We start from the raw sequence: 121,896 nt of genomic DNA, 5'->3' as shown, positions 1-121,896 counted from the left end.
ATCAGCCTTTTTCAAAAACAACAGAAAAAAAAGGAAATAAAAGCTTGCCGAGACAAATACAGCTGTGGAGTGCAGAGTTCAAGGTCGCTGAACTCCAGACCAGTGTCCCAGCATCCCGTGGCAGCCACTCTGCCACCTTCACCCCAGGCAGGTGACACTTTGGAGCTCAGCCTGGCTGCCCCGTGCCTCAGTTTCCCCAGGTGGCACAGCAGGGATCGTCACCCGTGCTGGCACATGGTGGCATTCAGCTGTCTCCTGGACTTTGAGCAGGGATGATGCCAGGGCTGGGCTGCCCTTCCCAGTGCCCTTCCCTGCCTGGCTTTGCTGTGGGGCAGGACGCCAGAGCCCACGGGCGGAGGTGGGAGCCTGGACAGGCGCCGTGGGGGCAGCGACTGTTCCGCCTCCCCGGCCACTCTCGGCTGGGAATTGCCTCCTTGGAGAAATATTCCCTTTTCAAACAGCAGACCCTGCTGAGGATTATCCAGAGGGGGTGGCTGGGGCAGCAGTCACGCTGTCTCGAAGGCACTGTGTTGTTTGAAATGCTCTTTAAGGCACTTGATGACTCACAGCAACAGCTGGAAGGAATAAGCAGTTGGTAATTTCCATATTAACCTCCCGGTCCCAGGGATGTGGGATCTGCAGCACGTGCCTGCTCCTGGGGGTGCCAGGGAATGGGTGCTGCTGGGGCCTGTCCTGCTGGGCAAGAGGGCAAAAGGGACTGGGATAGGGATAGGAATAGGGACAGAGATGGGGACTGGAATGGGAATGGGAATGGGGATGGAGATAGGAATAGAAAAGGGGATGAGGATGCAGATGAGGATGGGGATGAGGGTGAGATGGGACAGAAGTGGAAAAAGAAAGGGGTATAAGGATAAGGATGGCAATAGGGACAGGCACAGGAGTGGAAACAGGAATGGGGATGGCGATGAGAATAAAGATAAGGTTGGGGCTGGCAGTGGGGATGGATGGAGGAATTGAGGTAGGAATGGGGATGGAAATGAGGATGGGGACAGGAATGGGAATGGGGTCAAGGATGGGGACAGGGATGGACCCAGCACGCTGTGGGCTGCTCATGCCTCCATCCTGAATCCCTGCCCCAAACAAGACAGAGGAGCCCCCCCTGCCCCACGGGGCCAATCACAGCTGTTTGCACAGCACCTCGCACAACTGGTGCTGAGTCCTGACACAAGACAGGGCCTGTCCCCTACCCTGAAGGGACATCTGTCCCCGGGGCTTGTCTTTGAGCGAGAGGCCACCTCTGCACCGCATCCAGCAAGGCACAGTGTGACATCGGCCATCCCGAGCGAGCCAGGAGCCACCCTGCCCTGCCTCCCAGTGCGCTCACAGCGCAGGGCTGGGGGAGCAGACCTGGCTGTCACCACCCCAGCGCAGGGGTGTCTGTGCAGGGCCAGCTCTGGCAGGAGGGCTGCGCGCCGGCCGGCGGGAGCCGTGCTGGAAAATCCTGCGCTAGGCTCGCCTTGATCCCCGCGCGCCCCGGGGGACGCGTTTGCCGCCAGGGCATATGTTTTCAGTTCTTGCCGAGGCCGACTTGAGAAATTTTCTCTCCCTCCCAGCTTCTCTGTTGCAAACAGCAACCGCAGGGCCGGGGCGGCACAGGATGATAAATGAGCTGCTCTGTCCGGGCGCAGCCGAGGCCCGGGAAGCTGCTCCGAGGCCGAGTCCCAGTGGGGCGTGGGGGGAACGGGGGAGCCAGGGGCTCGTGGTGCCTTGGAGAGGGGCACGGAGGGTTGGTGTTTCAGGGCAGGGTGCGGAGGGGGGTTTGGCCCTGCTGAGCTCTGGACTTTGAATACGGAGTGTTGTTTTGTGGCCCATCTGCGGAGCAGGCGGGAGAGCATCTGTCGGCTGTGCTCGAAGGGTGGGCTGAGCTGGTGGCCGCAGCTCCCGGGGGAGCTCCAGCTGGGCAGCTGGGGTGAGGCATTCCCAGATCCGCTGCTGCTGCCTGGGGTCAGGGATCCCATCCGGCCCAGTGGCCCCTTTCCATCCGGGAAAAGGGGTGGGTGACACCGAGAGACCGCGTGCGTCTTTAAAGAGCATCTGAGTCATGCCCACCCCGACGCGCGGCGTTCCCGCTGCCCTCGGTGCATAGAGCAGCCACCACATCAGCCCTATAAATAAATAAAATATAACGAGGCCCTGCTGTCTTCTGGAAACCCCTGAAAAAGCCCCGTGGAGCCAGTTCTCCCAAGGTATCGTGTTCCCGCTTTGTGTGTTGCCTCCCACCCCCTGCTTCTTTACTACCGGAGCCATCTGCGTGGAAACTGGATCCGGGTCCCTGAAGAGCCCTCCTGCCCCTGCCCGCGCTCCAGCTGATGTCACACAATCTGTTTGATCTCAGGGCCAGTTGCCGGGGAGCACCGGACGCTGTCACCCGCGGTCCGGGTGGGAGGTGACACCGAGGGTTGGTCAGCCCCAGGGGGACCCGGTCGGGGTGGCCCGAGGAGTGATGAGGAACAAGGGGCAGCGTGGCTTCTGTGCATCACCTGGGTGTGCTGGCACGTGGCTCAGGCGTTCATCCTGCTGTCCCTCTGTCCCTGTGTCCTATCCAACCACTGACCTTGCCTCCTTGGGTTTCATCCTGCACCCTCCCAGCTCAGGCAGATTTGCAAGGACAGCACCTGGGATATTGCAGTGACTTGCCGTGAACTCAAACTCCGCAGCGCTGCCGGGAGCAGGCTTCCTCCTAAAACGACTGTTTGAAAAAAAAAAAAAAATCCCCCTTCCAGCTCCTAATATATTTATTTAATCGGGAGAGCCGTGCCGAGCCGGTGGGCACCCTGACGAGCCGCTGGGGTGGTTAATCAGTCAGGTTTAATTGAGGCTGGCCCTGGGCACAGTTTGCGCTTCCGCGGTGCCTATTGTCCAAGGACAGCAAAGTGCTTTCCAAGCATTAAATCTTATCGCGGGCTGCGAGGCAGGTAAGGATATACCGGGATTATTGCATGCGCCGCTGAAACGCCGCCAGCTCCGGCTGGGAACGCATCAGCTATTTACCAGTGAGTGGCAAAGCGACGCAGCATTTTAGGACCGAGCGGGAAATAGAATCTGGTATTGAACTGGAACAGCGGCAGCAGTTTAAAAGTGGGAAATAAATTACCGGGGGTGGTCGGGACACCGAGTTAATGGCTGGAAAGGGCAGGAAAGGGCCGCTGCTTTCGGTGGGATCCGTCCTGCCGGCGTGAAGCGGGAACGTGGTGCCTTTGGGGGAGTGCGAGCCGCACAAAGCGCCCTGGTGCGGTTTGGGGGTGGCGGGTGGGACACGGGTGACGGGCGCGGAGGGGACAGCGCGTTCGGGCCGCCCCGCGTGGGGCCGGTCACAACCCCCCTCGGGGGGCGGCTGTGGAAATCCTCAGGTCCCTCCGCGGTGGGGTCCCTCGGCTGCGCTCCGCGCCGGGCTGGCTCCGGCCGGGCGGGCGGGCGGGCGGGGGGTGGCAGCGGCTCGTTCCTCCCTCCGGGCCCCCCCGGGCGGGCAGGTCGCGGCGGGGGGGCCGGGGAGGAGCCGGGCCGGGGGCGCCGGGGCCGGGAGGCGGCCGGCAGCCGCCCTTCCTCCGCGCCGCCAGCGGGACCCAAACTTTCGCACCGAACTTTTATCCCGGGTTTATTTTTGTTGCTGTTCGTGGATATTTCGTTGCCGCGGGGAGCTTCTTTTTTTGTTGTTGTTGCCGTTGTTTTATCATAATTTTTATTTTTTTTTTTCCTTTCCTTTCTCGCTGCCTTCCCCCCGGCGGGAGGAGGCGGGCGGAGGGGTGGGGGGGGAGCGCTCCGCAAACCCGCCCCCCGAGCCTGCGTGTCCGGCGGAGCCGCGGGATGAGCCGGGGGCGGCGATGAGCGCGGCGGGGCCGGGGGCGGCGGCGGGGCCGGGGGCAGCGGCGGCGCCGCTCTCCCGCAAGCAGCGGCTGATGGCCGCGCTGGCGGCCGGCGAGGCGGCGGCGGCGGCGGCGGCGGCGGCGGGGGGGGGCGGCCCCGGGGCCGCGCAACCTTCGGCGCCCCCGCTCTGCTGCTTCATCTGCGGCGGCGGCATCAGCCGCGGCAAAGAGCTCAAGCTTCAAGTGCGACCCCCCCGCGACCACCGGCCCTTCTTCCCCTTCCTGCAGCACCAGGAGCCGGCGCCCGGAGCCCGCGCCGTCTCGGCGGAGGGCTGCGCCCTGGTCTGCGCTGTCTGCCGCTGCTTCCTGGGAGAGCAGTGGGACTCCTTCGAGCGCAGCCGCACGCCGGTGGAGAAGCGCATGTACTGGCTCAAGCGGCCCCATCAGTGCGAGGCGGCGGCGGCGGCGGCGGCGGCGGGGGGAGCCGGGCTGCGGCGGGGGGCCACGGGCTGGGACCCCGCCGCGCCGCCGCGCCGCGCCGCCGGCCACCCGGAGGAGGAGGAGGAGGAAGAGGAGGAGGAGGAGGAAGGGCCGGCAGCCGGCTCCGAGCTCTCCGAGCTCTCCGACGCCGAGCCCCTGTCGGAGCCCGAGGGGGCGGGCGGCGCTGCGCGGGCCCCCCCGGCGGCGGGCAGCGAGCGGGGCCCCCCCTGCTGCTCCTCGGACAGCGAGATCAACATCACCAGCGAGGAGGAGGAGGAGGAGGAAGGCAGCGAGCGGCCCGCTTGGGCACCGGGCACCGCCTGCTACATCTGCGGCAGCGCCCTGGCACCGGGCGCCCAGCACCGGGTCCACGTGCAGAAGCAGGAGAAGAGCTCGCCGGGGCCTTTCTTCCCGTTCCTGTGGCTGCACAGCCCCCCGCCGGGCGCCCAGCCGCTGTCCCCCACCGGCAGCACCCTGGTGTGCCCCTGCTGCTTCGCCTCGCTCATGCAGCAGTGGCAGAGCTTCGAGCTGGCCAACGTGCCCGTGCTGCAGCGGCTCTACGTGGTGCCCCTGGGCGCCGGGGCCATGCCCGCCAAGGGCCGCCGCGGGATGAAGGAGGACGGCACGGGCATCCCGCCGGTGCCCGAGGCTTGCTACCTGTGCGGGGAGGAGTGCGGCAAGGAGGCGAGGCCGGTGGCGGCCAAAATCACCAACGGCAACGCCAAGAGCACGATGCATTTCCCCTTCCTCAGCCTCCTGCCCTGCCCGCCCGGCGCCAAGGGCCTGAACAAGCACTGGGAGGTCAGCAGCTGCCGCAAGTGCTTCGGGGTGCTGCAGGACCTGTGGGCCATGTACAGGGCCTGTCACAACGAGGAGCTCATCTCCTCCGTGCAGAGTTTCCTGGGGAGGTACCACCAGGTCTTCTCGGCCGGTGACCTCGCCGGCCACCCCGCTGTCATCAAGCCCGGTCCCACCTCTGTCTGCTACATCTGCGGGGCCGAGTTGGGAGCTGGCAAAGAGTTCCAGCTCAACGTCAACCCTCCGGGGCGGTTTGGGGAGAAGGAGCCCTTTTTCCCCTTCTTGACCGTCTACCCGCCCGCCCCTCGGGCCAGGCCGGCCGACTCCACCGGGCTGGTGGCCACCTGCATCCTGTGCTACCACGACCTGCTGGGACAGTGGCTGCAGCACGAGGGCAGGAACTCCCACCACCCCAGCAGCGCCTGGTCCCGGCAGTACAAGGTGGAGACCTTCGTCTGCTTCTTCTGCCGGCAGGAGAAGAAGCGATGCCTTGGATTAAAAGCGGTTCAGGTGGCCAGGCTTCCCGTCTTCCTCTACACGCTGCGCGTGGCCAACAGCCTGCTGGTGGACGATGGCAAGCAGCTGACCATCGGCGCCTGTGCCGAGTGCGGGGCCGTGGTGCTGGCTGGCAAGAGCATGACCCCGCCAGAGCTGCTGGCAGTGGCGCCCCCGACTCTCCTCCCCAAGGTAAGGCAGCTGGCCCGGACCCCATCCCTCCTTTCCCGGCGCTTCCCGCCTCTGGAATCCAGGAGGAGTTGGAGCGGTGACATAGATGGATGCTCTTCTTTTGGGTCTGGGTGCTGGGGGTGGTTGCTAATGGATGGGGCGCCTTTAGCAGTGAACTTTTGGAGCTGTCAAGCTGCGAAGGAACAGATAAAAACCCTTCCAGGAGGAGGGAAGAGCCAAGACCTGTCCTGTTCCAGAAGTGTCTGTGTTGTTGGCAGCTTCGCATGAGGGAGGTGGGAGCCAGGACAGAGGAAATCCCAATCCTGTCCTGCTTGCCATCAAGGGTGCTCAGAGGTGCCAGGGAGGGCTGCCTGGCCTGCCCTCCATGGGAGCATCCTTGGGAAGCTGGAAGGAGCTCATGGGCTCTGTAGGAAACTTCCCAACTTATCCCCAGTTTTACAAGGTGCCTTAATGAAGGGATTTCCCTTGGAGAAGCCCCAGTTCTTCTCACAGCTGCTGGGTGAGCACAGGGCTGGGTTCCCCCCACCCGTGCTGCTCTGCTTCTCCTGCAGTGAGGGCTCCCCAAAAGCCCTGCAACCCTGACGGGTGTCACACGGGTGCCATTGCCCAGGTGCTGCCAGATTCCCCAGTTGCTCCTTTCCGTGGCTCCCCCTGGGGTTACACAGGTTGCTTTGAGGGCATCACCTCAAAAGCACATGGCAGAGCAAAAGTTTATTCCCCCCAAGCTTGTCTTTCTCGTGGGATGGGAAAATAACAGCTTTTACTCCCAAATTTCCAGCTTGTGGGAGCTCTCCAGAGCCGCTGCTCTGTGTCACCAAACCAGGCCCCAGGCTGGGCTCTGTCAAATGCCAACATCCCAAATCCCCGAGGTCATTTTCAAAGCCTTTCAGCTCCATCCCTAGCCAGAACCCTGCAGCTCTCTGAGGCGCTGGCATTTTCTTTAGAAATGTAAACCAGTCCTTCCAAGACAGCGCTCCTTTTCTCTCCCATCACTCTCCCTTGGCTGCTTACAAATGTAATTTCCCTTTCAGCTGTGCTGGCTCCTGACCTGGGGGGGACACTTGGAGTGGCACCAGGCAGGAGCTGCATTCACCTGGAGGGTGCCAGGATGGCACAGGAGGTTGGGTTGGCACGGTGCTGGGAATCCTCTGGAAGTTGTTCCTTTTGGGGGGTTCCCCCTGGGTCTGTCAGCCTGAGCTGGTTGGTCCTGCCATCGTTTTGGGTCGTTTGTGGATGCATTTTCATGGTTGCTGGGTGGGTTGTGATGCCCACGTGGTCACAGGTCTGGTGGCATTTCCAAGGTGCTGGAGGCCATGGAGGACTCAGGAGTCAGGTGAGCAGCCCGTGGTGCTGGAGTGCCCAGGTGGGCGCAGCTGATGAGAGGGGCATCACCTGCATGTCCCCAGCTGGTTCTTCAGGCCTCTGCCCCCTTGGTGTCCCCAGGCCACCCCGTGGGGACATCATCAGCAGCAATTCTGTTCCAGCATGGCTGGGTGCTCTGGGTGCTTCCCGTGGGGTTCCTCAGTGACCCCCCCAGGTCCCAGCATTTTTCAGGCAGGCCAGTCCTGGTCCCCACTGGCCCCAATCCCAAACTCCCAGGAGGACACAGAGTGTGTCCCAGGGAAGGGACACTATTGAGTTCCTCCTCTTGTTCCCGGGTTTGCTAATGAGCAAATTAAGGGGCTGCTGCAAGGGGCTGGTGGCAGGAGGCACAGCAGAGCTGCCTGGGGACATCGTGGCCTGGTGGGGACTCTGGCTGGCCACAAGGTCCTGGCACTTTTTCCCTCCCTGTCTGCACATGCTTTCCAGCAGGCTGAGACCTCACAGATGTCAAGGTTATTTAAAACACGGCTTAATGCTCGGGTAGGGCACTTGGTTAATTTAGCTGTACCCTTGTTCAGCCGTTCTTGCTGCTCAAAGTCACCCCAGATGAGCCTTTCACTCTTGTGTGACACCCAGGCCCCCGTTCTGGTGGGACCAAGCTGGAGGGAATGAGCATGAGCAATTAAAATCATCTCCCCAGTTCTCCTTTCAGCTCTGCAACTTCATTTTTGGACTGCACTTGCCTTTTTTGCACCCCCTGCACGCAGCTGTGGTGTGCTGCTGTCTCGCCTGTGTACGGTTGACACAAATGGCTCAAAGCTTGAGGTCAAATACCCCAAAAGCCACCAGACACCCCCACATGTCCCTGTTTTAGCAGGGCAGCAAGAGCAGGGTGGGGCTGAGGTCCTCTCTGTGACAGTGTGGAGGTGCTGGTGAGGGACCCCCACGTCTGGGGCTTGCCACGAGGGAGGAGCCGCTGATATTTTGGGTGGGTGGTGCCTCTGCAGCTGGTTTGGTGGCGGGGAGCAGTGGAACAGGCGGTGCCCTGTGGTGGTGTGGGGTGCCTGAAGCTCTCCCTGCTGCAGGAGGCTCTCCTGGAGGTGAGCTCTGCAGAACCCTGCTGTGGTTGGCACTTGTGGGGCGGGTTTGGGTTGTCCCTTCCAAGAAAAAAAAAAAAATGCAGTGCTGGGTGTAGAAAGGGGATCTGGCTTGGGCATCCTTTGGTTTGTCACCCTTGGTCCCCAGGTGTGCGCTGTGAAAATGGATTTTCTGCCCAGCTGTGCCCCTTACAAGGGGGAGCTGTGTAGATCAATGCACTTATTGGTGTGGGGCTGTGATTTTGGGGTATCCAGGTGGGATATCTCCTTCTGATCTGGATGAAGTGCCTGTGCATCCCACTGGGATGTGCATGGGCTGGCTCCTCCAGCAGCTGCTGCTGGGAGCCCTGGCTTTGAATAAACCACAAAATGCCCAGATTTGGTTGCTTCCCAGAGGTGACAGGGACCTGTTCCTGGCTGGCTGTGCCTTCTCAAGTCACCCCCAGGCTCTCCAGCCCTCTCTCCACAGGGCTGAAGTGATGCACTCTCAGCTGCTTGTCCTCAGCCTGCCTGGCATTCTCAGAGACCTGTGCTCACCAGGAAAAGCTTCCCCTGTCCTCCACCTCTTCCCATCCTCACCTTCCACTGCTCTCTCTGCACTTATGTACCTGTAAAAGTGACTCCTCTTGAGGTTTTCTGGTTTTTTTTTTCCTCTTAAATGCAACTTTTTTGGGAATACTTCCAGGTGTTTGGAAAGCTCTCAAATCCTACCATAACTCGAACACAGCTGTTCAGGACAACCAAGTGATCAGGCCCAGCCCACTTGAGTTGACAACCAGCAGGAATTGTCACCTGATGTCCTGTGACAAGGTGACCCACTCAGTGGCTCAGGGGACGCTCTGAATCTTGTCTCTGTGGGCTTTGGTAAAGGCGTTGGCAGCATTTCCCTGGAGAAATTGCTGCTCATGGCTTGGATGGGTTGCTGTTCCTTGGGTGAAAAACTCTCTGGGTGCTGAGCCTGGAGGGTGGCAGGGAATGGGGACATGTCCAGGTGGTGGCCGGTCACCAGGGGTGTCCCCAGGGCTCAGCGTTGGGGCAGCAGAGCTGGGAAGGGGCTGGAGCCCCAAGAGAGGCTGAGTGAGCTGGGCAGGGGCTCAGCCTGGAGCCAAGGAGGCTCAGGGGGCACCTTGTGGCTCTGCACAGCTCCTGCCAGGAGGGGACAGGCTCTGCTCCCAGGGAGCAGGGACAGGAGGAGAGGGAACGACCTCAGGCTGGGCCAGGGCAGGCTCAGCTTGGCTATTAAGGAAAATTTCTCCACTGAAAGGGTCATTCAAACTCTGGCACAGCTGCCCAGGGCAGTCGTGGAGTCACCATTCCTTGAGGGATTTAAAAAATGTGGCCCTTGGGGACATGGTCGCTGGTGGCCTTGGCAGTGCTGGGGGAACGGCAGAATGATGATCTTGGAGGGCTTTTCCATTTTCCAGCCCAAACAAAGCTGTGGTTCTGTGCTCAGTGTCCTCTGCTGCTGTGGAGGCGTTGGCATGGAGCTCACTGCTGCTCCCAGCCTGGTTCTGGGAATCAGGGGGTGTTTTCCATGCCCCATTCCCACTGTTCAGAGCCCACCTGGGGCTGGTGGTGTGGGGCTGTGCCTGGCAGGGCACAGTCAGGCCCCAGGGGCTGAGTTCACTGTATTTACTAATTGCCAGCAGTGCTGTTGGCTCAGCTGGGGATTTGGCCCCTGCTGCAGGTTCCCAGCTCCAAAGGTCGTGGCTGCATTTCCAAATCACTGCGTGGAGCTGACAGCTGTTGGTGGGCACTTTCCTTTTGGCTTTCGAACAGGGTTTTGGGCAAAAATCAAAGAGTTCTTGTGTTCTCCACTAAACCTTGTCCCACTGATGCTGAGCAGCAGCCAAAGCTCCTGGATGCCAGAAAAACAAACCCAGAAGGCGGGGAGTGATGCCTGAGCCCTCCTCCTGCATTGCACCAGGCCAGATTATGGGATATTTGGGTGCACTGCAGCATGAGAATTGAGAGACCTGTGCAGGAAGAGCCCCAGGCACCTCTGCCTTCTTTGCATCTTTTATGGGTTTTGAAGGAAATCAAAATCCTTCTGGCCACTGGCAGTGTTTTGGGTGGTGGTGCTTTTTGGCCAAGCTGGTGGCACCTCTGTGTCCCTGCCCAGGCATCATGTGTGGGCTCCAGGGGGGTGGCACAGCCTGACTTTGGCTTCTCCTCATCCCTTAAATAAGGAGCAGAGCTGGTCTTAGTCACCTCAACCTCTTGGCTTCCAGCTTGGCTTGGTTTTTTTTGGTGGTTTTACCTGTGCTTTGTGTGGCAATTTTTGCCATCAGGAATTGCAGCAGATTCAGAGCAGCATTTTAGCCAGCTTCACTGGGATAAACCTGTTCAGTTTCCAGATTCAGAGCAGCATTTTAGCCAGCTTCACTGGGATAAACCTGTTCAGTTTGCAGCGTGTGAAGCTGTTTTTAGTGAAGCCTTTCAGCAAAGCAGCTGCTCAGCCAGCACCGACCCGGGCTGGCATTTTCAGATGAGATCTCAATCCCAGCATGGAGGTGGCAATATAATCATGAGATGACTTCATGTCTCGGGGCACGGCCTCCCTTGGGATCGTGTTCCCACATGGCAAACAAAGAAACAACACGGGGAAAATGCGCCCTGGGCTTTCTCCTGCCACTGAGGTCAGGGCTGCTCTGCTGTGTGGGAACAGCACCTGGCTGTCCCTCCTCATCCTCACCTGACACTTTGCCTGTGTCAGTCACCCCCTGCCCTGGGGTGCTGGCTTGTCCCCGTGGGGTTTCCAATGGGGGTGTTTGTCCTTCATTCCCGCTGTGGGGAGCAGCACAGGGGTCTTTGCTCTGGCCAGGCTGACCTTGCTGGACCAGCTGTCCGAAATTCCAGGGCTGTGCTGCCAGCGCCGTGTCCTGCAGACCTCGTGCTGACTCCACAGCTCACCAGCTGGCTGCTATATATTTATTTTTCACCCTGCCCTCCCTGCTCTTTGCTTTCTCCCCGCCTTTCCCAAAAGCAGCAGCGCTGCAGGGCTGGCAGCTCGAGCAGGCACCTGCCAGAAACGCTGGTCTGGCAGTGTGCTGCACCCCCTGGAACACCACCCTGGGGAGAGGCACCGGCTCCACTCTCACCCCATGCAGGGAAAATGCTTTTGCAACCTCTGGAGCATCCCCCGGAGTCGCAGCCAAGTCGGGAGATGGAGTAAAGGGCCGGCTCTGGCTGCTGCAGACAGACAGATGTTTTGTCCAGACACTTGGCCTTTCCCAGCCGTCCGGGAAGCTCGGTCACAGGGGGCAGCCTGGGATGCTCCTTGGCTGCTTCCCAGCGAGGAGGGACTTCCCTGCACAGCAGTGTGGGTGCCTGGCTTTCCAAGTACATCAGGAATGGCAGGAGTTGGCTTTTCACCCCTCAAGAGACCAGCTGGGTCCTGTCCTGACACCCCTGCCACTGTCCTTGAGTGGCAAGGAGCTGTCTCCATCTCCTGAGCAGGTTTTGGGGCACTGGGTGCAGCTGGTTTGCCAGGAGCTCATTTACACCTCTCTGGCTGCAGGAGGATACGTTCCCATGCTGGTTTTTGGGGTGAGGAGAGCTCTGTTTGCTCCCTGATGGCACCTTTGGCTCCTGTCTTAGAGACAGTCCTGTGCTGCTGGGACAGCATCTGCCCAGATGTTCCTCCCTGCAGCAAAAGGCCTGTGCCACATGATGCCATCCTGGCCTGGAAAGGACGGTGTGGAAATGTCCCTCAGGGGACACTGCCCTCCTTGGGGAGTACCAGGGTGGGGACTTGGGTACAAATCCAGGGAGGTGGTGAGGCAGGGGCATCCCTGGGAGCAGGGGCAGGACCCGGCAGGCGGTGGCAGCCTCCCAGCCGTGCCGGGCTCTCTTCCTCCGGGAGCAGCTGGCAGTGGGAGCCTTTCCAGCAGCTCGGTTCCCCCGGGCCCCGTCCCAGGGCAGTGACAGCCCCGGGTCCCCACAGCCAAGGCGGGTGGCAGCGGTGCCCCGGGCGTGCCTTGGCTCCTGGCGGGGCTGCTCCCGTGCCAAAGGCATCGCTCCCAGCCTGGGTGCCCTCCCTGGGCCTTGTGGAGGGTGCCAGAGCCCCGGTGCCAGCCCAGGCTGCTGCGGGCAGGTCATGGCTGCTCCCGGTGCCTCTCCGCGGCACACGCGGCCGAGCCGTGCCCTGGCTGGATGAGCAGCCTTGTGCAGCTGCTCTGGCTGCTGTGTGACTCCTTTTCCCTGCTGGATCTTCGGTAGCAGGGCAGGGATGGAGGGGATGGCTCCAGGGTGGATTTTTGGCTGGGCTGGGCTGGGAGAAGGGTGACGTTACCTGGGTGCGCTTCTCAGCCTGCCAGGGGTATGAGGCTGCTTCTCCCTTTGGTCTCCTTCTTTTCCTCCCCCCTTCCACGTTAGCACAAGTGCTGCTGGGCTTTAGTAGCTCTCAGGAGACTGAAGTCATCTGTTTACCCACGGAGCTGGCGTGCTTGGAGCAGCAGCTGCCCCGGCTTTCCCTCTCCAACCTGCAGGAGAGGAGCCTGTGCCGAGCGCGCCGCGACCTGCGCTGGGGCAGAGCAAACCTGAGGCTGCTCTGGGCTGCCTCACATCCCACCCCATGGCACCCCATGGCACCCCATGGCACCCCATCCCATCCCACCCCATGCCACCCCATGCCATCCCATCCCATGCCATCCCATGCCATCCCATGCCATGCCATGCCATGCCATGCCATCCCATCCCATCCCATCCCATCCCATCCCATCCCATCCCATCCCATCCCATCCCATCCCATCCCATCCCAGCATGGGGCTGGGGTGTCCAGGCTGTGCTGGTGCAGGTGTAGGAGCTCCCTCCATCCACAGAGCTCCCAAAGTTCTGTGTTTTGGTGGCTGTATCCAGGCACCAGTGCTGGATGGGCCATTCCTGATGGCACAAGGACCTGCTGCAGGATTTACCAGGGGTTATTCCATTCCAGCATTGCCTGCCCTGGTGTCCTGGCAGAGCCAGGTCTTGGCAGGGCTGAGCTGCTGGGTTTTGGGGCTGCTTTTGACCAGGAATGCTTGGGGAGGGTCCTGGCACCCCCATGAGGGATGTGAAGAGGGCAGGAGGGCTTGCAGGGACTGCTTTGCAGTGAATTTTGCAGGGACTGGTTTGCTCTGTCCCAGTGAATTTTTGTCTTCCACTTTAGAGCTGAAACAAGGCTGAGGCCCAGCTGGGATGGGAGGGAAGGTCCTGATGGGAGGGGGGTGGTGGCCACTCCCCAGCCAGGGGCATCCCCCCTTGGTTTGGGATGGACAGCTGCCTTCCCTGGCCAAAGGGCAGGAGCTGGACTGCTCCCAGGCTTCCAGCCCCTCTGTGAGCCCCCTGAGGCTGTGTCCTGGCGTGCTGTCACCCAGTGTGTCCCCAGCACCTCCTGCTTTGGGGCTGGGGGTCCCTGTTGTGGGTGCCCATCCCCGCAGGATGTGCATCCCATGGCCACAGCTGCCACAACCCTGTGCAGGTGGAGTTTTCCCAGCTGACCCTCCAAAATGGTTTTAATTGTCCTCCCCAGCTTCGCCCCTCCTTGGAAATGGGGACTGTGTCATCTGATGGGTCTGAGGGGCCACCAGCAGCCACCTCTGTGCCTGGGGACACCAGGGAGGGACCTTGGAGCCCGGAACATTTTGCTGACAGCCGGGATGCTGGGCTCTCACTCAGTGTTTGGCAGCCATGGTGGGACAGACAGACCCAAGGGGGGAGGGACACACAGACAGCTGAGGGTGTGGGGCAGGCAGCACATTGCCACCATCATCTTCCAGCTGCTTCCAGCATGTTTCTGCAAAGGGGCCATGAGGCTTTACATCCAGTGATGATCAAGGGCTGATGATTCCAGTTATTATCCTGGCCAGGAATAAGTATATATGTATATGTATAGATTTAGATTTAGATTTGTTTATATATTTATATATATAGAAGGATGGATGGATGGATGGATGGATGGATGGATGGATGGATGGATGGATGGATGGATGGATGGATGGATGGATGGATGTCTCCTGCCCCTCTCCTTGTCCTCACTGCCAAACCAGCCATTTTCCTCTCCCCATCTCTCCCCCTGGCTGTGGGAGCAGGCAGCAGGAGTTACCCTGGAGTGCAAACACTGCAAGGATGAAGCCTTTCAGTTCTCCCTGGAGGCAGCACTGCCAAGGTCAACCTGCTGTGGGGACAGGCCTGGGTTGTCCCTGCTGGCCCTGCTCTTGGTGCTGGTGGCACCCTGGGGGTGTCCTGGCTGTTCTCAATGGGGCTCTGGGTGTATCCTGTCTGTTCCTGGTGTGGGGTTCTGGGGTGTCCCAGCTGTTCCCAGTGTGGAGCTCCCAGGGGTGTCCTGGCTTTTCCCAGTGGGGCTCTGGGGGTGTCCTGGCTGTTCCCAGTGTGGCACCCTGGGGGTGTCCAGGCTGTGCCTGGTGTGGGGCTCTGGGGCTGTCCTGGTTGTTCCCAGCATGGCACCCCAGGGCTGTCCTGGTTGTTCCCAATGGGGGCTCTGGGGCTGTCCTGGTTGTTCCCAGCATGGCACCCCAGGGCTGTCCTGGTTGTTCCCAATGGGGGCTCTGGGGGTGTCCCGGCCATTCTGGGTGTGACATCCCAGGGGTGTCCCAGTTGTTCCTAGTGGGGCTCTGGGGGTGTCCCGGCCGTTCCCAATGGGGGCTCTGGGGGTGTCCCGGCCGTTCCCAGTGTGGCACCCTGGAGGTGTCCAGGCAGTTTCCAGTGTGGCACCCCGGGGCTGTCCCTGCTGTTCCTGGTGTGGGGCTCCCAGGGACGGGGGCAGCCGGCTCTGCTGCCTGCAGACACAGTCCAGATGCTCCGGCTGCGGCGTCTCTGGAGGGGGAGATGAATTCGCTCCTGCCGTCTTCTGTTTTCAGTCCAGAACATCTGCACAGTAACTGGGAAATCTGGGCTTTCTCCTGCTTCTCAGCCAGGTCCTGTCAGCCCTTTCCTCTTCCAAAAAGGGGTTTGGTGGTTGGTTTTTTTTTTTTTCCCCTCCCCTTCCCGCTATTGCTTGTGCTGTGTAACCTGCTCCCTGCTGTGCATCCTGTCAGGGCTCTGCTTGGATTTTACTCCAGAAGGAGCATTTGGAGGGACCTCCCCATCTCAGCCACCGCCTGAGCTCAGGGATGTGGATCCCCAGGAGCAGATTTTCCTGTGGGGCTGTTCCCCTGTGGCACTGGGATCACCCAAGCTGCTGTATCACCCATTCCCATTCTCATGCTGATCCTGGAGCCTGGGTGCTGCATGCTGAGTGCTTGGGGCTGGACAGCCCCTCCCAAAAGCTGGCACTGGGAAGCATTTGAGGCTGCAGGGTGGCCCCCACCCTGCTCCCTGTTCTTTCCAGCACTGAGTGGCTTGGCCAGGCTGGCCCTGGGCTGGCCAGGACAGCTCTAGGCTTGGCAATATCCCACAGGGGTGAGGTTTGTTCCGCAGCTGCTGGCTCGGGCTCCTGGCACGGCTCTGGTGGGTGCTGGGCACCTCCTTTTCCTTGCTGCTGCTTCCACCATGCCATGGGGACCCTCAGGAAGCATCACCCCAATAACTGAACCCCTGGATGAGGCATAAATCCTGCTGTCGTGTCCTTCCTCCCTTCCCATGCATGGACAGTCTGTGCTCTCACCCTGACCTTCCCCACCAGAGCTGCTGGGGTGCAGTGAGCCCAAATCAGGCTCCATCCTTTATCCACCCTGCTCCTTCTCCTTCATTCACACCGATTTCCTGCCTCTTTGCTCATCTTTTGGTCCTTTTGCTGTGTTTTGCCCCACCCCTCGCTGCCCTGGTTGTGGCTGTGCTGGCGCTGTGCCCGGTGCCCTCTGCTCCGAGCGGAAGGAAGGGCTCCGGGGAGGGATGGCAACGTCGGGGTGATGCCAGAGGGGTTTGTCCTTGGCTGGGACAGGGGACTGACCCCGCAGAGGGGCTTTGGGGCCATGGATATCGTGGGTGCTGCTCCCCCAGGCGAGCAGGGGGCTTGCAGGACACAGAGAGACCGGAGGAGGGAGATGCCACCTCTCTCTTTGGGGACCTTGGGACAAAACGCAAGCGCTGCTCCCCTTTGGGCTCCCTGCCAGCAGAGCAGGGGGGAAACCCTCAGGATGAGGTGATTTTGGGTGGCCTTGAGGGCCAGCAGGCTGCTTGGGAGGCTGGCTGGCTGCGAGCATGGCACCCCCAGGCACCTGGAGGTGACGTGTGCCCCGTGTCCCTGTCCCATGGGGACAGCCACACAGCTCTGGCCTCACAGCTGCTATTTCTGTCCAGCCACCACCACCAGGGCCAGCAGCTGCTGCCCTTTCCCTCCCCATCCCCTCAGAGCCGTGGGATGGATGGAGACAGGATGAGGAATCCCCCCAGCACGGGCAGCAGCTCAATCCCCCTCGGGATCTTCCCTCCAGCCCCGTTTTCCTCCCGTTTAAACCCGGGATGTGCCTGTGTTTGGCTGTAAAAATAGCGCTGGGTTTGAGTCAGGAGGGTGGCAGGGCCGGGAGGGGGCCGGGGTGCAGGGGGAGGTCCGGTTTCTCCCTTTCCTGGAGGAATTAGGGAGGCCACATGCTGCCAGGAGTGTTTGGCTGGTAGAGGCAAGCGGAGGCTCCGAGGAGGCGAGCAGGCGTCCGCACAGATGGAAATTTGATCACCCACGGCTCAACAGATTGTTTGATTTATTTTAAAATCAAGCAGATGGCTGCAACAGGAGTTTGTTTAAGTTCAGCTCCGAGCTGGGCCAACGGCCAGGATACTCGGGGGTAGGCGTGCCAAAAAATGTTCAATGACTTTGGTCATCACCCACCTCTCCTCCTCCTCCTCCTCCTCCTCCTCCTCCTCCTCCTCCTCCTCCCTTGCCTCGCTCCAGCACACACACCCCGCTTGCTCCCCCTCTTATCGCATCCTCTCCTTCATCTCTTGGCTCCTGCAGCTCGCTTTGTCTCTCCCTGCGGGCTGCAGCCTTGCCCTCCACTTTTCCTCCCCTTCCACGAGCTCCAGAGGGTTTAACTCTTCCCCAGCCATCCTCTCACCCTGCTTCCCTTCTGCTGGAGGGGGTTGTCCCCAGGGGAGAGAGGGAGAACCCCCATCTCTGTCTCCTCTGGGACCAGACTGGGGGCAATGGAGAGCTTTGAGAGCTGGCTGGATGCCTAAAGGGAAACCCTGCCCCATACCCTGACCCCATACCCTGCCCCCATACCCTGCCCCATACCCTGCCCCATATCCTGACCCATACCCTGACCCATACCCTGCCCCATACCCTGCCCCATACCCTGCCCCATACCCTGCCCCATACCCTGATCCATACCCTGCCCCATACCCTGACCCCATGGCTGTCCCCTCTGTGGTGGGGAGGGGGTGGATGCATCCTGGTGTCCCCCTGCCCTGCCCCACACTGGTGGCAGCCTGGGTGAGTTGGGGTCCCAGCAGTGTGGGGTCCCCATGGTGGGGTGTGAGGGGTGAGCTGGGCACGGAGCAGAGCCCCTGCTGCAGCCTGTGGTGGCTCTGGATGTGTTCCTGGCCTCTCTGCCAAATGGCCAGCAGGGAAGGGGCTGGAGGAGCCAATGGGAACATCCTGGGATGTGCTAAACTGCTGTAAATGGGATGGGGCCTGCTGTGCTCAGGGCTTTAAATCACCCAGTGCCACCAGGCTGGCACTGCCCGGGGTGGCACAGGGTCCCCAGCACGTGTGGCCATGTCCCCTCAGGCTGCCAAGGCCCATCTGGGATGCTCTCTGTGGCAGGGACACGAGCTCTCTGCACCTCCTGGGCTGAGTGGGTGGGATGCTCCAGGCCCACCGGGCATCCTTGGTGGCCTTGGGATATCCCTGTGCCTCAGAGCAGCTCCCAGCAGCACAGCAGGCTCAGTGCACCCTCTCCCTGCAGGGCCCTCCTGCCAGAGAAGCGCCCATTCTCCCGTTGTTGGGAGCAGGGCTGTGTGATGGGACCTCTCCCCAGCTCCCCCGTCCCCTCCAGGCGGGGCTGGGGGCCTGTGGCTCCTGCTGGGAGCAGCGTGTGGGGCTGGAAGGGGTTAAGGCAGGCAAAGGAAAACAAGAGCTGCAGGGCCTGGGTGGCTGACAAGCCAAACAACTGTTTTTGACTCACTGTTGCTGCCTTGCCAAGTGCAATTGCTTCCACATTCCCATCCCCTGGCTGGAGGGGCGCAGGGAGATGTTGGCTTTTTGTGGTCAGCAGGGGAAGGGGGATGCCGGGGGAAGGGCTGGCTCTGCACTGCTTTTTCTCAGCTCTTCCCTCTTCAGTTCCCCTCCCTGGCCAGGGCCAGGAAGGGGCAGGGGGTGATGGTGCCAGGGGGGTGATGGTGCCAGGGTCACTCGCCCCAGCTTCTGGTGGAGCACCCCCTCTGCCAGAGTTAAAGGTGGGAGAGGGAACGGGGGGGTAAAATGCACCCCCAGGGTGTCTGTCCTGCCTTTTCCTGCTGTTTGTCTGCAGGGAGGAAGCTGAAAAGTGGCTCCTTCCCTGTCAGGGGGTGCTGGTGGGTGTTGGGGGCCAGGAGCACCCATTTCCCCCCTCTCCATCCCTTCAAGCCCCACATCCTCAGTGTCCTGTTCTGACCCTCCACGGGGGTGGGGAGTGATCCCATTGCTCTGGGATCTGAGTTCTCATGTGGGGCTGGGCCCCCCACCTTGCCTGGGTGGGGGTAAATCTGTCTGCAGGGTTTGGGGGACACACACAACCCCAATAAAATCCCCAGGCCTCAGGTTCTGGTGCTGTTGTGTTGGAGACAGGAAGAAATAATTCCTTGGAGAAGAGGCTGGGGAGTTACAGCGAAGATTTGAGCTACTCAGGGTCGCTGCTTTGTGGAGTTAATTATCTTCTGAGTCTGGGTTTTTTGGGTGTTTTTTGAGTTGGTGGTTTTTGGTTGGTTTTTGTGTTTTTTTTTTCTCCTTGGGATTATTTCTTGGCAAATGAGGCGTCGTTCTGAAGCACTGAGCTCTGCTCCCTGGGAGCTCCTGGCTGCTAAGTGCTGTGGAGGAGATCCTGGTCTTAAAAAAAAAAAAAAAACAATGCACCAAAAAAAAAAAAACCACCCTCAAAAAAAGCCCTGCTGCCTTTGCAGTGTGAATATGGGGTCTGGGATAGCTCAGGAGGATTCTGTGTTCCTGGAGGTGTTTCTTTAGGGAAGCTGGAGCAGGAGCCTCCTGTGGGCGCAGGCAGCACTGGGATGGGCAGGGGAGGATGTGGAGATCCTTGCCCTGGTCCCTGCAGGGCTGTGAGCTGTTTGGGCTCCCCCACAAAGTCCAGCCTGGACTGGGGGTCTGGAAGGAACCCCCAGCATTTGGGAAGCTGTGGGGGTGTGCTGTGAGCTGACCCTTGGGTGAGGGGGGGGGGTTTATGGGGCACCTTGTGTGGCAGCTGTTTCCCCATTTGGGGTGTTGTGGGGTTGGGGTATTCCTGCAGCACCACATTCCCATCACCCTCCGGCTCCTGGGGCTCTGCTGCTGCCTCTCCCCACTTTGGGGAGGCCACTTCCCCCTCCTGACTGTGGGGAGGGTCTGGCAGTGCTGGGACAGCGGGGCTGTGGTGCAGAGCATGGGCTGGATGCTGTGGGACAAATGGGATGCACACCTGGAGCTGCTCCTGCAGGATCTGAGCTGCTCCTGCAGGATCTGAGCTGCTCCTGCAGGATCTGACTCCTCTGGCTCCTGCTGCTGTCCCTGGTTAATCTCAGCCTCGTTTGCTGAGTCCCAGGGGAGGGAGGCAGCAGCAGAGCAGGAGCTGGCGGTGCTGGAGGTCAGGATGGAAATCCCTTCCCCTGTTCATGCTGCAGGAAGGACCCCCAGAGCTTTCCCCAGAACATCCCAGTGTCCCTGAGGGATGGGAGAGCTGACACTGGGCTGGCAGCTGAGACTGCGCCACTGGGACGGACACACCATCCATCACCCCAGGGCTGCAGCCAACCTCTGCCCCTGTCCTGGGCACCCTGCAGGACCCATCCACACCATCCATCACCCCAGGGCTGCACTCAACCTCTGCCCCTCTCCTGGGCACCCAGCACCCTGCAGGACCCATCCACACCATCCATCACCCCAGGGCTGCAGCCAACCTCTGCCCCTCTCCTGGGCACCCAGCAGGACCCATCCACACCATCCATCACCCCAGGGCTGCACCCAACCTCTGCCCCTCTCCTGGGCACCCAGCAGGACCCATCCATGCCTCTCCCACCCCGCTGGCACCGGGGGTGTCACCAGGGCAAACCCCCAAACTCTGCCCAGCCAAGCCAAGGGCCCTCCCAGCCACAAGTGGCAGGGGATGCTGGTATCCCCTGTGATGTGGGACACCTTGTCAGCCCCTAATCCCGACATGAGAAGGCAATTAGGGGCCGGGATGCCCTGGCTGGGGCGGCAGATGGGGCGCAGTGCCGCCGTGGGGCTGCCGCTGGGGCTGGGGCCGGCTCTGCTGCCTCCTCCTCCTCCTCCTCCTAATGTGTTTGCAAATCCTCCCCAGCTGAGGGGATTAAAGCCGGCATCTGGCTCGCTTTAGAATATTAAAACAAAGGGAGTTGTAGGCGCCATGATCGGGGGCAGGCGAGGGAGGGAGCGGGGCCGGGGCTGGGGGGGGCTGCTGGGAGAGTCTGCAGGAATCCCCCCCTCCCTTCCCAGCCTTTCCCCCAGGTTTTCCCTAAGGAACAAACCCCGCCGTGGCTTTGCAGCAGCGGGGCACAGGGGGGGGATGCTGGAGGCGGGTGGGCCATGCTGGGGGTGCTGTTTTGGGGGGGGGGGGGGGGCCAGGGAGGTTTCTCTCTGCTTTTTCCACCCCGTTGAGCTGTTCTGGAAGCGGCAAGAATTCAGGAAGCCGGCGTGCGGCGAGTGCCAAGTCAGGCTGTACCGCAGCCAAGCCCCTGCTTGTTTTCTCGTCTTGCTGGAGCCAGTAAGTGACCTTATTAGCTTAGGGGGCAGCTGCCTTATTAACACACATCTGGCGGCGAGGGGGCCGCATAGGCCCGATATTGTCTCCCTGCCTGCTCCCAGCGTGGCTGGGGGGCTCCCCCTGTGGCTTCTGCCATCCCTCCTGCTAGCAGGGCTGGCATCCAGGCAGCCCCACTGCCCCCCATCCATCCCCCTGGGGGGGGGGCAGGATTAGGCAGATGGGGTTTGGATTTGTTGGGGATTAATAATTTAAGGTTATAATCCGTGTGTGAGGTTATAATCTGCAGGGGAGGGAGGGGTGTGGGGTCCCCCAGCAGTGTGGGGCCTGTGCTGCTGGCATTCCCATGGATGCTGCCCCATCTCCCATCTTCCTTATGGGGCAGGCTCTGCTTTTTGGGGCTCAGCATCACCCTGCAGGATGATCACTCAGAGGGGCTGGACCACCCATGCAGCATCCTCACATCCCTGCCAGCAGCCGGGGTGGGCACTGGGATTTCCTTCTGGATTGGCGTCAGCGTCTCCTGCAGCAAGGAGAGCCTGGAGCATGCTGGGTTCGGGGCTTTTCCAGCACATTTGGCTCTTGAAGCGGGGGGGTTCCCAGGAGGATGGGAGCTGGGAGGCTCCTGCTGTGCCAGCACAGGGAGCTGGGGGCTTTTGGCTGCTGTTGAATCACCCCAGGCTCTGCTCGGGGCAGTCCCTGTGGGTGCACATCCCATCACAACCACCATCCAGTGCCCACTGTCACCCGGAGCTGCCCATTTCCTCTCCCTGGCTGCAACCAGAGCCAAGCTGGGAGCACCCCTGTGCCACATCCCCTGACCCAGCACATCCCTGGGGGGGTGCTGGGTGCCCGCCCTCCCCTCCACCCCACACAGGGATGCCCTTTGTCCTTCTTGGCCTGTGGGGGAACTCGGCAGCTCTTGGCTTCTCCCTTCTGTTTTGGAAACTCAAAACATTTGCAGGGCGGCCCACTCGCGCCCTGCCGCCACAGAGAGAGGCACTTGGCTGACTCCTCTGCTTTCCTTGGCCGCTGCTCACGCTCGGGGGGGGCTTTTCTCCACCTCCTCACCCCTCTTTTTTCTTTTCCTCCCTTTTTTTTAATCTTCTTAAAATTTTTTTTAATTTATTTTTTCTTCCCTATGCTGTAAGCTTGGAAGAACACCCCCAGCCTGCAGGAAGAGCCCAGGGAGGGGCTTTTCTCCACCTCCTCACCCCTCTTTCCCTCTTTTTTCTTTTTCCCCCCATTTTTTTTTGTTTTTATTTTTGTTTTTTATTCTTCCCTATGCTGTAAGCTTGGAGAAACATCCCCAGCCTGCAGGAAGAGCCAGCCAGGGGGGGCTCTGGTGGTGCCCACCAGCCCCTGGCACTGACCTTGCTGTCTGCTGGGAAGGGCGGCTGCGCCGGGTGGCCGGAGCAGCACCAGCACTAATGAGCTCTGCCTGAGCAGCAGGATTAATTAGCTGCTGGGAGGAGAGGGGGGAGCATCCTTCTGCGGGGGCTCTGTGCCACCAGAGCCTGGCACAGCGCGGTGCCCGGGGCTGCGGTGGATTTGGGATGCTCCAGGAGAAGATGTGGCCCTTCCTGGAGCAAATGCCATGAGCCAAGAGGGGAGAGGGAATCCCAGTGCCACACTGGGAAGGTACAACAGCTGCTGGTCAATCACCCAAACTCCTGCTCTCTGTATCCTATTTTTTTCCCCCAAAAAAGCCTGGTAGGTTTTTTAATTGATGTTTCCGTGCTGTTTCTGAACCCGGAGTGTGACAATGTAAAATGACACTACAGGGGACAAAGTGGCAGCTGGCTGGGAGCTGTGTGGGGCCTGGCCGTGTGCTGGGGTCAGCCCTCACCCCAAAATCCCAAGGGCTCAGGGGTGATCAGGAGCGTTCTGTTGGTGACTGTCACCCTCCTGGAGGGCGCCCCCAAACCTGGCTTTTGGTGTCCCATTTGTCTGGGTGGATTTTGGGGGGGGGTGGCTGTGTGCCTTGTCCTCCACCAGCCCCTCGGTGCCCCTCTCCTCTCTGGAGGAGCAGGCACGGGGCAGAGGTGACATCAGGGGGCCCTGCAGAGACAAGCAGGGACACGGTGTCGAGGCCGGGAAGGTCGCGAGGACGCGGAGCTTGAACTTGAATTAGATGGTAATTGCGCCGTGCCTAATTACAGGGAAAGAGCAAATCACTGCGGTGCTTCATAAAGTGTCTGACACGGAATACCGAGGATAATTAGCAATCAGACGGGAAGCTGCTGCCTCCCCGGCCCCCCAAAGCCCTGGGGAGCCCCGCTCCCCCTCCCCTCCCACAGCATCTGCCCCTGCCTGGGGGGCTTTGTCCCCCCCAGCGTGGGACATCTGCCCCCCCAGCCCCCCAGAGTGGGACATTGGCGCAGCAGAGCCACCTGGGGTGGGCTGAGGTGCAGCTGGTGGCTGTGTCCCCCCCCGTGTGTGTGTGTGTGTGTCCAGGTGTCCGTCCGTCCCCACGCGGATCCGTGTCCAGGTGTCCGTCCCCAGCCCCGCGGTGTGTCCAGCTGTGCAGCCCGTGCCTGCTGCCAGCCGTGCATTAATGCTGCCTGACGCTAGAGCGCACCAGCAGCATGTCCTGACGTCCTCCCTCCCGGGGACACGGCTCCCAGCAGGGCCACCTGCCCTGGCCACCCTGCTGTGACCCCGCTGGGGACCCGGGCTGGCCTTGGTGGCCGCAGGGGACATCAATGGGTGTCAGGGCTGGGACTGACCGTGCCTGGTTGCACTCAGAAGGGAGGAGAGTTGTGGCACCCCAAAAATCCCCCCTGCCATCCCAGCCTGGCTGCTGTCACCCCTTTGGGGACTGGGAGGAGGGCAAGGAGTGCCTGGCTCCCAATTAGCTGCACTTTTAATGATGCTGCTGTTGGTTTAGGGAATGTGTGTCCCCCCCTCAGGGAGGCTGGGTTGTGCTGGGGAGCTGATCCTAAACCTCCTGTCCTCCCATCCCAGCACCCAGAGGCTGAGGAAAATCCTCCCTGTGGGCATGAAGGCACCTGCCAGCCCCAAAACGCCCCTGGCTGAGGGTGCCAACCTGCTTTGGCGACTTCACCCCAGCTCCTGCTGTCCCTGGAGCCACCTCACTCCTGTCCCCTGCCCAACACCAGCAAAGCCCATCCCTCTGTCCCCTTCCCAGCACCTTCTGGGAATCCCACAGCAGATCCCACCAGGATTTTTGGACTGGTTTGCCACCGGGTTTTTAGAGAGGGCTGAGCACACGGGTGCCAGCATGGGGACAATGTCCCTGGTGTCCCTGAGCGCTGGGGCAGGGTGGAGGTCACGCCTGCTCACCCTCCTCCATGCCTGTCTCCTTCCCGCCTCTCCTACTGGCTTCTCCTTTTTTTGTTTCCCCCTCTTGGAGCAGCTGTTCTCTAATAAGCTGTTAATGATGATACAGTAAGTAGGAGCAGAGAGTCCTGCGGGAGCTGCCACGATTTGTGTAATTGGCCTCAGAGGAGACAGAAGTATCTAATATTTACATGTCGGTATTAGTCCCCTGGGAGCCTGCCTGGGCTGGCACTGAGGCAGCTCCCAGCCTCAACCACTCTGCTCCCCCCCGATGGATCCTCACATCTCCAGTGGGTGGGAACTACCAGCTGGGAATGGGGGGGAATCCCCCCAAAATAAAGCTGGGGGTGGCTGAGCATCCCCAACAAAAGCTGGGGGATTTTTGCAGGTGTTGGATCACCCCAAGAGTTGCTGAGCATCCCCAACAAAAGCTGGGGGCTTTTTGCAGGTGTTGGATCACCCCAGGTGTGGCTGAGCATCCCCAGCAAAAGCTGGGGGCTTTTTGCAGGATCACCCCAGGCTCTGCTTGGGGCTGTCCCTGTGAGTCCCTTTGTCCCCAAGTGCCACCAGCCCTGTGCCAGTGCCCACCCTCACCCAGAGCTGCCCATTTCCTCTCCCTGGCTGCAATCAGAGCCAGGCTGGGAGCAGCCCTGGGCCACATCCCCAGATCCTGGCAGGGGGATGTTGGTGGGAGCAGCGGGGTTGGGCTGAGCTCCCAGAGGGGAATTGTGAGGTTTGGGGAGCCCTGTGCTGGGCAGGGGAGCTGGGCATGCCCCACAGTGAGTTTCCCAGGGTTTTGACCTGGCTCTTGAGGCACAAACACGTTCCTGAGCTGGCTGGTGCCTGGAGCAAGGGGTGGCAGTAAGAGAGATGCTCACCCTGTGGCCACCAAGCACCTCTGCCCTGTGCCAGTGGCTGGGCTGGGTGCTGTGCTCCTGGAAGGGCAGGTTTGGGAGCAGCACTGTCACCGTGGGCTGGGTGAGCCGTGGGGCTGGGCAGGGACTGCTCAAACTGCCCCTGGTGATCCTGCCTGCAGCCATGAGGCCGGAATGCCAGGGGAAACTGAGGCACGGCTGGGGAAACTGAGGCACCAAGGGCTGAGGAGCAGCCTGCCCACCCTCCTGCCCCTATGGGGTCTTGCCCTGGGCTCCATCCTGTGCTGTGGTGTGGACAGGGAACCACCAGGGCTGTCCCACTTCCCTCGGTCCCCCCTGGTGTCCCCAGAGCTCTGGGGCTGTCCCCTCCTGCTGGGGGTCAGTCTCTGGCCAGGATTCCCTCAGCTGAGCTGTTTTGGATGCTGGGGCTGTGCTCACTCCAGTGCTACATTCCTGCACCCCCAGTCCTGCAGAGACCCCCCAAAGCAGAGGGTAGGGACTGGGATGGGGGCACCAGTGCTGAGCAAGTGGGGCCAAGCACTGGGAACATCCCAATTCCCTTCCCTGGAAGCTGGGGGATCCTCCAACCCATCTCCCATTGCATCCTGGTGTGCTGGAGGGGCCCCCAGCCCTGTGGGATTGCATCCCCAACCTTTCCCGCCCAGATTCCCACTCTCCATTGCCTCGGCAGCCCCGGAATTGTGGCTCAGCTGCCAGGGGATGTCTCACATCCATGCTGGGGGTGCCCTCCAGGGAGGGTGGGGGGGATGTGGGGGGCTGATGTGGGTGGCCAGGGGGGTTTTTAGTGGGGTGTGCCAGGCTGGGCACAGCTGCTCACCCTGCACAGTCAAAGGCTCAGTGTTCTCCAACTGTTTTCCAGAAGGCAAGTGGAGGCTTTGCTTTGGAGGTAGCCTCATCCTGCCCGCTGGGACTGGGCTGGGAGCCACCAGGACCTGGCATCCGGGGTTCTGGGGGGTCTCCAGGGGGCTGTGGTGGGGAAGGGCTGTGGGGAGGAGGCAGGGCCATCACACCCTGAGCTCCTGGCAGGATGGAGGTGCTTGGCTGGAGCCCTGTGGCTCCACTCTGCTGTGGTGGGCTGAGGAGCTGTTGGCTTCTGTTCTTCCTTCCCTCATCCCTCCTGTGATCCCTCCATCCTTCCCTCTGTCCGTCCCTCCCTCCCTCCATCCCTTTTGGGTTGTGCTCCCTGCTCGGGACGTTCCAGGCTGTCCCTGGCTCCCTGCCAGCCCTTTCCCACACTCCCTAATCCCGGGCTCCAGCCCTGGCTGCTGCTGCCCCGGGAGCAGCTGCTGCAATCTCCCCGAGCCAGGGAAACAGGACCTGGCCCTTGACCTCCCGGGGAATCTGGGGGTGGCAGCTTTGGTCTGGGGACAGCAGGGGTGTCCCCAGGTCCCCTGCTGTGTCAGCCACCCCTCGTCCAGGGCAGAGTGGGCGGATGGATGTTGGCAAGGGGTGCAGTGGGGGGAGCAGGGCAGCACCCCTGGGTGCTCTCAGGCTGCCGTGGGGTGGAGGGGGGTGTTCACAGCCCCTCACACCCCTGTTCTGTGGGTGTTTGGGGGGGGACATCCCCCCCACCTCCTTGCCTCCCTCCTGCCTGATCTGTTCAATCTGCTAAGCAGGGGAATAGGGCAGCCGCCATCTGTGAGCCTGCCAATAATGGGATTAACTCCTTCCCCTGGCCGGGCCGAGCCTGACGCTGGTTCTGGCACCCCCTTCCCGGGGCACCCCCTCCTCCCTCCCGCCCGCGGGGGCAGCCAGCGCCGCTGCCGATGCTGCAGCCCTGGCTGGGGCCAGCCCCGATGTGCCCTCCCGCAGGTCTGAGCCACCAGCACGGACTCACCCTCTCCTGCCTCAGTCTCCTCTCTCTTCCCTCCGTGTCCCCTCTTGCCTCAGTTTCCCCCCTCCTGCCCGTTTTCCCCCTCTTCTGCCTCAGTAATGCCCCATTCTGCCTCAGTTTCCCCTCCTGCCTAGCAGGGTGGATTTGGGATTCCCTGTGTGGGACTGGGGAACACGAGCAGGGGGAGCACACTGAGCTCTGTGTGCGTGAATCTCTCACTGTGCGTGAATCCCTGCGCGTTTGTGGCAGAGGAATGCGGGATGCCAGCCCACCCCCATCCCTCCGGATGGGGGATGCTGCCCGGGGAGGGATTCAGGGATGCAGGATTCGAGCCCAACCCCTCCGAGACGCTGCCCGAGGCTGGGGCAGAGGCGACACCGCACGTGGGGGGGGAGTTCAAGGGACCCCCACCCCCAGCCCTGCAGCTTCAAGCCCTTTTGCCGGGGGCGGGATGTCCCCGCTAATCCTCTTAGGCTGCGCCCCGGAGCAGCTGGCGAGGCCGCTGCCCATCCTCCCTCCCTCCCTCCCTCCCAACAGGTGCCCCCCGGCCCCCTCCCCGCCGGGGCTGGGCGGGGGGCTCGGGGCTCCCCGCAGCAGGCAGCCCCCCCTTCCCCTTCCCCTTCCCCCGGGGCCGGCCCGGGAGCGCTCATTAATTATCTAATCTTCCCTTTATGTTTAATTTACAGCCCCGCGCGGCTCTGGCCATATGCTGCTTTTGTTGTGTCTGGCTCTTTGTTGTGGCAGGCAGCGGGGGCTGGCGAGACCCCCCCCCCCCCCATCCCACCCCCAGCCTTTGATCCCCCCTCCCCTCGCAGCGCCACCCTGCAGCCACCCCCGCGCACGGTGCGAGCCCCGCCGAGGGGGTAAGTGCCTTTTTCTCGGGTATTAATTTCCCTGACCCCCCCCGGCTCCCCCAGCAGTGCGTGTGTGTGTCTGTGTGTCTGTGTGTCTGTCTGTGTGCGTGTCCCCCGCCTCTCGCCGCCGGCTCGCTCGGGATGTGATCGCGCGTGTGCGTGTGCGCGGCGCTGCCTCCTCCTCCTCCTCCTCCTCCTCCTCCTCCCGCTGCCGCCGCCCGCCGGGGTCACCGCGCTGCCCGCACCGCGCCCCGCACCGCAGGTACGTGCAGGGCAGCCGGCTGCCTGTGCCCTCCCCTCGGACTGTGCCCCCCGCCTTACCTGTGCCCCCCTCACACAGCCTGGGTGTACCCCCCATCCCATCCCATCCCATCCCATCCCATCCCATCCCATCCCATCCCATCCCATCCCATCCCATCCCAGTACCGCCCCTACCCCCGGTCTGCACTTCCCTCCTCTCTGTATGTACCCACCTCACACTTGTGCCCCCTTCATCCCCATCCTAAATGCCCCCACCCCCTCCTGTGTGCCCCCACCCTTCTGTGCCCCCCTATGCACTGCCTGTGCTCCTCACCTCCCTGTGCCCACCCTGTATCCCCAATCTCTGCCTGTACCTCCGTCACACTTGTACCCCTGCATCCCCATCCTAAATGCCCCCACCCCTCCTGTATCCCCCCACCCCTCTGTGCCCCCCTCACATACCCTGGTTGTACCCCCCCTCCCATCCCATCCCATCCCATCCCATCCCATCCCATCCCATCCCATCCCATCCCATCCCATCCCATCCCATCCCATCCCAGTACTGCCCCTAGCCCTGGTCTGCACTTCCCTCCTCTCTGTGTGTACCCCCCTCACACTTGTGCCCCTCCATGCCCATTCTAAATGCCCCCACCCCTCTGTGCCCCCCCATGCACTGCCTGTACCCTCCTGACCTGCCTGTACCCACCCTGTACCCCCCTTGCTGGAGCCCCCCTCCTACCCCTGTCCAGCCTTGAGGTGGGCATCCCACCAGGATTGCTGGGGGATAAACCCTGTACCCCCCCGACTTCTTGTGTGCCCTCCCAGTTTTGCTGGGTGTGTTTGGGGTGGCTCTGGGGGGACCCCTGTGTCCCCCTGACCCATGGGGGGGCTTTGTGGAACTTGCTGCAAACTTTGTGTGCTGCTGCCAGGATCTTCTGCACTTCCCCTTTTTCTTTGGGTTTTTTTTTTTTTTTAAGTGGTTTTATTTTAAAAAAGTAGCAGAATGGTTTTCCTGCACCCCAGCAGGCCCATGCACAGCTCTAAGGGGGTGCACGGGGAGGGGGGCACCCCAACCCGGGGGCTGCAGCAGAGGTGCCCACCCTTGGGGGGCTCAGGTCTGGCTCCTGGGGGGCAGTAGGCAAAGGGGTTGGGGCAGCATGGGGCTCCATCTGTGGCTGATGGGGGACACCCCTGGTGCTGAGCTGGGCTTTGCTGAGCTGGGCTTTGCTGAGCTGGGGTTTGTCCCCCAGTGAGAGATGCTACTGGCCCGTGGGGTGCCCCCCCTGGGCTTTGCCAGTCCCGCTGTGGGCCGGGGATGCCCAAACCCCCACCCCAGAGCTGGGGGTGGCACAGAGGGGGCTGTGCTCGTGCTGTCTGTCCGTCTGTCTGTCCGTGCCTCCCGCAGCTGCGGCTGCCCGCTCCCTGCCAGCCCAGGGTGGGGAGGGTGGCTGGCTGCAGGGTGGGTGCCAAGCCAGCAGCCTGCCTTGGCCAGGGGAGCCATGTGCTGGGCCAGGAGCTGGGCCAGGAGCACTCTGGCAGCGGGGTAAGGTCACTGTCACCGCCAGCCAGGTGGCCCTGCCAGGGCGTGCTGGCTCCTGCTGCGTGCCAGGAGCCACGAGGTGGTGGCAGGAGCTGCACCTGGGGTCACCGAGGCGCTCACCAGGTGAATAAATCTCCTTTCATGGGCACAGGAGGCAGCTGGCTCTGCAGGCATCCTGCTGCCCAGCATTGCAGGGTCTCTGGAGGGATTCCTTGTCCCCAAGGGGATGCAGTGGCTTGGGGACCTCATGTCCTAAAGGTGGGATGTGGCAACAGGGGACAGTGGCAGCTGCTGGTGTGGGTGATGACATGGGGGTGGCACTGGATGGCCAAGGCACCTGTCCTGGCAGCAGAGAGGGAAACAGAGTGGACAGCACCAGCACTCCTTGTCCCTGCATGTGGGGCTGGCTGTCCCCATGCAGCCCCACGTGGCAGCAGGGTGACAGGACTGGCCCTTTTTGGTGCTGTTTTCTGCCCACCAGGTGTGGGGAGCTGAGGAGGGGTCATGCCACCATGCCAGGTGGCCAGTGCCGCCATCTGGCCATGCTTGTCCCCAACAAAGTCCCAGCCCCACACTGGGGGGGTCCCTTCCCAAGGAAGTCACCACAACTCTGTGTCACAGCCAGGTCACACTGCGTGTCACAAGGAGCCACAGCACGAGGCTGGGGTCCCCCCTTGGCAGCCCACCCCCTGCCAGCTGGGGAAACTGAGGCAGTGGGGCAGGAGTTGGCTTGCCCAAGGCACCCGGTGCCAGGGCTGGGCAGAGCAAACAGGATTCTTGGCACGGGCTGGCAGTGCCGTGCTCTGCCTGCAGGCGAGGGTTGCTCTTTGCTGGGTGTGCAGTTTTGCTGCTGCTTTGCACCCCAGCTCTGGCTCCCTGGGGGCTGTGCCTGTGTCCCCACAGGTGACACCCCTCACCTTGGCGCTGCTGAACGGGGCAGTTGTTGTTCCTACCCAGTGCCCAGCGCTGTGTGTGTGGCAGGGCTGGCGCAGAGAGAGCAGCTTGGCCTTGGCCCTGTGCCCGCTGCCGTGCCCTTTTCCAGAGGCAGCTGCCTGTGGGCAAGGCTTGGCAGCTGTCCCTGCTGCGGGCTGGGCCGGGGCAGGACCCTGTCCCCTGGGTCACCTCCAAGCAGGCTTGCAACATGCGGGGCCACCGCTGCCGTGAGTTTGCAGTTCTCAGTTCAGCCGTGGCTTTTCCTCCCGGGTTTCTGTGCCAGCTCCATCCCTAAAGCAGAGGAGGGGATGAACAAGGAGCCGGTTCTCCCCAGCGTTCTGAAAAGTCCCCCTGGAGCAGCGCCCAGTGGCGTCACCCCTTGTAGAAGCCATGTGTCAGCTCTGAAAGCCCCTGGCTTTCCACCTTGGAGCCGTGTGCAGGAAGGGGGGGGGTTTGTCCCTGCTTCCAGGGCACCCTCGGGGTGGTGACATTCCCTGCTCCCTGCTCGGTTCCCTGCATCCCTCCCCTCCCAGCTCGCTTGCCAGCTAATGGCGCGGCTTATTCCTATGGCTTTTTAAGTGCTTAATGGCGCGCGGGGCTAATGATGCAGCTCCCTCTGTTCCTGCCGCCTGGGTGGAGGGAGGGAGGGAGGGATGGATGGATGGATGGATGGATGGATGGATGGATGGATGGATGGATGGATGGATGGATGGATGGTGTCGGATGGCCCTGCCCAAACCTCCGGGAATGGGGACAGGGACACGAGGAGGGGCCCAGACGGTGCCTTGTGGAGCTGGGGCTGGGAGCAGGGGCTGGGAGCGTCCTCCTGCCTCTCCTCCCTCCCCTGCACGGCTGCTCGGAGCAGTAATGTCACCATAAACGATATTTATCACGAGGTGATAAAAATCTATTTCCAGCGACCTCTTGGAAATGGCCCTCATAAAACCAGGCAGCAGACGGAGGCAGGAGGCAGACAGCAGGGAGGGGGCACGGGCAGGGAAATGGCTGTAATCAGCCTCGGAGCAGAGGCTGGATCTGCCGGGGAGCCGGCCCTGCCTTTCCCGACCCCGGGAAATTGATGGCAGCCGTCAAGGCCAGAGGGCTGCCCGGGCACAGCTGGGCGGATGCTCGGGCATCCCAGGGCTTGAGCATCCTCGGAATGGAGTATCCAGGCTGGGAAGGGAGGGCCAGAGGGATTTTTGTCTTTAGGTGAACAGGACAAGGGGGTTCTGTCCATCCTGGGGTGTTCCCAAAGGGACACCCGAGGGATCTTGGGCTGGAGTTGGTCCTGGAGCAGCACACTGGGATGGGATGCTGGCTGCCAGCTTTCCTCCCGTGTTCCCAGCCATAGGGGTGGCCCCCTCCACTGTCAGGCACTGCTGGGTCACCCCAGTGCCCCCTTTGTCCCTCCTTGGGAGCCACCATTGGTCCCAGAGCCCCCCCAGCTCCATCCCTTCAGTGCTGATGGCCAGGTGCTGATTCAGCATCCCAACACTAATTACTGAGCCCACAGTGGATCCTGGCTGTAAATTCCCCACCAGGAGTGGTGGAAAACCTCCCTGGCTCCTTTCCCTGCTGACCTGAGCAGGGACTTGTGATCCTGTGTAATTCATTGGGGTGCTGAGTTGGCAGGAAGTGTTTCATCCTTCCCCACCCAGCTTTGGGGTTCACTGCCCCCCAGGAATCCCTCCTCCCTGCAGAGCTCATTCCTGGCTGTGTGATGCTCCAGCTTTGTCCCCAGTAGCACTAGGGACAGCCTGGGTGACCCCATGTCCCCTCTGCACCCTGGGTGATGCTGCTGGTCTGGGCATTTCTGGGGGGCTTCACCATGCTGGGGGGACAGAGGACACCTGGACCACCTTTTTGGGGCTGGGGAGGTTGGATTTACTCCTAAAAATGGGGACAGTGCAGGACCCCCCTTGTTGTCCCCTGGGGGAGGAGATTGTGAGGGAAAACAGCTCCCAGCTGCAGGGTCTAATCTGCTGCCCTGATGAAGAGACTTTAATCACTTAAAGTAATTAACCAGGTGGGGCATTGGCTGGACCCCCCCCCCCCCCACATGCCTGGGTGTCCCCTGCCTGGGGCGGCTCCTTTGGCAGGGGACACGGGCTGGTGAGGTGGGAGCTGGCTGGGCATGCAGCTCCAACAGGGAGCTGTGCCAGGAGGGGACAGCAAGGACGATGGGGACATCCAGGAGACGGGAACATCATGTGCAGAGCCTCAGGACCCCTGTGGAGGGACGTGGTGCTGCTCAGGGACTCGATGCCACGGCGGGGTGTGTGGCAGGTATTATCCTGCATTAAGGTTTCCCCTTGCAGATGGTTCACATTTAATCTGAGGCTTAAGGCAGCGCTGGACCTGGTGCTAAGTCCGTCTTTAGATGGCAGGCAGGAGCTGGGAACGGGCACTAAGCTGGAGAAGGGGGACACGGATTGGGGCTTTAATGCCACCATGCCACAAGCTGATGGCCCAGCCGGAGCGTGGCTGCACTGGGATTGCTGTGATGTGCCCCCACAGAGGGATGAGGACCCCCAGATGTGTCCCCTCACCCAGCAGAGCCTGGCTGCTCCTCACTGCCTCAGTTTACCTCTGAGCACGCAGGGATTGGCACGTGTGGGAATGTCCCGAAAACTTGAGCCGCTGTGGGGTGGGTGGGGTTTTCCAGAGTGAAAAGCCCCTTGTGGCTGCCTCTGGCTCCCATGGCAGGTATTTAGGGTGGCGGGGAGGGGACACAGGTCACAGAGTGCCCGGCAGCTCTGGAGCTGGAGGTGGGTGAGCTGTGCTGGGTTGTGGCGTCCCTGAGATGGGGATGGGGAGCAGGGCCTGGGGCTGAGCAGCTGCGTGTCCTGTGGGGTCTCAGCAGGATTTGGGTGGCAGACACCAAGCTGCATCCCTCTCATCCCAGCTTTGGGCCCCTATGGTCTCAGGGGGTCCTAGAGCCAGGGCTGGGTTGTGGTGACAGAGGAGCTGGGAGCTGCAGGGACACCTGAGGTCAGGGAGTGACTGCCCCAGGCAGGGCAGTTTGTCTCAGGGTGGAATGGCAGCATTGCAGCTGTTTAGCTCTGGAGTCTGATGATGACAGCGAAGGCTCTGTGCTGCACAACCTTGAGGAAATCCTTGTGGGTTTGAAAAAGCTGAAAAGGGCCGGGACCAGGAGTGGCAGCGCTGCTGCCAGCCCTGCTGTCCATGCATGGGTGGGATGCTCACACCCTCCTCTGCCTCAGTTTCCCTGCCTTGAAAGGAGGCTGAAGGGAACTTTCCCCAGGCTGGCAGGGACTGGCAAGCACGAGCTAGAAATGTCCCCACAGTGGGACAGGGAATGAGCAGGTCCCATCCTGCCCAGCAGCCCGGTGCTGGGGCGATGGAAGGATGAGCACGGGGGGAATTCTGTGTGGATGTGGAGCATTGTGGAGCACAGCACTGCCCGGGCATGGGGTGGAGGTGCTCACGTCCCCACCAGCCACAGCTCTTCTCACAGCCTGGAGAAACTGAGGCACGGGAGGTGACACGGCGTGGCCAGGGCTGCCGGAGCAGCGAGCAGCCGCCGGTCCCCACGGCCAGAGCCCCAGAGGAGCTCGAGGAAAAGCCGGGAGCGGGCGGCTGCGTGCCCCCCGCCTCCCCCTCCATCACCTCCCTGTTCGCCGGCGAACAAATGTCTGTTCTTGCAAAAAAAAGAAGTGACAGGGGTCGGCGCAGCGCTTTCCACATGACCTGCCCGGGAACAGAGGACGTCTTTGTTAATCCAGCGAGCTGTCAGTTCAGCCTCTTCACAAAAGGCATAAACCACTTATTGCTGCTCTCACCCCTGACCCCGGATCCGCCTGCGCGCCCTCCATTGTGCCGTCTCGAGGAAGCTGGCAAACAATTTCGGCTCCGGCTCCCCCTCCCCACGCGGGGGCCGCCGCTTGCCCCGCCAGCGTGGGGAGCCGCTGTGGGGGACCCCCCTACACACACACACACACACACACACATACACACACAGACACACAGACACAGAGAGCATCTCCCTCCTCCGGCCGCATCTGCGCGCCCGCCGCCTCGCCTGGCAGCTGCTGCTGAGGGGATGGGGGCTGCCACAAAGGGAGCACCTCCCTCCCTCCTCCCTCCCTCCTGCCGTGCCTCCCTCCCGGGGCTGCCGGAGCAGCTGGTGGAGCCCACAGGCTGCAGAGAGGGGGTGCTGGGTGCTGCTCCCCGTGGCCCCCTGGCCGAAACCCTGTAATGAGAGGGGACAAAAGCTCCTTAGGGTCCCTGGTTGGGACGGGCTGGGACGGCAGCTTTAGCCAAAGCCGCTTATGGCCTGGCACAAAGCTGCCAGGAGCAGCCCAGCTCCTCGGGGCTGGCGTGGATGGGGTGATGGTTGTGCCCTGCCAGCCTCAGGGTGCCCGGGGGGTCACACGGGGTGACAGCCAGGGGAGGGGGCTGAGCGTGTGCCGCTCACCCTGTCCCCTTGAGCCCAGCACCCGGACCCCGCGGCGGGGCCAGTGTGCGCTGGAGCAATTAGATGCAGTCACTTTGGGGCTATATATAACCCAAATTGCTGCCTGCAGCTCGTTAGCTGCTGTCAGAGCTGCTGCTGTGGCCGTGGCGCTGAGGTGGTGTCGCCGGGGGGGTGGGGGGCTGGAGAGTGACGCAGGGACCTGATGCTCCCCAGAGATGGGGCATGAGGGGGGCTGTGGTCATGCTGGGGTGGCCACAGGGTCAGACCCTCGCTGGGGATGGGGTCCTGGGGGGGGATGTGTGTGGCACTGGCTTTTGCTCCGTGTGGTGCAGAGTGGCTGCAGTGACACACGGAGGTCACAGCCAGGCCTGTCCCCCTCTCTGCTGTTCCCAGGGCTCGTGGCACAGCCTGGGTGAATGCGCTGGGGCATGGGGGGCCGCTGGTGCATCCCTTGCCCACGGCAGTAGTGTTTCCAGCCTCGTCCGCCCTTGTGGCATCCAGCCTGACCACAGTCTCCAGCCCCTTCCGTCTGTGCCAGTTCCCAGCCGGGCACGTCGCGGCTGTGCCGGCACAGAGCGGCCCCCGCGCCGGCGAGGAGCGCGGCACCTCGGGCTGTCTGGGGGCAGCTGCGAGATGAGTGCGAACATATTGTGTGGGCTCCTGGAGCAGGCGTCACGGTGTCGCTGCTGGAGAGGAGAGCGAGCGGGAACCGCAGCCCTGCCGTGACAAACGGCTCCGGCACAGCCGCAGCCGTGCCCACGCGGGCGCCGCGGCACAGCCGGCACCAACGCTGCACCAGGACACGGAGAGGGGATCCAGGTGGGCAGTGATGGTCATGGGAAGACCCTTGGGGCATGGTGTCACCTGCCACCGCTGTGATCCATCCCTCCAGCTGTATGAATTTCCTGGGGGGCCACATCCCCATCTTGGGAAGGGTTAACGGCACTGTGTCTCAGTCTGGAGCCTTTTGTTTCTTTGCCTTTTTTTTTTTTTTTCCCCTTCCCCTCTTTAATGAGGAGTTAGCGCAGCTGTAATTGTAGGTTCCAACTTTCCGCCAGCAAACATGCCTGAGAAACTTTAAATACGGTGGAGATGCATGGAGCCAGCCACCACCCCTCCCGTGGGCACCCATCAGGGCCAAGCCATGCCACCAGCAGGCACCCCAGCTCCCCAGGGACACCCCAGCTCCCCAGGGGCACCCCAGCCTGCTCTTGTGGGAAAACCCTCTGGTTTCAGGCTGCTGGGACAAGGATGAGAAGGGCAGAGGCTTCCTGGAGGGAAGAGCAGCTGGAACCGTCTGGGGGAACACACGGCAGGGGCTGTGCTGTGATAAAGCCCCAGCAGGAGCCAGGGGGCTTGAGGGCCTCAGCGACAAAGGGAACTGGGGGGAGCCTGCTCCTGCAGCCCTCAACACTCCAAAACCACCTTTTATCCTGAGCACCGCCTCCCAGGCCTGGGGGGAGCTGGGGGACAGCGAGGGGTTGTGTCCCCCAGGCCCTACAGCCAGCCCCTGCATCCCCTGGGAAGAGCAGGATGCAGCCCCTCTGCGCTGGGCATCCTCCTCACCTCATGCCGGGCTCACTCACCGGAGCTGGCACCGACGCTGTGCCAAACCCCGGAGCCGGTGCAGCTGTGCCGGTGCTCGCCAGGCTCTGTGCCCGCCGCCCTGCCGGGGTGATGCCAGCCAGGAGCCAAAGATTGCATCCACCCCCGGTGCCCTGGCTGCTGGCAGCGCAGGGGTTTTCTGGAGTGCTGCCAGGTTAGGGTGGTGTGGTGGGGCTCTGCCCTGCCGTGCCCGCGGCATTCCCGTGGGCGGCATTTCCGTGGGCGGGTGGCACCGGCGCCGTGCACGCTGCGGCCTGTCCCAGCAGCAGGGGAGCCAGAATGGGGAAGCCACGTTTTGGGTGTCCTGGAGGCACAGGAAGTGCGCTGGCGTGGCCTCCTGCCCTTTGCTTTCCCACTCCACCAGTGCCATCCCAAAGCTGGGACAGAGCTGGGAGCTACAGCAGGCATTGAGCCCAGGGATGGGAGCAGAAGGAATGTGTCCTTGGCAGGGAGGGACACACTGGGGACACTGGACATGGGGACACCATCCCCTGCCCTTGGTGCCATTCTGTCCATGGACTGCCACGCTGCCCTGCCCTTGGGCACCCTGCTTGGTGGTGTGGGGCACAGGTGACACGGCTGATGTGGTGTCTGGCAGTGCCTCTCTGTGCCTGTCCCTGGAGGCCACCAGCTCTGTTTTGACCCCCCTCAAGCTCTCCACGTCCTTCATACCAAGAACCTACTGGGGTAGATGGGGACAGATGCCACCCAGGAGGGGTTTGGGGAGTGTCGTGCCATGGGGCCATCCCTGCCTCCTCTGGTTGGAGCCTTTTCCCCATAGCTTTTGCCACTTGTGGAGCTGGCCTGTATGCCAGCTCCATTCTTCCCATGTTAATAACATCACATAATGATGTCACATTGCTGTCACCTCACTGTACACCTACCCCTAACCTGGATGTGCCTGAGGCTGTGCCCTGCGTCCCTGATCCCTGTTGTGGATCTGTCCTGGGAGCTGTTTCAGGCTCGTCCATCTGTGTGTCACGAGTGGGCCAGCCTCAGCTCAGTGCCATTGGACAAGCACAGATCCTGGTCCCCTCTCTCCATCCCTGGGAACATGTGGGATAAGCATCTCCCAGAGCCAGGAGGAGCTGAGCTTTATCACAGTGGGACATCGGGGACCTGCCAGCTCTCCTTTCAAATTTCAGCACTTGGTGGCAGAGCACCTTTCCCTCCCAGCCTGTTCCCAAGCACCTCAGGGTGCTGCTTAGCAAATTAGCACCCAAATCAACCTGCTCACCTCTAATTGGGGGTGAGTCTTTGAGGACATGGCTGGGGAGGAAGGCCCCCACTCTGAGGGGCTGCCGCCATGCTTTATCTGGGTGGACAGATCCCTCCTAATTGAGCAGATATTCCGTGTTCACAAACAGATGGCTCCTTTGCATCAATTATTCCTTATCTGTGTAACCGGGGATGATTTGCTGACAGATAGTGCCGGCTGAAGTTAAAGCAAGGAGGCGGCCGCTGCTCCGTGCGGAGCCTGGGGGTCCCAGGGGACACGGGTGGTGAGGGGGTGTGGGATCCTGGCTGCCCTTGGGCAGGTGGGACCCATCTCTGGTGCCTTTGCATCTCAGCATCCCTTGGCAGGAAAACAGAGGGGGTGGGGGCTGCTGGTGCTGTGGGGCTGATGGGTGGGTTGGGGTGTGGGTTGGGGTCTGGGGGGCTCCCTGGGGAGCAGGGGAGCAGGAGGGTGCCAGCCTTGGCCCAGCTGTCAAAATCCACTTTCCCCACCAAGACCCTGGTCTGCGACTTCCCAGCTGCGTCTTGCCCAATGCTGCTGTGACACGTGATGGAGAGTGATTAATGCTAATTAATGATTAGTTGCTCCAGGTATCAAAGTGCGCCCCAGCCTTTCCCATGCCCACAGGTAGGGGATTGCTGCCTCCTGCTGCCGGTGGCATTGTCCTGGGAGGAGGAGCAGTGGCACAACCTCCTCCCTGAGACGTCCCTGCCACCTCCAGGGATCCCACACCCAGCTGTCAGGGACGGGGCCTGATCCTTGGGCTTGTCCCCTGCCCGCTGTGAAAGTCACCTTCTGTTAATCACTGGGGAAGAGAAGAGCATCCTGCCATCACCGGGGCAGCTGGTGGCACCCCGCCAGTTGGGGCTGGGACGTGGTGGCACTCGAGGACTCACGGGATGTGCCAAGCGCTCGCGGTTGTGCGGCGCTGCCATATGGATTCCATAAATTAAACCTTTCCAGGGAGCAAACGGTGAATTTATACGTCCGCTCGTGTGCGTGGCTCGTTGAGTCTAAGGGCTTCCCAGCAAAGCATCCACCGACCATTCATCTCCATGTTTATGGGAGTAATCCCGAGCAAAACGGGATCAACATAAAATCCTCACCATGGTCCTAATGTCCCCAAATCAGGTGCATGTGTAGCAGGGGGAGGTCACCTGCATCCCACCTTACCTGGGGTGGGCACAGCATCCTGTGAACCTGGGCTGTTTGTGCGTCTTTCCCAGGGTGGCACAACAGTGCTGGGATGAGCGTTGTGTCACTGTCTGTTTCTTTATTAAAGCTAAACAGGAGTGGTGACAGCCCAAGCTGTGTGCCCGGGCAGGAGGGTGACAGCTACAACAAACCCTGAGCCACAGCAGCGCCCGGGGGTCGAGGAAGGGGACTGTCCCCAAACAAGGCACAGCGGGAATGCCATCCCCATCCCAGCAGCACGTTTCCCTCGCCCGCCTGGCAGGGCAGGCGATGGGGGGTTGTTGATCTCGAGTAAACACTGCCCGGTTGAGTAATCGGGAGCTGCCTAACCGGCCAGCTGCCGCCGGCGGGCGAGGGGACGCCGCTTTGATTCATGTCCTCACCCCCCTGCAGCATTTCTTGTCTGGCTGTGCTGGGAGCCATCGGCCGGATCCAGCTGTAGCCCCGTGGCGTGGGCTGGCGTGCGGCTCCCGTGCTGGCCACGTGCACCGGCCGCCAGGAAAACAAAAGCATCTTGTGTCTGTGCACCCCGAACCCCCCCGTGCCCCCCACCCGTGCCAGCGCTGCTCCGACCGGGAGAGGCAACGGCGCTGAGTCTCTGTCCTGCTTCTCTTCCAGGCGTCCTCTTCGTCCCTGGAGACAGCTGCCACCAAGCCTGCGGGCGGTGAGTCCCGGCACCGGGTGGCCAGCGCTGGGGAGAGCCCGGGAACGGGCAGCACCGTCCCGGACATCGGCCAGCGGACGCCGTTGGATGCAGAGGGTGCGGACGCTGGAGCCACAAGTAGGTGATGCGGGGGGATACGGGAGGGTACAAGGCTGCCATTCCCAAGGGATGTCCCCTGTCCCACTGTGGGGTGACCATCAGCCCCATGTGCTGCTTGGGACTCCCGGTGAAGGCTCATGGCCAGCGGCTTGGGGTCGGGATCGAACACCCGCAGTCCCGCTGGGAAGGTGACCCCGACAGCACCGCAGTCCCTGCCCGCCATCCCCGGGGCCGTGAGTCAGGCCGTGGGCGCCAGGGAGAGCCGCGGTGCTGGGCTGGCTGTGCTGGGGAGCTGGGGGGCCCCCGGGGCTGGGATGGACCGCGGCTCCAGGGACTCGGCCGCCCTGTCCGTCAGGAGCAGCAGCATTTTTAGGAGAGGCATCACGCGTGCTTCCCGCCTGCCGCCTCCCTGGCCCGGCTTGTTTGCCAGCCCTTCCCGGCGGGCGCGCCGGGCCGTGTTGTGCTGGGCCATGCCAGGCTCCTTTGATCCGTAACAAGCGCCGATGCCGGTTCCTGGCGTTGGGCTGGGAAGAGTCAGGAACCGCAAGGTGCAGCGGGCGGGAAGCTGGGGCAGGCAGGGAGAGCCAAGGGGCAGCCTGCAGGGCCAGGGGGCTCCTTGGTGGTGGGGATTCATGACCCCTCACATTCCCTGAGAAGGATACCCCTCAGGAATGCAGTGGCCCGTGTAACCCATCGATCAGCCCCACAGGGATTTGGCCATGGTTTGGGGACCCCGCAAGGCGCTGTGTCCCCCGGGGGGGTTGGGATGCATTTACAAACTGCTCACAGCCCAGCCGGCAGTGGTGTGGAGGCAAGCTGGGAGCCGTGGCCTGGAACGGGCCCGCTGGAGTCAGCCCGGGATTTATTACCCTGCCAGTGGCTGCCGGGCAAAGGTGACAGTGACTAATGGCTTGTTACACGCCTGCCACATCTCATCTGCGCGCCGCGTCCGGCTGCTGCGCTCCCAGCCCTGCTGAGCGGGCAGCCTGTGCTGCGTCCCTTCCTGGGGGGGACACAGGGGTGACCCCCCCTTTGCCCCTGCGGGGACCTCGGCCAGAGAGGGTGACAATGACAGCTGGACAGCTTGGCATGGCATCTATCCCCGTGCTGAGCGTGGAGACCCACACTGTCAGCGTTCCTTGTGGCCAGGCAGAGCCAGGCTGGAATCTGTGGGAGCACCTCCATATCTTGGGGGTGGTGACACATCCCGGGGTGTCCTGCTGAGCCTCGTGTGACACACGGGACTTCCCAGTGCACAAAATCCCTTTGTGGTTGCCAAACCATGAGGCCCTGCTCTGCCAGCACAGTGTCAATCCCATGCCAGGGTGGTTGGGCTGGGATGCCGAGGGGATCCTGCGTGCGTGTCCGGATGGATGCTGACGGAACCACAAATGCATTCACCAGGAAAATTAAAAAATTAACAGGCATTGGCTCGCTCTAGATTAGTAAAGGCAGGAGATAAAAGCGGCTCTTTATACCTTGTGAGAATTGCTGATAAGGGCATTTGTTCCTCTGTATTCTTTAAAAAGAATGCAATAAAAATTTAAAATAGAACGGGAAAAGGGAGTTGGGGGGGGGGGAAGCACGAGGAGGGTGGGGGGGAAGCACGAGGAGGACTGGGGGGGGTGGCGGGCAGCAGCGGCACCGCGGCAGCACCGGCGTGGCGGGCACTGGGGCCTGTTGGAGGAAGAGGAGGAGGAGGATGGAGGGGATGCAGAGGCAAGGGTGAGCTGGGAAGGGATTTGGGGGGGTGTGTGTGCTGTGGTGTGGCAGTTTGGGGACGGCTGGGTGTCCCTGTCATGCCCTGTGTCTCCTCCTGCAGAGATGCCAGTTCATGGCTGGCAGTGCCAGGATGGGATTCCTCACTGAAGCCTCCTTCCTTCCTGAGGGAGGTGGGGGTCTGGCCTGTTCGAGCCAGCCGAGCCTGTCTGGCCCGTGGAGCCGACTGATGTGGCCGGTGAATGACGGGCAACTTCCTCCTGTGCGAGCGGGCTGAGCCCCACCCCACTCATGTCACTGGTGTCCCCAAGCCCAGGTGATGGTGGGATGGCACAGGGGTGACCACCACCATCCCCACCTGGGAGACACAGTGCTGTTCCCTCTCCCATGCCTGGCGCAGGGGGTGCCTGGGGCATTGGGGTGCCCCGAGGGGGCTGTCCTGGGATCACCCCTTATTTCTCCAGGGTCTGGGCTCAGGACCACCCTGGGTGCCCACTGTGCTGGGCCACGCTGGCACCCCAGAGCCCCAGGGTATCTTGGAGCAGTTTGGGGGTGCGGGTCAAAGGCCTGGCCCCCATCAGTGCCCGGCACGGGCATCCCCCCATCCTTACATTTGGGGAGGGGTCACTTGTGTGCCGCGAGCAGGAGTGACCCCCCCATCACCCAAATTCGTGGCATGCTGCGGGAGGGACGAACACCCCGCGGGACCCCCCGCACGGGGGGAACCCCCATTCCCGGCGAATCCCCGGTGGTCCCGGGTGGGTGGGTTCCTCCCCCCCTTGCAGCATCCCTGTTTTCGGAGCGCCCCGTGCCTCGCTGCCGGTGCCCGCCGCCCCCGCCCCCGCCGCCCTGCCCTGCCCTGCCCGGCCCGGCCCCCGGTGAGTCACGCTCCAGCCGTGCGGCTCTCGGGGCGGCGGGCGGGCGCCGAGGGAAGCAGGAAGCGGCGGGGGAAGGCTCGGCACGGCTCGGCTCGGCTCGGCTCCGCTCCGCTCCCTCCCCATGGAGGAGCGCAGCCCCCGTTGGACAGCGCGGCCCGCGGGTGAGTGACCCCCCCCCCTCCCCAGCCCAGCCCAGCCCAGCCCAGCAGAGCCGTGGGGAGGGGGCAGCGGGGTCCCCCCCTCGGGTGGGAGTTGTGCTGGAGGGGTGGGATGGGGCTGGTGTGATCCCGCCGCTCGCAATCCCCACCCAGCCCCTCTGCTGGGCGGTCTGGCGTGGGGGATGGAGGTCAGCCGGGGGACCCAGTGGTGGGGGGGACAGAGGTCACCCTGGGGCTGAGAGAGACTGTGCTAGGGGAGATGGAGGTCACCCTGGGGTTGGGGGACCTCATGGTATAGGGGGTGGAGGTCGCCCTGGGATTTGGGGGCACGGTTGTTTGGTGAATGGAGGTCACCCTGGAGTTGGGGGAGCTCATGGTGTAAGGGGCAGAGGTCGCCTTGTGTTTAGGGGAAGCCATGGTATGGGGGATGGAGATCAGCCTGGTTTGGGGAACCCCGTTGTGAGGGGAACAGAGGTCACCCTGGGTCTGGAGGAACCCACGGTTTGGGAGACCAAGGTCACCCTGGGGTTGAGAGACCCCATGGTTGCTCTGAGGTTGGGGGTCCCTGTGATGTGGGGGATGGAGGTCACCTTGGATTCTGGGGACCCCATTGTGTGTGGGCTGATGTCAACCCAGAGTTGGGGGTTCCCATGACACAGAGGGTGGTGGTCACCCTGAGCTTTGGGGGTCACTGTTGTTTGGGGAGTGGAGGTCACCCTGAGGCAGGGGGACCCTGTGGCCTGGAGGATGGAAGTTGTCTTTGGCTTGGAGGCCCTTATTGTGTGAGGGGTGGAGGTCACCCTGATGGAGAGGTGACAGAGGTCACCCCGAGCTTCAGGTGCCCTGTGATGCTGTGGACAGAGGTCACCCTGGCCTTGAGGGACCCCCATGGTGTGGAAAATGGAGGTTGCCTTGGAGTTGGGGATCCAGCTGGGGAATGTTGTGGGAGATGAGACCCTCTGGGTTCTGTGGCCTCAGGGTCTGGGGCCAACTGTGGTGCTCAGTCCCCATGACCCACATTCCAGAGAGACCCTTGGGGTCATTTCCCATGCCTGGCAGGGCACAGGGTGGCCCTGACCTTGACCCTTCTCCTTGCCTTGCTGCCTGCCCATCTCTCCATGCAGGCACACAGGGTGCAGCGTGGGGCTGTGCCTCAGTTTACCCACCAATATTTCTGGACACCCAGGACCTCTGGAGCTGGGGAGGGACCGTGTTGCTGACTGAGGCGGACGTGGGGAGCCCGGGCACCGCACCCTGTGCCGGGGTGATGCCACGGCCCCAGCGTCTCGCCTGCCTCCGCCTTTATTGCCCTGCTCTGTCCTGGCTCTTCCAGCCCTGCCTGTGCTGCCTGCCGTGCCCTTCGCCCTGGGGCTGGCAGCTCACCGTGCCCTGTGTCTGCTTTGCATGGTGACATGGGTGCCAGTCCCCAATGGGTGGCATCTGTCAATCGAGTGCCCCATTGGTGACATCTGTCCCCAAGTCCTGGGCAAGCGCCCACTGCCAGCGCTTGGAGCAGGAGGGGCAAGTGCCTTGCTCTCTTCATCCTCATCTTCATCCTCATCCTCCTCCCGTGGCTGGGGGGCACAGAGCTGTGGGTGCCCGCTGGGCCATGAGCAGGATCCAGATCCAGGGAGGGAGTTAATGGAGGGAAAAGGCAGCGGGAAGCCAGCGCCTCTTCCTGCAAGGGCGCGCGTGCGCCGGCAGCACCGGGGTGAGCCCGTGTGGTTTGTGGGTGTGAGCGAGGCGAGCGTGCGCCCGGCTGCGTGTGCGCCCTGTTTGTGTAACCTGCCGGGGAGTGCCACAGGGCTGGCCAGCCATGGCTGGGGGGTCAGCGTGCAGGGGGGGCTGCCTGTGAGCGCACTGTGAGCACACGCGTGTCCCTGAGTGTGCGTGTGTGAGCGTTGCACAACCCCGGGGTGTGAATCTCTGCGTGCTGAGCGCGGTGACCCCTGGCTGGGGGCACGCAGGGTGCGTGTGCCTGCACGTCCCGCGGGGCTGAGCTCCTGTGTGCACACACGGGGCCTGTTCTGGCCGGTGCTGGCTGCAGGGCAGGGAGCTGCAGCGGGGAGATGGTGGCTTTGGCGGGGGGCCAGGCTGCCGGGGGGCACAGGGGGGGTGCCGAAGGACGCAGGACAGTTTATTCCTTGTTGGCACGCCAGCGGCTGGGACAGGGGTACAGGCTGGGGGGCAGCTTGAGGAGGGGGGGGGGTGTTAGTTTTAATTGCTGCTCCTCTGTTTGTTCCCAGCCCTCTCCCTCAGCCTGCTGTCTGGCCCGTGGGAGGCTGAGGCCTGGAGGGGCTGTTCCTGGGGGGGTTTGTGCCTGTGCCAGCCGTGTGGGAGGTGGTGGTGCTCTCCCCCACATCAGGGCACGGTGCCATGGGTCACACCTCTGTCCCGGAGCCCTGGCACTGCCGCCAGCTCTGGGTGTAAGGCCTGGCCTTACTGTGGGCAGCAGCAGATGGCCTCTGCCATCACGGCCCGGTGGGGACACCCAGCCCAGACCACCGTGTGCTGGCAATGCTGGGGTGCCTCACCCACCTGTGGGGCACTGGGTACCCTGACGGGCTGTGGGGCAGCCCCTCCGAGCCCCGAGAAGGAGCAGCCAGGACAGAGCTTGGCCTGCAGCGGCTGCCCGGGCAGGCTGCCAGGGGGATTGCCCTTGAACTGGCCCTTGCCATGCCTCGTGCTTCATGCCCCGGCTGCCCCACGTCCCCTCCATGTCCCCCCACCCCGGCACCCCACTGCCCGCCGGCGGTTGCACCGCGGGGCGGGAGGAAGTGCCCCAGAGCTCCCGCGCCCGTAACGGCGGCCGCCTTATCTCGGGCCCTTCTGGGCCCCCCCCGCCCCTTATCTGCCACGGCCGTTGGCCCTGGCTGGGCTGGCAGCTCCCCCTCGGCCCCCCCAGCCCCTGCGGGGTCAGCCCTTGGGGGCGGCCGCTTGGCAGCCTGCCCCCTCGATCCTTTTTGAAGTTTCAAATCCATTTAAGTCAAGAGGAGGGAAAGTTATTGCCTCTAAAGCCCCTTGCGTTGAGCAGTAAATCCTCTTTGCTGGGCCAGCGCCGCCTCCGAGCACCCACGGGACCGGAGGGGGGGGTGACTCCCGTGGCGGGGGGGTACAGCCTGGATGTGTGTGTCCCCAACACCCTGCAGGCGGTTGCTTTGTGTCTGGGAGGGAGTGGGAACCCCAAAACATGGTCAGTGTGGGCTTGGGGTTCCTTTGAAACCCCCCAGCTGAGCAGGCAACAACATCCCTGCTGTTTGCTCACCATTTGCTTGCTGCCTCCTTGCTCACCCTGATTTGGCCCAGAAAGGGGGTTCCCCTTGTGACATTAATACCTTGGTGTCCCCAGCAGCGTGGCACAGCACCCCCCCCTCCTGCTGTGCACCCTCTTTGAGGCGATGGAGCAGGAGCTGGATGTGCTGCCGGCACGCTGGCGTGTTTTATTTGATTTCCTTTCTCCCGAGCTGGCAATATTTAAATATTAATGCCTGCCTCTAATTGCTGGGTCAGAGGAGCGGGGCGGCGCGGGAACGGGAGCAGGGGCGGCTGATTTTGTTGTCTCGGGGAGTGTTTGCCGAGGAAAAATGTTTGTGCACACACACATAATTTTACTCCCTTGGGATTTACTTGGCCTTGGGAGTGATGCAGGGGGGCGAGGCTGAGCCGTGATGCCACCGGGCCATCATTTTGCAGCAGGGCACCCACCCCCCGCATCCGGGGGGCCCTTCTCCCGCGCCCGCAGAGGGATTGTTAATAGCAGGGGAGAGGGGGGTGTTTTATTTTCTCTCCGGGCAGTGCGGCGTCAGATGCTTGCGTGCTCGCTTCCTGTAATAAAGCGACCGCCGGCGCGCTTGTCACCTGCTCTCTGTTGTGCTGCCAAGCGCAGACATGCCGCTCCTCGCTGCGGGCCCTGGCGTGCTCCCCGCTGCCGCCGCTCCGTGCCCGCCCCGGGCGCTCGCCCCGTGCCAGCGCGGCGGTAGCAGGTGTTTGGGCAGGGTGTGATGGTGCCTGTTGCCGCACGCCCCGTGCGGGCGGGGGCCGTTTAACTGTTCCTCACCGCGGCCGTGCCCCGTTTGATGCCCTCCGTGCTTGGCGCTGGGGTGTCCTGATCCCCTGCTGCTCCCCCAGCGCTGGGGCTGCGCCGTGGCAGAGCCAGCCCAGCTGCAGGCAGGTGGCTCTGGTTGTCCCCAGCTGTGCTGCGCAGTTGGAGAGGGGAGGTCCGTGCAGCATGTGCCATGCAGGGGATGGGATGTGCAAGCTGCTTGGCACTGCTGTTGCCCACCGTGCAGCATGTGCCATGCAGGGGATGGGATGTGCAAGCTGCTTGGCACTGCTGTTGCCCACCGTGCAGCGTGTGCCATGCAGGGGATGGGATGTGCAAGCTGCTTGGCACTGCTGTTGCCCACCATGCAGCGTGTGCCATGCAGGGGATGGGATGTGCAAGCTGCTTGGCACTGCTGTTGCCCACCATGCAGCGTGTGCCATGCAGGGGATGGATGGGATGTGCAAGCTGCTTGGCACTGCTGTTGCCCACCGTGCAGCGTGTGCCATGCAGGGGATGGGATGTGCAAGCTGCTTGGCACTGCTGTTGACCACTGTGCTGTGCTGTACTGTGCCATGCAGCTGGCTTGGACACCAGGTCACTGCCCCCTGTGCCGTGCTGTCCCTTTGCATGCACAGCCCTGGTGTCAGCACCTTGCCAGTGCTGTTAGGGGATTTCTTCCCCCATTGGGAAATCTCTCTGCTCCCCTTTGGATCCCTCACTGGTTTGCCAACCCCCGCAGCCGTTGGTTCTTGGCTGTGCAATCTCCTTCCTCCTGCCTGCATGGCAGTCCTGGTTAACCGGTGTTTGCTGGGTCCTGCTCCTGTTAACCCCGGCCAAGGGAACTCTGTACCCTTGAACCTGGCAGGGAGGCTCCTTGCAAGGGGCTAACACGGGGTCTGCTCCCCACAGGCAGCCTGGAGCGTGGTAGATGTGGGGTTTAGGGATGAATTACACCCACCTATCCCCCGTGGAGGAGGCAGGCTGGGTTTTCCTCCTTCCCACCCGCATCCTGCCCCTCTCCAGCCCCGGCTCCCGGCGCTGCCTTTGTTTCCGCTGTATAACAAGATGATGGGTTAGGGTCAAGCTGCGGGTTCATAACTTGTTGGAAGACTTTGCCGAACAATAAAGGTGTCTGGCTTTATATCTGCTCGTATTTTATCCGCGCCACGGCCTTTCCCCAGCGCCGGCCGGGATTTATGGCGGGGGATATTTGAACGTGTCGAGGCGAGCTGGGGAAGCCGAGGCCAACCCCCTCCCCACGCCTTTGCATTCAGTGCCTGGGCGCTGAAATATTTACCTTCCAGCTCCTCTGACAGTTCAAGCCGTCTCGTGAAGCAAAGGTTATTGAACTGCGAATGTTATGACATTACATTTTTGTGTCTGCACTTTCTAGATGCGTGATGCAGCCTGAATGATAAGTGATCTCGGGGTTAAGGGTGGGGTATTTTTTTTTTCTTCCCTTTCTGTTCCTTTCCCTCCCTCCCTGCTCTCCTCCCTGAGCTGTCAGCTCTGCTGGCGCTTGATAACGCTCCTTTTATTGCCCTGCCTTTGCATTCCTGCTGCTGGGCTCCCTGCAGTTGAGGTGGGTGCTGGGAAGGCGGGAGAGGGACATATCCAGCTCAGAAGCCTGGCTGCCTTGGTGTGTGCCTCAGTTTCTCTAACCTTCATGCCCTGAGAGGTCACCCATGCCAGCAGCCCCTCTTCAAGGTTGGTAGGGAAATGCTGCATCCTGTGTCCCACCAGGACCATAGAATCACAGGGTAGTTTGAGATGGAAGTGACCTCAAAGCTCCTCTCATTCCAACCCCCTGCCATGGGCAGGAACACCTTCCACCAGTCCAGGTTGCTCCAAGCCCCATCAAACCTGTCCTAGCCATGGTGTGGGGCAGGAGATGATGCCTGGTGCCGCTGGTGCCAGTCTGTGCCCATCTTGCAGCTGCATTGGTGGGATTTTGGGGTGCTGAGGTGATGCTCCCTGCTACCCTGGTATCCCCCTGGTACCCTGTATGTCAGGGCTCTGAGTATCTCATCAGCTGTCCCCGCTTCAGATGCAGCATGCTAGGTGGCCAAGTGGCCAGGGGGACAAGTGACAGCAGGCCTGGGCTGTCCCATACACACTAGAGGGCAGCAATAAACTGGATCAGTGGGCTGTGCTCTGTCCCTGGGGGCGTTGAGGGGTGTCACCCCCAAATTGCCCAGGCACTGTGGGTTTGCAGCGGGGGCACACTTATTTTTCAGGGGTGCCTAAACAAAACCATTGCAGCAGGAGGAGGCCCCTCCAACCACTTGGACCCACAGTGTCATTTCGTCCCAAGAGCAAATTAATTAAGTCATTTCATAAATTTGGCTGTGTGTGCTGCTGGTGAATCACATCTGCACCCCACTTCCCCCCTGGCTTTTCCCTGGGCTCCCCCTCCCTGCTCAGCTCCCTGCAGGAGTCAAGATCTCACCCTGCAGTGCCTGGAGATTTCCAAGGGCTCAGGGCTGGCCGAGCATCCCGAGCATCCCGGGTCGGGGCGGCTGCCAGAGCTAACAGAATCCAGCTGTGCTCCCAGGCAGGCAGGGGGGGCCGTGGGGAAAAGGGGGGAAAAAAAAAAAGAGGTCAGGGCCCGGGAAATTAAATGTTCATAAATGTAGGCCCGAGCGCTTAAAAAGTAGGGCAGTGCCATTAAATCTCATTAAAGTTTAATACCTATCAGTGCCACTTCAGGCAGCCCTTGGACATTGCTTTAATTTGATGGGTGTTAAGGGAGAATTATCAAATAATTGTGCTGGCTGGGGACTTGCTTTTATCATGTTACATGGAAAGCTCTCGCGGCTTTGTGCCGCACATCAAAACAGCGGCGGGTAGGTATTGTTCTGGGGAGGGGATGGGGGCAGCTGCAGGGGGGTCCCCACTGTCCCCATCGCACTCAGAGGTGGCAGGAGAGATGAGGGACAGCGGATCAGGTTGTTACAGGGATTAGCTGCCCCAGTGATCAGCATATTCTGCCCAAATTTAACCCATCTGCCCCCAGCAGGGGTTTGCTGCCCCAGGTTGGCAGCCTTGAGGGTGGCAAGGGGACAGGGAGCATCCTGCCATTGTCCCCATGGATTCTGCCATTATCCCTGTGGGCTCTGACAGTGTTCCCATGGGTCCTGTCACCATCCCCCTGAGTCCTGCCATCATCCCTGTGGGCTTTGCTGGTATTCCTGTGGCTCCTGCCACCATCCCCATGGGTCTTACTGGTGTCCCCAAGGGTCCTACCATCATTCCCATGGGTCCTTCACCATCTCCATGGGTCCTATCACCGTCCCCATGGGTCCTGCCATCCCCCTGGGTCCTACCATCATCCCTATGGGCTTTGCTGGTATTCCTGTAGCTCCTGCCACCATCCCCATGGGTCTTACTGGTGTCCCCAAGGGTCCTACCATCATTCCCGTGGGTCCTGTCATCATCCCCACGGGTCCTGCCATTGTCCCCGTGGGTCCTGCCAGTCTCTCCATCAGCCCTCCTGGTGTTCCCATGGGTCATGCCAGTGTCCCCATGTCCCAGCAGGGTTGTGCCACTCTTCCTGCACTTGCCTCCCCAGGATGATGCCAGTGTGGGGCTGTGGGTGCTGCTGATTAATACTAATTTTTGGAGAGGCTGTGGGGTCTGTGGGGAATTGCAGATGGGAGGAGCTGGGGATGGCCATCTCTGTGCAGAGGCAAGGACATGGGCCTATGCATTTTTTATAGAGTGCACCCGGGGTTATTTTTATTTCTTTCTATTTCCTTCCTCCTCCCCTCACTGTAAAAGTCCCTGTTGATAAAGAATTAGTGCCAGGTCGTTAGTCCTGGTTTTTATGAGATAAACCCAGGCACAAGGTGCTGTCGTGTAAACGCCGGGGCCAGGGGAGCGCAGGGACGGGGAGAGCGGAGCTGCTGCCATGAATTATTCAGCAGCTCCTGATTTCACATTATTCTCACTGATACTTTTACAACCTGTCAGTAAATAAAAAGATTCTACATTATTTATAGAAATGGACCCGAATTGGGTAGGAGAATTTACTGTTGCTATTATTAGGGGCTGCTCAGCACCGCGTTAATGAGGGATGGGTGGTGGCGAATGCTGCTTCCTGTGGGCATGGTGTCCCCCGTGTCCTTCCGGGTGCCACCTTGCTCCCCAAGGATCACTGTGTCTCTCACTGCTGGGGCTCCATGGGTTTGGGCTGTTTGAAGGGGGATATCTCCTTCCTAAGGACATCTTCTTCCCAGTGACACATCCCTGCAGGTGACGCCTGCCCCAGTTCATCCATGCCAGGCAGGTCACCTTCCAGGGGATGACATCTTCCCAGGGGTGTCTCCTTCCTGGGGACATCTCCTTCCCAAACATGCCTGCTTCCTGGGAACACCTTCCTCAGGACTGTGTCTTCCTGGAGACATCTTCTCAGACACATCTCCCTCCTGAGTATCACATCTTCCCAGGGACATCATCTTCCTGACACTTTTCCAGAGACGCCTCCCTGTGGATGACACCTTCCCAGGGACATCCTTGTGGGGGATGTCTCCTTCCAGGAGATGATATCTTCCCAGAGACATCTTCTTCCCAGGGACAACTCCCTGTGGATGACACCTTCCCAGCAACGTCCCCTTGCTGGGGACATCTCCTTCCAGGGATGTCTCCTTCCTGAGCACATCTCCTTCCCAAAGACATCTGCTTCCTGGGGTCATCTCCTTCCCAGGGACCACATTTTCTCAGGGTCATGCTCTGCCTGGGGACGTGTCCTTCCCTAGGACATCATCTTCCCTGGGACCCCTTACCAGGAGCATCTTTGCTGTGGATGTTTCATTCCAGGGGATGACATTTTCCCAAGGACACCTCCTTCCTAAAGACATCTGCTTCTTGGGAGCATTTTCTTGAGAATGTCTCCTCCCTGGGGACCACATTTTTAGGAACATCTCCTTCCTGGTGACCACATTTTCCCAGGGATGTCTCCTTCCCAGGTGCCAGCCCTGGGACACACATCTCTGCCAGAGGAGGATGCTTTCCAGTCATGCAGTTACATTTCTGTCCCCATCCTGTGAGTTGTTCCCACCATCCCTCCTGGCTCTGCATCCCACCCTGTTGCAGGAACTGGAGGGGCTCCACTTCCAGCCTGTCCCCCCCTTCCCATCACTTTCCTGTCGCCAGCACAGGAGCCATCCCACCCACACCCCCGCCAGCCCCCCAGATCCCATCTGGGCTTCCTGCATCCCTGATGTGACAGCTCCAGGGAGGTGGAAAAGCATCTCACGGGGCTGGGAAGCCCCGAGGAGGGGGGTGCTGGGCTGTGGGTAAACCAAGGCACGGCAGCAATGGAAAAACCAGGAGGAAACCCAAGCTGTAATGGTTTGTCTGCGGTGTCCTAAGGTGGCTGCTCCCAGGCTGCCGGTGACAGGTTTATTGGCAGGCAGGCCGGGCTGGAAGGATTGTGGGCTATTTACAGTGCTGGGGCCGTGACTTTGCGAGCAGACAGTTAACATAAATTCACATGATGGATCAGTTATCACTTCATTGAACTGGTGGCGGATCCATTGAAGGCTGTGCAGTAACATACTGTTTCCTGGCTCTGCGCAGCGCTGGGATACATTAAATACACTTTATTTATAGCTTACCATTGCTGCACTGTGGGCAGGAGAATGCAGCTTTTGCAACTATCATCTAATTTTATGATGAGCATTAAAGCAAGGCCTATAATTTGCACCTTTTTATTCATTAGACACTGGTGCAGCCATAAGTCAAGAATGCCCAGGGATTTAGATGCAGATCCAGAAGATAAACTATTGACAAGCCAGATGTATTTTTACATTAGTGTGCCTTTACAATAGTTTATGTTGAGAGTGGAATATAAATTGCATTATTAAATACGAACCACTCTTGTAACCGCTGCTCTTCCTGCGTGTGTGCAGGCAGGGTGGGATTCGGAACCGCAGAGCACGGAGGCTTTGCCTAATGGCTCCAGGTTGGGGGGAGATTGTTATTTTGGCTTATTTTATCCGTGGATATGCTGATGCATCAGAGCAGGGGTCTGTCTCAGTGCTGCCCCTAGGAGGAGGCATCCTGAGGGATGAAGAGATGTGGGATGTCAGAGCAAAGCCATCCCAACCACGTGCCCCCAGCAGGGACCTCGGCTCGGCCGCTGCCACCCGGCCAGCAGCGAGTTAAATCCTTTTGTTTCTGAGGCAATACAGTTTATATTATGAGCATGAATAAAAGATGGTTGTGCTAGGGGTAGCTGTCAGGATCTTCGCCGCCTATAAAGGCTTCTACTGTAGCTTGACAGTAAAAGACTGTGTTTGGGGACTGATGTGGTTTCTCAAAGGAGCTAAATAAATAAGGGACGCTTATTTTTACACCAGTAAAGGCTGCTGGAAATTTAAAGCCCTGTTTATCTCACTGAAATCACGGTGTTTATTGTTATCTCGTGGAGGGGGAATTTGCATGTTCACTAATAATTAACCCAGCCCAGCATTCTCCCTGCCATACCTGTGGCAGCCCTGCCGTTATCTGGGGGGAGGAAACGCTTGCAAATCAAATGCAAATATTGACCCTGCCTGGGCCGGGAGCTGCGGTGGCAGGAGGGCAGGATGGAGAGGCTGGCTGCTAGTGTGGGACACGAGGGGGCAGATGGGAGCCACCCCCATGGCCACCCCATCCTTATTTTTGCCCTATTCCCGTTGACATCCCATCCACACTGATGTCTTTCCATATTTCCACCCCACTTCCGTTGCCATCCTGTCCCCATGGCCACCCTGTTGTCATTACCACTCCATCCTTTTTTCCATCCTATTGCCATGGCCACCCCATCGCCACTGTCACCCTACCCCATTCCCATTGTCACCCTCTTGCCACCCCATCCTTCTTTTCACTTCAAGCTCATTGCTGTCCCATGCCCACCCCATCTTCATTGCTACCCAGCACCCATTGCTATCCTATGTCCATTCCTGTCCCCATTGCCACCCCATCCATATTTCCACTCCATCTCCATGGCCACCCCTTCCCCATTGCCACTTCATCCTTATTTCCACCCTCGTCCTACGGTCACCTCATTCCCATGATCACTGTCACCCTATCCTCATTGTCACCCTGTCCCCCTTGACACTCCATCTTTATTTCCACCCTATTTCCTTTGCCACCCCATCCTTTTTTCCATCCCATCCCTGTGGCCACCCCTTTGTGGCGGGCATTAACAGGCATCCCATCCCAGTTGCCAGTCCTGGTGCCACCAGATGCTGCGGCTCCGTGTCACACCATCATGTCGCTAGCAGAGTGTAACGGGGAGAGCAGTCGGTGCCTTTGTTTCTCCTGCTCTCCGCACAGCTGTCACTTCCAGTGATCAGTAGAAAAATCATCACCCCACCGGATCATACATATGGAACGGTGTCTGTGCGGAATATTTATTGTAACATGTGTCGAGGCCGCGCTGGTCGCGAGCCCCGGGCTGGGCTCGCGCTGCGCCAGCCCCGGAAGGATGCTCCAATCCCCCGGGCTCTGCCTGCTGGGGAGCAGTGGGTGTCCCCACGGCAGTGTCCCCACAGTGCTCGGGGGACTCGGGGCTAATGGCGCTTGGTGGCCTCAGGCTGTGCAGCATCGTCAGCCTTGTGGGGGACTGGGAACGTGCTCCCTCTCCCAGCCTGTCCTCACCTTGTGTCCCAAAGGGTGTCTTCAAGCTGGGGGAGCAGCTGAGGTGTGGGGGTGTGCAGAGCTGCAGCTGGTAAAGCTGCAGGGGAACAGAAGCCTGGGAGCTGCCCCTTGCTGGGGTCACCTGTGGGGTGGCCCTTGGGGTCTCCAAGAGCAGGAGGCGAAGGTGCACAGGCACCTTGGCCCCGTCAGTGTCTCCAGGAGCTCTCTCCCATCCCCGAAGCTGTCAGCTCGGCACCTTTCATGTGTGATGGGTAAACAGCGTGGCGCGCCTGCCGGGGAAGGCTGTTGGATCCCTGCTGGTGCTAAAGCGGCGTCTGGCAGGGACGGGGAACGTGCCGTCGCCTGCGCGAGGCACGGCGGACGTGACGCCCCGCTGGGGCTCCGTGCGGCTTTCCTGATGGAGAGCAGAGCCCCAGCCGCCCCCGAGTCAGGGTTAAGCTGTGCTGATGGCATCCGTGGTATTCCCTGCAGGTGTGCCATTCCCACCGCCAAAAACCAGTTCTCACATCCCCATCCCATGTGCTGGTGGGGACACAGAGCCTCCCTGTGCCCCCTCTCCGTGCGTTTTCCCTCTCTGGGGTGGACAGATGCCGCGCGGGCAGGACGGGGTCACCGGGTCCCCCCAGCACATGGCTAGGGGAAGGTGTTGCCAGCGCCTTTTGGCACCCGCTGCCACACGAGCGCGCTCCTCTGACAGCTTTATCAAGCCTCCAGACTTCCCAATTCCATTGTTCCTGACATCTGTTTCGGTAAGTGATTAATTGCAATTAGTGAACGGTTTGAAAGCCTGTGGAAGAATATTCAGCAGAAAACTCGTCAAGATTAATGAGTGGTGGCAGTTGTCAGAAGGGCTGCTGCCTCGCCGGGATGCGGCGGCGGCGGGGAGGTGCGGGAGGCTGGGCGAGTGGGGTGCCCCCCTCCCCGCGCCCGTGTCCCCCCCCCAGCGTGTCCCCCCCTCCCGGAGAATAACACGGGCTGATTCTTCATCCGAACGCATGAATTATCCACTAATGCGCTATTAATAAAGCGCTGTGGAGTTTCACCGAGATTAGGTCCTAAATCATGCAGAATGAATTTTAATCAGTCCGAAAGACACCGGTGCTAGCCACTCCCGGGGACCTGCGGGAAACCAGCCTGGATCCGGCTGGGATCTGCTGCCGGAGCAGCCGCGCCTGCACCTTTAGCCCCGTGCCATGCCGTGCTACCTGCGGCTGGTGACAGAGCCAGGCACCTTTGTGCCTGGCACGCTGCTGCCGTGGCAGGAGGGTTGCAGGGTATGAGCTCTGTGGGCACAGCCAGCTCTCCGAATCCTTGCCAGCGGGCACAGAGGGATGGCAGCCTGTGAGGTGACACCTGACTGCGGTGCCTGGGGTGCCAGGAGGAAGCAGGGATCATCCTCTGTGCTGCTGTGCCATGCCCAGATTCCCAAGGGCCCCATATTTTCGGGGGTGTCACTCCTGTAGTGAGATTCCCAGGTCTCTGCAATGTGCCTTTGCTCTCTGGTTGTGCCCCCAGCTCGGTTCAAGGGACCACCCCGAGGTGCCGGGGGTTTGTGGGGGTGCCAAGCCCGGCGGGTGACACACCCTCAGCCCCGGGGGGAAGGGAGGGTGCGACATCTGCTCCTGCAAATTGTTTGCCTTGCCGAGGTCAGGGCGGCTCGACAGCCCCAGGTCCTGCGAGCAGATGGCTCCGGCATGTTCCCGGCTGCGCTCCGCTGTGCCGCACCCATGAAATTCCCCATTAACTGGCTGTGACCGGAGGGTGGAGGGGGAGGAAGCATCCCTCACTCCTCTGCGCTCAGCCTGGGAGCACGCACAGCCTGTGTGTGTCCCCAAGGGCAGCAGGGACTTGTCCCCTCTGCCGGGGAGGAGGATGGCAACCACGCTTTGCATGGCCTCGCTAATCCAGGGCTCATCGCCCAGGTGCTGGGGGTGCACCCACGTGCTGGTGGGGAGTGAGTCCCCATCCCCATCCCTGCCTGCCAGCCTGTCCCTGTCCCATCTCTTTGATTTATTGCTCTTTTGGCGGAGGGCAGGGGTGGCGGGGTCGCCAGGGGCTGGCAGGGGTCGGGAGGTCCCGCCGTCGGCCGCCCTTTGTTGGTGTCCAGCACAATGACCCGGCGCAGGCTGTTTGCTGGGTAATTACCGTGCCGAGGAGGATGAGGAGGTCAGGGCCGATGGAGCCGCTGTGACCCGCCGCCGTCGAGGCCCTGTGTGGCAGCGGCTTGTCCTTCCCCTGTCACCATCTGCTTGGAGGCGGCCGCTCGGAGCGGCGGGGCTGCGGCGCTCAGACGGACGGACAGATGGTGGTGGGTTTGAAGAGGTAGAGTGTGTACTTTGTTCTGGAGAGCTTGGAGGAAAAAAACATTAGAAGGAGAAAAAGACAGGGTGAGGAGAAGGAGGGGATGTCTTCCTGTGTCCTCACTGCCTGCCACTGCGCCACACGTTGTAGTGGAGATTGTCACCGTGCTGTGGATGAGGCTGTGAGTCCTGCACCGCAGTTGAAATGACAGGGAGATGGAGTGGGTGGTCACTGCCCCTCTGAGTGTCCCCTGTGCCACCACCCCAAGGGGTGTGGGCATCCCTGTGGTGTTGCCAGGGATGCCCTAACCCCGCTGCACCTCTCCAGGGCCTGACCCCAGTGTGCTGCCTGCCGGCACTGCACGTCCCCGCCTGCCAGCAGTGCCAGCCAGGCCGGGGCTGATGCAAGCGGCATTCCCGGGCAAGCCCGGCCGCTTCCCAACCGGCTGGGGCAGCCGGACCAGGGGGGAGGCGCGGGCGTGGGGTCCCTGCAGCGGTGCTGCGGACGCCGGGCACAGGCAGGGCGACACGGCGTCTCCCCGGGGCGCTCCTGACCCGCTGGACCCGCTCGGGGAGCGGTGGCGTGGGTTGGCGGCTTTGGCTCCGGTGCAAGAGGTGGGGCCCGGCCGCCCCTGCCGCCTCGCCGCCGCCTGCTCCAGCGGCGCCGGCCCTCCGTGTCCCGGCATCGCCTCTGCGCAGCGGGCCGCGCTCGACGCCCATGCAACGGTGCCACGGCGGGGCCTGCCCGGCGCCCGCGGGCAGGGCAGGGGTGCTGGCACCGCGTCCTGGCACCCAGGCGGCTTTGCTGGAGTGCGCTGCTGTTGTGCCGTGCAGGGGGGATTTGGCGCAAGCAGGTGGGGCTTGAGGCCGTGGTGCACGGGGAAATGTGCTGGAGTGGGGATGTGAGTGGGCTCCCTGAGGAGGGATTCCCACGGAAGTCAGAGGCTCCGGGTTTGGGACCTTGCCCGCTGCCTGCCACCGTTGCAATTCTGGCTTTGCTGCCTTTTAATTACCGCCGGTGCCAGGCCTGGCCCTGCGTTCCACTTCATTACGCGATTGTGATCGGGGCCGCTCCTCCCTCACGGTGGATAATTAGGTGTGTTTTCTCCCGCGTGCAGACAGACACTTAATACAGCTTTAATCACCTGCTCCAGCAGTTCCCACCCACCGCCCTGTGCCCGCTGCTGCCGCTGCCCGCAGCCTGCCCAGCCGGGTAATGACAGGCTGCGGGTGCCCAGTGGAACGCCCGCTAATAACCCCCAGTGCAAATGCCCGCTGCAGGTGCCCAGTGCAAACAAACACCTCCTGCAAGGGCCCAGCGAGCGTGCCCACTGCAGCAGCCCTGTGCCAACACCTCATGAACATCCCTGGTGCAAATCATGGAATCCTGGAATGGTTTGGCTTGGAAGAGACTTTAAAGATCTCTTTGTTTGAGCCCCCTGCAGTGGGCAGGGACACCTTACACTGGACCATGTTGCTCCAAGCCCTGTTCAACCTGGTCTTGAACACTTCCAGGGATGAAGAATGCCCAGTGCCAATGCCCAGTGCCCAACCCTGATGCAAATGCGCCATGCAAACACCTTGTGCAAATGATCAGTGTGAACACCCGCTGGACATCTCCATTGCACGTACCCCGTTCCAATGCCCAATGCCCATCCCTGGTGCCAGTGCCCGGTGCAAACACCACCCAGGGCGGGGAGCTGGCATGTCCTGGGGTGCTGTGGCACTGGCAGGCGGCACTGCCCGGCTCCCGGCCGGCTTCTCTGGAGCAGGCGGCCGCCGGCTCCTCGCAGGTGTACGCACAGACTCCGCGGCACCCGAGCTTCTGTGCGGCGGGCGCGTGCCAGCACACTGCTGTGCCTTGCGAAGGTAGCAGCCATCTGCACTGTGATAAAAAGCCCTGAGGATGATAAATAGACAAGTAGCACTTTTATTGGATTGCCGTTCCGAAGCAGCCACTTTGGGTTTGGCACAGCGCTAACGACAGACTCGCCGCACGCTGTGCCCAGCCGCCCTGGCCGGGGGAAAGGGGCTGCCCGGCAGCGATGCCAGTGCCTGCCTGGGCACCACTGCTCATCCCTGAGCGCTCCCCCTGCCTCTTCCTTCCCCCCTTGGTTTTCAGGAGTGACATGGATCTGGGATGTGGCGGATGGGAGGGCAGCGTGGCTGGCTGTGGGGCAGGAGTGGGGCTGTCCAGCTGGCACGGCGTGGCACAGCGTGGCACAGCGTGGCACAGCGTGGCACAGTGTCCCAGCTGCTGCGCTGGCCTCAGCATCACCTGCACAAAGCAGCTTGTTTGTCAATAATGGAGCAGGGAAAATTGCACCCGAAATGCCTCTCGGCTCTGCTTTGTGCTGCCTTAATGCATCCACCCCGGAGGTGCCGGCTCGGCGGCGGCACAAAGGCTGCTGGAAGGGAGGGGAGGAAGGGATGGGGAGCTCAGAGAGGTTCCAGGGAGGATTTACTCCCCACTGGCCCACACAGACCCCCAGTGCCAGGGTGAGGGGGCAAAGACAGGCTCTGACCCAGGTGGTTGGCACCATCATGCCCCCATAGCTTGGCCATGCCTGATGCCAGGGATGTCAGCCCAGTGGGATTGATCCCAGAGGGATGTGAGTCTTGGGAACAGTTTTGGGGGGGGCAGCATTGCTTAGTCCTTGCCCAAAACTCCTGCTGCTGGGAGCAGGGAGTGGGGTCCTACCAAACATCCCCATCTCACTGTGCTGGGACATTGCTCCGGCCTTGGGGAAGTGATTTCCAATTAATTCCATGTGAGTCATGGCTGCAGTTGCTGTCCCACCCTGCCCATCCCACTAGAGCCCTGACACAGAGGTGACACTGAATTTTAGGGTGGCATGGGAAAAGTGGTGACCCCCTGGTCACTGGATTGGCTTGGGAGACACTGGGGTGGTTGTGGAGTCTGTCTGAGTCCCTTTGTGGTGGCAGCTTCTGGGACGGGGCAGCTGGGGACAACGTGTCAAGGATGGGACAGGACAGACTGGAGACCCCAGTTCAGGGATGGACACCACAGCTTGGGGACACCGTTTCAGGGCACAGCCCCCATGTTACAAGGGGAGGCTGAGCTGGCAGCACAGGGACTCGGGGTGCTAAGGGGGGGTGTCTGTCCCCATACCCTGCCAGCCCCCACCTGCGGCTCAGGGGCCGCACGCAGCTGCCTGCCCGGGCGTGCATGCCAGGAATTTGGGATTGCAGGGGGGGCCGGCTGCCTCCGTGCCCTCTGACCCCTGGATGATACAAGCCCTCTTCTGTTTCTCCTCAGCCCGCCGGCGGGGTCAGCCTGACGGCTGGCGCTGGCTGCCTCGCTGCGATAAAGCAGCTCGTCTGTCACGACACAATGGATCCGTCAGGCTGCTGGCACGGCCCCGGGGACACGGCCCTGGGGCTGGGTGGGTGCTGGTGTGCCCCTTCGAGCTCTCCCAGCTATGCTGGGGCTCCACAGGGTGTTCAGGGTCTCAGCAGAGGGGTAGGGACAGAGACAGGAGCCAGGTGTCCCGGCTGATACCCCTGCCAGCCCCTGCTCTGCCACAGGGAGATACAGCCCTGTGTCCTGGCTCCCTGCCATGCCTGCTGCCCTCACTCCTCACCATCCAAAAATACCTCGGGAGGCCCCAGCATGAGGTGCCCCTCGTGCAGGGGACATTCCCGAGGGAATTGCTCACCTTCATCCATCCCAGTCCCACTTTCCTCCTGACTTCAGGGTCTTTTTATTGCCAATTTTGCATCCGCTTCTCAATAATTTCCGGGATCTCAATATCCAGGATGCATCCCCTGCAGCACCACCCCCTGGCATGGGTGCAGGACCCCCCTAGGATCCCCCAGCCCCAACTGGGTGGTTTTTGAGAACTCCAAAGCATCTCCAATTAGGAGCAGCCGTGCTGCGGCGCTCTGGCGAGGCACTGGGGCTGTCACTGTGCCGCCTTAATTAGCAGCGCCAGGGCAGGGGTCAGCACAGCTCGGCGGGCTTGACAAGGCTGCTATCAAGTGCAAGGAGGGAGGAGGAGGGAAGGGAGGGAAAAGCAAAGCTCCCCAACTCAGGACCAGCCTGGGCGGCGGAGAGGGGGAGGATGAGCGTGCCGGAGCCACGCAGGCAGAGTTAAAAGGCAATAAAATGGTCGCTGTCACCCGCCGGTGGCTCAGCACCGGGGCTGTGCCTCCCTCTGCTGGGGTGTGGGACCGGTCCTGGGCCCCCCCAGCAGCCTGAGCACCGGCCTGGGGAGGGGGGCACGGGACCCTCGCCATGCTGGAGATGAAGAGCTGGTCGTCTTTGCTGCAGAGCCTCAGTAAGTGATGGGGGTGGCGAGGCTGGGGGCTGTGGGGACACCCCCTCCTGTGGGGACACCCCTCCTGTGGGGACACCCCTCCTGTGGGGACACCCCACTGCCAGGTCCCCACAAGCCGTCCCCTCTCTGGCCTCACGTGCAAGGGGAGGTGGGTGGGTGGCATGGCCGGGGTGAGGGTCCCACACCCCCAGGCCCCCTGTGCCGCCCCGTCCCCTCTCCAGCGTCCCCGGCCGCAGGGTCAGCGCCCGGCCGCGGCCAGGCTTAACCTCTGCCCTTACCCTGCCGACCTCCAGCCCTGTTAAAAAGGGTTTAAATGCAAAGTTATTTGATAGCTAATCCCAGCTATCCTGGGGGCAGCCCCGGGCTTTGGCGCTGGGAATCGCCCCGAGCCGGGACCCTCAGGCGGCACCGCCGGCACAGCCGGGGTTGCGCCGGGGCTGGAGGTCAGGCAAACGCGCCGATTAAAGTCCGGCGGGTGAAAAGAGCTTAAACAAATCCCAAATCCCTCAGATGCCAGATGAGGCTGGTTGAAATTTGCTGTGGGGAGGGGGAGAGACGCTGGAACTGGCGGGAGCACTGGGAAGGCCGAAATTGGGGAGGCTGGAGCTGTGTGGGAGCTGGGAAGGTTTGGGACTGGGCAGGGGGCTCAGATGGGGTTGTGGGGGCCAGGTCGGTGTTGGGGGCCCTGTGTGCCTTCCTGCCCTACCTCCCTTTGCTGCTGGGCCATGAGGGACCAGCATCAGGGGACCCCTTTTTGTGCCATCATCTCCCCATCTTAGCACACCTCTCCTCCAAAATGCCACTGGTGGGGTGCCAAGGGGAGACACAGGTGAGTGGCCTCACTGCTGAGCGCTCACTCAGCCAAACTTGGGAGAAAAAAATCCTGATTTTCCCCTTCCTGGCATCATGACGTGGAGGTGTTCACTTGTCCCCAGGGCTGTGCCACTGGGAGACAGGGTCCCTGGCTGAGGAGGTCATGGGTCCCTGGCTGCCGTGTTCCCTTGCTTTCCCTAGGGATGACGTGTCCTGGAGGTGCCAGGCTGCAGCCTCACATCAGCAGGAGAGGCACTGAAGTGTTCTCAGGTGGCCAGATCCTGCCATCCTGTTGTGATGCTGTTAGGGAAACTGAGGCTGGCACAACCAGGAGGTGCTGCTGTGGTGGGACCTGTGGGGTGGGGTGGGATGGGGGCTGTGGGTGGGAGGCAGCCAAAGGAGGAGGAGTAGGGGGACAATTCCTGGTGACAGCTGTGTGGCCTGGGGCTGGGGTGGCCGGACAGGCTCTGTCCCCTCAGTCCTTACCTGTCACCCATGGCAATGAGTCCCCAAAGAACCATCAGGGCCAGCTGAACCCCAGGCCAGGGACAGAGCTCACAGATGCTGTGAGGAGCCATGCAGACCCCCAGGCCTCCCTTAATTGGGGAGGATGGATGTGCTGCAGGAAGGACTGGGGACCCCAGTGCTCCCTGCCCAGTGGGTAAGGGATGCCCTGTGCTCCCTTGCCAGCCTCTGCATTGTCACCTTGCCCCTCCATCGTAGTGCCCATTCCATTGGGGGCGTGCACCCTCCCTCACACCCCCTTGTGAGCACTGTGACAGCCCCAAATCAGGCAGCTGGTGGCAGGGTGTGCTCCGTGCAGGGGCCACCAGCCTCCTCGGCTCTGTCACATCCCACATTCCACATCCCTGCCCACCAAGGGTTAACCCTGCAGAGGCAGGATGCCTGCAAGCCCTCGTGCCAGTTCAGAAATGAATGTTGCCTTTAATATACCATCCTTCAATCCTTATCTCTCCTAATTTATTGGACATAACTGGTTGCGCTGATGGATTCGTGGCTTAGACCTTGGCTTCTAAATTTCAGCATTAATAATCTGCCCCTTCATTCTGCTCTCCAGATGTCTTTCATTTATCTGCTTATTCAGTAGGGGTGCAACCTTGCGTCCTCCGTGCCAGTGCTAATGTGGCCCGGTGACAATAAATTTGGACTTGTAATAACATGGCCAGATGAATGAATTGACCTCTTGGTGACTGTCACTCCCAGCCTCCCCCCTCATTAGGGACTGTTGGGGACCAGGGGGGCCCCTAACAATGGCTGCTAATGTCAGCCCCCTCCTCCTTGCTTTTTCCCCCCCCCAAATTTGGAAAAAATTGTGGGGAAGCAGATGAGTTGGACCGCTTAATCTTTAATCAGCTTTGGAGCAGGGTGAGAGCAGCCATCCTTAGGGAAATCCTAAAACCAGGGAGCCCTAATAGGGCCCCCCAGGGGCTGTGACCCCTGGCCCAGGTGGGGATGTGTCGGTGCTGCTGGGCTGAACCTGAACCGGGCAGGTTGCACACCTGAGAGCGTGCGGAGGAATGTGTTTGCTTAATTAATTGGCGGCGGGAGCGCGCCGGGGGTGTAAATCTAACGTGGGCCTTGGCAGCCTGCAGTGCTGCGCACGCAAGACTAGACTTTAAATAAGGGTGCAATTATTGTTTGAATAATTGACGAACAACGGGCGCGCATCGGCGCTCAGCCTAATGGGCTTTGATCGCTCGCCAGGGCCGCCCGGCGCGCCGGCATCCCGCCCGTGGAGGATGTGAGGGGTCCAGCGAGGGGTGTGGGTGGGTCACAGGGGGAAATCGGGGTGCTGCTCCCCTCTGGGTGGGTTTATGGGGCAGATGTGGAAAGTGGGGTGTTATTCCCCGCCTGCCCCGGCCGACAGCGCGGCGCCGCGGGGTCGGCTGGGGAGGAGGAAGAGGACCCTGCACGTAGCAATTGATTTAAATCATTTTAGAGAGGACCTATGGAAAATAAAAAGCCTTTAATCACATTTGTATCCATTTCCAGCCTCGGTAAATCAATTTGGATTGAGCTGGGTGCCACGGTTACAGCTGATTAGCGCGCGGCGGATGGGGTCAAATTAATGCTAGCTGGGTTCGCTTAATGGGGTCACCGTTGTGAGCATCCCTCCTTCGGGGCACTGCGGTCGGGAGGAACATTTTGGTCCTGTCCATGCCACAGGGAGCTTTTCCAGCAAGGAAGTGCCAGGGTGTGAGCCCCATGCTGCTCCGTGCCTCAGTTTCCCCTTGCACATCATCATTAACCATGGCAGAGGAGCCGGCGAGCAGCGCTGGGGATGTTCAGGGTGATATTTGGGTTGTCCCACCTTCCTCCCCTGATCCCACCGTGCATCACCCACGTGTCAGAGCCACTCACGTGTCCTCCCCGCTGCCCCACGGAGGAGCCATAAACAGGTCCCTGCGCCCCGGTGCCGGTTAATTTGTTTTCAATAGGTTCCAATCAATTAAGCGTGGTCCTGGCGAAGGGAAAAGTGCCCTGGTAATTGGTGAAAATAAATCACTCGGCAGAGCCGCGGTGGTGCCTGGGAGCCCGGGCTGCAGCCGCGTGGCACTGTGGGGATGGGGACACTGGGGATGGAGCCCGCTTTGCCTGGCTGGGATTCCTGTGGGGCTGGCGTGTGATCCGCTGGGAATGCCGTGCTCGGGAGCTCCCAGCTCGCTTCCTTCGCGTCTCCCCGCCTGCCCTGCCTGCTCCTTGCACGCGATGCCTGCCTGCACCCTGGGGCCAGGGCGATGCCTCCCTGCCCGAACCCACGGTGGGGAGCATCCCCCCCATCCCTTCACCCGCCTCCCCCAGCCCTGCCCCAACCGGGGCTGTAATTACCGCACGCTGTGCTTTGATTGCTCCATTCCAATTAATTAAACCCGGCGGTGACCCAAATTATGATCCCTTGTCTTGTCAAGCGCCGTATTTTTAACCTTAACTGGCTGGGCTGTGTTTAGATTTCCAATCCGGGCAGAAATGTCACCCGGGGAGAGTGACTGGCGTTGAACCCAGCCTTCCCGTGACGAACCCCGTAATTAGAAACCCTCGTGTCCCCGAGACGGGTCTTTAAAGCTGTCAGAAGCCAAGATCCAGCCATTTGATACAAGACTATCATTAGCTGCGCCCAACCTATTAGCTGCAGGTAAATAACAGGCTGTACCGGAGCCGGGGAACAGGCGGGTTGGGGAATTGGATGGTTCTTAATTAGGAGAAGCGGTGCGAGGGATGCTTTCCCCTCTAATTGCCTTCGTTAGCAGCCTGAGTATGTGTCCCTGTGCCTGGATCCTCTTTCCTGGCACGGTGACGGCTCCTGTGCCCCATCTTCCCATCGTGGTGCCCATCCCACCTGCTGTCCTGGCCGTGGGATGGGCACGGTGATGGGGAGGCAGGGGTGTGAAGCCATTTCCCAGGGTTGGATAAGGATGGATGGTCTCCGGTCCGAGCGGAGGATAAATCTGGGCTTGCCGCCGCTTTCTGAGGGCTTGTCTGGGTGACATATTCGGTTGGTTTGAATGTCTGGATGGAAAATCAATCACTGGGGCTGTTTCCGTCCCCCCTTTCGCGCTACGTTTTAATTTGCCAGGCTGCAGGGTCCGTACTCCGAGGATCCATCTATATTTGTGTCAAGTGCCGGCGTCTTTGTCTCCCTGGTGCAGAATTGTCCTTCCCAGCTTGGTACACTCTGCCCTGGGCACGGTGTTGTGGTGCACGTGGGCACCGGGGAGGTCTCCAACCCTCCTGGGGTTTTACCTGATGTGGAGCTGCCCTCCTTCACCAGATAGAGGGGCACGGAGTGTGAGGAAACTGAGGCACGCAGTCTGCTCCGGGCTCTGCTTTCCCTGCTGGATGGATGATGAGGATCCCATCCTGCTCTGCCCCCCCTGACGGCAGGAAGACCCCCCCATGTCCAACATATGAGGGGGTCAGGAGACACCGGGCAGTGCCGCGGCAGCGGTGCCGCCCGCCTGGCCCTCGTCGGCCTGCCCCCGCCTGATCCCTCTCCTGCAGACGCTCTCCCTGACACTGGCTGACAAGAGCCATTTCCAAGATGGATTGATTCAATTTAGCACCGATTTTTTGCCGGGGCCGGTGACGTACGGCTCCCCAGCCGGCGCTGGGCAGCACGTGACTCCCCAGCGCCCGCCGTCATTAGAGCAGCTCAGCACCGGCTGCTGCAGCCTAATCAGCCCCGGCCGGCGCGGGAGGGGGCCCCATCCTGCCCTGCCACGGCTCCACGAGGCTCCCACCCCCGGCATTCCCGCCAGGATCCAGCCCTGGGAATGCTGGGGTGGTGAGGTACCTGGGATTGTGGCAGCTGGTACCCAGGGATGCTGGCGGTGGTACCCAGGGATGCTGTTGGTGGCAGTCAGGGACTGCCAGCAGTACCCAGGGATGCTGGTGTTGGTACCCAGGGATGTTGGCAGTGATACCCAGGGATGCTGACAGCACTACCCAGAGATGCTTGCAGTAATACCCAAGGGTGCTGGCAGTGGTACCCAGGGATGCTGGCAGCACTACCCAAGGATGTTGATGCTGATACCCAGGGATGCTGGCAGTGGTATCCAGAGATGCTGATGGTGGTACCCAGGGATGCTGGTGGTGACACCCTGCAGTGCCAGAGCTGCTGGTGAGGCTGTGCAGGGGTGATTTTGTTTGTTCCCTCGTTTTCTGGGTTTTTCTCCAGGCTTGATGAGTACGTCTGGTTCTTTCTCGCTGTCTGTCTTCTCTCTCCTTCCTTTGGAGGCAAATGGCTGACTGATTGCTTTTCATCTCCCACTCTGAGGAGCTGTAAGAGCTACTTTATACAAACATCAATTACAGGCACGTAATAAATTAAGGCTCCCTTACACCGAACCCATTAGAGTCCACTCTCATATCAAAGCGCTCCCATCACACACGGATTGGGGTGGAGTGGGGGGGAGGAGGGAGAGGGAGGAAAATGTCTTATTAGCCGGCAGATTGTTAGCAGAACACTGATTTAATTGTGTCCCCGCGCCCGAGCGCGGGAGGAGGACGGGGAGGGGGGGTGCAGAGGGGGGGGCACCCGGGGCCTGCCAAAAAAGAAATGCCCAGGGATTGTTCCCTTCCCCGAGGTGCTGGGGGGCCACCTCTCTCCCAGGCTTGTCCCTGTGCCAGTGCCGGCTGCCAGCGATTCTCCTGGTAACGGCCGAGGGGGCCACGCTTCGGGGGTGCCCCCCACCCCGGCAGGCACCGTGCCAAGGAGCAAAGCCCAGGGCTGGGTAGGGCTGGGTGCCCACCCTCCTCCTACCCCCACCACCTTTGGGGTGCCACCTCCAGCGCCTTGGCCTGACTGGGTAACGTTGAGGGCTGCTGGGGCAGGGGGAGCGTGGCAGCTGCTCGGTGTCGCTGTGTGTCAGGGCCTTGTGGCAAGTCCTTTGGACATCAGGGCTGGGAACCCCAGGCTGGGAACTCCCCCAAATGCCTCCCTGTGTTTGGATGGTGCATCAGGGTGTGGAGGTGGAAAACCAGGGGAGATGGGGGCCAGGCAGGAGGCAGGGAGCAAACTTCCCTGTAGGACAAAGGCGGCTGCATCCGCCAGCAGCTCCCGCTGCCTCTGCCTGCGAATAAATAGCCTCCAGGCTGTCAGTCTGGCACTACCCCGGGGCTGGAGGCTCTTGGAGAGGAACGGAGCCCAGGAACAGCAGGCATGGCTGGAGCGCTGCCCGCCGGGGCTGTGCAGGCGCTGGCACGCCGCGCCGGCGCGCTCTGCCCGGCCGGGGCTGCCTCCAGCCCAGTGTGCCAGCCCTCCCATGGCCTCACCACACATCCCTCGGGGTGGGCACGGCTCCCCAGGACTGTCCTGGGTGCGTGGGGGTGCTCAGGTGTGCGTGGGGGTTGTCCATGGGCTGTGACACCTGGCAGGTCACCGAGGTTGTCTGTCCTCCTGCAGAGGTGAGGCGCGAGCGCATCCTGCGCTGCAAGGGAGGTGTTGTGCACACGTGTGTGAGTTCACACGCAGGAATCCATCCCTGTCTGCTGCTGAGGGGTGCTGTGCACACGTGTTGGTGCTCACACACACACACACACACACAATTCCCTCTCAGCTGAGGCTGTGCATGGTGCACACACGTGTGCCCGCACACAAACGCACACCCAGCTCCTCTCTGCACGCTCCACCCCAGCTGTGCCTCCCCCTTCCTGCACACCCCAGGGTGCGGGCTGGGGGTCCTGCTCACCCCCCTCCCTTCCAGGGCAGGTTTTATCTCCCGGCCTGCTCCTTGCCTGCTGTTCCCTTGCTGCCCTCTGAGCCTGACATTTACATATTAATATTTTCCAGGGAGGCAATGCGTTGCGGTGCAAGTGTCTGCATTGTGGTTGCACATAATGTAAAGTGAGATAAAGCGCCCGGCTCCGCTATGAATAACTGCAAATGAAAACCCATGTGGCCATAAAAGCCTTCACATTTGCCCTGTCAGCATGTGGTACATCGGCTAAACAACTGATTTAGCTTTTCTCTTTTTTTTCCAAGGTTTATCACCACTTACAGAGGACATGCTCTTTGTGTACTGCCTGTCGCTTTCTGCTCAGCTTCCTTGTCACTTCCCCTCGGCGTCCTCCCAGCCAGGCCCCGAAACGATGCTCTGCTCCTCTAAACCGCCCTGACAGCCCCTATTAGCTTCTGGCCGAGTACAGCTTGGCGCTGCTGGGGCTATTTATCTCGCCGGCACAGAGGGCTGTTATCTATCACCCTCGCTCCTCACGGCCCCGCTCCTTCGCTTCTGCTGATGGCAGGGATTTGGGATGGGGTCCTGGCGGGGCCTGGGGGCAGCGAGGGGACCTGGGAGCGCTTATCCCTCCTCCCAGAGGGGCTGGATCCCACCACCAGGCTTTGCTTTTTTGGCCGTGGTGGCTCCTCGTCCTGATGCTCTGCCCCTCTCTGTGCCAAGGAGGATGCAGCCAAAACCGCTCGGGATAACCCGGAGAATTACTCCCGCTCCTACGCGGTGTGGCTGGTGTCATCCCCACAGCGGTGGCCCCGGGCAGGGGTGATGTCCCTGCGGGACCGCTGGCTCCCGAAGGCGCCGGCTTGGGGTGCCAGACCTGAAATTCCGGGTGGGGAAGGGAGCAGGCGGGGCGGTGACGCCGGGGAGCGGGACAAGCAGCTCCGTGCGGCGCCTGCGGCACGGGGGGAGGATGGGGATGGAGGACGGGGGTCCCCGCTCGGTGCCCGCCGAGCTGCCTGGCCCTCTGCCAAGGGCGCTGGCACCCAGCCGGCCCCCGGCACCGCCGGTAACCAGAGCTGCCTCCCCTCGCTGTTATTTCAGCAGGTGGGGGCAGATCGGTTTACAAAGCCAGGGAGATGCCTATCAGTCCCCTCCCGCCACTTCGTCCCCATGCCACCTCCTCTGCCATGTCCCTGTTAGCAGGGCTGGACATCACCGGTGATGGCAACTGCCAGCATCAATGGTGGCCTCTCCTGGGCATGCTGCTCTTTGGGGTCCCCTACGCTGGAAGGTGCTGGCAGAGGCACCTCAGTGTCACCAATCTGGTGTGCTTTGCCCCTGGCTGCCCCGTGCCACCACCTCGGCTCGTTCCCTTGAGCCACGCCAGCAGCTGGGATGTCATGGCAGGCGCCAGCGAGGAGTTGTCCCTCAGGGCCAGCCTGGGCTGGCGCAAGCTCTGCATCACCCCACGCCCTGCCCGGGGTGCCAGCGTCCCTGGGCAGCAGGCAGGGGCCGGGGGGCCCTGTCCCCCTGGCAGGGCTTGCATCAGAGCGTGAAGGGGGTGTTGCACAAGTGTTTTCTGTCTCAACCTGCCCCTGGCCGGTGCTGGGGGAGGGCTGTGGGGGGCCGTGGGTGGGAAGCGGGGGGCCGGGGGGGGGGGTTGTTTACAGCCACGGAGCTTGTTTCCTTCCACCTGCCTCGGGGGAAGCAGTTAGCGATTTGTTAGTCAAACCAGATGAGCCTGCCTGGAGCGGCTTCCTGCCAGGCTCAGCGCAGCCTGGCTGCCCTGCTGGTGGGGTCCCCGTGTCCCCCTCGCCCTGCCGTGTCCCCCGCCACAGCCAGCACCCCATGGGAGCTGTGTGGGTGGGGTGTGCTTGAGGCTCGGCAGCCTCCAGGCATCGCCACTTGGTGTGGGCACCCCTGGAGCTTGGAAAAGCGGGGTGCTGCTCGCTTCAGGGCGTCTCCCCAGATACCTCCAGGGAGGTTGTACTGGCCCTGGCAGAGCCCATGGTGGCTTGGCGGGGCAGTGAGGTGGAGGGGTGCTCTCCAGGGAGATGTTTGGGTGCTGTGTGATGCACTGAGCACTGCTGTGACAAGGGCCATGCGTGTCAAGGCCCGTGCACTGACCCCTGTGCATTGTGTGTCCAGCCCTGTGCTCATCCATGATGAGCCACATGCCGTGCATCGTGTCCCATGTGCCACACTCCTCGTGGGCATGCTGTGCCGAACCCCAACACCGCCATGCATGGCACGTCAAGCTGAAAATGCTGCATTGAACGTGTGCTGAGCACCGTGCTCTGACCCTCACACACCACCCGACCCCCACGTATCCCACACCCCTGGATGCTGTGCCAGGCCCCCTGCACCGAGCACTCCGTGCACCAGGAGCCCCAGAGTCAGGCAGGCACCGTGCCCTGAGCCCCAGGAGCCCTGCACCGTGTGCATCCCGCACACATCCAGCGCCCCTGACCCTGCGGGATGAGACCCACGCAGGAAGCTGGGAAGTGCCAGCCCGCGCCCCCTCGCTCACCGAGTGGCGCCGGGTGATAAATAAGGAAGTTAACACCCAACCCGGGTTGCTAATTAGCGTTTAACCTGTACTAGCAGTTAACTACAAAAGGCAGTCATTTGTTCCGGGGAGCTGGTAGTGTAGAAAGAACGAAACATGGCCAATTTTGTTCAGGATGAATTAAGACTTGCAAATGTAAAATGAGTTCATCTATTTAATTAAGTAGCGGCAATATGGATGTTAAATTAAGTTAATGGCAGGCATGCCAAAACAAGGTTATACAAATCTTGTCCTGGCGGGGTGGGTTCTGGATCCGGCCCTTGGATGTGGGGCGCTGAGGGGGGCCCTGGGGTGGGCTGGGGGCCCTGGGGTGGGCTGGTGGCCCTGGGGACACTCTGCTGGCCTCCTCCGGGATAGAGGGAGAGGGAGATGGAGGTGGAGGGAAGGAAAAACAAGGCAGGAGGAAAGGCAAAGCGCGTCTCACCCAGCGCCGCAATCTTATCAGGGCTGAACTTTACTCTCCCGCTAAAGATATAGGATACTTTAGGGACATCGGAAAGAAATAATAACCCTCTGATTTGTAGCTCTTGGGCTCTGGCAACCGAGGGGGAAGGAAGACTGTCTTCTGCCATTACCATTTTTTGTATGAACTATTCCCCAAAGAAATCAAACCCTTGTACAAGCCCTCCCGTGCGGCAGCCCCTGCTCCGGCGCTGACCCGAGCCGTACGGATTATCACCGCGCATCGCAGCCGGAGACAGGAACATTCATTAAAATTTGAAACACAAATGGAAAATTGCTACTTGAAGCCTCCTTGCCAGAGAGCCAGCCGCTTGATCAGAGACCTCATTAATGTATCTAATGTGTAAGGAACAATTAGACTTTTCAAAGACATCCTTTTCCCAGCCAGGGGAAAAAAAACCCAGAACACCAGAAGCAGCTTGAACCCCCCCCCCACCCCAATCCAAAGCAACCCCAAACCTGCCCCAAGGGATTGGGGTGCACAACCCCAGGGGGAGCCTAGGAGCCACCGGAGAGTTTCGGCTCCGTCCCGGCGCCCGAAATGCCCCTTTCTCCTTAAGTTAGATGGGGAGGAAAGTGGGCTGATTAAAAAGCTGATTTCTTTTCCCAGCGACCGGCGGGGTTTTGCCATCCTCCCGTAATTAGCCGGTTACACGGCCGTATGTTTTATTTATGAGCCGAGGGCGGAGGGAAGGGGAAGCGGAGGAACGACCGTGCCCTATATATCTGCAAATAAAACACTTCATTTCCCTCCTGGGGAATGTCACCTCGAGAAACCATCGCTTTCCTGCTCACTGCCCCGTCCAAATCGCAGGCTGTAAATGGCTTTGTGGGCCTGGCTGGCGCTCAGATGGGTTTAAAATATGGATTTATGTCTTTATTCTGCATAGTCAAAGGTCAACAAGAGCAGGAAATCATCGCTGAGCTGCTTATTTACGATGGGAGGCGACCGCTCGCTCCTCTTGATCCCGTGTCCCCGCTGCTGGATGCTTCCAGGGTGCCGGGCTGCAGGGAATGTGGTGGGAGCCCGTGCCTCAGTTTCCCTAGAGCAGGCATCCCTTGGGGTTGGGTATCCCCATGCTGGATATCCCCAGCACGGCCGCATCCCGTTCCATGGGGAGACCCCTGGGGACACCCGTGGGGAGGCCGAGCATCCCCAGGGAGGGATGTCCATCCCGGTGTCCACCCGGACATGGCCATCCGGACGGCGTGGGCAGGGCCGGCCCCGCGAGCTGCGCTCTCATGCTTTGCTAATCCCGCCTGGCACCTGCCCCAGCTCCCGGCGGCTCCGCGCGAGCAAAGGAACCAATTAATCCTCCCGGCGCTCGGGGAAGTGGGTCAGGCTCGTCAGGCTCTCCCGCTAACGAGGGGCGAGGCGCGGCGGCGTGGCCCAGCCGGCTGCTGGGTGGCCGGGCGGGTGTCTCGGCCGGTGCCCGGCGTCCCGCGGGGTTGGTAAGTGGGTAAACTGAGGCAGGGTGGTCGCCCGCCTCAGAGCGGGCACAGCCCGAGAGGAGGGTGGCGGATAATTCGGTTGGGTCGATGTCGCAAAGGTTTCCCTACGGGGCCGTCCTGGCCGCTGCGCCTCGGTTTCCCCATGCCGGCCAAGCAACGGGTGCTCCTGGTTTGGGGTGTTTGGGGTTTTGGGATGCAGGGCGGGGAGCGCAGGCAGGGCAGGCAGGGCGCCCCTTTGAAGTGGAGCTCAACTTCCAGGAGTGAAGCAATTCTCGTTTGCATAATGAATAAAGGCAGCGGAGAGGGAGGGGGGGGAAGAAAGGGGGGTGAAACCCCAAAACCGGAGCTGGCAGGCAGGTCTGCCCTCCCTCCCCTCCCCTCCCTCCCCTCCCTGCCTGCCCGCTCCCCCAGCCGCCTGTAATTACAGGTTTATTGCCTGCACAGCTATTGTGTAATGACATGTTTGCAAATTAATTTTTACGGCTCCTGCCGTGGGGGGGGGGAGCAGGGGAGGGGTCCCCCGGTGCTTGCCTGAACCCAGCAAATCCAACCCCTCTGCAAGCGAGGTGGGGATCGGGTGGTGTGGTGACCCCAAAGCTTTCCCAGCATGGGGTGGGGGGGTCCCCATTGCACCCACACAATGGGTTTGGGGCACCCCCAGGTGTGTCAGCCCCATCACTAGTGAGGTTTGGGAGGGGGTTTGGCTGGGGTGGGGGGACACGGTGGAGCAGCACCCCACGGGTGGGAGCAGCCGCTCCCAGTGCCCCACAGAGCACGGTGACACAGGGGAGCTGCCTGGGAGGGAGCGGGACGCGAGCGACGATGACTCAGGGGATGGGCCAGAAATACTCCCAGCGCCGATCTTGACAGATGTAGGTTAGGAAGGAAGAGAAGACATAATAATAATCCCCCGACCTGGAATCGGGAAAGCAATATTTAACGAGGGGGGGGAGAGGAGGAGGAGGAGGAGGGTGCAGGTTTGCACAGGCTCTGTCTCTGCCGAGTGGGATTTTGGGGAGCACGGCTGGCAGGGTGGGAGTGCAGGGATACCTGTGTGTGTACACACATGCACGTGTGTGCATGCAAGGGTGCATAAGCGTGCACAAGTGCATTTGCAGCCGGAGGACCTCTCACAAACCCCCTCCAACCATCCATGCCCAGCCATGGGGATGGATAAGTTTGGGGTGATGCTATGACCCCCTTTTCCCCCTTGTGCCCATGCTCTGGTGGAGTCAAGGCAGGCAGTGTCCTCCTGGGAATGGCTGGGCGGATTTGGGGTTACTCTGTGACCCCCTTACCCCCAATCCCCACACCCAATGCAGGGAGTGTCCTCCTGGGAATGGCTGGACAGATTTGGGGTGACACCGTGACCCCCATGGCCCCCCATCCCCACGCCCAGTGCAGGCAGTGGCCTCCTGGGAACGGCTGTGCGAGTTTGGGGTGACATTGCAACCCCCTTTTCCCCCTTGTGCCCATGCTCTGGTGGAGTTAGGCAGGGAATGGGCACTTGGGAATGGCTGGCTGGATTTGGGGTTACCCTGTGACCCCCTTACCCCCCATTCCCCACACCCAGTGCAGGCAGTGTCCTCCTGGGAACAGCTGGGTAGATTTGGGGTGACACCATGGCCCCCATGCCCCTCTGTCCCCACACCCAGTGCAGGCAGTGTCCTCCTGGGAACAGCTGGGTGGATTTGGGGTGACACCATGGCCCCCATGCCCCTCTGTCCCCACACCCAGTGCAGGCAGTGTCCTCCTGGGAACGGCTGGGCAGATTTGGGGTTACCCTGTGACCCCCATGCCCCTCTGTCCCCACGCTCTGGAGCAGGCGGGTGCCAGCCGGGAATGGATGGCTGGGTTTGGGGTGACACCGTGACCTCCGTGCCCCCTGTCCCCACGCTCAGGGGCAGGCGACGGGCGCCTGGGAATGGCCTCTGTATCTTTAAGCTGTTTGAAGGGCTGGCCATTATCATACAGGATGTGGCTTCTCTTGCAGAGGGCGAGATATCACACGTCGCCCCGGTGAACTTTGGTGTTAAAACCAGTTTGGGAAGAGAAGGACGGAGCTGGGCGGGGGCGCGCTGGGAGCCGAGGGGGGAGATCAGACGCACATGTAGCGCTCAGAGAGGCGCGCTCCCGTGAGAGATCAGACGCACATGTAACGCTCAGAGAGGCGCGCTCCCGTGAGAGATCAGACGCACATGTAGCGCTCAGAGAAGCGCGCTCCCGTGAGAGATCAGACGCGCATGTAGCGCTCAGAGAAGCGCGCTCACGTGAGAGATCAGACGCGCATGTAGCGCTCAGAGAAGCGCGCTCCCGTGAGAGACCAGACGCACATGTAGCGCTCAGAGAGGCGCGCTCCCGTGAGAGATCAGACGCGCATGTAACGCTCAGAGAAGCGCGCTCCCGTCAGAGATCAGACGCGCATGTAACGCTCAGAGAAGCGCGCTCCCGTGAGAAGCGCGCTCCCGCTGGGAGGAAGCGCGTGCCCGCGGAGGCGCGCCCGTGCGTGCCCGGAGCCAGCAAAGCTCCCCCCGATCCACCCCGTCCCCTCCTCTCTCCACCCCGCCTTGGCTGATCGTTTGCTTAAAGCAAATTAAGCCGGGCCCTCGTTACTATGGTGCAGCCAGGATCTCCAGCCTCCCTCGCGCTCCCGTAATAGCATTTATTAGCCCTATTTGCCTGCAAGCATGTCTTCCCGGATCTGCTAATGCATCAGCGGAGAGGGGATGGGGGAGATCCTATCGGGCGGCTCATTACAGCCCCCGACGCCCGGCGAGGCCGGCGAGGGGGGGATTTAGGGGCTCGGAGGGGATTTGGGGGCGGGCAGCCGGGGTTGGGGCAGGCGGCTTTGCTCGCCTGCCTTTTGTGAAGCAGCAGGCAGCTCCCGGCAGGCAGGAAAGTTGGGTTATTTATTGTTTTATTTCCTAATTTTCCCTCCTGAAGCGACCGAGGCGGGGAGGGAGGGGGGGGGGGGGCCTTGCCTTCCTATTTTTATTTTACATTTACCTCTCCCCCCCCGCCCCGCTCCGCCCGCCGCATCGGCAGCTGTTTGAAAACAGAAAAAGACAAGAAAGAAAAGAAAAAAAAAAAAATTAAAATTATTCCGTCTGTAGGCGAGGAGGAGGAGGAGCGGGGGGGATGAAGGGGAGGGAGATGCTCCCCGGGGCGCCCCGGGGGTTCGCCCCCTCCCCCGAAAGCGCCGGGGCCAAAGGCTGGAGCCCGGGGGATGCGGGCGGTGGGCGGAGGGTGCTGGGGGCGAGCAGCTGCCGGCCGCCCTCCTGCCCGCTCCCCGTCATTAGGGGAGACAAATCTGCTGTCAAGGAGCCAGATTTCCAATTTACCGATAATGATTCTTGCATGAAAATTGATCGAGGGGCAAGCCTGCCGCCTCTCGCCCGCCCGCCTTGGCGCAGCCAGCGGAGAACGGGGGCTTTCCGGCCGCACGGACGGACGGACGGACGGACGGACACCGGCTCGCGACCCCCGCCTGGGTCACCCCGCCCCACGCCTCCATCTCCCCCTTCCCCCAGCGTGGGGGGAACCCCAGTGCACTGCTCAGGGGGTGCGTTCCCCGCCGCCGAGGGTCCCACCGCCTCTTCATCCTCCTCCTCCTCCTCTTCCTGGTCGCTGGCTTTTTGTGTGCCTGCGGTTGGCAGCTGGGGGCTCAGCGGCAGGAAAACCCCCGGGAAGGCGTCACGCGTGGCAGCCAGGCTCCTGCCCTGGCCCCGCCGGTGACAGCCGCCACCGCCACCCTCCGCCGGCGCCCTGGGCTCGCTGCTATTTCAATTTTTATTTTTCCTCCTCCCCCCACGCACTTGATTCCCCCCGCTCCTCCTCCTCCTCCTCCTCCTCCTCCTCCTCCTCCTCCTCCTCCTTCTCCTCCTCCCCGCTCCACCGTATTTTTTCGCCTCTGGTTTATTTTTCCAACCCCCTCCGTGTGGCTTGGTGCTAATTTTTGGGGTTTTTTTTTTCTTTTTTTTTTCTTTCCTTTTTTTTTTTTTTTTTATTGCTTCCTGACACATCCTCCTCACGTTGGCTCTTTTATTTTTATTTTTAAATTTTTTTTTTTCTTCCTGGCTGCAATGGAACTGTAACATAAATCATGTTTGGGTTGAAACCACCTCTCTATTACTTACCAGGTAAGGCACCGAGCGATGCTGCTGCCAGCCCTCCTCACTCCCTCTCCCCACACTCCGGGGTCTCCCCCGGGGTCCCCCCCAACCCGAGGACTCCCTTTTGTCCGCCCCAGCCAGCGGCAACCAAGGGCGATTTGGGGGTGAACTTAGTTTCTTCCAGCACCTTATAAGAGGTTTTGGGGTCGGGGGAAGCCGGGAGAGGGGGGAGCAGAGAGCCCTGGCATGGCACTGCAGTGTTTTGGGGTGCTCGGATCCCCCTCTCTTCTCCTGCTGCCACTCCCTCACCCTGGGGGTTTCTCCCTCTCCCCGAGGAGCCGGGGGCGTTCTGGCTGGGTTGGGATTGGGGAGAAATGGGGGATGTGCTGTGTTTTGGGGTGCCAGCCTCGTTGCTGTGAGGGCACAGGGATTTGGGGCACCAAAGTTTGCTGTGCCACCCCAGCTGGCAGCTCCGGCTCCTTCGGCTGCCAATAAGGGAGGGGGATCCCCCCAGGGGGTTTGGGGAGCACCAGTGGGGTTGGGGTGCGAGCTCGGGGGGTGCTCGGTGGTGTGTGCTCAGGGTGAGTGTTTTGGGGGGGCTTTGGGGTGCTTGAGGGTGGGAGCTGGAGGTGCTCTGGGGGTGCAGGCTCAGGGTGCGTGTTTGGGGTGCACTCCGGGGGTTTGGTACGCTCGGGCTGTGAGCTCAGGCTGTGATCTCGGGGTGCTCCCGGGGTTCACGCTCGGGGTGCAGCCTCCGGATGCAGCCTCGGGCTGGGAGCCCCGGCCATGAACTCGAGGTGCTTTCGGGGTGCGGGCTCAGGGCGCTCTCCCCGAGCTGGGGAGCAGTGGCAGGGCCCTGTCCGGGGCTCGGTGCCCACGCGTGGCCGTTCCCCCACGGATGGCTGTTTGTTTCAGGAAATGGCTTTGGCATGTGGCCGTTCTTCCCGGAGCCAGCGGCTCTCCCGGCGCGCCTGCGCCGGAGCGCACGAAGCCGAGCCGGGAAGGGCGGCCGAGGAGCGCCGGGGTCCAACTGGGGGTCCCCCTGCTCTGGGAGGGGCTGTGCTGTGGCATCCTCTGCCAGCGCTGTGCCACGCTGGGGACATGGGTGACCTGCTTTCCTGTGGCACCCTGAGCAATCCCACCCTGCTCCGACCCTGCACCCTCCTCCGTGCCGGCTCTGGGGGTCCCGCTCCCCGTGTTCCCCCCAAACACCATCGCCTCGCCTGCTCCTCACTCTTCTCCGCTGCCTGCAGCAGCCCTGGGTGATTCCTGCCCAGCCTCTGAGCCATCCTTTGCGGTGGGGACCCTCCAAGGGCTGCAGGTGCAGGGAGACGTGTTTGGGGTTGGCTTTTTTCCCCCTTAAATTCCATATTTAGCACGCGCCGGTCGAGCCGGGGTTCCCGGCGGCAGCTCCTGTTGCGTGAAACTTCTGGTTTTGCCGTTGTGGCTGATGCACTAATTCCTGCTCCCTGGAAAACCCTGCTCCGGCCGGCTCCCCAGCCGCCTGGGAGGAGGAGGAGGAATAATAAAACCGGAGGAGAAAAGCAAGACAGAGAGGAACATGGAAGTGTCAGGCTGCGAGGTTTAAAGCAATTAGGGGGAGCGGTGCTGGAGGCGCTGGCACGCAGCGGGATCGCTGGCGGCAGCTGCCGGGCGTTGGGAGATGCCGGTGGGCCAGGTCGGCCGGGAGCAGATGGAGACGGGAACCTTCCCCCCGCCCTGGGCTCGCGGGGCGTTCAGCAGCGCCGGGCTGGTGGCGGTGACTCAGCGGCGCGAGTCCTGCTGGGGACTGTCACCGCCTCAGGGACTGCCTGGCCCTGGCCCGTGTCACACGCTCCTCCTCGGTGGCTTGTTCCTGGCCCGGGATCCAGCTGGACCCGCCGTGTCCCCTCTGGTCACCGATGCTGCTGTCCCCTCTTGTCACTGATGCTCCTGTTCCCTGTATCCCTCTGGTCACTGATGCTTCTGTCCCTCTTGTCACCACTGCTGCTGTCCCCTTTTATCTGTCTGGTCACCTCAACAATGCTCCTGTCACCTCTGTCTCTCTGGTCACTGATGCTTCTCTGCCCTTTTATGCCTGTGGTCACCGATGCCTCCGTCCCCTGTGTGCCTCTGGTCATGAGGCTGGATTTGTGCCACGGGGCTCAGCCGGCTGCCAGGGGACACTGGGCACTGTGGGGACCTGCCACCAGGCATCACTGAGAGCCAGGGCACAGGCAAGGGACCCCATTCCTTGCTGGTCCATATGGGAGCCATGCTCAGGCTCATTTTCCCGGGATAACATGGGTGCAGTTGTCACCCTGTGGCCGGTGTCAGTGTCCCTCAGGGACACCACCCTCCTTTGGGGACAGCATCACCCCTTGGGGACACAGAGCATCCCCGGAGGGCCTGGCTGTTTGCTCCAGCAGGCACAAGGCTGGCACCTGGATACACACAGCTTTCTGGGGGCTCCCCCTCCCTGTGAGTGTCCCCAAATCCGGCAATCCCCCAGGTGGCCCTGGGGCTCCCCGGCGGGTGCCTGGCGTGCCGGGGAGGATGGCGGTGGGCGCCGGCAGCGGATGCTGCTGACTCAGGACCTTCCCAAATGGTTCCTATTTTTATGCCGGGGCCGGGAATATTTAGCCCCTGGATCAAAGCAGATGGAAGGAGCTGGGTGATGCCGCGTAAACACCCGCTTGGCGGGTGCCGCTGCCGCGAGCTGTGAGTCACCGGCGGCTCTCGGCAGCGCTGGGCGGGCGCAGTCGCCCCCAGGCTGGGTTTGGGGTGCTCGGGGCTCAGCCCCACTCCTGGCGTCCCCCCAGCTGGGTCTGGGGTTTGGGGATGCCCTTCCTCATCCTCGCCGGGTGTGGGGTCCAGGGGTGCACAAGGAGGTGTTGGTGGGGTGCTGAGGGGGGCTGGGTGATGCCCAAGCTGTGTTGGGGTGCTGGGAAGTCCTCCTGTCTTCCTCCCTTGCCCACCCCACCATCTTCCTCCTCCTCCTCCTCTCACCAGTCCTAAATTCGGTCGCCATGGCAACCATGTCAACCACTTTCCAGCTTCCCCGTGATGGTTTGAGGAGGGGAGGGGGGGAAGAGGGAGGCCAGGGGAAGGGGGGGACTGGGGGCATTGCTCGGAGCTCGGTGGGGGGGACACTTCCCAGATGGTTTTTTCCTGCTGGATCTCATCTGGCAAGTGAGGCCAGTGCCAGCCCAGCCTGTGCCAAGGGGTCAGGGGGTCCTGGCCTGGGGAGGGGGCTCCATCAGCTCTGAGTGGGTGGGTGGGCACCCTGAAAATCTGGTGTCTTTCTGCAGCCATCCTGCTCATGCCATGGCCCTGCAGGCTCCCGGGATATCAGTAGCCACACAGCCAGGAGGGGGGTGAATTATTCCCAGACACCCCCTTTTTCCTTCCTTCTTCCTTTCTCACCCCCCTCTCCTGCGTAATCTCTTTACTCCCAGGCTAAACCCGGTTCCTGATGGTTTTACAGGCAGATTTCTCAGTAGCTATATAGGACAGGGTGCAAAGCTGTGTCTGGGTGGGTGGGTGGGTAACACCAGCATTGGCATCACCCCACGGCGGGTGGGCACCCGTCTGCCCCCCAGGAACGGCTGTGCCATCACAGAGCTGCTGGGGCAGAGGTGGAATCACCCCAGGAGGAATTCGGCTGGCGACTTGGGGCACCCCTGCCACAGCCCCCTCCCTCCAGGCACCGCCGCGCCCCAATCCCTGTGTGTGCAGCGGGCACCGCTCACCTCCAAACCTCCAAACCTCCAAAGGCACTGCGGGGGTTTCGAGGGGGAGCAGGTGCTGCCTTTCTCCCCGGCGTGTCCCCCCCTTCTCCCTCGCCTTGGCACCGGCTGTCGGCACCTGCCGGGATGCTCCTTGGCACGGCACCGCGGCACGTGCGCGGGCACCGCCGGCGGCAGCCGCGCTCGAGGCACCGGCGCTGGCAGCCGGGGGGGAGAGCGGGGCCAGCCCTGCCCCGAGCCTGGCAGCAGGAGCATCCCCTCCCTCTTAATTTTATGACTGATTTTTAACTTTTATTTCCCGAACGCTGCGCTTAATTAAACCCAGGCGCCTCTCGCCGCGAGCCCGACGTGGGGGATTTATGACTCCAAACATCGACCCCCGCTGAAAAAAACCCCTCTGACAGATTCTTCTCCTGGATTTCAAGTGGGGGTGACACTCCAAACCCCCCCTTCATCCCTTGCAAGATGCTCTGAGGGGGAAAAGACGGCTGTGCATCAGCATCCCCAAGCTTCCTCCTTCCCCCCTTCTTTTAATAATAATGCTTTAAAGATGTTTGACATCTGTAACAAACAGCTGGCATCCTGTTATGGAAGAATGTCCTTTTATTTCCGAGCAGGTTGAACTGTCATTAATAGTATAATTAGGTGATTATCGGCGTACAGCAGAAAACTGCTTAATTGCACAGCCAGCTTTCCGAGGATCCCAGCTCCTTTATTGCTGGATTTGTTTTAGCCGCCTGAATATTTTCTAACTGTTTTGTTGGGTTCGGTTGTTGGTTGGTTTTGTTGTTGTTTTTTTGTTGTTGGTTTTTTTTTTGCCACGTTGATGATTATTATTTTTTAATGCGTGTGACAGCTGGGGAAATGTGGCAGCACTGAGGGGGGAGACACACACGACAGCTCTGGCATTTGTCCCCATGTGTCCCCCCCCTTCCAAGTCCCCAGGGCCTTTAGTTTTAACACCGTGTGCACTGGAGTTGGGCAAAAGGGGTTAGAGGTGGCGTTTTGCGGGGTGCAGCACCCATGGTTGGGAGCTGAGAGTTATTTGAGGCAATAAAGGAGATGTCTTTGTTGGGCAGCGGAGCCGTGGCACCTGCTCGGAGGGCACCCATCACCCTGGGCATCCCTCACCCACCCTCACCCTGCCCTCCCTGCTGGGACCCTCCTTTTGGAGCTCCGTGTCACACAGCGTGGTTCCCTGCTCTGCCGCCCTGCTGTGGCTCCGTGGCCATCCCCACCCTCATCCCTGTGCCCGGGATGTGTGGGTTTGGGGGCACAGCAGCTTTTTTGGCGCCTGCCAGACAATAGTGCTTTGTATCTCCCCCCGGTGCCTCCAAACACACTTGTTAGCGCCGCAGCTTTGTGCTGTAAATTTCCATGGAGTAATTACGTCTTAATTTATGATAATCCCGGGCGGGCGGTGGTGGAGGGGGGCAAGCACCAGTCAAGTTTGGAAGTTTGGGGTCCCCCGTGGCTCCTGCTGCCCGTGAACTTCTCCATCCCGGTGGGTGGGGAGAGGAGCATCCCCGAGCAGCGAACGGGGCTGTTCCCGGGGCCAACAGTGAGTGAGGCCACCTGGGTTTGGGATTTGGTGTCACTTTGTAGTGCTGGAGTGTCCCCAGTGCCATCCGGGAGCTCGGCATCACGCCGGGGTCATCCCGGGGTGAGTGTCCCGTGTCCTGTGTGCGTGTCCCCAGTACTGGCTCCCCCGACAGGGAGGGAATCTCTGGCTTCCCCCAGCCCCTGGCACGGCTCCGGCGTGGGGCCGGACCCTTCCCCCTTGCCGGCGCTGAATGGCTCATCCCGCCTTTGTCTGGAGGGCTTATTACAGCAAAATAGAGGCTCTTTTCCCTCGGCCTTCCCAGCGGGCAAATTAGATGCTTTGGCAATTTGCTTGGAGGGAGGAGGAGGATGGGGAGGGGAGGAAGGCTCTCATCACCCCCAGGGTGACTACAATGCCAGGCAGGGCTCTGGCATCTCCAGCACTGGTGTGGGAAAGGGAGAGAGGGGCTCCCAGTGTCCCCTGCAAAGCCACCACGGTGGGAATCCCATGGGATTTGGGGAGCTTCCCTGCACAGGGAGGTTTGGGGGATGCATGCCTGGTGTCCCTGAGCATTCCTGCAGAGCTGGGAGGCTGCTGGCATCCTGGCATCCCAGTGCCCTGGCCAGTGGGGCCTGTGGGCACCCTGTGCCCTGCTCCAGGGTGGGATTTATCCCTGGAGAGTGCTGAGAGCCGGGGGCTGTGCCCGCTGCACCTGCAGCCGGGTCCCCGTTGGGAGGCAGCGTGCACCCACTGACATTTGCCAAGCGTAAAAATTCAATTAATTCCAGCAGGCAGATTAAATATAAGTGAATTTTAATAATTTGCTCGAAAGGCTGAGGATTACTGTAGGCGAAAAGGAAAGATGCTGCTCATGGGGGCACGGCCGGCCTTCCCAGCACCAGCACGTGGGATCACTGGTACTAATCACCCTAAATCCCAGCGTGGGAAGAGAAGAGGGGTCTGCTCCCCTTGCTGGGCTTTTGGTTGATCTTCCTTGCCATGAGGAACGTGCTGGATCTGTCCCACCAGCGCTGGCAGCGTGTCCCCACCCCCAGCAGAGTCTGGCTCCAGGGACATCTCTGCTCCTTCAGACCTTCCTCCTTTTTTTGTGGGGCTCCATGAAAAGGGAAACACCCATCAAGGCGGCCCTGGTGACCCTGCAGGTGCTCCCAGGCTTGGAGAAACCCAAGGTCTTCCCAACAACATCTCATAGCTCAGACGTGGGGCACCGATCAGGAGCAGATGGCATTGGGAAAATGAAAATCCACACAGCAAATTCTCTGTTTGCCAGGGATGATTTCTTATCCCAAGGTAAAACCTTCGCTCTGGCCCATGCTGCACCACCAGAAACTGCTGGGGGACCCCGGGGGTGAAGGGGGGACCCCCATCCTGCCTGGACCCCCCCATCCTGCCCAGACCCCCTGCTCTGCAGCGGGATTGATGGAGATTGCCTGTGACCTTTGCTAGGACACGAGGAATTACCATTAATGCTCCTGTATTTCCGGCCTTTGCACCATCCATAAATCTCATATCAAGCCGGGCAGGCGGCGTAATCTGCCAGGCAGTGTTATTAATGCTCCTTATTAATGCTCCTTATTAATGCCCCTTATTAGTACTCGTTATTAATACCTGTTATTAGTACCTATTATTAATTGCCCCTGATGCCTGCCATGAGCTTCCCTGTGGCTGGGGGCTGCACTGTGGAGCCCCTCTCAGCTTTTTGGGGTGGATTCTGGGGAGTCCTTGGTGCCAGCAGAGTCACCCACCAGCAGCAGGGGTCCCCTGTGGGCACCCGCCCCGTGATGGGGGCAGTTTTTGGCCGTGCTGCAGGAGGGTGGCACGAGGCATCTGCTCACCTTGTCCTGGCACTTCCCAGCTGTGTCCTGCAGCCCTTTCCCTTGGCTGAGTCCTGGCTTCCCACCCTGCCTGCAGCTCCCTGGCCCTGCCTGCAGCCCCCTGCCCCTCTCTGCAGCCCTCCCTGCCCTGCCCCTGCCCCTCCAGGACCTGCCCCATGCAAGATCCAGCCTGCTCGAAACTCTAATCTCCAATTTTATTCGCCCGGCTCCAGCCGATTTGCATAATCCACATAATCACCCTGGTTTTAATTGCCTACAACTCTGCAGAAAGATCATGTGGTTAAGTGGTAAATCATAATTAGATAAATAATTGGCTTGGCCGCAGCAAGCTGCTTTGTTATACCTGCCATCTGCTGGGCAAGGGATCCTGCGCCCAAAACAATGCACTGCTGCTGCTGCTGCTGCTGCACGCCTGCACCAGCCTGGGCACCTGGGCACATGGGGCACGGGGGCACGGGAGGGCAGCCTGGGGGTGCCAGGCATTGCCTGCTCTCGGGCTGTGCCGTGGCTGGCAGCTCTGTGTAAGTTTTGGCAGCACCGTGTGGTGCCTGGCTCTGACCCAGATGTTGCCCAAGGGCTCTGTGGAATGCCCAGGGCTGCTGTGCAGTGCCCTGCGGCATCTGGGAATGCCCAGTGTCACCTCCAGGGGATGCCCAATGGCTCTGTGGAATGCCCAGGGCTGCTGTGCAGTGCTCAGTGGCACTGGGGAGTGCCCAGTGGCACCATTTAGTGCCGCTGTGCTTTGGTGCCTGGCGGCACCAAACAATGCCTGGCAGGGCCATTAGGTGCCCATCAGGCAGTGCCCAGCTCTCTGTCAGACCAGCATCCCAGTGCAATTCCCAAATCTCCCCCAGGCAATTCCAGCATCCCAGTGCAGTGCCCAGTGTCTCCAGGCAATTCCAGCATCCCAGTGCAGTGCCCAGTGTCTCCAGGAAATTCCAGCATCCCAGTGCAGTGCCCAGTCTCTCCCAGGTGGTTCCCAGCATCCCAGTGCAGTGCCCAGTGTCTCCAGGCAATGCCTGGCAGCCCCATGGAGTGCCCAGTGCCCCACCAAGCCACTGAAGAGCCCCAGAAGATACCAGGGTGAGGGGGTGAGGGCTGTACCCCGCTCCCCCCAAAGCAGAGGGACCCTCAGCAGGCAGCTGGCACTTGGATCTGGGCATCAGGAGCCAAGAGGAGCTGCCAGCCCAACCCTGGAGCTGCAGAGGGGAGTTCAGACCGAGCAGCACTCTTGGGGCACAGGGGCTTGATTTTCCAAGCTCCCAGCTTTAAAACAGGGCAGAAAGTTGCTTTAAAGTAAATTTTTTTTTCCTGGCTTGATCTCCTGAGGGCTGAAAAGGCTCCCAGGGCTGCTTGGCTGGGCAGGGGAGGGTTGGGAAGGGAGGGGAAGCACCCGGCCTCGCTCCATCCCCAGCGCTGAGCCCTCCAAACGAGCTCTTATTAGTTTGCTTGTTGTCGTTTGCCGGATCAATGGTCCATGGAGGAGTGATCGATGGAGGCCCAGCCTCCAGGATAACAGTGCCGGATGCCAGGCTCCACAGGGAGCCCCAGATCCCACCCAAGGTGCTCCTCACCACGGGGAACCCATCCAGGCCCCTCCAAGGGGATGGGGGATGTTTCCAGAACGGGCCCTGGCTTCTACCTAAAATTGGGCAGAGGCTGTGCTTGTATCTCTGTGCCCGGGGACACTTGGGGACACCGAGCCCGGCCACCTCCCGTGCTGGGAAGGGGGGAGGGAGGGCAGGAGCACGGGCTGGCATCGATCAATTAATTAATTAATGGAGCATGTTGGAGGTGCGGCGGCAGAGCTGCTCTAATGAGGGGTGGAAAACGTGCAGGGCATCGCCGGGAGGGAGGGGAGCTGGTCACCTCTGCCCGTCCCCTGCCTGTCCCCTCTGCCCAGGGCGTGACAGGCTGTGTGACAGGGCCACGACAGCACGCGCTGGGCCTGGCCCCCTGCCCTCCATGCTGGGGCCGTGCCCGCTGCCTTCAGGCACAGAGGGAAGGGGGGCTGACAATGCGAGGCCATTAGCATCGCCAATCCATTCGGAGCAGCTGTTCCTGCTCGGAGCGTGCAGCTGGATGCGGCTCCGGAGCGGGAGCACAGGCGCTGAGAGACGGGGGGAAAGGCTCGGGGGGGGACCTCATCACCCCAAATCCCTCGGGGAACCAGCAGCAATCGGCGTGGTGGAGCCTTCCAGAGGGTTTGGCCGAGTGGGCTCCGTCCCAGCTGCGGCGCTGCGGGGTGGGTGCGGACCCATCCCCGGGGAGGAGGAGGAGGAGGAGGATGCAGGATGCTCGTCTCTCCCCACTCCCTCGGCTTCCCGCCGCACTGGGTTTTTTTCCGCTCCATTTGCCAGGGGCTGGAGCTGCTGCCTGATCGTATTTGGTAATAAATTATTAGTTCCAGCACTTGGGAGCCCGGCAGCTCAAAATAGCTGCTGTAAGAGCGGGCGGCTGGTGCAGGTCGAGTTCAATGGCAATCTGCTCCCAAAGGCACTCCACGCTCATTAGAGGCCTTTCAAGGTGCTGGGAAGGGGGCAGTCGGGAGCCGAGGTGCTAAACCTGCCCACTTCCCCTTTCCCGACAGCCCTACCCCGTGCCCAGGGATTTCAGGGTGCTGGGAGCCCATCCCTGCCCCTCGCTGCCCGCTCCTGCCTGCCCGCAGCGGCTGCCAAGGGCTTTTATTTGTCTCCAGCCCCACCAGGCAGCCAGACTGGTTCTGCTCTCGCTGCCGGAGGAGGCTCCCGCTGCCAAAAAACCCGCCAGCATCATCAGGAGCAGATGGAGAGAACATGGCACGCTCCCAGCTCCCGGCTCCCAGCCCTGCGCCGGCGATGCGGGGGCTCGGGGGGGCTCCAGGAGTCGGGGCTGGGGGGTCCTGTGCCCTCTGAGGTGCCAGCCCTGCGGTGGGTGCCGTGTGTGGCGCTGCGGGGAGCGTGGCAGTGACCCTGCCGTTCCCGCTCCTCCTCCTCCTCCTCCTCCTCCTCCTCCTCCTCCTGTGGCTGCTCCGCGGGCACGCAGCCAGCGGGCACCGGGAATGCCAGACACTCCCTGTGCTGCTGTGCCCGGGCACATGCCGTGGGAGGGCCGGGGACAGGGTGACACATCGCCAGCTCCTCAACCTCCCCCTGTGGCCTCAGCGGGGGACCCAGGTGTCCCCAAGCCCCCCTGCCTTGGTGCGGGGGGGGTTTCAGGCATCCCTTTCCCAGGGAGGGGTGCATGGGAGTGCCAGCCTTGGACCCACACAGGGCTGGGGACACTGCAGGGACAGCCTGTCCCGTTTTGGGGTTCCTCTCCCCGCCCTGGTGAGGCAACCGCTGCCATGACCCCGGGCTGCTCCAGGCACCAAACTTGACCTGTTTTTCTGCACGGATCTGCCTGCTGAGAGAAGCAGCCGGGGAGGGGCAGAGCTGGAGGGGGCCCCACCTCACCGTGGGGCGTCACAGCGTCCCCAGCCACCCGCAGGGGTGAGTGACACCCACGATGTGCTGGCAGTGGGATGCCGGAGGGATGGGGGGGATGCAGCGTGGCAGCCCCACATCCCATCCCATCCCATCCCATCCCGTCCCATCCCATCTCCCATCCCATCCCGTCCCATCCCATCTCCCATCCCATCCCATCCCGTCCCATCCCATCCCATCTCCCATCCCATCCCATCCCATCTCATCCCCGTGTGGATGCTCCCGCCCAGCCAGCTCCCCGTGCCTCAGTTTCCCCAGCTGGCAGCTGTCCCGCAGAGCAGCCCAGGGACGCCCGGACAGACGGACGCCAGCGCCGGCGGGGCACGGCGGGTGAGCGGCGCTGCTCGGGCCCCAGCCGGGGCGGAGGCGCCGATTTTATCACCGGCAGGGAGCGGCAGAACTGGTTTGGAGCGCGGCTGGGGCAGCGGCTCAGCTCAGCCCGGGGGCAGGAGAGCTCCCCGCACGCTGCCCCGGCCACTCGCTGCCCTGAGCTCGCCTGGCAAATCCCACTGGGATCAGGAGTTGGCCGGGAGGCGTTTGGGGATCAGCTGAGCATCACACGGGTGATGCCCTGCTTCAGCCCCGTGCCCGTGTGCCAGCCTGCTGATCCCTGCTGATGGCTGGAAAAGCGTCTCCAGGCCTGGATTGGGGCTGGAAGTGGGGGTTATGGTGGGAGCAATAGGTGGGGAGGAACTGGGGGGCACTGGGAAGTGTTTGGGGCTGTGCCTGGGGGATGTGGGGCAGTGCCTGGGGATGCAGGATTGTGCCTGGGGATGCCAGGCAGTGCCTGGGGATGCAGGATTGTGCCTGATGGATGTGGGGCAGTGCCTGGGGGGTGTAGGGCTGTGCCAAGGGGATGCCAGGCAGTGCCTGGGGATGCAGGATTGTGCCTGGGGATGCAGGATTGTGCCTGGGAGATGTGGGGCAGTGCCTGGAGGATGCAGGGCTGTGCCTGGAGGATGCCAGGCAGTGCCTGGGGAATGTGGGGCAGTGCCTGGTGGATATGGGGCAGTGCCCGGTGGATGTGGGGCAGTGCCCGGTGGATGTGGGGCAGTGCCTGGTGGATATAGGGCAGTGCTCAGGAGGTGCACGGGAGCTGCAGGCTGTGCCTGGAGTGCCGTGTCCCCTTTGGATGGTGCGTGGGCGCCTGGTGCTGCAGGCAGATCCCGGTGCGCCGCTCTGGGAGGGGGCACCGAGCCCCCAGCCGGGGCTGGAGCAGAGCCCGGGGGTGCCGGGGCCGGGCTGGCGTGGCGGGTTGGCTTCCCAGCTGTTCTGGTAATGAATTTACATGAGCCTGAGCGTGTCGACAAGGCGGCAGTCAATGGCTGAGAGCAGCGGAGTTAATAAATGCTTGTATAATGAGGGCAGAGGGGAGCGCGCCGCCGCGCCGGCCGCCTCTCCTGGGGCCGGGGGGCAAAGATTAATCAACGCTGAGTGCCCCCCGTGCCCCCCCGGCTCCCGAGGCGCCCCCCGCCCTCCCTGGCCATCCTGGAGCTGCCGCGGGATGCTCGGGGGATGCTCCATCCACCCACCCTCTGCAGTGCACGGATGCTCCAGGTGCTCAATGCCTCCAGGCCCGCTGGGAGTTGGGGGCTGCCCCACGACCCCCCCCATCCTCCTGCCCACCTGGGAGCCGGGCTAATTTTAGGCTGGTGTTAATGAAGCTGCTGGGTGAAGTCTATTTTAAGGGCCCTGACATCAGCAGTTGCTGTTTTGGGAGGTGGAGAGCCCTGGAGCAATTGGTGTGACAGCTGGGGGGGCTCGGGGAGGGGCTGCACCCTCCTGCTCAGCACCTGAGCCTCACTTTTGGGGTCACTGTGCCCTTTAGGACCTCGGTGCTTTGGGGGGGCAGTGGTGGGGATTTGGGGTGTGAGGATTTGAAGGGGCAATGTGGGGAGCTGGGGGTGCAGTGCTGGGATCCAGGGATGCGATATTGGGGGTTTGGGGGGTGCAGTGCTGGGGATTGGGGCATGCAGTGCTGGGGATTTAAGGCTGCAGTTTTGGGGGTTTGGGGGGTTCAGTGCTGGGGATTTAAGGCTGCAGTTTTGGGGATCCAAGGATGTGTTACTGGGGATTTGAGGGTACAGTGCTGAAGACCCAGGGATGAAATATTGTTAATCCTGGGATGTAGCAGTGGGAATTGGGGGATGCAGCGCTGGGAATCCAAGGATGCAGTATTGAGGATTTAGGGGTGCAGTGGTGGGGATTTGAGTGTGCAGTGCCTGGGATTTGGGGTGCAATATTGAGGATTTAGGGGTGCAGTGGTGGGGATTTGAGTGTGCAGTGCCTGGGATTTGGGGTGCAATACTGGCAACAAGGGGTGCAATGGTGGGGATTTGAGTGTGCAGTGGCTGGATTTAGGGGTGCAGAAGTGGCAACAAGGGGTGCAGCAGTGGTGCTTTGGGTTTTGGCAGCGCCATGCAATTCAGGGGACTGCGCCTCTCCCCACCACCTGCATCAGGATGCTGAAGTCCCCCACAACACCCTGCAGAGCTCTGCTGAGCCCTCCTGCTCCATTATCCTGGGGACTGTGGAATGCTGGGACACACTTCCCCCCATTGCCTGAACTCGGGGTGCATTTTGGGCTGGGATAATGAACTAGAGGAAAGGAGCTGCTGGGGGAAACCGAGGAGCCCATCTCGCCGTGTCTAACGCGTTCTCTCTGGTTCGCAGGCATGAGCCATGAGCCGAAGTCGCCGTCGCTAGGAATGCTCTCCACGGCCACCCGCACCACGGCCACCGTGAGCCCCCTGACCCCGTCGCCCCTGAACGGCTCCATCGTCCCCAATGGCAGCCCCGCCGCCAGCAGCACTTTGTCCGTCCAGGCAGCACCTTCCTCCAGCTTCGCCGCCGCCCTCCGCAAGCTCGCCAAGCAGGCCGAGGAGCCCAGAGGTGGGGACAGCGACAGGGACAGGGACAGGGCGGTGACAAACGCTGCTGCCTCTCCCAGCAGCTGGAGATGGTGTTTTCCTGCCGTTCCCCCTCTGATGCCTTTTGCTGGCATCATGTCTCGAGGGCAGTTTGGGAATTGAGTTCATCCGGAGTGATCCGAGTGCTGTATTGCCCTGGGACCAGCCCTGTGCCCTCCCACCATGGTGGCTTTTTCCCCGAATTTGCTACTTCCCCAGCCAGATTTCCCAGCTGAACAGCCCCAGGGGTGCCCCAGCCCGTGTCACCCACATCCTCCATCACACCCCCCTCTCTCTGTTTGGAAGTGGGATGTGAGATGCTTCTGGAGCACCCCAAGGTTCCCCCTGCCACAGGGAGCACGTTCCATGGGAATTGCCAGGGCTCCCACAGCCAGATGGGGAGGCAGCCAGTGCCCAGGCTGGGAAGTGTTTCAGGAGACTGCTGGTATCACCCATTTGGGATGAAATAATCTCTGTCCCTGCTGTTTTCATTGGTGGGTGCTACCCTTGGATCACTGCCCACTGCCTGGGCACTTTGATCCCTTTGCAAGATGTTTTTTGCACCCAACCCCTTTGCAAGATGGTTTTTGCAAAGTCTTCTTGGAAGACCCTATTTAAAAGGCCCCTTTGGCACAATCCTTTTCCCAGGACCCCTTTTGCAGAGCTCTGTTTGGAAAATCCCTTTTGGAAGCACCATCTACAAGACCCTCCTTGCAGCCCAAAAATCTCTGGCACAGCCATGACCTGAAGCATCAGCTGCTCCCAAGGAAAAGTGTGGGGATTCCACACTTTTGTAATTCTGAGGGAGCCAGGTCTTGGTGGTGCTTCGTCCTCACTGGAAGCTCCTGGTTTTTCCCAGCTGCTTCCTCTGGAACCCATCTGCTTCCTTTGGAGTGATTGATTATTGATGGAGTTTGGGGAATTATTTTGCTTTTTTTCCCCTTGCCCCCCACAGCTTGTGCCCTCCCTGTGCTGCTCAGCCCATCTCAAGGGACATCAGCAGGTTTAGGCATGGATTTTGTGGCACTGGAGAGAAGCAGCCACATTCTCTTTGGATTTCCCCTTAACACCTGCATGGTTTGTTTGTTAAAACCCCTCCCTTGCCCATTTGGGTGCCTCATCCCAGAGGTTTTTGATCCATGTGGGTTTGGGTGTGTGTTGGGAAGGGGTTTTTTCTCATTGCTGTGCTTTTTAGCACCCGGAAACGAATTGCTTTTCCCTGAAATCCTCACGCACTTCCCACAACGGGAGATGCTCCCTCCACCTCCCTTCCCAGCTCGGGAGATGCTCTGCTGTGGCAGATGCTGGATCCATGCAGGATCACTGGTTTTATTCCAGCTTTATGGGCTCACAGGTGTGCTGGCACATCCCTAGGGAGATCCCCTGCTGCTCCACAGCATCCCAAACCGTCAGGGCTCATCCCGACCAACCCCTTCCCAGCAGAGCCCCACAAAGCCACCGCCTGCCCGGGGGCTGCTGCCTCTTGTCCTGCCCGGGGCTGTCCGCAGGGTGGGTTTTATTCCACCCCTCCCTCCCTTCTCTGTTCCCAGTTCTCCGTCAGGGTCTCAGCTGTTAATTACATTTGCCTGTCAGCCCGGGCTGCTAATCTGCTATCGCCGAGCGGGGAAGCGGGAGGTCAGAAAACAAAGGTGACACCATCACACTGTGCCTCTTGTCATCTCCAATCCAGATTAGTTTCATTGACTAACTCCTGGCTGAATACCACCAGTTAATTATAACGATCACAAACCCTCCCGTTTAAAGCCACACAGCGAGAATTAAGGTTCTGAAGTAAGACTTTAGCTTCATTAATTGCCGGGCTCATTGTGATGGTATTGATTGTTAACGCTATCGCGTGGTGAGTAATGGCTTCCCAGCTCAGAGGGGATTAGGCTGCTAATTGTTGTTGGCCTTGCGCTGACAAGATAGACTTCAGTGGGTGTCAAATCGGCCTCCTTTGTCGGGGACAGCCTTTCTCCTTCCCCCAGCCTCGCTGCTCTTCAAATGAAAGCGTTTGGGAGCGACTCGGGAATCGTTAATCAGGGAGGGCGGCCGGCAGCGGGATGCTCCTCCTGGCCCCTGCTCTGCTGAGCATCCTTCCCACAGAGCGTCCTTCTGGAGCATCCTTCGCACCCTGCCGCCCTCCTGCTGCCCGGGGATGCTCCTGCTTCCCCTGGCATTCCCAGCCCCTGGCTCCCTCCTGCTGTTGTGTGGCCTGAGGACAGGGCAAGGGGATGAGGGTGCGGGGTGAGGAGCTGCTGGCACGCTCTGGGAGTGGCTGCTGTGCCCACAGGACACACTCAGGGGAGCGGCCTTGCACACTGGGAAGGTGATGAAACACCCTGCGCACTCAGGGACACCCTGCACACTCAGGGGACACCCTGCACACTCAGGACACACCCTGCACACTCAGGGGACACCCTGCACACTCAGGACACACCCTGCACACTCAGGAGATGCCCTGCACACTCAGGAGATGCCCTGCACACTCAGGACACACCCTGCACACTCAGGAGATGCCCTGCACACTCAGGAGATGCCCTGCACACTCAGGACACACCCTGCACACTCAGGGACACCCTGCACACTCAGGACACACCCTGCACACTCAGGAGATGCCCTGCACACTCAGGGGACACCCTGCACACTCAGGACACACCCTGCACACTCAGGGACACCCTGCACACTCAGGACACACCCTGCACACTCAGGAGATGCCCTGCACACTCAGGACACACCCTGCACACTCAGGGGCACCCTGCATGCTCAGGACACACCCTGCACACTCAGGAGATGCCCTGCACACTCAGGACACACCCTGCACGCTCAGGACACACCGTGCACACTCAGGACACACCCTGCACACTCAGGGGACACCCTGCACACTCAGGACACACCCTGCACACTCAGGGGATGCCCTGCACGCTCAGGCCTCTCTCCATGCCCTGCTCACTGCCTGGGAGCATTGCTGTCACCTCATCCTCTGAGCACATCCCACTCCTCACTCTCCAGCAGCTGATCCCTGCTGGCACGTTGGAATCTCCCCCTGACCCAGACTGTGGGATGGAGGGAGCAGAGTTTGGGGTTCGGAGCCCCCCAGGCTGCCCAGATGGGTTTGAGGAATGGGAAGTGTTCCATGGGGCAGACACCAGGCTCCCTGTGCCCTGGTTAATGTGGAATTTGGATTTCTCTGCTTTTCCTGTTCTCCACCTTCACTCCATTTCTATTTTCCCTTTGGAAATAGGGCCAGCATCCCTGGGGTGGGGATAACTTAAAGTACAGTTGTATTATGCAAATGAAACCAAAGCCTTGCCCAAGGGTTTCAGGGAGTCACTCCTTCATCCCAGTGTCTCCAGAGGCCCTGGCCTGTCCCTGACAGCTTCTGCAGCTGCCTTAAGGAGTCTCTGGGTCTGCCTTGGGAAGATGTGGCTGTCTGGGGCCGGCATCACATCGGTGTCACTTGTGCTCTGTGGGACCGGGGGGTTTGGGAGTCCTTGTTAAGTGGGAGCAAGAGGCTGCCCCATCCCACCTTTGGCACCACTGGGAACATCTGGGATGGGAGGATGGGAGACTTCCTCCAGTCTGGGAGTCTGGCAGGATGCTGAACAGCCTGAGTGCATCCCAGTGCCCCAGCCCTACTCCCTGCAGTGAGAGCAGGGTTGCAATGCAGCTCCATCCACTCAGCCTCTGGGTTCTCTCTTGGTGTCCCCAAGGGTCTTGGTGTCATTGGTCCTCAATTCTTTTTGCTAGGACTTGCCCTTGTGGTCTTTGTGCCTCCTTCTCTCTCTCAGAGATGGGATTTTGGGGTCCACATCCAAGCCCAGTGTCTCATTTGAACATCCTGAAAGCTGAAACATTCCCAGCTGAACATCCCAACCCTGAAGGGTTCCAAGTGTCCGCAGATCCTCCAGCTCCTTCAGAGGGCGTCTCCATCCATTTAACTCCCTTTCTCCTGACTTCCTTCGATCTCTGCTTTAATTCCAGGCTCTTCACTGAGCAGCGAGTCGTCCCCGGTGTCCTCTCCAGCCACCAACCACAGCTCCCCGGCCAGCACCCCCAAACGTGGCCCCATGGGCCCCATCATTGTCCCCCCGGGGGGGCACAGCGTGCCCAGCACGCCGCCCGTCGTCACCATCGCCCCCACCAAGACGGTCAACGGCGTCTGGAGGAGCGAGGGCAGACAGGTATGGCTGGGTTTGGGGGCTGCCCGGCCCCCCTGAAGGATGGAGGCTATGGGATATCGTGAATGTGCTGCCCACATTTGGTCCCCTCCCCTCCCTGCTGTGTCCCCGAGCTGGCGCCGCGCTGACAGCGTGTCCCCCGTTGTTGTCACCGGGGCTGCCATCCGGAGGGGAGGGCAAGGAAGGAGGAGGGAGGGAGGGAGGGAGGGGGGGAGAGCAGCTAATTAAGAAGCATCGTTAGTGGTTCTCCTCTCCTCCGCATGCTACAAGCAGATTCCCGGGGGGATTATGCCACTTGGAAAGACTAATTAAACCACAAAGAGAGGCGAGGGTAGGGGATGAGAAACGCCGCGGGCGAGAGGGGGGAGATAAATGGAACTGGGATCCCCGGGAGCTCAGAGGGGTGTGTGGGGTGTCAGGGTGCTCCCCAGCCCCGTGTCCCCCCCGGTGTGGGGGTTAACCCAGCGTGGGGATGTCTGGCAGAGTGTGGCACCCCAGCTGGGAGGGAATTAGAGCAGAGCCTGGCACGCACGATGGGGGACACCTCACCCTTTGTGGTGACCTTGGGGCTGGCCCTGCCCTGGAGGGATGGGATGGGATGGGATGGGATGGGATGGGATGGGATGGGATGGGATGGGATGGGATGGGATGGGATGGGATGGGGTGGGGTGGGGTGGGGAGGGATGCATGGGGTGGGGGATGCTGTGGGTGCCACCATCCTCCACCTCTGAGCTGCTGAATGGAGAAGGTGGGATGAAAAATCACAATTTTTAAACCAAAACTTGTCTTGCTGGTGGGGTCGCCCCGCTAATTGTCAGATCCCGTGGGGTCTCTTGTCACCCCAAGTTGTTCCCCCTTGCTGGAGGGAGTGACCTTCATGCTGACACCAGGGTGGAGGCTGATGGAAAGCAGCTGAGGCCCTGTGGGAGGGTGATGCTGCCGGGGGGATTGTGGGCTGACCCCTGGGTTATGGCCCTTATCAAAGGCCGGCTGGATTTCCCCTGGCTGTGTCACTCCTCCCCGGGTGATTAATAGCTCAGGAGAACAAAGCAGCCATAAATCTCCAGGCAGGTAATGGGTGTCTTGCCCTGAGCTCTGCCCCGGCTTCAGCACCTCCTTTCCCACTGGGGCCCCCCAGTGCAGCCTCCCAGACCCTCCCACCCCTCCAGCTGCCCTTCCAAAACCTGGATGCAGGAGATGCCCTGGTGGATGAATCCTTCCCTGGGTGCTGGTGCCAGCCAGGGCATGCTGGGGACCTCCTGAGGGTATTGGGGTGGTGACCCAGCAGTGATTCCCCATCCCCTGCTGTCCCTAATGCCCATCTTGGCCTTGCAGCAGGAAGCAGGGTCACGAGGCAGCAGCAGCAGCGCCGGCCGTGAGCGCCTCATCTCGGAGCCCCCCCTGACCCAGGAGAAGGCAGGGGGTCCCACTGTCCCCTCCCACCTCCTGGGGACACCCTACTCCTTCGGGCTGCCCCCCAGCTCCGTGGTCCAGGACTCCCGCTTCCCTCCTCTCAAGTGAGTCTGCTCGGGACGGACGCAGGGCGAGGGTGTCCCCTGCGAGCTCTGCTCCCACCTGGGGGAGGTGACATCTCCCCAGGGGGACAGGGAGGGATGGTGACCATGTCCTTGCCCCCCAGCCTGCAGCGGCCCGTGCACCACGTGGTGCCTCCCAGTGCCGTGACCGAGGATTACCTGCGGAGCTTCCGTCCCTACCACACGGCCGAGGATCTCCGCATGTCCTCCCTGCCGCCCCTCGGCCTCGACCCCGCCACTGCTGCCGCCTACTACCACCCCAGCTACCTGACACACCACCCCTTCCCTCATCCTGCCTTCAGGTGGGCCTCGGGATCCCTGGGAGATACCTCTGGATGAGCTGAGCTTTGGGGTATTGGGAGGTGGGAGCACTGAGGGCATTTTGGGGCTCCCCGTCCCTTTCTTCCAGTAGGAGCAGCGGTTTCTAGGTGGGTTTGGGGCACTGCCAAGTCCTTAGAGTTTTAAGCACTGGTGCTCGTAGTTCTCAGGCAGATGCTAGTAGGGGTAAGCATCAAGATTTAGGGCCAGGCATAGTGGGGTATCTAATCCTAGTTTGGGCCCTGGCTTTCATGGAGTTTAATTAATCGTTGTTCTAAGATCTTCTTTGATGGGGAGGCCTTATTGGCCCAGCTGGCTCCTGGGAGGGGAACTGGGGGGTTCTTTGCCTGTCTGAGCATCCCTGTCTCCCCAGGATGGATGAGTCGTACTGCCTGTCAGCACTGAGGTCCCCCTTCTACCCGCTGCCAGCGCCGGGCTCGCTGCCCCCCCTGCACCCCTCGGCCATGCACCTGCACCTCTCGGGGGTCCGGTACCCCCCCGAGCTCTCCCACTCCTCCCTCTCTGCCCTGCAGTCCGAGCGCATCTCCAGCCTCGCTGCCGAGAGGTATGGGATGGTGAGGGGATGATGGGGAGCTCCAGAGGATGCTGATGGTGAGGGGATGATGGGGAGCTCCAAAGGATGCTGATGCTGGGGGGATGGATGGGGAGCTCCAAAGGATGATGGTGGGGGGATGATGGGGAGCTCCAAAGGATGCTGATGCTGGGGGGATGGATGGGGAGCTCCAGAGGATGATGATGGTGAGGGGATGATGGGGAGCTCCAGAGGATGATGATGGTGGGGGGATGATGGGGAGCTCCAGAGGATGCTGACAGAGGACCAGGGGTGGTTTTGGGGTGCTCTAGGAGTGCTGGCAGATGCCTTAGGGATTTGGGAGTGCTGCAGAGGGTGCTGGCAGGTGCGCAGGCATTGTTTGGGGGTGCTCTGGAGGTTCAAGGGTGTTCCAGGGGATGCTGGCAGGCACCCAGGGTTGATTTTAGGGGTGCTCCAAGGGGGATGTTTGGGGTTGGTGCTTTTGTTTTTGGTTTCTCTCTGCAGGCTGCAGATGGACGAGGAGCTGAGGCAGAGGGAGCGGGAGCGGGAGAAGGAGCGGGAGCGAGAAGCCGACCGGGAGCGGGAGAAGGAGCGGGAACGGGAGCGGGAGCGCGAGAAGGAGCTGGAGCGGGAACGGGAAAAGGAGCGGGAGCGGGAGCTGGAGAGGCAGCGGGAGCGTGCCCGGGAGAAGGAGCTGAGCATGGTGAAAGCCATGGAGGGGCCCTTCCTCCCCGTGGCCGAGCTGCACGGGCTGCGGGGGCACCCGGCCGAGGAGCGGGGCAAGCCGGTGGAGCCGCTGGCGCCCAGCAGAGCAGGTAACGCCCGCCTTCCAGAGCTTGCCTTGGTTCCTTGTCCCCTCCAGATGGCAAAGCTGAGGGGGTCGGTGGCCCCGGGAGGTGGCTGGGGACGGGGATGGGCTGTCCTGGCTGCCAGATTGCTTTGCCAGGAGCCCAGCTGCGGCAGCAGTGCCTGTGCCATCTGACTCGGGCTGGCCTGGCACCCTGCCCAGTGCGTGCCCAGCAGCTGGGCTGGCAGCGAGTGGGCAGCCCCCTGAGCTGAGCTCTGACCAGAGGCTGCCCCACAGCTCCAGGTCCCTGCTCACCCCAAAATCCCCCTCTCTGTTCCACACCCCGACTCTCCATCACCCCTTTTCCACCGCAGACAAGCTCAAGGACTCGGTGCTGCCCACGCCGAAGCCCATCCAGCACCCTCTGCACCCTCCACCGGGCTCCCACCACCCCGTGCCCAGCCTCATCCCCAACCACAGCGTGTTCCCCCTGCCCGGGAGCAGCGCGGCCACGGCGCTGCTCATCCAGCGCACCAACGAGGAGGAGAAGTGGCTGGCCCGGCAGCGCCGGCTGCGCCAGGAGAAGGAGGATCGGCAATCCCAGGTGTCGGAATTCCGGCAGCAAGTGCTGGAGCAGCACCTGGACATAGGACGTGCCCCCAGCCAGGCTGAGCCCGAGCACCGGCCCGAGCACCCCAGGTAGGGATGGGATGCTGCCAGCCCCGCTCCAGGGATGGAGATTTCCCCCAAAACTGAGCTGTGTTTTCCTGTGTCACTGCTGTCCTTGCTGGAATATCTGTATCTTAAGCTGGAGAGGGACTTTGGACAAGGGAAAGGAGTCATAGGACAGGGGGAATGTGTTTATATAGAAAGAGGGCAGGGTTCTATGGGATATTGGGAAGACATTCTTCCCTGTGAGGGTGGGGAAGCCCTGGAACAGGGTACCCAGAGAATCTGTGGCTGCCTCATCCCTGAAAGTGTCCAGTGCCAGGTTGGACAGGGCTTTGAGCAATCTGGTCTTGTGGAAGGTGTCCCTGTCCATGGCAGGGGCTGGAATAGGATGATCTTTAAGGTCCCTTCGCCCAACACCATTCCATGTTGCCGTGATATGACGATTTATAGGATTTTCCCCCCAACCTGTGGCTGTGCCCACCCCGTTACCCACTCTGCCCCCCATCAGGCATCCACCACCCCTCGGCCGTGCCCCTCACACATCCCATGAGCCAAAGCCACAGTTCCTGGCCGGTGCCAGCGGGTTCCTGCCACACGGTGCCAGCCAGGCCGGCTGTGCTGGCAGCACCAGGCGTTCCTGGTGCCCGACATCTGCGCAGCGGCAGGCGCCGAGCCCGGGAGGTGGCCGGGGGCCAGCGGCGAGTGGCCAGGTGCTGCCCAGCCACCAGCCCCGCTAATTGCAGCTCCCCCCTCCCAGGCAGTGGGGCTGGGCTGTGGATGCCTCGTTTGGGGGGCGCCTGCGCCAAGCCTGGGCAGTTTGGGGGGCGGCAGAGCGTGCCCACAGCCCCGGATTGATTGACAGGGCCTCGCTCGCCCCCGTGGCTGAGCACTTAAGCGGTGCAGGCTCATCCAGCCAGCTCTGCCGCCTGCTCCCTTTGTTATTTTTGGGTATCCAGGGGATTAGCGCGGCTCATCGAGGATAATAAGGAGCGGATCTTGGGGCAGCACAAAGGCGAGCGCCCGCCGCGGGCTCCCTTCCCCATCCGCTCCTCCCACCCCAAAGCGGAGAGGAGACAGCAAGGTCACCCCCAGACACCTGCAGCTGGGGATATTCCATCCCCATCCTTTTCCTGCATCCAGTGGGGCAGCAGAGGGATGGATCCCGGGGGTGCTCCCCGCCGGCGGTGACTCCATGGCGGCGCTGGGCTGAACTCGCTGCTCCGTGTGCCGAGCTCTGGGGCACTGGAGCGGAAAAGTGTTAAATGCACAGCTTGGGCACATGAAATATTTATCCTGCAAACGGGCTGGCTCCGGCTCCTGCTGTCAGAGGAAGGCTGTGCCGGGGTGCTGCCCTCGCCATGGGGCTGTGGCAGGACTGGTGGCTCGCTTGTCCCCACGCAGGGGTCAAGGCTGGGGTCTCCAGCCCTGTGCTCCTGGGATGCAGCCACATCCATGCTCAACCCGCCCATGCAGAGCCTTAACTCTGCCCCCATCCCTCAGGTTTGTGGCATGGAAGGGACAAGTAAGGCAGCCCCACGTGCACAAACCCCTCTGGGTGTTCCTAAGAGCCGTGTTTCTCCCCAAAATCCCCCGGGGCTGGAGCGCTGCCAGCTCTCCACTGGCAGTGCCAGCTCCTCACCGCTCCGGTGCTCTCCTCTCCCCGCAGGTTGGGATCGAGCCGCCACGAGCCGAGCAGCCGGGAGCCGGGGCAGCACTTTGGCGGGCCCCCACCCCTCATCTCCCCCAAACCCCAGCACCACCCCGTCACCACGTCCCTCTGGAACCCCGTCTCACTGATGGAGAGCCCCCCCGACCCTCCCCGGCGCCTCCCCGAGCCCCACGGCCTCCACAGCCACCCAGCGCCCTTCGAGCCCGGCCGCCAGGGCATCCCTCTGGTGAAGGTGGAGAGGGTCTTCTGCCCGGAGAAGCTGGAGGAGGGCCCGAGGAAGAGGGATGCTCTGGAGAAATACCCCCCGGGACGGGAGCCCGGTGCCCCGGAGCACGGGACCTTCACCCACACCCCCTTCCTAGCTGAGCTGGAAAAGTCCACTCAGAGCATCCTGAGCCAGCAGAGAGCCCAGGCCACCCCGTTCCCCGAGGCCACCAAGCCCAGCTCGCCCTACAGGCCCCCCCAGCCCCGCGCCCAGGACCCCATGTACATCTACGACGAGTTCGTGCAGCAGCACCGCAGGCTGGTCAGCAAACTGGACCTGGAGGAGCGCCGGCGGCGGGAGGCCCGTGAGAAAGGTGAGGGACCAGGGATGTCCCCCCTGGCACCGGGGGTCTCCCAGGGGTCTCCCGGGGATGCCGACGTTCCCGCATCCGCGCGCTTCGGTAAACCCTGTGCTGCAGACGTGCCCGATGAATAAATGATGAACTGGAGCTAATAAGAGGGTTTTAAATATTGATGGGGCTGATGGAGTGGGGATGAGAACAGCGGCGAGGAGGAGACTGAGAGCTGGGAGGGGCTGGAGTTGCTGTCCCTACTCCAGTGGGATGGGGTGGGATGCCAGTGTCCCCAGCCTGTGCCCCGTTGACTCCCTGCCACCCTTCCCAGAGTGATGCCAAGAGGATACACAGGGATGGGTGATGCCCTCCGAGGTGCCACAGCTGGAGGAGGGGGGACAGGGCACCATCCCCCACATCACTCCTCTCTGACATCCTACCCTGCTGCACCCCTATCCCCAGTGGGGTTCCCTGGGGTCCCAGCAGGTCCCCAAGGTTTTCCCAGCCTCACACCAGCCTCTCCCCATCCCCAGGGTACTACTATGACCTGGACGACTCCTGTGATGACAGCGACGAGGAGGAGGTGCGGGCCCATCTCCGCTGCGTGGCTGAGCAGCCCCCGCTGAAGCTGGACACGTCCTCTGAGGTACTGGTGGCACCCCTGTCCCCTCCCTGTCCCCTGGGGGAGCAGCCCTTCCTTGGCACCAGTTCCCAGTGCCCAATGCAGCCACCATCCCCACGTGTGTGCAGAAGCACCAGGGGGTTAGAGATGGGGATGATGAGGATGGTGGTGGAGATGGGGATGGGAATGGGGATGGGAATGGGGATGGCAGTAAGGATGGGCATTGGAATGGGAATGGGGTTGGAATGAGGATGAGGATGAGGATGAGGATGGGGATAGGAATGGGAATGAAAATGAGGATGAGGGCAATGGACATGAGGATGGAGATGGGGAATGGAGATGGGGAATGGAGATGGGAATGGAGATGGGGATTGCAACAGGCATGAGGGTGGGCATGAGAATGGGAATAGGAATTGTGATGAGGATGGCAGTGGGCATGGTGATGAGAATGGAAATGGAGATGGGGATTGGAACAGGCATGAGGGTGGGCATGAGAATGGGAATAGGACTGAGGATGAGGATGGCAGTGGGCATGGCGATGAGAATGGGGATGAAGGTGAGGATGCTGACCCTGCTCTGCTCTGCCCCTGCTCGCCCCAGAAGCTGGAGTTCCTGCAGCTCTTCGGGCTCACCACGCAGCAGCAGAAGGAGGAGCTGCTGAGCCAGAAGCGGCGCAAGCGGCGGCGGATGCTGCGGGAGCGGAGCCCCTCTCCGCCCACGGTGCAGAACAAGCGCCGCACGCCCTCGCCCCGCCTGCCCCTCTCCACCCGCTACAGCCCCGACGAGATGAACAACAGCCCCAACTTCGAGGAGAAGAAGCGCTTCCTCACCATCTTCAACCTCACGCACATCAGCGCCGAGAAGAGGAAAGGTAACAGCCATGGCCCGTGCACGCTGGGGCCGGGGGGTGCCGTGGGGGATCTGCCTGGGGCCCTGAGCTTGCTCTGCTGAGCTGAGGCTACACTAAACCTCAGCTTCCCATGCTGCAGACAAGGAGAAGCTGGTGGAGATGCTCCAGGCCATGAAGCAGAAGACGACGCCGGCCGCCGTGGTGGTGAAGAGCTCCCCGCGGGACAGCCCCGGTGCCCCCAGCACTGGTAAGTGCCCCAAGTCCTTCCCCTGGTCTTGGGTTGGGGGGCACAGCTTTGCCTTGAGGGGCACACACAGTCCTGGCTGCAGCCAACTGCTCCTCCTCTTCCCAAAGAGCCTCCAGTGCCTCCGCTCCTGCTGGACCTGGATAAACCCGTGGGCATCGCCGTCTCCGTGCCAGAGGTGCCGAAGGTGGCAGAAGCCTCCAGGTTAGAGCAGCTGAGACCCCAGGAGCCAGGCAGGCCCAAGGAGTCGGGCACGGCGCCGGAGAAGCCCCGGCTGAGTGATGGGCACCCTGGGAAGAAAGCTCTGAGCATCCTCAGCTACGTCAGGGGTCCCCTCCCCAAGGACATCCCGGTGCCGCTGTCCCACAGCATGAACGGCAAGAGCAAGCCCTGGGAGCCCTTCATTGCTGAGGAGTTTGCCCACCAGTTCCACGAGTCGGTGCTGCAGTCCACGCAGAAGGCGCTGCAGAAGCACAAAGGTAACGTTGGAAGTCGTTGGGAACTAAAGTCACTTAAAGAATCACCAGCAGAAGCATCAGCAAAGCCAGGTTTAGGGTAAAACCAGTATTGCTACAAAGTTCGTTGGCAAGGTTCTCTCTCTTGTTTATTAGATGGTTAAAGCACTCTGAGGAAAAGCAAACAAAAATGCAAAGTTGAATAAATAAACCCCAAATAACCTGTGTGGAGGCTGGAGGAGGGGGAAACAAAAGGATAGGAAAGGGTAAGGACAAAAAGGAATATGGAAGACCCTCGTGTCGAGTCACAAGTTCAGAGCAGATCTCTGTGTTAAATTGAGCATGGACTTGATCAACAGGTTATGGTTAAAGGCTCAACAGCACTTAACAGCATTTAAACTTAATTAATAATTTAGTAAGGGGTTCATAAGGAATTTACTATACCACAAAACAATAACTTCCTTACAGGCCTAACTTCCAAATCTAAAGTAGTTAAGAATCCAGGAGAGTAATATTCTGAACTGAGTGCCACATTGAGCCCTTCTTGAACCCCTTCAGGGATGGGGACTCCACCAGCTCTCAGGGCAGCTCCTTCCAATGTTTAACAACCCTGCCAATCAAGAAATTCTCCCTGACGTCCAGAAAAAGCAGCAGGGATGCAGGAGGCCGGTTGGGTACTGGGATATCACCCTCTTGTCCCCCCACCAGGGTTTGGCACTGGCAACCTCATTGCTGAAGCTAAAAATTAGGGATAATACAGCTCCAAAGCCTCCAAACTCACTCCGTTGGAGTGCTTGAAATAAATAAAACCACTCCAGCACACCAGGAGTGCTAAAACCCCCCCTGTAATCCCCCAAAAAGCCTGGGAAGGGTGGAATAAATGCCTTGAGGGGCCGAGGGGAGTGGGCAGGGGCTGACTGTGGCTGCCCACAGGGGGGACAGCGGCGGAGCAGAACCACAAACTGGACACCTCCATCCACTACAACATCCCCGAGCTGCAGGCGTCCTCCCGCCTGGCCCCGCACAACGGCACGGCCGAGGCACCGCCCCGGCCTCTGCCCCCCCTGCCCCGGGACTCCGCCTCCGAGGACGAGGAGGAGGAGGACGAGGAGGAGGAAGAGGAGGAAGATTACCCCAGGCCCAAGTGGCAAGGGATCGAGGCAATTTTTGAAGCTTACCAGGAACATATAGAAGGTAAGGGGTGTCGGGCAGGGAGGGTCAAATGCCAGTTTGTGCTTTGGGAGGTGTCACTGGTTTCTGCTGGGATGGGCTGGGGAAGCACTGGGGGGTCTCCAACAGTGCAGGAGCAGCATGAAAGCAGCAGGCACCGTTGTTGTTTTTGCAAAACTTAATGTATGTGTGAAAAATCAGTGTATTCACAGGTGCCCAGTGTCCTCCCTGGGGGACCTAAAGGTTCCCCACAGGCAGTGCCAGGGTTGGGAACACTCTGGGATGCTGGGGGCAATCACTGCTGGCTGGGCAGAGCCTAGAGCAGGGCTGGCACCCTCTGTGGGTGGTGCAAGGAGCTGGAGGAGCCGGTGCTCAGCCCTTGTCCTTTGGCTGTTGCAGAACAAAACCTGGAGCGCCAGGTGCTGCAGACACAGTGCCGGCGGCTGGAGGCCCAGCACTACACCCTGAGCCTGACAGCTGAGCAGCTGTCACACAGCATGGCGGTGAGTGGGGATGGGCACCCATCCCCTGGGCACCCCATCCACCTGGGCTCCCATCCACCTGGGCACCCCATCCCTTGGGAACACATCCCCTGGGCACCCCATCCCTTGGACACCCCATCCCTTGGACACCCCATCCCTATGGCCTGCCATGTCCTGGTCACCAGGCTCTGTGGGTGCCCAACCTTCTTGGGATCTTCTAGGGCACCCCAATCCTCCCACTGCACACCCGTCTACATGCATTGCACCCATCCTGTGCAGTGCCCATTCCCTGCCGTTCCCCATTGCCCATCCCTTGCCCCCCACCCCATTCCCCCTGTAGTTCCCCATTCCCTGCTGTATCCCAAACCCTCCACTGCCCATTCCCTGCAGCCCTCATTCCGTGCATTGCCCCATCCATGCACTGCCCATTCCCTGCTGTATCCCAAACCTTGCAGCGCCCTTTCCCTGCTGTATCCCATTCCCTGTAGCGTTCATTCCCTGCACTGCCCATTCCCTGCCCTGCCTGTTCCTTGCAGTGCTCATTCTTTGCACTGCCCATTCCCTGTGGTGCCTGTTTCCTGCACTGCCCATTCCTGCACTGCCCCATTCCCTGCAGTACCATTCCTTGCAATATCCCATTCCCTTCACTGTCCATCCCCTGCTATATCTCAAACCCTGCACTGTCCCATCCCCTGCTATATCCCAAACTGTGCACTGCCCATCCCTGCACTGCCCATCCCTGCACTGCCCATTCCCAGTCCGTTCCTTGCACTGCCCATTCCCTGCCACGGCTGTTTCATGCGCTGCCCGTTCCCAGCAGCACCCCCACCCTCTTCCCCTGCCGTTCCCCCTTCCCTGGAGCTGTCCCTCTGACCATTCCCATTCCCTGGCTGCCTGCAGGAGCTGAGGAGCCAGAAGCAGAAGATGGTGTCGGAGCGGGAGCGCCTGCAAGCCGAGCTGGATCACCTGCGGAAGTGCCTTGCCTTGCCTGCAATGCAGTGGTCTAGGGGTTATTTCAAGGGGTATCCCAGGTGACGCTCCTTGGGCCAGGCCGAACATATAGTCTAGAAATAATAATCTATTTTATTACCTTGAATATTTAATATTTTTCACTGGGAGGTTTGAAGCTACGAAAATAAAATTAAAAAAAAAAAAAAAAAACGGACGGAAAAAACCAAAAAAAAAAAAAAAGAAGAAGAAAGCCCAAACCACGGCAACAAAATCATTAATAATAAAAGGAAGAAAACAAAACGAAAAAAAAAAAAAAGGAGAAATAAATAAATGGAGAATGTGCCATGCATGAAGCAAACGGGAGCCGGGAGGAGCCGGGAGCCCATCCCACGGCCAGCAGCCCCCGGCATGTCCCCTCCTGTCCCCTCCTCCGGGGGCCACGGCTCTGAAGGGCCCCCTCCACCCACCCACACTTTATAACGCTCATTTTTGTTGGTTCTTTGTTTTTTTTTTTTTTCTAAAAAAAAAAGAAAAAAAAAAAAAAGACAATGAAAGACTCCACCGACAACACTAAACCCGGCGGGGCCCCGGGTGCTGCCGGATCCCGCTCCCAGCACGGCACCCCCAGCCCGGGGCTTCCCCTGGAAATGCACTTCGCTATCAAAAAATAAAGTCAATAAACTGGTTGAAGGTCCCTTTTTGTTCCTGGTTGGTGGGGAAGGGGCAGGGACACGCGTGGGGTCACTTTGTCACCCCGGCTTTGGGATTGAACAGGCGGAAAAAAAAAGAGAAAAAAAAAAAAGGTGCTTCAGCCTTGTACTGTGTATATATATTAAAAAACAACAAAGTTTTGTATGTTTTTATTGCTTTAATTATTGTTATAAAAAGCTTGCCTTTTTTTTTAAGATGTTTCTGCTTTTTTTTTTTTCCTTTTTTCCCCCCCCTGCTCCTTCTCCCTCCCTGTTTTTACTTTCTTTCTAGTTTGTTTTCTTTTTTTTTTTTCCTTTTGGCAAAAGGATAAACTCGCTTTTAGTGTTTGTACTGCTGCTGGTCGGGCCAGAAAAGATATTGAAATGTTTTAAAAAGAATTGAAACCCAGGAAAAATAAATCTCCTTTTCCACTGGGGCAGATCCTGTCCCACCACCAGGCCCTCGAGAAGCTGAGCCCTTCCACCCTCCTGTGGTTTTGGTTTTTATTTTTACCCTTTTTCTTTTGCTTTCTGGGGCTTTTTCTGCTCCAGCTGGGTCGTCGTGGGTGTCATGGTGCCGAGTGGTGTCTGAGCCTTGCCCAGGCTCCATCTGCCAAAGGAAAAATCCCAAGGAATTGCGTGGAGAGGGTGGAGGGTTCAGGGGTGGGTGGCACTGGGGTGTCCTTGTCCCCCCCCCCGAAAAAAAATTACCAAGACAATCAGAGCAGCTCTAAAGCAGTTTGGGCACAGGGAGAGTGGGTCCTGTGGGGTCTCTTGGTGGCACTTTGGGGACAATCCATGTGGAGCTGTGCCCGCAGGCGGGCAGGGATGTCCTGGTGCCACCAGGGTCAGGCTTGGTGCCATTTTTAGCCACTTGCTAAAAACCAGCGTGTGCCCCGCCTCCCCTCCCCCGAGAGAGCCTTTTTATTTGATTGTTATTTTTAAATTATTTATTAGAAATTGTTTTTAATTCGCCACGAGACCAGCTCACATCTCTGGGAAAAGGTGACCTCTGCTTCCTGCTTTAAATTCCCTCGTTGCACTGGCAAAGGAAAGCATTAACCCCCCCACGCCCCCCCTGCTCCCTGCTCTCTCATTGGCTTCACCAAATAAAAAAAATAAAAAAAAAGCTGGGCAAGATTAAAAAGCAAAATGCCCTTGTGACAGAAATTAGTTTAATCTTTTTTAAATCCCCAATTGCCTTGCCAGCCTCTGGCCTCGCTGCTGCCAGCTCCGAGCTTCGAAGGGAATTTTAACACGGCAAAATTCGCTCCTTTCCCTTCCTCTGTGCCGTGGCAGAGGGAGGGGGAAGAAGCCAGGGATGGAAAATCATTGGCAATTTATCCCTCGCCGTGCTGAGGAGCCTGGCTGGGATGCAGCCTCGCTTTGTGGCAGCTCCTGTGCTGACTTTCCCTCCTCGCCAGCCTGGATTCTGGGTTTTTGGACCAATTTTTCCCCCACGCCGGGGTTGTGGTGAGAATTTGTGTCCGTGCAGAACTGCTGGAGCAGCAGTGCCAGAGCCTGGAAGGGCTGGGAGGAAGGAGAGGAAGGCAGAGCCTGCTGGGGGCAGGTTGGATGCTGTGAAAGAAAACAAAAAAATAACGGCAAAAGAGGAGAAAAACCCAACCCTAAACATGTTCAAAGTGTACCTTGTTGGAATTAATTGTAATGTAATATATTATTTGTTGACTGTAGTAATTAGGTATTTATGAATATATTGCTGTAATACCTGAAAACATCCCCCCCCAAAAAAACCCCAAATAAACTCTTCCACAACGAGGGCAAGGAATCCTTTCTCCCTTGGGAAGGCAGCCCTGCTCCAGCACAGCTCCTGCCGTCATTCCTGCCATCCTCCCCGCCGTGCCAGCCCCTCGGGGCACAGCCCGGGCAGGCAGGAATGGCACAGATGGCAGCGGGAAGGGCAGCGCCGGCAGCCTGGAACCGCCGGGCACCGGCAATAATGAGAGCTGCCATCAGCACAGCCCCGCTCCGGCCAGAGCCCGCCTGGATCCGGCCCCAAATCCTGCCTGGATCCGCCTCATCCTGCTTGAATCTTGCCCTGGATCCTGCCCTGGATCCTGCTTGAATCCTGCCCTGGATCCTGTCTGGATTCTGCTTGAATCCTGTCCTGGATCCTGCTTGAATCCTGCCCTGGATCCTGTCTGGATTCTGCTTGAATCCCTGTCCTGGATCCTGCCTGGATTCTGCTTGAATCCTGCCCTGGATCCTGTCTGGATTCTGCTTGAATCCTGCTCTGGATTCTGTCTGGATCCTGCCCTAGATCCTGTCTGGATTCTGCTTGAATCCTGCCCTGGATCCTGTCTGGATTCTGCTTGAATCCTGCCCTGGATCCTGTCTGGATTCTGCTTGAATCCTGCCCTGGATCCTGTCTGGATTCTGCTTGAATCCTGCTCTGGATTCTGTCTGGATCCTGCCCTAGATCCTGTCTGGATTCTGCTTGAATCTTGCTCTGGATCCTGCCCCAGATCCTGCATGGATCCTGCCCTAGATCCTGTCTGGATCCTGCTTGAGTCCTGCCCTAGATCCTGTCTGGATTCTGCCCCAGATCCTGTCTGGATTCTGCCCCAGATCCTGTCTGAATCTTGCTCTGGATTTTGCCTGGATCCTGCCCTGGACCTTGCCAGGATCCTGCCTGAATTCCATCTGGATCCTTCCTGAATCCTGCCCTGAATCCTGCCATAAATCCTGCCCCAGATCCGGCCCTGGATCTTGTCCTAGATCCTGTCTGAATCCTGCCCTGGATCATGCTCTGGATCTTGCCTGAATCCTGCCCCAAATCCCGCCCGGGATCCTGCCCGGAATCCCTCCAGGATCCTGCCCTGGATCCTGCCCTTGCCTGTCGCTCTGCCGCAGGGAAACGGGCCCGGAGCCAAAGGGGAGCTGCAGGATTTTCCAAGCATTGTTTGTGACACAGCCCAGGATTCATCTGATGCCGTTCTTCAGCTGCAATTATTTTTTTTATCTTTATTTTTTTTTTACAGACGGCTTCAGATTAAAACCCCAAATATTACAAAAATAAAGATGGTTGATAATTCTGGTATTTCCCCACAGCCTGGCATCTGAGAGGGAAAACCATTTTCTTTTGTCCTTCTCCAAAGAGCAGATGGATCTGCTTCCCAGCTGATCTCCCCAGCAGACACCTCACTGCCGCCACATCTTCCCTTCTTTCTCTTTTTTCTTTTTTTCTTTTCCCCAAGGCTCTGAGAAAATCCATGGAAGCACCGCCTCGAAATTTATGGCTTTCAAGGCAGCGAGTGGCCTGTGCTGCCCTCAGAAGTTCCCTCGCTGAAGTACAACCCGAGAGATCCGCCCAGAGCCACCGGGGAGAAGCTGCACAGCTGCCACCCCGCCCGGGGCCCCGAGGGGACACAGGGACAATGGCACTGCCTGCTCTGCGTGCCCCGAGGGGACACGGGGACAGTGGCACTGCCTGCTCTGCATGCCCTGAGGGGACACGGGGACAGTGGCACTGCCTGCTCTGCGTGCCCTGAGGGGACATGGGGACAATGGCACTGCCTGCTCTGCGTGCCCCGAGGGGACACGGGGACAATGGCACTGCCTGCTCTGCGTGCCCTGAGGGGACACGGGGACAGTGCCACAACACTTCTTGCCCTGAGGGGACACAGGGACAGTGGCACTGACCTTCTCTTCATGCCTCAAGTGGACATGGGGACAGTGGCACCACCCTCTGTTTGTGCCCCAAGGAGACATGGGGACAGTGGCACCACCCTGAGGGGACATGGGGACAGTGGCACTGCCCTCTCTTCGTGCCCTGAGGCACACAGGGACAGTGGCACTGGGACACGGGGACACAAGGACAGCTGGGGCACCTTCCTGCCCTGCAGAGACACCGTGGTGGGGACACTTGGACAATGGTCTGTTGGTGCCCTGTGGGGACATGGGGACACACAGACAGTGGGCCAGCCTGGTAGGGGACACAGGGACTGTGCCACACACAGCGGGTGCCACCATGCCAGGGGACACAGGGAGTGTTTAAAGGGCAGGATGTGGTGACAGAGCTGGGGTCACACGAGTTGTGCCACGGGTGAGAGGATGTGGTGGCACCAAGCTGGGAGAGTGGGGGGCACCTGGACTGGGACAAGGACAGGACACAGTGATCGCAAGGGAGAAGACACACAGGCAGGACAGAGGGACACAGAGCTGATGTCCCCAAGCTCACCTCGTGCCCTGTGTCACCCTTGGTGCCACATCCCAGAGCTGTAAATAGGTGAAGGGGACATAGACAGGGCCAGGCCCTGAACAAAGTTGTGTTTTGGGGGACCTGGGTGTTGGTTTGGGGGGATGACAAAAAGGTGGGGAGGGGATAAAAGTGCCTCAAGAGGGGCAGGGACAACTCCAGGGGGGGAGAGTAAAAACCCCTGGGGGAGGGAGGGCAAAAAGCGCCTGCACTGAGGCTCTGGGGATGCTCCAGCAGCTCTAGAGCAATTCCCCCCTGGCCCTGAGGGGAGGTTTGAGGGCTGGCAGTCCCTGCAGGGAGCTGGGGCTGCCCAGGTGAAGCAGCTCCTTCCCAGCTCCCTGTCAGAAGTCCTGGGAGTGGGAGCCCTCGCCAGGCTGGAGGTTGGTGCGGAGCTTGTACATGTGATCCAGGGCCTGGGTAAGGAAAGTCCCAGCGGTGTTGATCTCCATCAGGGTTAAGTTATCCAGCTGAAAGGGGAAACAACAGGATTTGAGAAGACAAGGTACTTGGGAAGCAGCTCACAGCCCACAGTTCCCTTTGGTAACATCCCAAGGGACTGACCCAGCTGCCAGCCCTGAGCGAGAGAAGCACCCAAGCAGAATTTCAAGAGCATTCCCCATGTCTGGAAGTGCTCAAGGACAAGCTGGATGGGGCTTGCAGCTGCCTGGTCAAGTGCAAAGTGTGGAAAGGGGCAGAACGAGATCTTTAAGAGCCAACCCAACCCATCCCATGACTCCTCTGCCTCCCACAAGGCACAGGGAGCTGCCCATGGGCACGAGGTTCCACACACACCTCCAGCCCCTCAGTAACACACCCACAACCCAGGCCAGCATTCCCCTCTTCCCAGCAGCCCATCCCTCCCCCGTGGTGCCCCTGGGTCCCTCCCGGGAGGGGTCCTGGCCCACCTTGGCGTGAGCCTCCTGCTGCCGCACGAAGCTGTCGGCGGACAGGCGCAGCTTGGCCATGCGCGTGTCCCACGTGTCCTTCACCAGCGTCCGGATCTCGTCTGCCCTGGGGATGTTGTCAGAGGCACTGGGACAGGGGAAGGGAGGGCAGGCTCAGGGCAGGCTCTGAGGGGTGTGTGGCTGTGCCACTGAGTGGTTGTGTCACCGAGCGCTGCTGTCACCAAGTGGTTGTGTCACGGCGTGGCGTTGTCACCACCTCACCCCACCCCGAGCTCGCAGGACAGTTTGCTAAAAACCTGCAGCTCCACACTGAAATCCTCCCTGCTCCTTGTCCTGCTGGCAGTTCTGGGATGGGTTCTTTCCCCAGGAATGCTCAGCTCCAATGCAGCAGCTGGCTGTCGCTAGAATCCTTCTGCTCTTTAATTGCCCAGCTGGTATGAGGCACACAGAGGGCCCCAAACCTGGCCAAAGTCGGGGCCAGCTGGGGAATCCAAGGGCTCAGGCAGGATGAAATTCCCACCTCGGGGCTCCTGAGGCTCCATCAGGGAGAATTAAGCTGGAAGGGCCGGATGGGATGTGCCACATCACCCCATTAAGGCCACTCAGTGCTGCCATAAGGAGCTGGGAGACGCAACGAATGCGCAGGGACAGAGCTGTCAGGGCTGCTGGAGCGTGCTGGGAAGGAGCAGCAGGCCAGGAGCCTCCTCTCCAGAGGGAAAAGCCAGAGCTGGAATGCCCACCCTGCTTAATCGAGGGCTTAAAAAGTCAGCAGAGCCCTCGCCGAGACAAACACCAGCCAGCAGATTTCACAAGTGAAATGCCTCAGCAGGCAGGAGCTCAGGCTCGGAATATCCCTGGCCTCCTGCTTCCCAGGCTGAGGGAAGAGGAGCTTTCCTCCTGAAGGAGAGCCAAGGAAGGAGCCTGGAGGCTGGAGGCTGCTGAACAGATTGCAGCCGTGGAACGTGTGGCGGCTCCTCCAGGCCTCCACGCTGAGCTGCTGCTCAATAAAGCAGCACAGCCCCAATTATGAGGCCAAGGAAGGAGCCATCCCCAAGTTCCTGAGAGGCAGAGTCACCATCAGGAAAGGGCTGCTGCGAAATCTTGGCAGGCTGAGGGATGAAACCTCCCTCAAGTCTCCCTCTCCCCGCCGCCCTGCGGGGCTGCTGCCAAGCAAAGCTTGAAAAATCCTCCGTGCTCACACCAAGTGGGGTGGAAAATGGCCCAGCTCAGCTCCTACTCACTAGTTCAGCAGCAGCTTGGTGAGCTCCATGTAGTAGGGACTGGGCATTGGAGTGAAGGTGTCCTCCTTCCGCTCCTGATCCCGGATTTCCTCCAGTTTCCCTGAAATACAACCAGGGATGCTCAGCTCTTGCCAGGCTTTCAATGCTCCAGGTGTGTTTTTCCCCCTCCCCAGGGAAAATCCACGTTGTTTCTGTATGTGGGATGTGAGGGCAGGAAAAGGATCCTGTGAGGAGGCACAGAAGGGACATGGATGCCTCCAAGGTCTCCCTCCTCACAGAGATTTTCCTAAGAATTAGTGACAGGATGAGAGGAAACAGCCTCAGGTTCTGCCAGGGGATGTTCAGGTCAGACATCAGAATTCCTGCACTGAAAGGGTGGTTAAACACTGGAAGGGGCTGCCCAGGGAGGTTTGGAGTCCCCATCCCTGAGGTGTCACTCTGGGCTGGTGACAAGATGGGCACAAGTTGATGAGGCTGGAGGTATTTTCCAACATAAAAAATTCTGGGATTCTGTGACCCAAAATCCCTAAAGCTTCTTCTGAACAAGCCTCACCACCCTCAGAGTAAATAAAGAATTCCAGAGGTGGGACATGAGATCCTTCTGTCTCAGCTGCTCTGTGGTTTTGAATTAAGCTCCCCACTAATGGTGAAAACCAGGTTATTTTTAATTTCACATTTCCACTGCACCCACTGAAGGCCAGAGCTGAAGCCAGAGCCTCCATCCTCACCAACATCCATCCATTCTGGGGGAATGAGCCGGCACTTCTGCCTCTGCTTCAGATTAATGGCCAACCACACAGGCACTTCCACTGGCAAGCCAGGATTGAAGGGACCCAGATCTCCCTGGAAAACAAATTAAGGATGAGAGGTGGGCAACAACCAGGGCTTGGACTGCACAGAACTTGTCTGCTAATGTGGTGAGAGTTTCCAGAGGACTTCGAAAAGTCTGAGTCAAACATTTGATCCTGCATTTCCTCCTCTCACTTCCCAGAATTATTGCTCTCAAACTTTCCTCACCTCCCTCGAGAAGGAATAACCAAGGTTTCCTTTTATTCCAAGGTGTTTCACAGGAGTTACAAACTCCATCTCCCTGGACATGCAGTTCCCAGAGGTTCCCCAGGTTCTGGTCAGCCCCAGGACAGCCGGACACTCCCAGCCGGGGCTCAGGGTCCCCCCAGAGCTGTGGGGGACAGCACAGCCCGCTCAAAACCTCCTGGGGGCTGCTCTGCCTCTCCCCCCAACCCTCTGCCTGTCATTCCCCAATCTCTCCATCCCTCCATCCCAAATCCATCCCCCATCTCCTCCCCCTGCTCCCAAACACCCCAGACCCACCCCAATCCCCTCAGACCCACCCCAATCCTCTCAGACCCGTCCTAATCCCCTCAGACCCACCCTCATCCCCCCAGACCCACCCCAATCCCCCCAGCTCCTCTTCCTCACCCCCCTACCTCCAGCACCTCAATCCCAATCCCTTAAACCCCATTCCCCAGACCTAATCCCTGTCTCCAAGACCCACCCAGCCCCATAAGCCACCCAGATTCGTTCTCGGTCACCCCAGGCCGTGTCCCCAAGGCCCCAGGCCCGGCCCGGCCCCCTCAGCCCAGCCCGGCCCCGGCCCCGCTGACCCCGATGAGGTGAATCCGGTCGAGGCTGAAGTTGGGCACGATCGTCACCAGCTCCTTCTCGGCCAGGAACTCCACCTCGGCCGGCTCCATGGACCCGGGCCAGCCCAGCCGGGATCGAACCGGGATGGGAGCGGGACCGGGCCAGGACCGCACGGGAGCCGAGCCCGCCCTCGCTCCCTATTGGCTGCGTGGCCCCCAGGCCCCGCCCACCGCTTCCCGCTCCTGCTGCCCAGCGCATTTTCGCGGTCTTTAGAGTAGGCGGAGCCTGGCGGGCGCGGCGCACGCTGATTGGCTGTCCCCTTCTGTTGCCGTGGCGCACGCCTCTCTGATTGGCTGTCCTGCCCGCGGCGCGCTCTGACCGCGGCTCCGCGGGGGGAGGTCCAGATGGGGGCACGGGGACCAATCGCGACGCTCTCTCCGGGCGCTCGGCCAATCAGCGTTCGGCACTTGTTGCCGGGGCGCCGAGGGAGTGGCGGAGCGCGCTGCTGTCGCCCTCTGGCGGCCGGGAGCGGAAGAGCCCCGCGGGAGCGCGCGCGGGTCCCCGCGACCCCCGTCATGGGTGACACGGCTGTGATGGGTGACATGGGCTGTGATGGGTGACATGGGCTGTGCCCAGGCCCCAGCATCCGCCCTCCTGTGCACGCACCAGCAGCAGTGTCCGTATGTCTGTCTGTTCAGTGGCCCCTGTGCAGACACCCATGCTCAGGCACCTGCCATCACTCACTTGTCCCTTTCCTCTGTTCTCCATCCATCCACCTATCCATCCATCCATCCATCCATCCATCCATCCATCCATCCATCCATCCATCCATCCATCCATCCATCCATCCATCCATCCATCCATCCATCCACCCATCCATCCATCCATCCATCCATCCATCCACCCATCCATCCATCCACCCATCCATCCATCCATCCATCCATCCATCCATCCATCCATCCATCCATCCATCCATCCATCCATCCATCCATCCATCCATCCATCCATCCATCCATCCATCCATCCACCCACCCACCCATCCACCCACCCACCCATCCATCCATCCATCCATCCATCCATCCATCCATCCATCCATCCATCCATCCATCCATCCATCCATCCCTCCCTCCCTCCCTCCATCCATCCCCCTCCTCACACCCAGCTCAGCCAGGTGGTTTCTGGATGATTTTGGGGGGGCTGCGTCTCATTTGCAAGTCCCCATGGAACCTCCCCTCCCCACCAGACAAACCCACCCCTCCCCAATCCCCCTCCCAAACCACCTCGGGCTCAGCCCTGGCACCACCCACGGATCATCCACAACCCTTGGGATGAGCATCACCCCCATCCTGGGGTGGGATCCAAGCCCTGGGCACCCCCAGCCCACCCTCACCATGGGTGGCACAAGGAGGGTCCCCAAGCCCCGTTCCCGGAGCAGCCCCCGGTGCTGCCAGCACGTGCTGGGCGCTCCGGGAGCGTCTCCCCCACGCTGCGCCTCCCCTCGCGTGTCTTTTGCCATCTGCTGCTGCCATTAAAAAATTAAATTTCCATCTGCTTTCACACTCCCGCCTCTCCCGCCGGCTCCGGTGCCGCCGCTCCCCGGGAAGCATCGCCCCCGGCTCCCTGCCGGGATGCGGCCGCTCCGATCCCGTTCCGGTGACACCGCCGAGTTCATTTTCCCGCTGCCGTTTGCTGAAATGGATCCTTCAATCCCTCCCTGGAGAGGTGGGCACATCACAATTTGCCCCCAACAGGCGCAGGGGTGGCTCTGGGGTGTTTTGGGGTGCGCGACCCACCCTCCCCACGCTGACACAGCCAAGCTGGGGGTGCAGAACCCCAGGGTTTTATTCACCGAGGAGGGATCCCCCTGCCCGGCGCTGTCAGGAAAAGGGACAAACCCCAGTCCCTGGTGTCCAAACCCAGCCGCGTGGGTGCCCCGCGTGTCCCTGGCAGCTGCAGCCGTGCCCTGGGGGCTGTGGCTCCATCCCGACGGGTCCTGCGGGGCTGGCCGTGCCCCGTGTCCCCTCTCAGCAGGGGCTGCAGGGTGAGGGACCCTCCCCACGCCGGGCCAGCGCGGTGCCCGTGGGCGTGGGCGGTGTGACGATGATGGAGGGCACGTGGAGGTGCTTCTGTCCCGCCCTCGGGGTGCCCTCGCTGCCGTTCCCGCTGCTCACACACATCTTCAGGCCTGGGGGGGGGACACGGGGACATTTTGGGGGATAAAAGGGGGATAAAAGGAGATCAAGCACCAGCATCCTCCAGCTCCCCGCCCTCCTCCGTGCCAGCCCTTTCTGAGCCGCTGGAGAATCCACAGCATCCTCCTCACACCTCCTCCCCTGCATCCACCTTGGATTTTGGGGGGTTTCAGAGGTGGATCCCCCCCTTCCCTCGACCACCTGCCCAGCCCATCCCACCCCCCCTGAGGGGAGCAGATCGCTTTAATCTGCTTTTTTAATCAGGAGAAAAGCCCCGTGTGGCACAGGCGGCATCCAGGGAGGTTTCAGCTCTTCCCAAGCAAGAAAATGCCCGGAGGGGACAGACACTGATATTTTTAATCTCTTTTTAATTAAGGATAAAGCCCTGCCTTATGTAAGGGAGCTGGAAAAGGGGGAGGGTCTTTTCTTTTATTCCAGGCTCCAAGCTCATCAGAGGGGTCTGGAAGCATGGGGGAATATTTTGGAGCTTTGTTCTGGATTTGGGGCAGGATTGGGATTCCCTGGCTGCTTGCTTCCCCTCTTCAGTTACCCCTTGCTGGACAGGGGGGGTTGTGAGACCCCAAACCCCCCTGACCATTCCCTCCCAACATCCCTGATGCGGAGAGGGAGCAGAGCTCATTTTTGGGTGATGCACCCAACTCTGTGCCCATCACAACCAGAATCCCACAGAATGTGGGCTTGGGAACAGCCAGGGAAGAGGCAGCCCTGCATCCTGCAGAGGGATCCTCATTAAGCCCCATCCCTAATGACCCCAAGGACGATTAGCAGGAGTCAGAGGGATGCAGAGCTAATGGGAGATGCCATATCCAGCCCTCGCCCTGCCAGGCCAGCAGCACTAAAAGCTCTGCCCCTGTGCAGACATCCCTGACGCCATTCCCAGCCTAAATCCATTAAGAAAATTCAACTTGGGGAAGAAGCTCCTGGTTGGAGTGTCCCTGGGGAGAGTGGAGCAGCGAGGGATGCTTGGGGCCAGCCTGGAGCTGGGAGCTGGGAGCCAGGCTCGGGGCTGAGCCCTGCATCCCACCCACGTGTCCCCGAGCACCTGCTTTATTGAACCCATGGATTCTCCAGGGCAAAGGGTGCAGGACAAGCACAGGACTGGGAAAACAAAGCTGGGAAAATCCTCTTTGGGGTGATCCAGGCACCAACAGGTGGGACCTCAGAAATTCCACCACATTCCCTAACTCCACCCAAAACCCGCCCACACCTGAACCTCCTGTGGGTACAACCATCCCTCAGGCGCCTTCAGGGAGCAGCAGCACCCCAAACCCTCAGCCCAAGCTCACCTTTCAGGCAGGATAACCTGAGCCCCATGTTTTCATCCTCTCAGCGGGATCCAGCCCTCCAGCCCCGCCGCCGGCCCTCGCTGCAGGCGCTGGGGGAGAGAGGAGAGGGCTTGGGGGAGCGATGCCGGGGGCAGGAAGGAGCAGGAGCTGAGAGCTCACATCTCTCCCTGCGTGTCTGTGCCTACGGGAGCCACAGGAAACGCGGCTGCTCGCTCGCAAAACCACCGCTGATGTCACGGCACTGGGGTGACTCAATCTGGCCCGGTGAGGTCCAGGAAGAACTTTTCGGGAGGGTGGAGAAGGAGCCTGGTGCTGGCTGAGTGGTCCCATCCCAGCTTCTCCACCCCCTGAAAATATTTCAGGATGGGAAGGTTGGGAGCAGGAGGAACTGGTTGGTTTTAGGTTGGTTCTCGCAGAGAAAACCCCACAATTTCTCTGTTTCCCCTGTGTGATCCCAGAGCTGCCTCCCTCGGGCTGAGACAGAGCAGCTGCTGGGATGCACTGCTGGAATTCACACCATCCTGCTCCTCCTGGGCATCCCTGATATCCCCAGAGCTTTTGGATGGATAATTCCCACTGTGGGACACCATTTTTTTCAAGATGCTGAAAATTTTTCTGCGAAAAAAAAAAAAAAAAAATTCCCTTTATTGGGAAATCTTCAGCCCTCCTCCCACAGCTGCTGGGAAAAGCTTATTGGGATGAGGGTCAGTGACTCATTTTGGCTCTTCCAAGCTCTGGGCCACACAGAGAGCCAAGGAAAGCCTCTGCCCCCCCTGCCTGACCTCTGTCTTTCCAAGAAGCTCTCAGATGGGTTGGCAGCAGCCTGCAAGGGGAAGTGAAAATTTGCTATCTCTGCTTTTAATTCTGTATTTTTATCAGTTCCCCAGGTGCAGCCCGAGCTGTGAACGCCCCCCAGGGCTGGGGAGTGGAGTCTTCCCCCAGGACCTCACTTTGCAGCTCTCCTGGAGGCTGCCCAAATATCAGGAAATCTGTTTTGAGGCAAATCCTGTGGGTTTTGGCACCTGCTGGTGGCTCACACCACTCTGGAACAGAGAGAGGAGGGTCCTACTGGGGACACCCAGCTCTGGACACAGGGGGACTACATCCTCTGGGATCTGATCATCTGATCCTCTGGAATATCATCCTCTGGGATCTGATCACCTGGGATGGGGACACCCAGAACTGTGCACAGGGGGTCTCCTCTGGGATCTGATCCTCTGGGATCTGATCACCTGGGATGGGGACACCCAGAACTGTGCACAGGGGATCTCCTCTGGGATCTGATCCTCTGGGATGGGGACACACAGAACTGTGCACAGGGGATCTCCTCTGGGATCTGATCCTCTGGGATGGGGACACCCAGAACTGTGCACAGGGGATCTCCTCTGGGATCTGATCCTCTGGGATGGGGACACACAGAACTGTGCACAGGGTATCTCCTCTGGGATCTGATCCCCTGGGATCTGATCACCTGGGATGGGGACACCCAGCTCCCTGCACAGGGTATCTCCTCTGGGATCTGATCCCCTGGGATCTGATCCTCTAGGATGGGGACACCCAGCTCCCTGCACAGGGGGTCTCCTCTGGGATCTGATCCTCTGGGATCTGATCCTTTGGAATATCATCCTCTGGAATCTCATCCTTTGGAATCTCATCCTCTGGGATCACCCCCCGTGGCCAAACCCTTGCAGAGGACACAGCAGCCGCCTCCCCACGGATAAGGGCCAGAATTCGGGTGGAGGATTCCCCCTGCCAGCATCCCAGCAGGATTCCTGCTGCTGGGGGCTCCACCTTGGCTCCCGTGTGCCAGCACCGGGCCAGAGGAACGTTTGCATCCCGGCGAGTTCACGCTCCAAGAATCCCCAGAGGCTCACGGCGGGCGTCACTGGAGCGGGGACCGAGCTGCCCGGCCAGGGGGGGACACTCAGAGCGTGCCCTGGGAAGGGGAAAAGGGACAAAGCCGGGGCTGCGAGGGGTGGCACTTACCCGGTGCCCGCAGGGGCGATGCCCGCGGTCGCATCCCAATGCTCCCGGGTGCCGGAGGCTGGCACGGGGGATGCCTCGGCAGGGCAGGAGGGCGGCAGGAGGTGGCAGCCGCCGCCTTTGGGTTTGGCGGGGCTGCTTGGAGCCCGGTTAATGAGGACAGCGGGGCTCCGGCTCCTCCCATGCAGCCCCCGCTCCGAGCCCCGACCCGTGCCCGGCAAAGCCCTTGGGTGATGAGGGAACGCGGATTTACTCTCACCCCGCTGCACAAGGCAGTCCAGAGATGACAGAGACAGAGGGAGGAGTGCCCTGGGCTGCCGGCAAAGCCGCCGGGCATCCAACATCCCCACGAGCAGCCTGAGGGCTACCAAGAGCCCCGGCAGGGCCAGTGAGTGCCCACAGCCAAGGACATCAGCGTCCCTGAGGTCCTGATGTCACCAGGCATCAACTCTGGGAGCAGCTCCACCTTCACCCCCTTCCAGGAAGGATCTTTGCCCCTTCCCAGCCCCAAAGCCAGCCTGGCAGCGGGCAGGGCTCCTCACCGTTCCCGGGACGAGCGCTCCGGGTCGGGTCCCAGCGGGTCCGGTCCCACCCCGGGGCCAGGCTGTGCCTCCGGAGCAGCCGCCTTGGCCTGCATCAGCAGCAGCCAGAGGCTTTTCCGTGTTCCCCCTCCTCCGCAATTAACAGGCGAGGCCCCCGCGCCTTCCAGGCTCCTTTTCAGGCTCCTTTTCAGGCTCCTTTTCAAGCAGCGGTTCGAATGCAGGGAACGCCGGCCGCACATTAAACAGCCCCGGCTGCGGGAGGCAGGAAGGTGGAAGGGAAAGGAAGGGAAAAGGAGCTTGGAAGTTCACCCCGGGATCAGGAGAGAGCCGATCCCAGCGGTTTGGGAGGGCTCCGGTGGGATCAGAGCCCCACCAGGCCTGGATGGGATGGGTGTGAAGGGCAGCAGGGACAGCAAAGGGGTGGTTTTGCTCCACTTTCTGCTGGTTTGGTCCTGCCATGTCTGATGAAAATCAGAAACCTGGGAAGAGCTGATTTCCTTCCCGATCTGACTCCTCTGATTTGTCAAATAACTGAGTTATTGCAGAGCTCCAGGAGAGGGGAGGGTGGCAAAGGGACAAGGCTGCAGCTCCAGTGGGCACAGACATTTGCAACCCACAGCTCCCTCTTTTCCCTCCAGAAAACTGACAAATTAATTGGTTTATGTGGATTTCTCCCCCCGTTCACCTGCAAAGTCTAAGACTTAGAGACTAATCCTGAAGCAGAGCCTGGCAAACCTGATCTTTCAAGATCCCATCCCAAACTCAGAGCAGGCAGCATCCCATGGAGCCAGGGATCACTCCCAGACAGCACAAATCCAGTCAGAGCAGCACAAATCCTGCTTCCACCTTGAGCTATTTTACTGCCTGTCTCCAAAACAACCTGTTTGCTGCTGCTGGGTGAGAGCAAACAGCCCCAAACCCACGAGGGCTGGAATTAGCCTGGCCTGGAGCAGCAGTTGTTGCTACAACAGTGACAAAAAGCGATTGTCTTGCTGCAGCAGGGATGAGAAACATAAACACCAGGCTGCTAAAATACCTGTGGTTAGCTCTGCGGGTGCAGCACAGCTCCAGCTGCTCTGCTGACACCTGATAGGCACAAACACAGCGTCAAACACCCCTTCCTGCCCTCCCCAGGGCTGGTGAACAAAGCAAAAAACCTTTGTGAAGGTTTATAAAGTGGGGGTTGTCCACCTTGAGGTGACTGGGAATGACCTGGAGCCCCTGTGCTGTGGGGTCCTGGTCACTGCTGGGTGAGCAGGGTTAGGGAGAGCTGAGTGCCAGGGGGCTCAACACCTCCCTTCCAGGAGTTCCTGGTTCCTGTCACAAGGCTCTGAGCTGTGGCTTGCTGAGCATCACGTCAGGGCAAATGGCCAAAGCCCACCAGGAGCCAGCTGGCCAGGGGAGGAAGAGGATGGGCTCAGGGGGTGGGTGGGTATGGAGCCACCTTCACTCCCTGGGGAAAGATTGTCCTTGCAGAGCTGGCCAGAGCCTGCCTATCCCCTGAGGTGCTCACTGCCTGTCCCCCGAGGTGCTCACTGCCTGCTTTCCAGTCCTGCCTGTGTCCCTTTGGTACTGGGCTGCTCCTCTCCCCTCCTGCTCCATCCTGGCCCGGGGCTGAAGCCCTGCTGGGGGATGAGGATGGAGGGCAGCCTCCCAAACCCCCTCTGGGGGAAGGAAGGGCAGGGAGAGCTGCTGCTGCTTCCCAGGCGCCAGAGGAAAACCGCAGGGACAAGGGACACGTTGTGCAAGCACTGGCCACAAGAAAAGCTTTGGCTGGAGAGCCCGGAGCAGCTCTGCTGGCTGCCTTCAGGAGCTGCTCTGCAAATACCAGCTGGGCTCCCCTTCCAGCAGGGAGGGGGAGGAAGCAGCTTTCTGGGTCACAGAGTGCCAGGGTGTGCTAACGCAGGTGACACGTCACCTCCGTGCTAACAGAGCAGCCAGGCCACCTGTCCCCTCCTGCCCCCGGCCCTTCTGGGAAAGAAAGGGCTGCTCCCAGCCTGGCTCTGGGGCTGCCCCAGAAAGGGGCTGCTGGAAAGTCCTGCCCGGGCCTTGCCAGAGCTGGAAGTGGCAACCAGTGCTGGGAGTGGAGAGGAAATTCCCTCCTGGAAATCCAGAGTCGCCAG

General features: G+C 60.7%; 2 protein-coding genes and 1 long non-coding RNA gene across 6 annotated transcripts; 1 reads left to right on the top strand and 2 right to left on the bottom strand.

The window, feature by feature from the left end:
- Positions 1–3,842: 3,842 nt before the first annotated feature.
- On the top strand, positions 3,843–105,995 carry GSE1 (Gse1 coiled-coil protein). Of its 4 annotated transcripts, none has more exons than XM_036390420.2 (17): positions 3,843–5,789; positions 39,747–39,909; positions 89,809–90,027; positions 94,029–94,228; positions 95,561–95,742; positions 95,865–96,062; positions 96,452–96,643; positions 97,136–97,446; positions 97,793–98,117; positions 99,757–100,337; positions 100,850–100,962; positions 101,539–101,809; positions 101,913–102,035; positions 102,143–102,511; positions 103,421–103,681; positions 104,057–104,160; positions 105,040–105,995. In XM_036390420.2, exons 1-17 carry the CDS (start codon positions 3,843–3,845, stop codon positions 105,172–105,174), a joined length of 5,694 nt encoding a protein of 1,897 aa, XP_036246313.2. In that variant the 3' UTR covers positions 105,175–105,995. The 4 variants fall into 4 exon arrangements, with proteins under 4 accessions (XP_036246313.2, XP_054372139.1, XP_054372138.1 ...); XM_054516164.1 differs by having other exon boundaries at positions 4,790–5,789; positions 95,564–95,742; positions 101,928–102,035; XM_054516163.1 differs by having other exon boundaries at positions 4,792–5,789; positions 95,564–95,742.
- A 2,753-nt stretch (positions 105,996–108,748) lies between these two features.
- On the bottom strand, positions 108,749–113,906 carry GINS2 (GINS complex subunit 2). The gene is made up of 5 exons (XM_036390325.2): positions 113,770–113,906; positions 112,873–112,987; positions 112,145–112,244; positions 110,904–111,030; positions 108,749–110,465 (listed from the first exon to the last, which is right to left on the bottom strand). The coding sequence occupies exons 1-5, from the start codon at positions 113,857–113,859 to the stop codon at positions 110,340–110,342; spliced, it is 558 nt and encodes a 185-aa protein (XP_036246218.1). The 5' UTR covers positions 113,860–113,906; the 3' UTR covers positions 108,749–110,339.
- A 1,667-nt stretch (positions 113,907–115,573) lies between these two features.
- On the bottom strand, positions 115,574–120,117 carry LOC118691197 (uncharacterized). The gene is made up of 3 exons (XR_004980979.2): positions 119,774–120,117; positions 117,249–117,337; positions 115,574–115,934 (listed from the first exon to the last, which is right to left on the bottom strand). It is a non-coding gene; the product is annotated as an uncharacterized LOC118691197 (long non-coding RNA).
- Between the last annotated feature and the right edge of the window lie 1,779 nt (positions 120,118–121,896).

Source organism: Molothrus ater, chromosome 12 (genome assembly GCF_012460135.2).
Source record: "Molothrus ater isolate BHLD 08-10-18 breed brown headed cowbird chromosome 12, BPBGC_Mater_1.1, whole genome shotgun sequence".
Taxonomy (NCBI): domain Eukaryota; kingdom Metazoa; phylum Chordata; class Aves; order Passeriformes; family Icteridae; genus Molothrus; species Molothrus ater.
This window is presented reverse-complemented; position numbering and strand designations above follow the sequence as displayed.

Coding starts and splice junctions, on each gene's coding strand:
- GSE1 (XM_036390420.2), top strand. CDS start 3,843: ATGAGCGCGGCGGGGCCGGGGGCGGCGGCGGGGCCGGGGGCAGCGGCG. Junction 101,810..101,912: donor CAGCGCCGAGAAGAGGAAAG/GTAACAGCCATG, acceptor ACTAAACCTCAG/CTTCCCATGCTGCAGACAAG. Junction 102,036..102,142: donor CCCCGGTGCCCCCAGCACTG/GTAAGTGCCCCA, acceptor CTCTTCCCAAAG/AGCCTCCAGTGCCTCCGCTC.
- GINS2 (XM_036390325.2), bottom strand. CDS start 113,859: ATGGAGCCGGCCGAGGTGGAGTTCCTGGCCGAGAAGGAGCTGGTGACG. Junction 112,988..113,769: donor ACCGGATTCACCTCATCGGG/GTCAGCGGGGCC, acceptor TTTGTTTTCCAG/GGAGATCTGGGTCCCTTCAA. Junction 110,466..110,903: donor AGCAGGAGGCTCACGCCAAG/GTGGGCCAGGAC, acceptor TTCCCCTTTCAG/CTGGATAACTTAACCCTGAT.